Below are 144179 nucleotides of genomic sequence, written 5' to 3'. Positions count from 1 at the left end.
TTTGCACAAACGTGGAGAAACCCAATATTGTATGTAAGTTACTAAATAATAGAGTGTGTTAGTACGATTCAGTAAATACGAAAAAGTTCAGAATTTTAAAATATTCGTCATATAACTTTAAATTTGAAGCGATGACCTATACATTTTAATACACCAATCGATTGTAATTGATGACGGCTACAATTTCCGAAAAAACACATTTTTATATTTTCTCAAAAAATAGCCAAAAGTACGTAGAAGTACAGAAATTTAATTTAGTTGGTAAATAACGTCGAATTCAAAGCGATGGCCTATACCTTTTTATATACCAATCGATTATAATTGCTTTTGGTTACAATTTCTGGAAGAACAATTTTTATATTTTTTCAAAAAATAGACAAAAGTACGTAGAACTACAGTAATTTCATTTAGTTGACAAATAACTTCAAGTATTCAAAGCTATCACCTATGCAATTTATACACGTGTTCACAAAAGACATACCTTTCTATTGGTGAAGACAGATTTAAAATCGATCATGTAACGGCTGAGATATGACCGGTCAAAGTAAGCGTTCCCATTTTTTTTACCCCCTTGGTATTCCGAGTGTTAAGCCATGTTTTTTGTGTATCGGATTATTCTGTATGCATTTTATACAATCATTTTGCATCGTATAAACGTATGATTAATTGGTTTGTAATCGGTAAAAGTGAATCAAAATGTTGGCTGGGAATGGTTTTGCCTAAATCTGTAACTAAAAGTACAATTCGTACAGTATTACCGCATTATTCCCGTATCCGGTAAAAAATACCGAATGAATGGTAAAAATGACTGTTCATTACCGAATTTCGTAAAATTTGATTATCCAAGAAAATTAACTGTCAAACCGCGGCCATTTGCAATATTGAAAGCGTTTTGCAGAGCGTTGCTTAGTTTAATATTTAGTGGTCGTGTTCGCGAATGAAAGCTGTCTACTTAAAGAAATTTTCGGTAAGCACTTATTTGGCTCCGACGCAATGCAAAACTCTGGCATCCAGTGGCCGATTTTATCAGTAAATTCATACGTTATACATCCACTGCCGCTGGCATCGCGATACATTGCGGCGCGTAGACCTTCTTTGACCGTGGCTAAACAGTTTCAGGACCTTTTCCGTGACATGTTTTCAGTACCGGATAGCTGCGCCTTTTTTATTAATCCAATGAAAGTGTCAAAGATTAAGGCCACAATAAAAGTTTAAAAGTTATCCATGTGTTTTTATATATAAATTCGAAATATTTTTATATAATTGTCCGGTAACTTTTGTATTACAATTACCGAACTATTCGGTAGTTTTTGACAGATTAGCACAAAAATAATTACCGTACATTATGTAACTTGTTCAATTGCCCAAACTGGTTACCAAACGTTTAGCGGTTGAAAGTTCGGTAAAAAATTACCGAATATTGCAAATATTTCTAAGTGTGCTCAGTAGGCTGTCACAAAATAAATCGATGTTCGAAAAGTCATGGTGCTCAACCCTATAATGAAAGACAAACATATTTTAAGTACTTTTGTAGAACAAATCAAGTTTCTAAAAAATCATCTAGAGGTTCCGCAAATGCGATTTATGAAAAATGGTCATTTTTGAGCAAAATTGTCGTATATAAGTGGTTTTCGCAACTTTTTCAAAGTCCAATTATTTTTAAAACATTTTTTAATTTTTCTGTGGACCTTAGAGAATAAATCCCATTTAAAAGTTTTTCACAAAAAGTGCTTATATTAATTATAGAACCTCTTAATCATGGCGAAAAAAATATCTTTTTGGTAAATTTTGAAGAAAATCCACACAAAACGAATGTCAATATTTTTTTTTTTCAATAAATCAAAGGCATGTTTGGGAGAGTACTATTCATTGCAAAAAATATCGTGAACAAATGTTGTGAAAATTCGGTCGAGGGGCTGAGATATAATATTTTTAGTAAATGCTTTCAAACCATGAAAATTTGCTATATTTTTTTAATTGATCAATATCATAACCGTAACTTGACCAGTGTAGGCATATTGGGTGTCAAATAAAAAGGATTTCTCTCAATCTTATAAAATATTTTCATATGTGGAATCTACCATCTTATTCTAAGGTAGTTATTGCGAGATTTATGAAACTATTTGATATGTTATCGAATACATACGGCATGATTGAAGCTTTAGAAGATTTATTTTGGCCATTTCTGTTTTTGGCGATAGTTAGTAATAACTCGTTTGTATCAATACCATTCTTTAAGCCATCTTTGTTGAATTGTTCACAAAGGAGCTAATAATCGTACAGTTCGATAATTACTGAAATATTTTCCGAGCATGCTTAAGATTTCCGAGCAAACTTTGACATGCCTATAACGATTGGTAGTCCGTGCTGATTGATCTGTGTTAAAGACAAGTTGATTGAAAATATTGGAGTAAAGTTTGGATAACATAATCTGGTATCGTGGATACAAAATATTTAGCCTAATCAGACATCCATGATAAAATTGATTGTACAATGGTTAAATGGTTCTCTACTGCGTTTGCTAAATCTGCATTAAATTCTATCAGTAGTACTAATACTATATAAGCTAATTTTCTTGGCAAAAAATCGGTGAGGAAATAAACTGCTATTTTCGTTTTCCTGTATTTTCCCGTTCGAACTTAAATGACAGTAATGATCGTACTGAAAGAACAGTAGCTTTATGTGGAGAATTCTACGAGATGGCTCTAAAAATGACACTGATAGAAACGAATTATTACTGACTATCACCCAAAATACGCAGAGTCAAAGTAACTTCTAAAAATTGAATCATGCCATATTTCTTCACTAACATATGAAATGGTTTCAATTTGACTGTTTTATTACAAGACTTAGCATACATTCACATTAATAAATAAATCTAATCAATCGTGAATAGGTTATAGCATCATTGGTCTTATCACTTCTTATTCGAAAAAACTGTTGATCATGCAAAATCTCATAAATCTCGCAATAACTACATTAGAATAGGATGGTAGATTCCACATATCAAATGCTTTGTAAGATTGAGAAAAATCCTTTTTATTTGACACCCAATATGCCTAAACTGGTCAAGTTACGGTTGAGATATTGAACAATTCAAAAAATGTAGCAAAGATTCAAGGTTTGAAAGCATTTACTAAAAATGCTATGCTATTCACAACATTTGTTCACGAAAATTTTTGCAATGAATAGTACTTTCCAAAACATGTCTTGGTTTATTGAAAAAAAAATTATTGACATTCGTTTTGTGTGGATTTTCTTCCAAATTAACGAAAACATATTTTTTTCGCCATGATTAAGAGTTTCTATAATTAATACAAGGACTTTTTGTAAAAAACTTTCAAATGAGATTTATTCTCTAAAGTTCACAAAAAAATAAAAAAATGTTTTTAAAATAATTAGGCTTTGAAAAAGTTGCAAAAACCACTTATATACGACAATTTTGCTCAAAAATGACCATTTTTCATAAATCACATTTGCGGAACCTCTTGATGATTTTTTAGAAACTTGATTTGTTCTACAAGAGTGCTTAAAATATGCTTATCTTTCATTATAGGTTTGAGCACCATGACTTTTCGAACATCGATTTTTTTTTTGGGACAGCCTAGTGCTCAGCTCAATAATATTTTGAATTATTTTTTACAGACTAGTACCATTGTGCAATTTCAGTGGATCAATATTTCGCAGTAGTATTTGTGAGCCGAATTTAATGATGTAATTCCGATAGATCCAGTGAGTTCAAGAACACGATCGGATAACTCGGTGTCTCTCAACACTATATCGATAGATAGGACAGTTGTTGTTGAAATTGTTTATTGATTCGTTTCTTTAGTAAATATCTGATGTCAAATTGAAAACCAAACATAATGTGGTAATGTTGTGGGTAATGATTATTCGTTTTTGTCGTTATAATGATTAATAGAACATTAACTGAGAAAGCTTGGAAAAGCGGCCATCTTTGAAAATAAAAAGGCCATTTTTTTACGAATAGTTGGCAAAATTATGCAATAGTGCACTACAAATACCTCGGATGCATTGATTAATTTTCATAAATATTGCATGATGTGCAGTGTAGAAAACTGCTTTTTTCGTTTTCAAAGATGGCCGCACATTGAGGCACATTAAACCTTAATCGAGAGCAGAAAAATAACTATTACTGCTATCAGTGAGAGAAAATTGAAAGATGATGTTGACATTTCTTGCTGATAACTTAGAATTCAAGTTTGGAGACGATCTGTCCAGCGGTTAAGGCGTGATGCTTGTTCATCGCAAAAACCCTTTCATTTTTATAGTCTAGACTAGCTGTCACCCGTCGCGCTTTGCTACGCGTCAGCGAAAGAGAAACTATAAATCAATACGTGTTCTTCGTGCCGTATAATTGGTGAGCTGAGTTTCAAAAACAATTGGTGTGTTGGTATTCCACATGGATGCAATGAATTCAAGAACTTGATCGGATAATTTCTCGTCTTTTAATACTGTATCAAGAGATTTTTGTACATGTGCCGGGCTGAATTTATCTATTGATTTAGTTTATACCCGATATCAAAATGAAAAATGTGAATATGTGTTTCATTGTAAATCTGCAAGATTAGTAATACGTTGAGCGTCGTAGAAACAGTAATAACCATAACATCTAATGCTCTATGATTGTTGGGTAAATACCATTGCTAATGTCTATTCGAGAAAATAACTCGATCGCAAAACTTATTACGATATTTGAAGTTTGTGGATATGCGTTGAATGAACTTCTTAATTAGATATTTCAATGAAGACATCACCTGATGCGAAATCGGTCGCACGATCCACTTGAAATTTTGCATAGTCTACATTCCAAAGTTGTTTTGAAATATTTTGCACAGGCGCATCATTCAATAAAAGAACATACAGATTAGTGAAAAGTGTTGTTTTCTAAAAATATACCCACATGATGCCATTGAGTAAGAATTGATTTCGTCTGTAGGGTAAACAGGTCTAATACGCCCCCCTTAAGCAAAAACAGCCATATTTACCATTCGAAACTATGATCTCCGCACCAATTACTCTATTTTATTGTTATATTAGTTAGAAATTAGTACCCGTTTCATTTTTTTATTAAAAACATCCTGATACAAGTACTATTAAACATTTTCAAAGATGCCTAAGTTCTAGTTTTTTTTCTTTTTGAGTATGCCCCACAACAATGGGTGGGGCGTTGTAGCCGGTGATAAACTGTTGTGAATGCATGAATAATTCTACACGCATACATAGTTTTAAGCCAAGCTAAAAACTGAGATAGTAACTATAATATTCTAGTAAGCTACTTGAAATAGTTCTATCAAATTCGACTGTTTCTAATTGGTTGTAATGCTATTGAAAAAAAAGGGAGCTTACATCAAAGTAGCTCTTTTGAAACTTTTGTTGCAAAACAACAATATAAAAAATACCAAACTAACTTAGTACGTTGATTTCATGAAACGATATTGTTATCAGTCCTTTTTACTTTTTACATAATTCAGGAATCCTGGGAATTGATGAGGGGCATTTTGCCCCGGTGGGGCGGAATAACGGGTAAAAATTGATAAAGATCGTCGGCCAACAGAATGAGAATGCTGCCAAATATTGTATTGGTTTCTTCCATGTCAATGTATGCAATTATAACAATGGTGCATCTTTCACTACATTGCTTATGCCTGAATATTGACTGATATTTTAAGTAGCGTTTTGCGCAAGCACAAAATTTAGTGGCTATTTTAGAGCAGAATGAACCGTTCGTCCACCATCATCCTACGTTGGTGCTATTTGGGATGAAGCGATCACAAATTCCATTTTCATTTCTTTCGAGAATAGAACCAAATAATAAATTAATGCGAAATGTCTTTTCAGTGCCGCCAGGAGCATAAAGGAAAATAGTTATTATTTGCAATGCGATTCATTACAGAAGCCAGTTTTCTATCGGACACTAATCGTGGTATTCAATATACGACGAATACATTGAACTCATGAGTACTTTGTTTGCATCAAGTAAATCCTTGCTGTTCCATTAGTGATCGGACAAATCTAAATCCAACAAAGTTTTAGACTTTTATATCTATTTAGATAGATTTAGATAGTTAATGCTTCAGAAAACCTCCTTCCCCGACAGATTTCATTCTAGCATTCCAATGGATTCCATTGAATAATTGGATACATATTACCTCAGAAACATCTCTAACCTCCACCCCCCCCCCCTTCCCCCCTCCCCTTCTTCAGGGATCGCCCCATGAGACTGCATATTGTTTTTCGTAAAGAGAAAAAAGGAAAATGATGAAAAATGGCAACATCAGTTTATTTCTAGTATGTCAGAAAAGGTTTTTAAGAGCATTTAAAGATTTTTTGTATTATCAATTATAAAAATAGTTATACGGTGGGATTGAAAATTTCGCAAAATAAAAAAAGTTAGATAAGGGGCTATTTATGACGTATATTACAGTGCTAAATTGATGGCGTAGTTTGTACATAAAGTGAGGTTCTCAAGTTATGCACTTTTTACGTCAAGAGTTCGGAAATAAAGGTTCGAAACCAGTTTTTTTCTCGGTCAAGATCACATTATTCCAAAACCACCAACTTTGGAGGTTCAATGTCTTCAAAAAAATTATAAAACATAATACAGAGCATCTCTTGAAAACAACAATTTTGGTAATTAATTATCTTGGAAATAATTACGGAGAATAAACACAAAACGTTATTTAGAGGCTTGGTATCTCGGTAAAGTTGTTGATAATTATATTAAAAACAACTTTTTTTAAAAACCGATCCTGGCGTACTAGAAACAAACGGAAAACGCCATTTTTCATCTTTTTCTTTTTCTTTCCGAAAAACAGTATGTGGTCTCCGTACACTTAAGATTTTTTGTTTTGTTGAGCAGTCTTATTTTAGGAGCCTCCAATCACTTTTATCGAACCTTGAAGTGTTTTGTTTGTTTTGGTAAACAGTGTTAAGATAAATGACAAAAGGTATATGCAACATGGTTAAAAGACATGGCTCTACAAATGTGAAAGGTATAATAAAACTAATAAAAGCGCGTCTATTAGTAAATATTGAAAAACTAAAGTGTGCAAAGTAGCACACTGGAAGTCTAGTGGCAGGGTTATATTTACTGGTTATAACCCTGCCACTAGACTTCCAGTGTGCTACTTTGCACACTTTCAGGAATCAGAATATATTGGCTCAAATGGCACGTTCCCCGTACATAGTCGGGGATTTGTGCCTACTTTAGTAGTTCAGCCGGAAATGAGCCAGAATTCCGGCTGGTTGTACTGCCCATAAAAGTATAAGAGTCCCATATGGATTTTTGTTGAAATTCAGTTATCTGTTTAATTGCATTCTGTATCACCACTGAATCACAATGCAAAAATGAGATTACCAGGTTTGTTTAGAAAATATAGAAAAAAAATACCAAAACATGGTTGTCCCATCCATAAGGTTCAATGAAAATGTAAATCTTGAACATCGTTTTTCTTACGGCTTGCTGTTTTCCATATGGGACTCTTATGCTTTTGTGAACAGTGTGGTCTTACAATATTATTAAAACTGATAAAAACTATTATGTCAGGTTGTCTATAGTCATCTTTTCTATGCAATTGGCATAATAATGTAAATATTCTAGGAGAATTTAAATTGAGCAAGAAAAATTCAATTCAAGAAAAATTCCGCTATTTTATGAATAAAAAGCTTCAAAAACAGTTGCTTAGGACCTCCAAAGAAGTACCAGAAAAGTTTTTTGCAGTTACAGGTAGTCAAAGTGTCAACGTATTCGAATTTTAAAATACACAAAGCAAAATTAAACGCTGGACCGGTTTCACTGTGGCTCACTATATACGGTTGTATTTCGATATTTCTACCCAAAAAATCAGTCATGTATTTTGATCATATCTATACAAGTCTTATTTTTGTGTTGCGACACGCCCGTTTTTAATTTCTGGCGCTGCCCACATCAATTTGCGACAAAGAAATTTTGAAACCGATGTGTACAATTGCATACCTACATCCACAATACTCATTACTAGTTTCGCATGCGTCTACTACAGGTAACACCAAAGGAAAGTGCTAACGGCATTGTCATACCTGTATCCTTTGTATAAAACATCATTGCAGTGCCCAAGTACTCTATCACAATCAGTACAATCATTCAAGTGTAAACTTCGTAAAAAGTGCTTTTTATTCAATACCAAGATGACACAAACCGTTTGTCAGGAAAAAGCGTCGAAATCCTCCTGCAGGAAAACCATCACCAAACAAGACCGTGCTCACAAAAGACAGCATCTTCATAACATCATCAAGAAACTCGTCCAGGGACCATTCTGGAAAGGTGAAGAGCAATCTGACGAGCAGTCAACCGTTGAGAAGCGTGTTCCGCAAGTGGACAATTCAAAGCCGGTAGCAAGCGTGAATCCACAAGCACCAGTTCAATACTTTGAGGATAGATCGCTTTCAGTTGCATCTCCAGCAACTGTTGATTCCGACGGCGCTTCAAGTGCTTCATCTAATATTATCGATCCAACTGGTACAAGGCTAGTCAAGAAAAGGATCGATCGTATTCCAGCCAGAATGTCGCAACTATCATCAACCGCCTTGACTGACCTGGTTGTACCGGTGAAATATAACAGGAAGATGGCTCGGTCCTTCGGACCAACAGTACACCGCACCCCTAAAGAGCGCATCATACGTGAGAAAAACACTTTAGCAGCCCGCGAAAGTCGCGCCAAGATGAAAGTTATGCACGCCCTGCTGGAAAAGCAAGCCTCGGATGAGCGAAAAACGAACGGCTATCTGAAGGCTAGGCTAGCGGCTACTCTTGGGCATGCAGGATTATTGATGGAAAAATTGAATTTGCCGCCAATAAACTTCCTCTGGTTGTGGGATCGGGCACTGGCCGAGTCGAATGCTACGATGCAGCATCAGAGCAACGAATTAAGCAACTAGTGAATATGCGTGAGGTGAAGTGTTCTGAACTAGTGAAATATCAATATAAATTAAGTGAGTTTTAAATTATTTAAGTATTTAGACTAAAGGTCTCTACGTAACTTTTAACAATGTAATGTTAACCAAAATTAAAAAAAAAAAATAATTTATTTAAAATTAACTACACTTTTTGACTAATTTTGAAGTATTTATTTGGAGATTGGAACCAAGGGGAATTTAATGTTTTTAATAAAATTCACTGCTGTACGCCTACAACCAAGAAAAATTAATAACGATGAAGAAACTTTGGTTGAGTGTGAGTTAGAAGAATATCCGTGCTAGTATGCAAAACAAAAATGACCTCAGCTTTGCCCTCATGCAATTAATATAAAATCTTCATCAATTATAAAAAAAGAAAATAATTCGTCACATAAATGCCTTGTGCTTAGCCCCTCAATTCGAATTCGAAGGGGGATAAAACGGGGGCAAAGTTGTGTACATTTACGTATGAGAAAAAAGTTATTAAGCTGAAACCGATTGATGCTCTGACGTTTGATAAAATATTAATTTTTTCTAACACCACTGCTGTTGGTTGTCCAATTATATGCAATTTTGTTTTGATCTTGTCTTAATGTGTCTAAATCATTTTATCATGCTGTTTGGCCACTTCGTAAGGGTTTTGGCCTCAACAATACATGGCTTCTTTTGTACATAATAAGAAAAAGTTAAAAATTTCGTATATAATTCGACCGCCAACAGCAGTGATGCTATGAAAAGTGATATTTTCATCAATTTTCAGGGCATCAAACGGTTTTTGCTTAATAACTTTTTTGCGGTCTTCTAGACTTTATTTCCTTGACAAATTTCCTATAAAAATTAGACATCTATTTATTTTTAGGACGTAACGGACGACTCTTGGAAGAATTAATTCGCAAAAGACGATTTCCCCATACAAAATCCTATGTAAACTTTAAACCGTGGGTGCAAAAATATAGTTTCACCGATCGAGCTAAAAATTTGCAGGGTTTTTCTGGGAGCTAAATGAAACCCAAAGAGTTACTCGGAGCAAAATTTTATTTTTTTCATATAACCATGTCCCACTCTAGTCTATAGGTAACAAATATAGAAACCGTTAATTTGAGCATCGTCTGTCATCTTTGTTTAACGAATTAAGTCATCGGTAGGGTGAAAATTGGAGTCATCCATTCATCCTTTAAGTCAGCTTAAACACCCGTTTCGCACACTGTTTCTCAGGAATGAAGCAATCAGGGATCAGAATATATTAACTCGATTGGCTCGTTCCCCATTAGTTATGGAATTTACGTTCTGTTTCGTTTCATCAGAATTGGCTAGGGATTTACTCGGGAATACAAATTGTTTCTCCATTTCTGGAGCTAGTTAACAGCTGACTGGACCGCTAGCTAGAAACTAGATCCAAAAAATGACACATCACTTATGTGTACAGTAAACGACTGATCGAGACTGATGTCCCGGTTTGCACAGAAGTTCTTATTTTACTAACGAGAACCAAATTGAATCGTAACTGTTTGTGGCTTACACGCCAATGTGGCAATATAATGCAGAATAAAAATTGGGGTAAGCCCCTGTATTTATGCACAGGGGCATATAACCTAACTCAAATTAAGTTATATTTTTTGTGTTTCGGATTCTCCTCGTCAGTAGCTAACGGTTGACTGGACCGCTAGCTAACGCGAAGCACGACATTCCAAAAACAATGCAATATAATTACCTTTAGTATCTCAAGACATTTATGGAAATAGATATGGTAATAGCTATGTAATTGAAGATTTCGCAATACAAGTACATACAAGTTTGGAATTTATGCAGCAAAACTAAATGACAATTATATATTGGTTTCTTTCACTGCGAACAATTGAATATGGTGCCGATTGTTCTGTTATCATTATTCGCGCGCGTTGTTAAGCAAACTGAAGAATATTTAAAAGGTATAAAATAAGCACTACCGAAATTCCTAAAACGGTTTGCTTTGTATGTTAAATATACAACCGATGACGCTAATTTTTACACTATTGCTAGAATTACTAGAACAATAGTGGAGACAATATAAACGAAAAGAAACTAAGTTGTCACCTTTTACGTCAATAATTTAATTGATTTCATTTAATCGATTAGCTTTCACACGGCGCGCTTTGCTACGTCTCAATGGAAGAGAAAAAATAAAACAATAAACATCGTTAAAAATTCCATTATTTAAAAAAAGAAAATGAAAAAAATATTATGAATGGTGAAAATAACAAAAATTGATTGAAAATTCAGATAAACAATTTTTTAAGGTTCGCCATCTGCGGAGTACATAAATCTAGCCAAACATGTCAAATGGTCCTGAGTGAAAACGACAGTTTCTCTTTGTTTACTTTCTCTTTCGCTAATAACTCGTCCGTTTATAGTCTGTTAATTAACTCTTAGCATAATATGCTAGTCGAAATCAGCGTTTTTCGATGTATCCTGAAACAATATTGAAAAGTTTTATGCTGACGCCGTAATAATCGAAAGAGAAAGTAAACAAAGAGAGGTTCTATTTGCACTTAGGACCATTTGACATGTTTGTCGAGAAATGTTTTTTCAATGTTTCAGCCCTGAAGCAAGCAATGTATATAACATGGATTTTTCAAATTGACATCGCAAAATTCCAATGATTGCCCTCAATCATTGCAAACGCAAGTCACACCGGGAACTGTAGACGTTAAAATTCAAATAGTATGTCAATTGGAATGCGCACTCAAATTGGATTTCACTGCTCGGTAATTTTTTTTATGCAAATTTCGGTAAAGATCGAAAGATAACTGAACATGGTTGGTGGTAAACATGGTTTATTTGACAGAATGTTTGTCAAACTTTACTGAACGTTCTGTTGTATACAAATGGTAACTTTTGTATTACAATTACCGAACTATTCGGTAGTTTTTGACAGATCGGCAAAAAAAATAATTACCGAACATTATGTAACTTGTTTAATTACCGAACTGGTTACCAAACGTTTAGCTGTTAAAAGTTCGATAAAAAATACCGAATATTGCAAATATTTCTAAGTGTGTGAGCTCAATAATATTTAGCATTATTTTTACAGTCTAGTACCATTGTGCAATTTCAGTGGATCAATATTTCGCAGTAGTATTGGTGAGCCGAATTTAATGAAGTAATTCCGATAGATCCAGTGAGTTCAAGAACACGATCGGATATCTCCGTGTCTCTCAACAATATATCGATCACTGAAAAAAATCCAAACGTTAATTCTATTTGCTTCAAACCGCTTAAAATTCATATGACGAAGAAATGCTATTGTTATCTCGCGCACACATACCTTCTCTGTGTCAACTGTATAAACTATGCATGCACACACATAAGTTATATGTGCATATTGTTATAGAATGGGGTTTTATGTGCTTAATAGTTATGAAATGTGAATATAAGATTAATATTTCTTGTAAATACACACATTAGGTTTATGTGCCAGCAAATAGTGTCTATATGCCTCCGTTAATTGCAAAAATCTATGTGTAAAATCAATAGGCATAACGTTTACTTTTTTTTGAGTGATAGATAGGACAGTTGTTGTTGAAATTGTTTATTGATTCGTTTCTTTAGTAAATATCTGATATCAAATTGAAAACCAAACATAATGTGGTAATGTTGTGGGTAATGATTATTCGTTTTAGTTTGATTGGACTCCACTGGAGCAGCACTGCCAGGGACAGTTGCAGTTAACGCTGACACATGAATTTTTGATATATCTTTGAACTGCCCATAAAAGTATAAGAAGCCATATGGATTTTTGTCTAAATTGAGTTATCTGTTTGATTGCATTCTGTATCACCACTGAATTACAATGCAAAGATGAGATTACCAGGTTTGTTAGAAAATATTGAAAAAAAAATACCAAAACATGGTTGTCCCATCCATAAGGTTCAATGAAAAGGTAAATCTTGAACTGCATTTTTCTTAGAAAGTCTCTGGAAAAACACGATTTCCGGTGCTGTCATTCAAAAATTACTTAACCGATTTATTTCCAGTTTTGCATGCAGATTTTATGTAACCCCTTACGTTGAGTTTTGAGATAATTTTTCAATAAGAGATTTTTTTTCTCATAAAATAGCGCAAATGTTTTTTTAAAGACAAATTCCTCTATTTTATAAATAAAAAAACTTCAAAAACAGTTGCTTAGGACCCTCAAAGAAGCATCTGAAGACTTTTTTTGCGGTTACAGGTAGTCAATGTGTCAACGTATTCGAATTTTAAATTACACAAAGCAAAATTAATTTGGACCGGTTTCACTGTGGCTCACTACGGTTTTTGTTCGACATTTCTACCCAAAAAAATTAGTCATATATTTTGATCATATCTATACAAGTCTTATTTTTGTGTTGCGAAACACCCGTTTTCAATTTCTGGCGCTGCCCAGATCAATTTGCGACAAAGAAATTGTGAAACTGATAGGTACAATTGTTTACCTTCATCCACAATACACATTACTAGTTTCGCATGCGGCTACTACAGGTAGCACCGAAGGAAAGTGCTAACGGCATTGGCATACCTGTATCCTTTGTATAAAACATCACTGCAGCGCCTAAGTGCTCTATCACAATCAGTACAGTCGTTCAAGTATTAACTTCGTAAAAAGTGCTTGTTATTCAATACCAAGATGACACAAACCGTTTGTCAGGAAAGTGCGCCGAAATTATCCTGCAGGAAAACCATCACCAAACAAGACCGAGCTCACAAAAGACAGCATCTTCATAACATCATCAAGAAACTCGTCCAGGGACCATTCTGGAAAGGTGAAGAGAAATCTGACGAGCAGTCAACCGTTGAGAAGCGTGTTCCGCAAGAGGAGAATCCAAAGCCGGTAGCAAGCGTGAATCCACAAGCACCAGTTCAATACTTTGAGGATAGATCGCTTTCAGTTGCATCTCCGGCAACTGTTGCTTCCGACGGCGCATCAAGTACTTCATCTAATATTATCGATCCAACTGGTACAAGGCTAGTCAAGAAAAGGATCGATCGTATTCCAGCCAGAATGTCGCAACTATCATCAACCGCCTTGACTGACCTGGTTGTACCGGTGAAATACAACAGGAAGATGGCTCGGTCCTTCGGACCAACAGTACACCGCACCCCTAAAGAGCGCATCATACGTGAGAAAAACACTTTAGCAGCCCGCGAAAGTCGCGCCAAGATGAAAGTTATGCACGCCCTGCTGGAAAAGCAAGCCTCGGATGAGCGAAAAACGAACGCCTATCTGAAGGCTAGGCTAGCGGCCACTCTTGGGCATGCAGGATTATTGATGGAAAAATTGAATTTGCCGCCAATAAACTTCCTCTGGTTGTGGGATCGGGCACTGGCCGAGTTGAATGCTGCGATGCAGCATCAGAGCAACGAATTAAGCAACTAGTGAATATGCGTGAGGTGAAGTGTTCTGAACTAGTGAAATATCAATATAAATTAAGTGAGTTTTAAATTATTTAAGTATTTAGACTAAAGGTCTCTACGTAACTTTTAACAATGTAATGTTAACCAAAATAAAAAAAAAATTATTTATTTAAAATAAACGACACTTTTTGACTAATTTTGAAGTATTTATTTGGAGATTGGAACCAAGGGGAATTTAATGTTTTTAATAAAATTCACTGCTGTACGCCTACAACCAAAAAAAATTAATAACGATGAAGAAACTTTGGTTGAGTGTGAGTTAGAAGAATATCCGTGCTAGTATGCAAAACAAAAATGACCTCAGCTTTGCCCTCATGCAATTAATATAAAATCTTCATCAATTATAAAAAAAGAAAATAATTCGTCACATAAATGCCTTGTGCTTAGCCCCTCAATTCGAATTCGAAGGGGGATAAAACGGGGGCAAAGTTGTGTACATTTACGTATGAGAAAAAAGTTATTAAGCTGAAACCGATTGATGCTCTGACGTTTGATAAAATATTAATTTTTTCTAACACCACTGCTGTTGGTTGTCCAATTATATGCAATTTTGTTTTGATCTTGTCTTAATGTGTCTAAATCATTTTATCATGCTGTTTGGCCACTTCGTAAGGGTTTTGGCCTCAACAATACATGGCTTCTTTTGTACATAATAAGAAAAAGTTAAAAATTTCGTATATAATTCGACCGCCAACAGCAGTGATGCTATGAAAAGTGATATTTTCATCAATTTTCAGGGCATCAAACGGTTTTTGCTTAATAACTTTTTTGCGGTCTTCTAGACTTTATTTCCTTGACAAATTTCCTATAAAAATTAGACATCTATTTATTTTTAGGACGTAACGGACGACTCTTGGAAGAATTAATTCGCAAAAGACGATTTCCCCATACAAAATCCTATGTAAACTTTAAACCGTGGGTGCAAAAATATAGTTTCACCGATCGAGCTAAAAATTTGCAGGGTTTTTCTGGGAGCTAAATGAAACCCAAAGAGTTACTCGGAGCAAAATTTTATTTTTTTCATATAACCATGTCCCACTCTAGTCTATAGGTAACAAATATAGAAACCGTTAATTTGAGCATCGTCTGTCATCTTTGTTTAACGAATTAAGTCATCGGTAGGGTGAAAATTGGAGTCATCCATTCATCCTTTAAGTCAGCTTAAACACCCGTTTCGCACACTGTTTCTCAGGAATGAAGCAATCAGGGATCAGAATATATTAACTCGATTGGCTCGTTCCCCATTAGTTATGGAATTTACGTTCTGTTTCATCAGAATTGGCTAGGGATTTACTCGGGAATACAAATTGTTTCTCCATTTCTGGAGCTAGTTAACAGCTGACTGGACCGCTAGCTAGAAACTAGATCCAAAAAATGACACATCACTTATGTGTACAGTAAACGACTGATCGAGACTGATGTCCCGGTTTGCACAGAAGTTCTTATTTTACTAACGAGAACCAAATTGAATCGTAACTGTTTGTGGCTTACACGCCAATGTGGCAATATAATGCAGAATCTAAATTGGGGTAAGCCCCTGTATTTATGCACAGGGGCATATAACCTAACTCAAATTAAGTTATATTTTTTGTGTTTCGGATTCTCCTCGTCAGTAGCTAACGGTTGACTGGACCGCTAGCTAACGCGAAGCACGACATTCCAAAAACAATGCAATATAATTACCTTTAGTATCTCAAGACATTTATGGAAATAGATATGGTAATAGCTATGTAATTTAAGATTTCGTAATACAAGTACATACAAGTTTGGAATTTATGCAGCAAAACTAAATGACAATTATATATTGGTTTCTTTCACTGCGAACAATTGAATATGGTGCCGATTGTTCTGTTATCATTATTCGCGCGCGTTGTTAAGCAAACTGAAGAATATTTAAAAGGTATAAAATAAGCACTACCGAAATTCCTAAAACGATTTGCTTTGTATGTTAAATATACAACCGATGACGCTAATTTTTACACTATTGCTAGAATTACTAGAACAATAGTGGAGACAATATAAACGAAAAGAAACTAAGTTGTCACCTTTTACGTCAATAATTTAATTGATTTCATTTAATCGATTAGCTTTCACACGGCGCGCTTTGCTACGTCTCAATGGAAGAGAAAAAATAAAACAATAAACATCGTTAAAAATTCCATTATTTAAAAAAAGAAAATGAAAAAAATATTATGAATGGTGAAAATAACAAAAATTGATTGAAAATTCAGATAAACAATTTTTTAAGGTTCGCCATCTGCGGAGTACATAAATCTAGCCAAACATGTCAAATGGTCCTGAGTGAAAACGACAGTTTCTCTTTGTTTACTTTCTCTTTCGCTAATAACTCGTCCGTTTATAGTCTGTTAATTAACTCTTAGCATAATATGCTAGTCGAAATCAGCGTTTTTCGATATATCCTGAAACAATATTGAAAAGTTTTATGCTGACGCCGTAATAATCGAAAGAGAAAGTAAACAAAGAGAGGTTCTATTTGCACTTAGGACCATTTGACATGTTTGTCGAGAAATGTTTTTTCAATGTTTCAACCCTGAAGCAAGCAATGTATATAACATGGATTTTTCAAATTGACATCGCAAAATTCCAATGATTGCCCCCAATCATTGCAAACGCAAGTCACACCGGGAACTGTAGACGTTAAAATTCAAATAGTATGTCAATTGGAATGCGCACTCAAATTGGATTTCACTGCTCGGTAATTTTTTTTATGCAAATTTCGGTAAAGATCGAAAGATAACTGAACATGGTTGGTGGTAAACATGGTTTATTTGACAGAATGTTTGTCAAACTTTACTGAACGTTCTGTTGTATACAAATGGTAACTTTTGTATTACAATTACCGAACTATTCGGTAGTTTTTGACAGATCGGCAAAAAAAATAATTACCGAACATTATGTAACTTGTTTAATTACCGAACTGGTTACCAAACGTTTAGCTGTTAAAAGTTCGATAAAAAATACCGAATATTGCAAATATTTCTAAGTGTGTGAGCTCAATAATATTTAGCATTATTTTTACAGTCTAGTACCATTGTGCAATTTCAGTGGATCAATATTTCGCAGTAGTATTGGTGAGCCGAATTTAATGAAGTAATTCCGATAGATCCAGTGAGTTCAAGAACACGATCGGATATCTCCGTGTCTCTCAACAATATATCGATCACTGAAAAAAATCCAAACGTTAATTCTATTTGCTTCAAACCGCTTAAAATTCATATGACGAAGAAATGCTATTGTTATCTCGCGCACACATACCTTCTCTGTGTTAACTGTATAAACTATGCATGCACACACATAAGTTATATGTGCATATTGTTATAGAATGGGGTTTTATGTGGTTAATAGTTATGAAATGTGAATATAAGATTAATATTTCTTGTAAATACACACATTAGGTTTATGTGCCAGCAAATAGTGTCTATATGCCTCCGTTAATTGCAAAAATCTATGTGTAAAATCAATAGGCATAACGTTTACTTTTTTTTGAGTGATAGATAGGACAGTTGTTGTTGAAATTGTTTATTGATTCGTTTCTTTAGTAAATATCTGATATCAAATTGAAAACCAAACATAATGTGGTAATGTTGTGGGTAATGATTATTCGTTTTAGTTTGATTGGACTCCACTGGAGCAGCACTGCCAGGGACAGTTGCAGTTAACGCTGACACATGAATTTTTGATATATCTTTGAACTGCCCATAAAAGTATAAGAAGCCATATGGATTTTTGTCTAAATTGAGTTATCTGTTTGATTGCATTCTGTATCACCACTGAATTACAATGCAAAGATGAGATTACCAGGTTTGTTAGAAAATATTGAAAAAAAAATACCAAAACATGGTTGTCCCATCCATAAGGTTCAATGAAAAGGTAAATCTTGAACTGCATTTTTCTTAGAAAGTCTCTGGAAAAACACGATTTCCGGTGCTGTCATTCAAAAATTACTTAACCGATTTATTTCCAGTTTTGCATGCAGATTTTATGTAACCCCTTACGTTGAGTTTTGAGATAATTTTTCAATAAGAGATTTTTTTTCTCATAAAATAGCGCAAATGTTTTTTTTAAAGACAAATTCCTCTATTTTATAAATAAAAAAACTTCAAAAACAGTTGCTTAGGACCCTCAAAGAAGCATCTGAAGACTTTTTTTGCGGTTACAAGTAGTCAATGTGTCAACGTATTCGAATTTTAAATTACACAAAGCAAAATTAATTTGGACCGGTTTCACTGTGGCTCACTATATACGGTTGTATTTCGATATTTCTACCCAAAAAATCAGTCATGTATTTTGATCATATCTATACAAGTCTTATTTTTGTGTTGCGAAACGCCCGTTTTCAATTTCTGGCGCTGCCCACATCAATTTGCGACAAAGAAATTGTGAAACCGATGGGTACAATTGCATACCTACATCCACAATACTCATTACTAGTTTCGCATGCGTTTACTACAGGTAACACCAAAGGAAAGTGCTAACGGCGTTGTCATACCTGTATCCTTTGTATAAAACATCACTGCAGCGCCCAAGTGCTCTATCACAATCAGTACAGTCGTTCAACAAGACCGTGCTCACAAAAGACAGCATCTTCATAACATCATCAAGAAACTCGTCCAGGGACCATTCTGGAAAGGTGAAGAGCAATCTGACGAGCAGTCAACCGTTGAGAAGCGTGTTCCGCAAGTGGACAATTCAAAGCCGGTAGCAAGCGTGAATCCACAAGCACCAGTTCAATACTTTGAGGATAGATCGCTTTCAGTTGCATCTCCAGCAACTGTTGATTCCGACGGCGCTTCAAGTGCTTCATCTAATATTATCGATCCAACTGGTACAAGGCTAGTCAAGAAAAGGATCGATCGTATTCCAGCCAGAATGTCGCAACTATCATCAACCGCCTTGACTGACCTGGTTGTACCGGTGAAATATAACAGGAAGATGGCTCGGTCCTTCGGACCAACAGTACACCGCACCCCTAAAGAGCGCATCATACGTGAGAAAAACACTTTAGCAGCCCGCGAAAGTCGCGCCAAGATGAAAGTTATGCACGCCCTGCTGGAAAAGCAAGCCTCGGATGAGCGAAAAACGAACGCCTATCTGAAGGCTAGGCTAGCGGCTACTCTTGGGCATGCAGGATTATTGATGGAAAAATTGAATTTGCCGCCAATAAACTTCCTCTGGTTGTGGGATCGGGCACTGGCCGAGTGGAATGCTGCAATGCAGCATCAGAGTAACGAATTAAGCAACTAGTGAAAATGACGTGAGGTGAAGTGTTCTGATCTAGTGAAATAACAATATTAATTGAGTTATAAATGTAAGTATTTAGATGTATGGTCTCTACGTAACTATGAATAATGTAATGTTAACCAAAATTATTATTACAAATAAACAAAAGTTTTTGACTAATTTGGATGTATTTATTTGCAAATTGGAGCCAAGGGGAATTTCATCCCATTCACATTAATGTTTCTCATGCAATCCATCCTTAAAAAAGTGTTTTGTAAACCTTATTTGTAGAGGATCCCATTAATGGAGAATAACTGATTTCTGCTTATTTTTTCTAATTAGGGAGAAATATAGCCTACTGCCGTTCACCATGTTATTCGGAAATTTGTTCCTTCTCATATCGCTTGATTATTTTTCTAACAAGAAGGAAACGGAGGCGAAAGGAAAAGGTAGTAAAATAGTAAATGAATACACAATAGAATCCCAACACAAAAAATAAACAGCATGGGTTCTTCACCAACGAAATGAACCCTACTGATAAAATCTACAGCGCTTTACCACATTGGGTTAGGGACAATAGTATATCCTTGAGTTTTAGATTCATAACCAAAAAAAAGTCCGGACGCACACAATGGCATTACTGAAGAGCAGTTGCATAACAAATAATATAAAGATCCGTAGGCGGATTCGCATGACACGAATAATACTCAGCACGCTGAATAGTAGCCATGTGATGATTAGGTTTGTAATTCCAAGCAACATTTGCAACATGTAATGGCCGCGGTTTGTAGCATAACCATAAACTTTTGCTTGTGCGCTTTTTTAGTTGCTAAATCAGTTGAATAATTGTTTATGTACGGTTCTTTTCAACAAATTTTGTTGTAGAAACTGCTAGTCAACAAGCAGTGCTGCTTGGGATGTTCAGTCAGTGCCCAGTGCAGGACTGAAACGCTGAAATTGTGCGTGGAGAAATAATACGAATTCTTTGATATTTCTGGATTTACACCCGACAGGATTTTTTTTGTTTGATTCAAACTTGTGCTTTATCAAACTAATCGACAGTGGTAAAACTGGTTCTAGACCAACGGTCGCAGCATCTGTTCTAGCCAATTGCTCCACCAATTTTCATTTGCACGAATTTTTTTAATTTACGCGGTATCCATTAACGAGGCTCCCATTAACGCGGATTCTTAAATTTACACGGTCTTCATTTACGCGGATTTTGAAATTTATGCGGTTTTCATTTACGCGGCCTGTATCCCCCGCGAAAAAAAAAACTGTAGCAATAAGATGTCAGAGTCCTACTCTTCTTGAGTCAGGAATGGTGTAACAGTTTTTCTGCAAAGGAGTGCATTAGCATTTTGTATGCTTGACTGTTTTTAATTAGAATTAAACATTCTATATAAAAACATCTTGCTAGTAAACAGCACTTTGAATGCACAACAGCAAGCAAAAGAAGAATTTTAATGGCAGTGCAGTAATGTAGCCGTAAGATGTAAAAGCGGCTTTAAAATAGTATTTAAAACTAGTCGGTGATCACGCCGTAGATCTTTACTTTGTTGGCGGAAATGAAGACACGGCAGTTGTTTTCAAAATACTTCTCGATAGTAATATCATTTGTTTGCTTTGGACAGGATATCACAACATTGAGCGTATTGGGAAGCACTTTCGTGGTATCCGTCGCATCTGAACACTTCTGGATCAGCTCTTGGAAATAGGTCTTTTTCGGGTTAGTTTATTTATACACGGTCCTAGAGGACAACGTAAAGTCAAAAGGTGAAGTAACAGCAATTACGGGAGATATAAGAAATTGAAAGACGAGTCAGGCGATAGTACAGCAAAAATGTTGTTACCTATCTCTTCTCAACGTGTGGCTGGATGGTGCCTATACCAAGTGGTAAATCCAATAGCAAATGGCAAGATGAATGGGTACAGACTGTTAACAGTAGCAGATCATAAAATCATCTTTTTTACGCTCTTGTGCGTAAAGAATGTCGTGACGGCATTTGGACTGATAATTCAACTCTAATATTATGCACCGGTTTCACAAAGTCTTCCAAGAAAATGCCGTTCATCTTCAATCACCGTAATGATAATATTCAGAGAACTTAAATTTAAAGTTTCTGTCATGTTGGTACTCCATTTTGGTGGCTTTGTTCTAAAAAAGGTGGGAAATTTTGGTTTCTGTGTCGCTTTCGTAAGATCGTCTGTGGATTAGTTTCCGTAGCTTATTTATAAATGTTTATTTATAAATGCTCAATTGTTCATCGGTGTACTTAGAACTTTTCGGGGGTCTGCAAGGGGCGTCATTGTCAATTGTTTTTTTTAAACACAACTTTCTCTCAAGCCACCAAAACTTTCTATTATTATCTAGTAAGCTCTAGATTATCTAGTAAGCTACATAGTAACGATTCTTTTACTAGTCCTCCTCATCTATGAACGAACTTTGTTCTATCGAAGTGAAAGTCCTGTTAAGGCCAGGTTTCTCCACAAAACGTGTTTTTTAAGTTCTATTTATTGTTCCAAAAATATTTCAAAATTAAACTTTTTACAAATCAAAGTACATAAATTAAACTACCTAAAAACATTTTGTTAATTTTTTCTATTATAGCGGCTCTGAAAGCAGCTGCTCAAACTCGTCCAATTTCTTTGGTGAGTGCCATCATTTCTTGGAAATGAATCATCTGAAAGCAAAGACCAAAACGATTTCATATCACTAGTTTACAAGCAAAATGAAGCTTTGAGAAAAAGTATTTTCTAGGCTAATTTTGGGTCGCTGAAGACTAAAACAATATTCATTTTTTTGTTCAAAGAAGCGATTTTTAGATTCTCTCAAAAAAATTGTTTTTGGTACTTTTTTTAGTTTTTACTCAATATTTTGTGTGAAAATCGTCCAATTATTATAATCAATGTGCAGGTTGAAAGGAGCTGAGATGACCTTTCCAAAAATATATAATATGTGTCGATCATATGTAAATTTTTTAGTTTTGCAAGCGACCCAAGTTAAAAAAAGTGAATTTTTGACCATTTTTAATAGTTACTGATTTTTAATTGATTTTTTTTACAGCGAAGCAATTTTTTTTCGGACCTTTTAGAATCTAAGATGACAGATAATATGTTTTCGTTAATTTTAAGTCTAATATCACTAACATCGGATGGAAAATGTTGATGCTATGGAGCATTGAGCGAAATTAAAATTTTGTAATTTTAGCAGACCCTGCCCTGGTGCGGCGATTCAGAAGGTGTAGCACTGGTCTCATAAGCCAGTCGTCAAATATTCGAGCCCCTGTCGGGAAGGAGTCTCAGTGGGATCGTAGCACATAATCTTATGCAAAATAAGAATCGCCAGCGAAGTCTGTTGAAGCAGAAGACAAAAAATCCTCTAAGGGATTGTACCGTCAAGGCTTTGTAATAGCAAGACATTGACGAAATGTTTATCTGCACAGTTCAATAAATATCTACCACTTAATGGAATTAAAAAGAAATCTTCTTTTTATTAGGTATTAACATACCTTTGTGCTGTTCACACAATCACAATTCCGGTAAAAAATAACTTTTCCCCTTGAATGCATTCGTTCATGTTGGATAGTCTTCTCGAATTTTCATCCAGCAATAGTCACCCGTCATGCCTTCGTCTCAGAAGCTCTCATATCGCTTTTCAATTGATGCAATGTTCTGATGGAATCTTTCACCAAACACGATAAGCATACCGACTTAGGAGTTCAAAGCTCTTTTACGAATTTAGCTTAGAATCCGAAAGAATGTTCATAAGCAGTAAGAACATTTTCGGTCAACCGATTTATGGAACGATTGTTAAATGTGTACTCACCACAGACAAAACAAAACTTCTCCAACAAATATTTACACATTTTAAACTTAGCACTTAGTTGTATAAAAACAATTCAAATGCCGCAGTTAACAAACACTATACAGAGTGGCAACGTTTAATGATTCACTCATTTGAGAGACCCTTGTTGCAACACGGCGAGAAATCTGTGTGTATTTTTTGTAAAAGTTAAATTCCATTAGGGTCCAGCAGTTAATGAAATGCGATATCAGGGTTTCTGGGACGGGGACATGGTAGGTGACTACTGCTGGATACAAGCTAGAGAAGACTGTACCCAACACAAACGATAATTATAAACGAATTTATAACTATCAAGTGTAGAAGATCACTTCAGCCAAAAGTATGATTGTGCGATAAATACAAAGTTAAAATTTTTACTCAGTGCTTCACACCATCTGCATTTTTTATCCGAGTTTTGTGACCAATGGCTTAAAATTTATGTAAAAGGATTAATCTTTTTATATTATATTATCATATAATATAAAAGAATTTTCTTCTGTCCATGATTTGTTATAAAAAATTAACAAGAGGTATGCTTTTTTTTTTAAATGGTTGAAAATTAGACTTTTTTGGTCGCTTGTAATTATAATATATGTACAATTGATCTACGCATATTATACAGGAAGGGCACATCAACACCTTTCGAACAGTGAGTTGTTTGTTTCGATAGGATACTTTTTGAACGATATATTGACAAATAACTATCCGCCCGTGCATCAGGTTAACAATCCTTTATATTTCCCTTCAGTGTTCGGTATTATCGCTCGTATACTTGTATTCCACAAACAATCCGATATGGAAAATAAGAAATACTTTCCTTGATTTATAACATCTCTCGCTATTTTTGCCTGTATAATGTGTTATCACTCGGTAGTTTTCAAGCCAATAAATATATCGTAGAGAAGAAGTAGCGAATTCTGTCCAAATACTGTTGCAATAAATAGTGATCCGGCCCATTACGCGGATAAGATTAGCTTTTCTAGGCAATACTCCCACGGTCGGCCGTGTGGAGTTCAAATTGCTTTTGTTTAGGGAACATAGTATACTCTCGGTAGCCGGCTGCCCAGAGTTTAAAAATAACCAAAAACTAAACAAGATCATCTCTTTTTCGAGTGATCGTGCACTCGAAGACTAACTAAACAACTACCTAATAAAACATGCTTTACAGGTCGCATCGTTTGCTTGGAGCGAATCCTAGACCTGATACCCTTCCAAACCACCAACTCCGCGACACCTATGGAAGAGTCTGATGAATCGTCGTCCTTCCGTTAAGTAGGTGGAGCATCAACACTTCCCGTCTACCTTATCCTTTATCCTTCCCCGTGAACGATGGAGATGGGGGCGGCCGGCAATGATGGCTATCATGCTGTTGAGGTTTTAATATGGGTCGGATTGGTATGAATTCCTACTTACCACTTCCTAAGCAACTCTTATTAGATAATCAGCAGTCAAACATGATGAAGTCAGTGTGCAATCCGCCAAAATCATCGTCACAACGCAACGCAACGCAACGCAACGATATATTGACAAATAACTAAAAAAGTGCCCAAAAATATCTTTTTTAAAGAAATCTCGTAAATGCTTCTTTGAAAAAAAATAGACTTCGTTTTCGCAGTCAGCGACCCAAAATTGACTTAAAAAAATGCAATCTTCTTAGTTTATCGTGATTTGATCTTAAAAATATGAAAAAATATTTTTTTTGTTATAAAAAATTAGAACAAAAACAAAAAAAGTAAGCAAAAAATCGTTTATTGAAAAAAAAAAAAAGCGAATTTCGTTGAAAGAGAAATCGAGTATGATTTTCGTGTTCAGCGACACAAAATTTATCCAGAAAACACTTTTTCTCGCAACTGCATTTTTCTTGTAAACTAGTGTAATGTTATTTAGGACCAAAAGAGATATGCGAAAAACAGAACAATTTTCTCTCGGTGTTTAATAACATTAACAGTTTTATCACATTTTCGTGATCTTAGGCTTAAAATTTTCGTGAGAAGTTTGTCTGTCACATAAGATCCGAAAAGATTTTTTTTGCTGAATTGTTTTTTTATGAAAAATTACCTAAAAATGAGTAATTTCGCCAAAAATCGCTTTTTTTACTTTGATTGCTCTTAACCCTGAATTTAACCCAAACATGTTATACATTTTTGAAATGGGCACATCAACACCTTTTGAATGGTGAGTCATTGTGTTAATCGGAAGATTTGTTCCTGAGATATCGATCAATAACTGTAAAAAGTGCTCAAAAACACGTTCTTCAAAATATCTCAAAAACCATTCGTTGAAAAAGAAAATGAATGTGATTTTCGTGTTCAACGACCCAAAATTTACTTAGAAAACACCTTTTTTCCTAACCTCATGCGATCACCCCAAAATTTGTAAACTAGTGTATTCAGTATCGAATTAGCTATGGTTGGCACTACAATGAAACATTCACACCGAGAAAAAAAAACAAAATGGTAGAATTTTTAATTTTTTTAAAATTCAAAAAATAAATAAAAAATCAAAAGTCCGCCATTTTGTTCTTATCTTGTTCACGGACAACTATTTTAGGAAAAACAACATTTCGAGAAAATCGCGTTTATGGATTCAAGTCACCACTCACGGTCGGCGGATAACGTGAGTAGTATGCGTAAACGCTTGAAAATATCCCTGTGGTTAATTACCCACCCGAATTTTTTAACAAACTTATAATTTGAAAACTGTCACGCATGCATCTCGCGCACATAAAGGGTGTACGGAATCAAATTGCATCACTCTGAGCGCCTCGTATCGAAATAGGATAGAAATCAGGTGTCTTCCACAAAGCTGTGGAACAGGCATTATGCAATAATTCTTTTGAACATCTCGATATTCTATCACTATTCTATGAAAAGTTAGTGTTGGCGCCCTATAGGCGGTAAAATGTGGAACTAAAATCTTCTAACACAACCATGACTCGTATTATTTAATAGAATTCTTCTGAACATACTATTGAGATAAATCTAACGATTATTTCACAAAAATGTACATTTCTTGGGAATCGAGTACTGTTACACAACCATGCACTGCTAGGCCCCATGTGAAACTGACTCAGACATCACTTCGTTAAAAGTTTGATAACTTCTTTTAACAAAACCGGATTTACTAGCAGTCTTCGACAAAGTTGTAGACAATTATCTTTCCTATTTCCACTTCCAGTGATAATACGATACATACAGTGCCACTTAGCAGCGAAAATGCGAGCTAGTGAGTTTTCTCCATATAAACAGACCTTTCTCGTCAAAAAATTTTACGTGATAGGATGCTTCCTTTTTTATCCTCAATTCGTTACTGCCGATTGCCGCGATGATTTGGTACCCCTAACTATTGAAAAAATCAAAAATAGTGCAAGCTGCTCATTTAACTCCATATTCTGAATACCTATCTTGCCTTGTTTCCCCGTATTTTTACAGCATTTGGATGAATTTCCTGTGGGGAATACTAAAAGGATGCCAGATCTGCATATATATTAGTAAATCTGCAGATTTTGCATTTTCACTGCAGATGTTTTGCAGATTACAAATATTTAGCAGAACAAAGCCTATTCCAGCCAATTTATATACAAGCCTTCAACATTTTTGATCATTTAAAATATATACATACTACATTTCTATGTCAAATTTATTGAAGATTTTTGTAGAAATCTGCAGACTTTTATATTTTCACTGCAGGCTATTGTTTAAATAGACCTGGCATCACTGATGCTGAAATGATTCATTCATATACCTGTCAAAAACATAGAGCATTGCATGAAAATGTATAACCTCACTTTTCTGACAGTTCAGTGTGCTTGTTTACCTAAGACTTGTTTACATGGACTTTTAAAATTTACATTAATTGAATACTTTCGATGCTCTTTGAAAGACTATCAACTCAAGAAGGATGAGGATTGGAACAATGGGAACCTGGTGCCACATTATGCAACCAATTCGAATCGACCTTTTCACACAAGCTTGAATACAATAAACCTTTCATTTCGAGATAAGTAATGTCACCCCTGGTTCATACATTGACCAATCGGCGCTGGATGCAAAACCCGGTGGCATATGCTGAATCGTAAGATCAAGCATTGGGGCTATAAAACGATTGCTTTCTGGATGATGGATAAGGATTTGTACACATTTGTTTGTTTGCTCGTGGGTTAAGTCCTAACAAGATGATCCGATTTATTACTCATTTTTAGGTGGTGAAGTTTACCTGAACTTTATAGGTAACGAATTCGGTCGATGATAAGTTGTTGAAATGATCGTTCAATGCCCATACCGGAAAACGTTTCAAACATGCAAACATTGCAAACATGAGGATAACAAGGTTATCGCTTTCGAATGGAACAATTATTTATTATTTGTGTTCAAGTTCCATTACAGCAAAAGTTTCGTCGATTGACGATTATCGCATTGTCGTTGATTTAGCCGGCAAATGCAAAACAGTGCTCGGCACTGACGATAAGGAGTAAGAAGGATTTGATAGGAGTGATAAGAATGCAGAGCATTATACATTCTGTAAGAATATCAGGGAGGAGAAATTATATGTAAATTTATATTATATCCCGAGTTGCCATCATTTTTGCACCGCAATAAAGCTTTCTGCAACTGCTGTTGTGTTCAAATTGGCAGGAAATAACTAGGCAGCGAATGATAAATTGCATAGTCAATTTATTTACTTTTTCAGAAGGATAAGTAATTAGTATGTTGTGAATATATGTGTCGCCGGTGCCGTGTGTTATGGTGGTACCGGACGGAACCGTACTGGTCATAGATGCGACGTTTTTTCTCATCTGATAGCACTTGACATGTTTCGGAGATCTGTCTTAACGCTCTCTACTTAGCGCAGGATACGCGAAACCGCTGCTAGCTTTCGAAAGAAAATTCCTAGCTGCTGCTACTCTATCAGTCTCTCTCTCTCTCGACTGAGGACTACAATTTCGGTCGACTAAATTGTGCTATGAAAATTGTACTTCCTGGAATTTCACCTAACGAGATCAATTCATTGTGAGGAATTTCGCTGCGTTCCAATATTGCTTGCCTCTGTAGGTGATGATGTGTGTGGATTCACTTCGGCAGCCAGGTCTTATGTTTTGGGTAATTTTGCTATCTTATTCTGCTGAATAAATCATCTGGCTAAAGTCTCTACGTTATACTATCGTCACTTTAAAAACGCATTGCTATTTAATCTTGTAGCTCTTGGTAAGTCAGTCCTGGCACTGTTCTCGACTAATCCTGGCACTATACCGCTGACGTCGCACTTATTACGGTGATCTAACTTGGCGAGAGCGGCAGTGGTTTCGTCGGAATTGTTCACTCGACAAGCAGGAAGTGCAAGGGCTCTGCTACTTATGCCTGAGCCCCTCGTTGAAACCTTTGTCGTGTCGGAGTGTTAGCTTCGTCCGATACCGGAGCGTATTGCTGAACCGAAGCAGTCTGCTACTGGCGCTGCTTCCTTCGAATTGGAATCGCTGAATATTCCCGTTAGCCGAATGTTCAACGTGGCCGAAGGCAAACCGATTGCAGCAACACCACCAACCGTAGGTGAAATTTTGGCCTTTAATCTAAGTCCCTGCCATTGAAATAGCGACAGACGAGTGCGGCGCAGGTTGGACCATCAGTTGACTCGGTGCTGGACAGGGCGAAACAGCTGCAACAGGAGCGGACCTAGTATGGGGTGTAAAGGTCATCAATTGCCATAGATCACCAAAATGCTCTGCGACTAACATTGTGAACAAAACAAACCAAACGAAATTGATCGCAACAACGATAAAATAATCTAAATGCTACCCAAAAATTTGAAAATGAGAAAAAGGCAAAAGAAGTTTTGGTCGAATTCATTATAATTCTATTTAAAAATTGAATACTGTTTTATTTAGTTTGATTGCGCATATTGTTTACATCAGACACACCCCTTAATTCATTGAGTACGTCTTTCACTGCCTTTATAATCCTTTTGGAATCAGTTACAATAATCCTTTATAATCATTTTATAATAAGTGTATTGCTACACTGAAAAAAATCCAAACGTTAATTCTATTTGCTTCAAACCGCTTAAAATTGATGTGAAGAAGAAATGCTATTGTTATCTCGCGCACACATACCTTCTATGTGTCAACTGTATAAACTATGTATGCACACACATAAGTTATATGTGCATATGGTTATAGAATGGGGTTTTATGTGCCTAACAGTTATGAAATGTGAATGTAAGATTAATATTTCTTGTAAATACACACATTAGGTTTATGTATCAGCAAATAGTGTCTATATGCCTCCGTTAATTGCAAAAATCTATGTGTAAAATCAATAGGCATAACGTTTACTTTTTTTTGAGTGTAGTTAGGACTTTTATATCAGCCGTGCTCTTTTATAATTTGTTATAAAATCATTATCAAAATTCTTCATAATCCATTGTTGCGTTATGTTTATGTACATGGCCTGATAGATAGTTTTTAACTGGGACGGAACGTGTGGATACGAAAAAACCTATTGTAGTCAGGGGGAGCTGTCAAAAGCAGCCAAAGGGAAATGCAGTCAGGGGGGACTGTCAAATGTAGCCAGTCCATTTAAAATATGTGAGGAAGAAAGAGTGGCTATGCAAGACAAGAGATAAAATGAACAGAAAAAAGAAAAAGAAAACATCTATCCACAGGTTCTGTCCCAGGATTTTAATAGAGAACATCGAAATTCGATTTGTTTGCATTTGACAGTAGGCCTTTTTCAAATGTTTGGCTAGAAATTCCTTGCTTCTTCAATGAATCATGTACAAGAAAAGTAAAAATATTAAATTTAACGGAACAATGTATGATGCCGACATTAATTAAAAAATACAGCTGAGCGACCTTGTTGGGAAAGTGTTAACATTTGGCAGCGAACCAAACCAAGTTTCTCATACTATGATCGAATCAACAAAAATTCCAAGATCATGTAAACAATCTCTTTGAACTGTCAAAAAAGTGAGGTTAAACATTACCATGCAACGTTCTCCACCGCGAGGTTCACTTTAGTTTGTTTACATAACCAATGAACTTTGTACCGCGACTCACCACTTCATTTGCCGCGTTGCCAGGAAGCCAAGCAAAAATATACAAAACAGTGCTGCCCAAACACATATTTTGAGTCCCACCATTCTTGCAAAGGTGAAAAAAATACTCAACATTCTTGCATTTTTCAAATTTAAAAAAAATCATTAAAAAATCACGATAGCTTTAAAAAGTCTCATTTCAGCGGAAATATTCTTAAAAATGTGTAGTCTTTTGAATAAAAATAAGAAAAAAGGGGGTTAGGTCGGACGAGAAAGGTCTATTGTCGAAAAATCCCATTCAAACTTCAGGCACGTTGGTCCGGTAGCTAGACTTGTCCGATTTGCTTCAAATTTGGTGCAAGTACTCGTGATGGGACTAGGAATCAACTCAGACTAGGACTCGAGAAAAAGTGATATGAAAGCAAAGTATAGGTTTGGAACATTTTTATGTATATGGAATATTGAGCGTCGAGTAATCGCGTACTGCACTAGTAGCTTTGAATTCAGTCATAGTTTAACATTATAGACATTTTGAGTTTAAAATGTGCCTGTTTCAATAGAGTCATTAAATGAACATTAAATTCCATTTTTCTTCGCATATATCGACAAAACTCAATATTATTTTCCAAGTCTTATTAGTTCAAAAAGATTTTGAATTATTTTTTCAGAAAAATTTAAATCGGCGTTACTTGACAGTGGGTTCTCAATATTTTGCTCCGAAGAGAACTACTCATTTTAAAGATCTTTTCATTTATTCTCACGTCAGTTTCCTTCAGCAAACTAAACAGATTTCTCCTCGCCTCCACTCACTGCTTCAAAATAATCTAACACAGTGTATAATTTCAGTTTTGTTTATAGACTCGTTGCGGTCAGTGCTTTTGTGTTTATATTTATATTATTATTGTTACCTTGATTAGTTTTCCACAGTATCTGTAGAGGTATATAGGTTTATTTATCTCATGCTTTACACATTTGTGAATAAAATTCTTACAAGATGTTCAACGAAACATAAAAATATAAGCCTGGTTCGTCGTGTCCTTGATGGGACCATCCTACTATTAGATTGAAGCAATCTTTTTACAATTAACAAAACATTAACAATTGAATGATCAACAACTCTTTTCTGTTATTTATTATTTCTTTTGTATTATTACTGAATTGCATATCAACAGTGCGACACCTATTTCTAAAAGTGTTGTCCACCAAAAAGGACCCGCCTTCAAAAGAGGCTTTTCTTGGCCAACACTTTTCTTTGATTGTTACGATTCTTATACATTTTGTTACAGTTTTGAGAAAAGAAGCTTTTGTCACATTCCATCACAAACGAATCACAATTTTCTTAATATTGTTCAATCCTCGATTGACACAATTGGTTAGCTTATTCACCGTTGTTGTGTTCTTTCTAGTAAGATCAGGTGGAAAGTTGTATTGGACAAGATTTTTAGAAGGTATTGAAACGCGTGATGCTTAATTTCATTTCCGCTCACATTTGATTGAACACATGCGTTTCTGATGGACTTTTATGATACGTATTCACTCAGCTATTTGTGACTTCTATGTTCTAGCTCATTTGTTTCTGCTCCGTACTTATCGAAATAGGTTCTCTCATGGACTAGGTTCGACAAAATTGATTAATATCAATTGTTATTTGTTGCTCTGGAAAGCTGGGTTTATTTGCGCGATTACCTTTTGGTTTGACAAAACTAGCATAACTAGCAACAATATATATTAAATTACATGCAACTATAAAAGCACTGCGAACACGCATCAATATGGGAACAAACTAACAAATTTAGATTTCGCATCTGATTTGAGATCTAGGTATTCAAGACGTATAAAAACCCACATAAATATGTGACCTACCAATGCCAATTCTTCAAATAAAACCCTTTCTGGTAAACGAATATTTCGTGTGCTATTTCCAGACACTGTCCTATGCTCCAGCTGCACAGCCTCATGCGAAAAACAGAAACAATTTTGAAGATTTGGATTTTACGAACGGTTAATGGGTGATGTTTTTCTGTGTACAGTTTACCACTTTCAGATAGAAGTAATCGTTTCCAGTAAATGGCTTGTAACGAGAAATAATTCTTCAGGACAAAATTCAATCACTTAATTGATTGAATGGGATGATTAGATTGTGCATTTGTGTTTATCTCAAAAATTTGTTACTCTTCCCTAGCTAATAATTAAATCGTGCAACCAGTTGCTTCTACTACTAATGTTATTTAATGCCCTGAACATCAGCCATTTCTACTTATATGAAATATGGCTCCAATCACTTTTATTGGTTTCGACTGCAACAAGTACCTTGATCCTCTAAGCCTGTACGCTCTTATTTTGTGTTAACATTTATATCACCGGACAAATCTTTTGCCAATCAGCTTTTAGCTCTTCTCGTCACATTTTCGACATCTCTACTTAAAAATACATATGAAAGTCATTAACATAGATGCATTTAAATTCTCTGTTTCACTGCTGTTGCCTGAAGACACAGTTTAAAAATAATCACTTCTAACACTAGATCCTATTATACATGATAAAAAACCTTAGCTGTTTCGCAAGCTGAATCTTTCCGTGCGACTTCCTGAATCATGTCATGTAACGCATAATTTCACGTAAGGCGTACAACAGCTCCGCCTGGTTCCGCGCCTCCAGTATCATTAGATTGACGTGAACCTGTGGCGAAATACAAAAGAATTGGAATAGGTAATGTTTACCACACATAATTTCGAGTACCAACCTTCTCACTATGCTGCAACTCCACCAGCACGCTGTCATAGTCGTTCTTGGTGATCCTTTCCGGGAAGCAGCAGGCCGTTTTGATGAACATTTTTAGCGTTCGATCGAGCAGCTGGTTAACCTCCCCGTAGTCGTAATCGTCGTGTCGGATTCCGTAGATACACTGGATATAGTTCCAGATGGCCCGCCGAAACTTGGACGTATCAACGTTGGTCCGACCGGCAATCGTATAGTAGGTCAGGCTGAATGCTACGCGGAATTTATCGTCCAGGTAGAAACCGACATCGTTGTACAGCCTGAAACGAACGGGCAGAGATCGTGTTGTAATATTTTAATGTGGAGTTCATAAAAGCTTTCAATATAGGAGCCGTATTTCAAAATTTTACCGGCTTCCTTAAGGTGAAGATATGTGGAAGTCAGAGACGCACGCTTGTTACTAGGCAACGAATCGCTTGTTTACATTGCGAAAAAATGAAATTCGAAGTGAAAATTCAGACGTACAAATGAGAGTTTTTGGACATTTTCCTTCGGTCATGTGCACAGTTGCAGAAAAATTGAAGTTTTGTTTGTGAACGATTAAAGTTTCGCGGGTGTTTTGTGCAGTGGTGTGTGATTAAAATGCATTTGAAAAAGTGCAATAAAAATGGGAAGAAGAAAAATAAGAGTGCTTCGAAAAGAAACCCCACGTGCAGAGGGGTCATATTTATAAGAACTGCACAGAGAATTCCGTCAAAAACTCGGGTTTATTGTATAGGAGAATGTTCTAGCTTCCTCAAGTAGCAGTTTCGTGGCACAACGGCAAGGTTAGTGTGTTGAAAAACGTATTTTTATATTTTCTCATGCCAGATACATGGTTAGACAGGGGAGAGGGGTGCGTGTGACGTAGGAGCTATGTTGTGGCTCGCATGTATAATGTCCTTAACGAAAGGAATGAAACATTTGTTATAAAGGAATTATGTTGATGATACCGAAGCTCGAAAATCGACATTACCACACAAGCCCAAAAAATCCAAAACCGTTCTTACCTGTTCACCAGCGAATACCCGTGGTCATCCCACGAGTAGTCCTGTATCCGGAACGTCTGCGGGATATTCTCTGCTCCACGTCGCGCAAAGTCCTGATAAGTGAAGTTCGGATCGTCCACGTAGCGTCCAATCTGCTGGGGCACATCGACGATGCCTTCCCGGGAAACGACGGCCGGCAGCTCAGCCGCCTGCATTTCCACATTTTTGAAACGATTGCTCAGCTCAGTTTCCGTGCATTCGATGCTCTTCTCCGACAGCCGCTTCATGCGTTGCATCAGGGCGTCCACCGTCACCTCGGTTTGCGGTATACTAACTGCTGCAAAGGTAGAAGGGCTGATCAGTTAGGTATGTAAAAATATTTGTCGGATTTGATTGGTAGATTTACCGTCTGTTCCATTCAGATGCTCTAGATCAGTCTTTTGTAGTACAATGTTATTGTTTTCGATTTTTTGACTAGATGTGTCCAGCTCCTGAGTTAGGCCACAGGAGAACACGAAGGACGACAGGGAGTGAAAGTGGGCAAGTAGTACAATTGCATGTACCACCTCCGCTAGTGACCAGCTATTCTGACCTTTGGTCAATCGCTGAATAAAAAAAACAAAATATGATAAATATAACCTTCTAAACTCATGTATGGATGGTCCTGTAATGATTACCTCTATGTGCTCCTTACTCAGCAGCCAGGGACGGTGGGCTAGAATTTTGTTGATATCGCTTATGGCACGCAGCTTGGCGGGAATATATTCCAACCCTTTCAGCCAACTTCGGTCACCACCCTGCAGCAGAAATTCCTTTTCGTACAAATTAACGAGGTAGGTACATTTGTGTCTGGCGGCAGCCTGTAACGATAGAAACCGATAACAGATAAACGCACATTTAAGTAATTATTTGAACCGGAATGGATATGGTTACAAGGTGACACACGTGCAGACGACCAAACCGGCGGAGACTCTCGGCGTAGGCGGGGGGGTGTTTGTTCAATAATAGGACAACAATCTCTCGAGAGGCAACATAAAAAAATGGTTAAGTTTACCGATCGTCTGCTGCTAATAGCCGAGAGCAATGGCAGGGAAAATACTTATTTGCAGTAGAAAAAGGCAGAAAAAGATAAAACTTTTTCGAAAGAAAGAGTAGATGGAAAAGCCCCACGACCAGCGCATTATTGTCTGGCTTTCGACCTGTAGGCTTACAAAAGCTGATGCCAAGCTTATTGTTCTGATACTTATACCCACTTACCATTATGGCAATATAGAATCGATGTTCGAACGGCAACGGTCCATCGCAGTTCATCACAAAGTTCTGGGTATTCAAATAGTGCTCCAGGTAGCGCGGGTGGTACGCAATCACCTTCGTCACGTGGTCCAGTTTGGCGTTGTCCATCAGTGGGTTTTTTGACCCGTACTGCGAAATGAAAGGAATAACGAAAGGGCAGTTGTTAGTACTAGTTGTGACTGATCTGTTTCAATTGGATGTGTCAGGTTTATATGCAAAATGATGCAAATGTAACAAAGAACTCACAGAAACGAATGAATCTGCGGGAATTTCCAATTTCTTTCCCGAGGTATAAATATAGGTGGAAACTGTTCCGCATATATTTGTATTCTATTGCAAACAATCGAATCACATTCTACTATGCTACGATTTGACCTATAAAGTCTTAGAACACACCCGAAATCAATTCCCGATTATTGTTGAACTGATGCGTACAAGGTGAAATGCACACATGACATACTTTGCTTTGATTATTGGCTTATCCTCAAGGACAACAATGATAGTACAATCCCAAATAACCCATCCCAATCTTTTGGCCTCCACTAAACCTTATCATACAAGCAAATAAACAGTTCACAAGATGAACCAATCGAGCTCTACGAAAGCAACAGGACTGTGAGTGATAATGCCTTGAAAGATGCATAAAACACATATGAAGTGTTCTTTCGGTATCGTAAACCGGGATGACTTTGATCTTCGGTGTGGCTTTAATTACTCGAAACTTTTTTCGTAAATTACTTATTTAGCCAGACTAGTCCTTCAAATTTGAAATGAGTTTTACTCTAAACTTACAAATCACACTTTTTGAGCATGTTGTTCGTTGTTTGGGTACAAAAACTACAAAAAAACGAAATTTTACTTTACCTTACTTTTGCGAAGTTTCGTAAAGTGTCTATTTTTATACAACAAATAAATCTTAGATTTTAGCAATAGTAATAAATTGCAAGCGAGTTTTTATTTTTCTTCAGGATCGGTTGTGCCAAATTTATCTTTAAGAGCTTGCTTATTTTGAAAACAATTTTTGTGAAACTAGTTCGTAATTATTTTAAATCACTTCAAGATAAAATTCGCCAGATTTTTTCATATCCTTTTTTTAATTCGTTTATTTATTCGTTTATTTAGCTTAGAGGAGCCATGGGTCTTTTATAAATTTACAAGATGTAAAAAATAAAAATTACAATAAATTTTATTTTCAGCCTGTAAGGTCTCGTGCGCGCAACTTGCTACTGCGAGCGGAGATCCTTTTTCGCGTCGGGAATATGTTCCTTCTCTCGCCAACTTCGGGGTTATCCATGTCTCTCTCGTTGTCGTTTATGTCCGTATCATCATCTTGATTACTGCCTTGATACTCGCAATCAGATGTTCTTCCTGGCTTTTTGCCCTTGCGGGTCACGAATGTGAACACTTCATCCTTGGTAGTAGCTTCTTCACTGGTGGTATTATCGGATCGCAAAAAAAATCTGGTTGAAACGCAATGATTTAAATTCCATTACGCTGAAAAATTTCTAACTAAGCATCCAGATCATGGGCGCCATCGCACGATTTTTAAAACAGATCATTCAACGTTTGTCACCGGATCAAACCAAACATGAACATAAAATACATGAAAGAACCTCATCAGCTGTTAGAAGAAGAGCTCCTAGAATTACGCTCGCAAGGAATGACTATTTAAAGACTAACGACTGGTAATGACTAGTTTCACATCAAACATCGCATTGTCACGAGCCAAATTGTATGTGCAATCTGAATACCACAAGGGACAAAAAAATGGGAACCCTTACTTTGACCGGTCATAGCTCAGCTGCTACCTAATCGATTTGAAATCTGTCTTCACCACTAGAAAGGTATATCTTTTACAAAAATGGTGATCAAAAAATAATGGAAAACAAATTTGCATATTCGAAGTAATTGTAAAAATAGTAATTGAAAGTCAGTACAGACAAAATGAGCTTTTCAGTTCAAACAATCGTATCTCAGCCGTTTGTCAACCAATTTCAGTTTTTCTTACACCTATTATATTCCAAGAGCTTCTACATTTGTAATGCATGCAATTGGTAGTAGACTTCTAAAAGTTACTATACTTTTTTGAAGTGTTAGGCGGTTTGATTTTTTCAATGCACATGGAACACGCTTGGTTAAAATTTTTTGCGTCTTGTTTAGTTTTACGGTTTGAAATGTAACACGTTTACTGAATAATTCTGCTTATTACATATGGATATTATTATATCAATATGTTCATACAAACGTGTAGAAATGCAATGTTGTATGTAAGTTACAAAACAATAGTGTGTAAGGAAAAATTCAGTAAATATGAAGAAGTTCAGAATTTTTTAAATATTCGTCATATAACTTTAAATTTAAAGCGATGACCTATAGTTTTTTATACACAAATCGGTTGTAATCGATGGCAGCTACAATTTCCGAAAGAACAAATTCCAATATTTTCTCAAAAAATAGACAAAAGTACGTAGAACTGCAGAAATTTCATTTCATTGGTAAATAATGTGGAATTCAAAGCGATTCAAACCGTAAAACTAAACAAGGCGGATAAAATTTTAACCAACCTTGTGCTGCGTGCATTGTGAAAACTATACTGTCTAAAACCTCGAAAAAGTACAGTTTTTTTACAATCTACTATCTATTGCATAAATTACAAATCTAGAAGTTCTAAGAATTTTATTGGGGTAAGAAAAATTGAAAATGGTTGACAAACGACTGAGGTACGATTATTTGAACTGAAAAGCTCATTTTGTCTGTACTGACTTTCAATTACTGTTTTTACTATTACTTCAAATATACAATTTTTTTTCATTACTCTTTGATCGCCGTTTTTGTAAAAGATATACCTGTCCAATGGTGAAGAAAAATTTGAAATCGGTGAACAAACAGCTAAGATATGGCCAGTCAAAGTAGCATTCCCATTTTTTTCTTCTCTGACTTTGTTTAATTGTGGTAGTTTATCTGAAAAAACATGGCGATAATATGCACCACCGTATTTCTGAATCACGTATTCTAACGCTAGGCCAATCCTAGCATTTAACGAGCGCTGTTATAGTGAATGAATCAATTATGGATTCTCCAGCTAAAATACAGGTATGTATCACCGAAATGTTTAATATACACATATGTTACACCGTTGCATTCTGTTTCAATTGGTCGGTGTTAAGTCAGACCGGACTAAGTCGCAAAACATCAAAAAATGAGTTAATGATAGCTCTGGATAAAGAATTTCTTCATCTACATTCATCTTTTACCGGATTTGAAATATAAAACAATTATGGCAAAAATTATTTTTCAATTATAATGTAAAGGATGCACAGTGGTCCCAAAGAGCAAAAAAGGGGGTTTTTTAGATTGCGTCAAAACGGTTGACTTTAGCAATATGGTGTCTTTGAGAAAGTTTCTTGGAGTAGAACTCCCCTTCTTTCTGTCTTATCAGATTAATGATTAATCCCCCTAATAGTGAGCAACGAAATTTATTTTCTCCAATAATTCAGATAGGCAAATACTTACTTCAGCAAAGTTGTATAGAAACTCATTACAAACATTTTACCCGAAGACTTCAACTCTCTATCTTTTAAGGTTTTTGAGATATGGGACATTATTTGTAAAAGGCCCCTTAAAAACAGTTTTTTCATCATAAGTTTTCTTCTAGATTTTTTCCATTATATAAATGTTCTAGAACATTATTTGGACTATTAAACTGCATTACTTTGCCGAAGACGGAAACTTGCCATCGCTAGTATGTGTGGAGATATTTACGTTTTTTGATTGAAAATAGCTCTTTTTCCAATGCCGATAACTTTTAAACGGGCAAAAACGGGCAAACCACTTTGTAAACAAATTAAAGTGGAAGAAAAGCACAACAAATGCTGTAAAAATCAGATCTCCCCAAGGCGGCCTTCTATGGAAATACTAGAGCCTAAGTTTGTCCATACTAGAGCTGTTCCGGCAATTCACAATCGAATCGCCATTACACAACCGTTTTAGCCAGTAAATAAATAATGGGATTATCTCGTGAGACAGAAGATTGTTATTGGTTTGGGAGTAGGCTTAAAAATAAATATAAGTATACGCTGAAACCAGACAGAATTGCGAATCAGAACGGTTGCCCGATACAATTTTGGAACGATTTCATCGTTTTTATTGCGTAATGAGTTAAAGAGACTAGCGTGCTTCCTATGTGAGCCATCAGGATAACAAGTTAGTACATGGATGGAAAAATAATCATGTATGGGCAAATGACCAAATGATTGAAACCCCAATGAACAAAAAAATTAAGTTTGCTCTTTTGTTCTCCAGCATGTACTTCTAAAATTTTATTATGCGCACATCCACTCATTGCTGAACTACCTTGTATCTGTGTGGGGCCGTGCCAGTATTTCGAATCTGAAAAAGCTACAAACGCTTCAAAACAGATGTCTTAAAATTATTTATAAAAAACCATTTATGTACCCTACTATTTTGTTATACAATAATAATGCCCATAACATTTTACCTTTGCTTGGGTTGACTAACTACCAAACAATAATGTACATCCACAATGCTTTGCATAATACTATTGCTCATAATAATCTAGAATTTACGACAGAAATTCGAGCTCACAGCACCAGACAAGCCAATCATTTATTATACTCCAGAGTATCCACGAACCTTGGTCAAAGACGCATTTCTTTCATCGGACCTAAGTTATTCAACCAGCTTCCTACTGATTTAAAGCAAATAACATGTCGCACTCGTTTCCAAGCAAAATTGAAACTAATTTTAAAAAATAAAATAGGAGAATTTTTAATATAAACTTCGTTCACCACCAATCGAGCTTATTCCTTTAGCTATAATTGGTTAACATTTTTTTTAAATAAAAACAATTGATAAATGCATTTTTATAGCAATAAGTAATAAATAAATTTAAATTATTATGAGCTTCCTGCAAAGCTACGATGGGACCCTTAAAAGGATTCTTTTCCGCTGGGTACTCGCCGTAGCTTCTTGTCAAATTTTGTGTTTTGTCGGTCTCGTATTGTTTTTTTTTTTTCTTCTCAGCGTTTCCGCGATTCGTAACTTTGTTTTGTTGTGCTGACCTTTTTTTTGTACGCTGAGAACTGATGTTTCCACTACCAGGGGGCTCCGTTTGTGAGCTTTTTGGTGTGGGGGTAAGAGGCGGGCTATTAAAAAAAAGAAGTTTCACTTTCAACCTTGCGTTACTTTGTTCATGTTTGATCGATTTAAACAAATTTTTGCCCAGTTTCTCTTCAGAGTGTATTGCTTACATCCGCATCCACTAAGTTGTACAGTTTCCGGCCGAGATAGTCCGCATGCAATAGCCTGACTTATCGCCTTGGAAAAACTGATGAATATACATCATTCGACTATCTTAAATGTCATCCAAAGGTTCCAGGAATGGATAACAGTGAAGTACAAGTGAAAAAGCAGGGAACAATGTGCGAATAAACCGAGACAATTCTGATTGCTCATCTCAAGCGGAATCTGAAGATTTCAACGCTGCACTTAGCAAAAAAAATAATCTTTCGCAAAGTCATCCAGAGGTCCAAGAAACGATCCTGAAAACTCTATATGACGCTGCTAACGATATACCGGTGCTGGCTCATTGATGATGAGACCTACATCAAAGCGGATTTTAAGCGGTACCGGGATAAGGATATTTCACAGGCAAGTACTGTAGATGACTGTTTAAAATGGAAGTTGTTGAAATTTGCTTAAAAGTATCTGATTTGGCAGGCCATATGCACATTTTTGAGCTATTCCCAACAAACATTAGGAGCTGAACTATAAGACTACGTGTTGATTTAAAGCAGATTAGAGGTTATGTAAGCTGAATAAAACTTTCGCTGAACTATTTAAACATTAACAGTTTATTCAGCCTATTTAAAATCCAGTATTCGCCAGTTCCAACTAGGCTGAACTATACTGCTAATAAATGTAATAGCGACAATATTAAAGCTTTTATTCAACCATCTTAATTAGACTGAATTGCGAGTTAAATAAACGATGCTGATACCAATAGTATTACCTTTAATCATTAAGCTGCACTACATGTCTTCAAAAGGTTGTTTCTACCTTTACATTTGCCGTTATACCACCTTTGACTTTTAGCTGAATTATGTGTTTAACAAAGGTAATTGTAACTACTACAAAAATTGGCGCGATTAGCAAATCATGAGGAATGGCAACCGACCTGGGTTCGAGTCCCAATACACACACAATATTTTTTTTACTATTAAGTGAAGGATTTTTTTTATTATTTCGGTATATTCCAATTGAGATGTTTTGCATACATTACAGTTAAGGAGCAATAGATCAATAAATGAATAAAGAAAGTTTATTTAGTTTTTTTATATCTACTGAGTTCTCACCACGGGAAATACATGATTTACAGTTATTCAATGTACAAGCTTACCAAATCACACGCGCCCTCGTTTATGTAAATTTACCTTTTAATTCGAAACGGCCTGTTTACTTGTGAAACATGAATATTCTCATATTGAACACAAGAGAAACTTTTTGTTCCAACGTCGCTATAAATTTTTGACACCAGCATTGTTACCATGATTGTTTTCTCTCCATCGACTTGCAAACAAAGGTACAATGAAATGATTATTCACGCTGGCGAACTTAGTTGATATAAATAAATAAACTATTGAATTCGAACAGCGACTTCCGCTTACCAAAAAAAAAAATCACAATTCAAAGGAAATCATTTGGCAGGGAGTGGTAATTGAGATTGCCACCTTAGAATTATAAATGACTTCAATCCATCATTCAGTTACCACCACTTTCATATAACACCCATTTTTACTTATCTAAATGTTTTGTGACAACCATAAATCCTCACCTTGGAAACAAAAACGACTATAATCAACATTTTTGAAATAAATAATCTAATTTAAAATTCCCGAATGTTCTAAAAATTATTAATTAAAAAAAATTGAAATAAAAAAGTTATCGTAGGTTGGGATTCGAACCCAAGCCAACTAGGTTCACTCAAATCTATAGAAGGCTACTGTAGCCTTTGTACAGACTCTATTCAGCAGCCTAGACTTGTCGGTACATCGGTGAAATCTTAAGCATTCGATGTATGCAAGATTGGTGCAGACAGTAAGGTAAGTGCTTAGTATTCAACAGGTTGCTGGTTTGGATCCAGGTACGTGATATGATATCCAACAAGGTAATACAATTTTTCTCTAACTGTAACGTAACACTAATAAAAGAATATGGCTTCCAAAGGGATTGATGGCGTGTGTAACTTGAAATAAATGTCTTTTTTAACAATTTTCCTATGATAATTCTCTCAGCTGAATAGCGGTAACGAAAAGGTTTATTGATAAAGCTGAACTGTGGTTTTCTTCAGGCTGTATACGTGCTGAAGAATTGTTCTTCATGTGTCTTAATCAGACAAGCTGAATAAATTCTCCAAATCCCGGATGTTTAAGGGTGGAATAAACGATATATGATTACACGTATACTTCCAATGTTCAGCTAGAGCTGAATAAAGCAACTGTTAAAACGTTTATAAAACCACGAAATGTTTGTTGGGTTTGGTTTCATGATACTATTCCGAAACCTTGCAGGAGTAGTATTCGGTTGATTTGTGCCGAAGATACCCCACCAAACTGCTCCAAACTTCGTTAGATCAAAATCTTTTAAGCCATGATGAAGCGTGAACTTCGGAAGACCAAAGGAGAAGAGTAGAACAAAAGGAAAATGATGATGGATTGGAAAAAAACTGAGAAAACATGTCGAAAACGACTATACAAGAGTCGTTTGTTTTCAAGGATCACTACTCGGAATCTGTTGTGCTTTTGAGCAAGAATTCTGCCAAAAACCAACCAGGGCTCTGAATAAAAATCTGAATTTGTACACTCAACATTTAAAAAGTGTTTTCGAATCATTTCAAATGCCTTCACATCTGGCATCCCTGATGTTGAGTGACTTGATAAAATTTTAGAAAAAGTCCCGGAATTACCTAGCAGTACGTAATCTGAAATCTACGCATCCTACTTCCTCCAACGAAAAACGAAAAAGAGAGCCTAATTTTACCCAAAACATATTCCCCAAAACCGACTAAGCTTCATCCCATCCATTTGGGTTAAAAAAGCATTCTCTCTCCTTTGGTTTTCGGCAGTGTAATAAGGACAGCAGATCAAAATTACCTACTAATAACAGAATTTAAGTGTATACAGTGCTTCTATTGTACGAAAATTGGAAACCCAATGTTAATGTGAAAATGTGTGCGTATATCTTTATAGAATGTACCAATTTTACCCGGATGTTTTATTTTCGCGGTGCGTGAATTATGGAATTCGCATTGTTCCAATTTGCGTTGATCCGATTTCGGTAACCGGTACGATATCTGAAATAACCGATTGAGAGAAAAGTGTGCACAGTCGATCAAGCTTTCAATAAAACGTAAGTTTATACAATCGGTTGACAAACTTCTATATTATAGCTTGATCTCCTTTTTTGGGTTGATTTGGAGCAGTTTCTACTCTATTGAGTTTATTTATTGTAAAGTTTTTTTCCTAGATATTTTCATTTCACAGTTTGAAAATTAAGTTAAATTTAAATAGGATTGATTTCGTATTCATTTCTATTTCTTGAAAAATAATTTAAAATGGATGGTCCGAATTGAACCAGAGTTAGGATAAGTTGGATGAACTTTTGCGCAGAAGCGTATTTAACCAGAAAGCTCAGAAGTTCTTACGCCTTTTAATTATTCCACAAAAAATAACGAAATTTGCTTTATTTTCGTCCAAAAGAAAAAAAAAACCTCCCCTTAAAGCTTGATGTCCAGTAGACTATTAATGACTATTTTCCTAGTTGACACTATAAATTGAGATTAACGAATAAACTTGCATTAATCGTTAATCAATCTAGAAGAGGGGTGTACGTTTCAGTGAATGTCTTAACATATAGTTGCACAAAAAAAATATTACTAGAAAGGTTCCGGACCGGAGAAATTAACGCAACGTCTACCTACAGTGAATTTGAAATCGATACGGTTGTTTCCTTCCTGTTCCGAGTATCTTGGTCAATTTCTCCGATTCAAACGGAACTTTTCAGTTGTGTTCGTTCACCATGCATAAATTACGTTATGCTATTTTAGTGTTTTGATGGCTAAGAGTTCAGCTTTTTGTTCGCTGATTTTCAGTAAAACTCTCTGATATTGCCGAAAATCAGCAAATTTATAGGAAAAGAATAGAAATTTTGGCTCAGTTTCAGCTAATCAAACTGACATTTCAGCTAATTTTGACAGTTTTGAAGTGCTGTAGTTTCAGCGAATAATTTTTTGCTGGATATATTGCTGATACTTCAGCTCGGCAAAATTTAGCAAAATTTTGCGGATATGCGGCAATCAAAATTTAGTGTGTAATGTCGTCATTTATTTCACCACTCAAATGTACACAATACAATAGCAATTTACTTGCATTTTTCTAATTTTAAACTGAACTTTCAATCTTACTGAATAACTATTTTTCGAATTGATAACACTATTAATAAATTACAATTACAATTGCAATACGCGTCGTTATCAGGGGTACGCTAAGAGAAGAAACGACAATCGCGAGCTAATTTGGTTCAGTCCAATATTGAACCAGCTCTTGATTGTCCGTTTTCCCAAACAAGAGCATTCATAATATTTACAAAAGGATTAAATTACACCGCTGGATAAATTTCATGAACATTAGGGAGCATTCATAAATTACGTAACCCAAAAATTGTCCAAATTGAGCCCCCCCCCCTCCCCCCATATAACAAATGGTCACAATTTTCTCTATCCCCCTCAATTTTTTTTTTCGTCTGTAAACACATGTTACGTAACGTTCTAGCTGACTTTCCCTCCCCCATATGTCACAACATGTTACAATCTGTCGAACCCCCTCTCCCCTGAACGCGTTGCGAAGTTTATGAATGGTCCCTTAACTTTTCATGTGAATTGTTTGAAAGTCTTGAACAGTAGAACAGCATAAAACATAGGGTAGACGAGCCCTTATTCATCTCATTAGTCACGATGTCACACTATTTTGCTAATAACTCGGCTTACACTGATTGGATTGTGCTTAAATAGGTATCAACATCTTTGCTACGTTCTTAAAAAGCAGATCAACAAAATGTGTGTCGTTTGACAGCCACAGTCTACCCTTGATCATTATAGGCAGTGACCCAGAGTAGTGTGAATATGACCCTGCTCATACCCAATTACTCTGTTTGTCTATTTTGGATTGGAATGAAAATCATTACCATGTCTCAACAAGTCTCCGATACTTGTATATGTATATGTAAAATTGAACCCACTAAGTATCAGCGAGCATATATTTAGTATGTACGTACGAAATAATCGTAATCGGAGCTTCTGATGCGCTAACAGTGTTGCCACACTTATTTTTGCAGAAAAGAAACAGAACAATGTTGACTAGCATTTGAAATCCACAAGAAATTTAACGCATAGAATTCCTAAACATGTTTTATTCTACCTTTAATTGTAAAATTATTTTTTAATTTCGTAAAAAAAATTTTTTTTCAATTTTGATTATAGAGGTTTTAACCTTATGGTCATTCGCCTCTTTTCGGGTTAGAAAAATCTTTTTAGAAAAATTTCTAACTCTATATGCGACGTTGGGAATCGAAGCCAGATGAGCTGCGTATCGATGCGCTATGCTCGCCCTTCAAAATTCATTGATTTCTTGACCTAATCGATGTCTCCAGTCTTTCCGTGAGGATTTATTTTTCTGTAGCTAAATCTACGCTACTTCTAGAAAACTAAACAATTCTAGATAAAAATACACAAATTCATAAAAATCACTATTCCGTACCGAACAGAATCGACAAAAAAACGCTGACAACGTCTAGATAGCATATGACAACACTGGCACTAAGTGCCTGTGTCAAGTATATAGATTGATCCTTCTTTTTGTTATTTTTCGCGAAGGTGCACTTCGGAATCGAGTCGGATGATACGATTCGAGAGAGAGGCTCGCCAGCGACTGTTTACTACTCTTGTCGGCTAATTAAGGTCACCTCGCTGGATGAGTTGAACTTCGCTTTGCGATTCTGTTTTCACAAGCTTAGTTTAATGACCAGAGCAGCAGCGGCCCGGGCAACGTGGTCGACTGAGCTCGGTGCCGACCGAGCCTGAGGTTGCGGAATCGATTCCTGTTGGTCTAGGTTTAGTCTTCAGGTCAAATAAAAACCAGGTGCACCTTTGGAAAGCAGTGCCGTCAGCAGAGAAAGGAGATGTTTGATGGTGAATTGGGTTCACCAGGAATCAACTTTTTAATTATTGAAATGTATTCAGTTAATGGGTTTTACGATTACGATGTCTGAACCGGTGCAGTGATCCGACGAGAGATTTTTGGTTATTTTTTACTCGTTTTTTTTAAAGATTAGTGTTTATGTGCTACAAATTGCGAAGGCTATTGTTCATATGGGTTGGCGTTGAAAATTAAATTGGTCGCTGAATAAAGCATTTACTTGTGCAATAAATCACAGGATAAGATTACCTAAAGAGACTCCATTTATTAGCTGTATTAGTTCAAATTCGAAGCAGCTTATCTCGCCAGCTACGAAATATTGGTTTTAATGTTTTTTTATGTTTCATAATAGAGCTTTATTGCAGCTAGTAGCATATATTAGTATGTCCCATAAAATGTATCGTAACCGCAAGCAACAACCTTCACTGCTTCTGATCATCTTCACAATCATCACCATTGCAAAAAAGAAGGAATGCTTCTGATGATGACGCAGGGGAAGATTGTGAATTTGCTTTATTTTTAACCATGTACGTGTGCTTTTGTTTCTATCAACTTCGACCAGTAAATAAACAACTTTCGCAAACGGAAATAATCTTTGATTTTGATGGCCACTTTTCTCATCTCTTGGTAGTGGTGGAACTTAAGTCCCATGAATAATCGAAAAAAGGATTACAAGTTTTGCGTGAGCAGCGCCTAAGTAATTTGCATTTTACTGTCAACCAACAATATTAAAAGACAAACATTTGTTGGGCCCAGGCTGAACCCATGTGCAAAGGAGTGTTGATAAAAAAGGGTAAAGTTCTCGATGTTGAAAGAAGATGGAAAAACAGGGGCCAAATTATTGTCTATCCCGAGATAATATAGCATTTCGTCGAGTTATTACTATATGGGAAAAACTCGAGTGTCAACGAAACAAAAATAAACGTCAAAACGCTTGCACACTCGCACTGGAGCCTAGGTGCAAGGCTAAAAAATTGCAATGTTGATTTTGGAAAAGGTTCGCAATATGCAATCAAGTCGAAACAACTTCCATACAAGCTTGTATGAAAAAGAGGTCTATTTCAAGCAGAACCGTCAATATAGTGCAGCTAAGAGACCTAATCGTATGATGGAAAGCTAAATAAGTCATGCGGGTATTTACATGCTAAGAGCTTCATTCATCGTTTGCTAGTCGAATGAGAAGCATGTGGCTGCACGGTTAGACGGTGTAGTCGGAAGAAAGCAATTTTATTTTAGGTTGTAATATTTCGAAATAACTCCGAAAGTTATGAATATTTTCAAGTAAAAAGACACGATTTGTTTAGCCTTTTAACAAAAGATGCAATTGGAAAACCATTGCAAGTTTTGAAGACATATAGGCAATATTTATTTGGTTAGTGAGCCGCGCAAATCTAGCACGTATTTGGCGCGTTTGAAATCGGTTGTCTTCCGTAACAACCCTGCGCCGGCCTACCGGTGCATACCGAAACACCCCAGCCGATATAAGAAATGTATTTATGTGAACAAATAACTGCTTTGCCATTTGTGTTTATACGATTTTCATATGTGAAGTTTTGTTTTATTTGTGTCATATTAATATGTTGCTCCTCGCTACTGTTCGCACAAAAAACAGACGCATTTTGACCATTGGATGAATGTTTGTTTTATCATACAGATCATACTCAACACAAGACTAGGTTGGTTGCTAAATGCTCCCGAACAACATAAAAAATAAAATAATAACATACCGAAATCATATGTTGATGTCACATTTGGATAACATTTTGAAACCCAACAATTTATTCTAGCCAAATCTCTAACCTGCACACAGGTTTGGGTATTAAACCCAGGTGAGCTGAGTACAAGGCATCCGTTTTACCAACTATGCTTTGCCCGCCCCCAGCTAAAAGTATTTTTTCACTAGCGATGGGCACTATTTCAACTCTCCTTTGTTTTAATTCACCTCGATTTTCGTTACACATCGTACAGGAGGCAACGCCCCATGTCTAATACAAACGGAGAAAAATGGTTCCTCCTACTTACGCCTACCGCCAATTAGCGGTAGGCTCCCCTGAGAAAGATGTGATATTGCAAAACAAATAAAACTATGCATAGCTTTGTAGATTATACCCGAATCTTCCTGAATTCACCTTGAAAATAGTCAACAACTAATAACGAAAATTTTTAATTAAAAAAAAGTTCATTTCTTTATTTGGTTTAATTCAGAAAGGTAATATTTTCGCCTAGGCGTGTTATCGAATTAGTTTGAAGCGGTACAATTAACGCTAATTAAAACGATCGTTCGCCAGATACTCTCTGGTATCTATGCTATTTTGTATAGGTCATGACAACGGAACGCGCTGCCAAAATCGATACAAGAAATGCCTGCGGTTGCCAAAAATAAACCCACGTGCGATCACTCGCACTTTAGGTTTGTTGTTGATTACACTTCAGTCAGCTTGGCTAGGCAGGTGGATGTCTTCTTCTTCTTCTTCTTCGTTACAGCGGTGGTACACGCGCTGTTATAGGCACAGTGTAGGATGGATAGGTTGGGCACTTGTCGTTTCACTAAATTAGCCCAATTTAATAAAACATAACGATTCCATGTATTATCGGTATAAGATTCTAATAGAATCTTAAGGCACGGCAATTCTAATAAATTAATAGACAACTAGAATTAACTTAACGTAAGCCGGCCGGCTACATTCCTCTACAATAGGTGAAATACATCGAAAAAAGGCTTCCCTACCCCCTAGTCACTTGAAATGAATCCCCTCTTGACCTGCACGATAAAATGTGGCGATCGATCGTTCATAGAAAAGACCTAACACATTCGAGCATAAAGATAAAGTTTGAATGAGCTGTGTTTGCCTCTTTCGACGAGAGCAACGAGTAGCTAGTGCTTAGTGCTTTGACTATGTTGAAAACAACCTAAATTTAGAATGTTGTCGATGATTCTGTTTACGCCTAGTTTGGCCAGCTGTAAGTGGATCTATAACTACATAATTTGGCATTTCTGCATTACATTGCTACCCAGTCATAAGCTGACAGATGTAGAATAGACGATTAAGAATGGAGGCTAATAAAAAATATCCCAATCGTAGAATAACGGAATTGAATGATTCCGTAAAGGAAATAGAAGAGAAACCACTTGGTATCAGACACCTTCCTTCGGAACGTGTCGGAAATTGAAAAAAAAAGTGGAATAATTTAAACTAATAGGTCCTCATGGTAGTGCGAAACTCGATCGCTAGGACGGCGCTTAACCCAACTTTTTAACGCGACATGATAGAAGAATGATGTCTTCGGAAAAGTTATATACAATGTTATTTTGAGCATCTCTTCTCAAGGTAACTATTTAGGTTCTTAAGATTTGGAGATGATGCGTCTTTTTTGTAAAATGAGTTCGATAGTTGATTTTTATCCAAGACTTACTCAGTTTCAGCCCAATAGTGTGAGCTTTGTTCTACCTTTTTTCTCGTTATATCCCAACGACAAATTACTGTTACAATACCACCAAGTAAATCCAAAACAATTGAAAAATAAAATTTTTTCTAAGAAACATATAAAAAAGAAGAAAATCGGATATTTTTTAGTCCAGCTTTATCCTGCCCAATTTTCAATTGAGTAACATTTTTGAACTTGCTAGCAACTAACTACGATATATTCACTTGGGGTAACTTGCAGTATATCTTCTACGACACTCAAAAGGGGCCGTTCATGAAACACGTACTCATGGCGCCGGGGGGGGGGGGGGGGGTTGGTTTGAACAAAATTCTACGTTTGTCATCGGAAGGAGAGGGGTTTTTTTTCTACGAAGAATTTATTTTTGGTTAGTCTCGTAATACCAATTATAAAAGGGATTTATAGAGAGTTGTGTCCGACATATTAGTCGATTCAGCTAGATATATTTGTGCAGACACTTCGAAGCTAGTACACAATTGAGGCAACTACTAAACCTAGAACTCACATAATTTTTTGGGCAAAAAACAACCCGACACGTTGTTTCTTGCGTATATTTAGATATAGGTTTGATCTCATGGAAAAATTCTTGAAAAAAAACATAATGACAGTTGTAAATGACGATTTCCCAAAGTCCCACTGTGTAAATCATGCAGTCATGAATTATCATCTGAGACACTACTAGTTGGTAAACATGCATGAACCTTTAAATGCATAAACCGCAAACAGTTCAAATGTTGTCAAAGTTAACCAACAACATTAAGTGGTTGTTTTTTTTAATTTTTTAGTTTCTGCGGTTCAAGCAGTAGTATAATTAAACTTGTACAACAAAGAGTTAATTCGAGTTAATCAGGGGCGACCTTATGGAAGCATTTCGAATCGACCTTTTCATACAAGCTTGGATACCATAAAATTTTCGTTTCGAGATCCGGAATGTAACCCCAGTTTGAAATTTCTCTTGCAATTATTTAAACTGATTTCAAAAATTAAATTTTTGTTAAATTTAACGCGTTGACTCGGCCAAATGCTTTGATACTTTACTATATTACTTTAAGGCCCACATTTACTTCAACTTCAAGAATATCCCAAGGAAGGCACATGAGACTTTATTTTTCTGCTGTATTCCAATGGACTTGACTATAGCGCTGAATATTTCATCTGACTCGCTTAATTGAAAATTGAAGATTTATGCAAAATCAGCATCCAGTTTTTATTGATGGTATGTGTGCGAAACTGGAAAAGTGTAAGGTGATCTCATTCTCACGAAATAAAGACTTGGTTAGTTTCAACTGACTGCAGAAATTGAACGCAAAATGTTTTCACTATCGAAAGCCTGGGAAAAAAACAGCCATGTTCGAGCAGAATGTACCGTCAAATCAACTTTGTATAAACGGAAAGGGGGTTCCCTTACGACTGCCCTGTGTTTTTTTCATAGATTTATCAAAAATCTGAAAAATCAAAGGCGATTAAATTTTATCGTACTAAATTCGGATGAATGGAAGGTCTTTCCTACTGCAATGGTACAACGACAATGGAGACAGTTCATCCCAAAAGGGATCATCCATAAGTTACCTAACGCGAAAATTGCCCCAAATTGACTCCCCCACGTCACATGTAACAAATTGTCAGAAATTTCTTTATCCCCCACGCCCTTAGTACGCAAAAATCCTTTTAAAAATTCCTCAGTAAAATCATATTACGTAACGTTCTAACTTACTGCCCCACACTGATTTGTCACAACATGTTACATTTTGCCGTACCTCCTCCCCCTAAAAATGTTTTGAAATTTATGAATGGTCCCAAAGACTAATGAACTAAATTGTCAGTTCCGTCCAACAGAGATTTGTGTATGGGGTAACAATGATGCAGAAATTTAAGACAACAATGATGACGGTTGGATGAAGAATTGATAAAATCAGCTAGCCAAGACCGGGAACGAAGAAGGCGTGCCCCAGCTGATGACCGACACCAACAGAATGCTATTACGTTTGTTTCATCATCATACAGTATTCGATTGAAAGGTCTAAAAATAAACGCATTTGAAAGTGCTTCATTTCTTAATAATCTAGCTTTTATGGTAAAACATAATTCATATAAATATTTCAAAAGCAAAACATTCCTTTCGTTGTCAAGCGCTCAGAATGTATGCTTCGAAAAACGATCATATATGTTTTCTATATCTAAAATTTAAGCTAATAATTTACTCACGTACCAGAAAAACGTAACACAAAACACGAGAAAACTAATTACTGCGTCGAAAGACGAAAAGAAAAATAAACCGTGATTGATGTGTTACAAGTATAGAAGATTTGCAGACAGCACATTATCTTCGTTGAAAGCGAACGATAAATTTAAGCGATACGAATAGACACTTTAAATCGCAATTAATTAATAATTTGTCGCAATTTTACTGTGTTATTACTATAATCTTCCCAGATGATAACGTTTCCATCAATAATTAATAAATCGTTATAATCAAATTAAAACCAATTAACCTGCACAAACTATCTCACTTCTAATGTTAATTGTTATCACTGAATCTTCCACAAGCCAGCACAGAGTCCAGCAAAATCGATAGCTAATCCAGCCCCTATCGGATAGTGTTGATAACTGCCTCCACCCACAACAGGCAGTGGTGTGGTGATTGGGCGTCCGCGTAATCACGGGGCAGCAACGTGGAATAACGATTATCTCTCCGGTTCTCGCCGGTGAAACACTTTAAACAAATTGTTGTTTATTTAGCACTCAATTCCATGATGGTTCGCCACCCCGCACCGTATTTCCTCTGCGCCTACCCGACCTATCAACAGGTGCAATCACAATGTGTAACAAGGGGAAGATTATATACGTGAACTGTGCTAGGTACATGCACTTATGTGAATCCACGTTATACCTATTGTACCAACATTGTGTGAATCTCATCAGAGCGGTAGGTATTTGTTAGAGGGGACAAAACACACGTTCCTACTGCGGATGACTGTGAACATCCGAACAGCTGTTGTTTCTACTTGGAAACATATGATTCCCGGTCCCATAGTTGCGAACCGATAATCGTGATAACCCTTATATACCGGTGACATCATATCTCCCATGTGTGTGTGTATCTGGCATTAGATGATAGATGGATTACGTTTCGTTGTTTTCCTTGTTGTATATATTTAACAGAGTGTGAGTTGTGGGAGTTGCTAATGTGATTAAATTTAAATTGCAGAAGATTGAGAATTGCCCTTTGCGTCCTACTGCGACCTGTGTCGACTGTGACATGTAGATTTCCTAACCCTGATGTAAGTATGTATCTTCTAACATCAATCACCTGTAAATGTTTTGTTGTTTAGCATACCACCGCTACTAAATTTGTTAGCATTCTCAAATCAATCATTTTTTCGAACGACTGGTAAACATCCGTTCAAAATAAAATAAATCTTTGTATTTTTCTGTTCCATCGCCCGAGACGGTAAGTATGTTCCAGCTCAGCAAATAAATCCAAATATCAATCAGAGGCTTACCGATAGGAATGTAATAAATCATGCACTCGAAGCACGTATTATGATACGTATACCGTTTTAGTTGCCTGGGTTGTGTTATGTACTACACTGGAAATTTGTTGAACAGTCCTGACGCGAAAGAGATTTTCGGTTCCTGTTAATTATCTACATTTAACCCGAAAATTTAAACACTTCCAGCTTACCAAACGCCACTAGAAGTGTTGCCATACTAATTTGAATTAATTCGAATATGGAATGCTCAAATGCTTTCGTACAATCCAGTAATTAAGCTAGTCCATAGAATCAGTTTGACTAAACTCTGCCTTTGTGATGTACTGTCATTACGAGTATACATAGCGATAAATTATTCTAAGGAGAAGAGCATTACGATTGTACGCAAACACATTAGCGGCAATTGGACGACGGTGTTCAATTTTCAAATTAAAGAGTAAGTTGGTCGTTACGACTTGTTACGGAGTGCGAAAAGTGTAATTGTTACTATAAAGCAATAATAAATCACACACACACGTGTGATTGTAGTAAAGTATCAACTAATCGTCATGAGGCGAAATAATATCGCTTTTTGAAATGTATATGTGCAGTACGTGCAATGGATTCAAATGACGGACACTCTAGCGATAATTAGATTTGAAATGACCTTTAGGTTTGTTTAGGTTTTACTACTTTTATACTATTTAAATATTTTTTTCTTAAGATCGACAAAACTTTGATTCATTTATTTGACGCCGCTGATTGTGGTAACTTAACAATGTCGCGGGTTTATTGTATGTCAAATTTAAACCAATACTATTGAAGGTTGCGTCAAATCTCGTGCACGTGGAGATCGTCTTTCGCGGCCGGGAAGCATTTGTTATCATCACTACAGCCGTGTTGGTGCTCAAGATCGGGTATTCTTCCAGTGCTTTGGCAGCTTTGATGGGCCCGGTTGCGACGTAAATATCGCTCTTCAAGCCATATGAACAGATAGCGTACCAAACGAGGTATTTCTTTTCAAACTTCGTCATCTTAATGTGTCTCAAAATCTCTCCTTCTAGTCGACGTATAATATTCCTGTCCAGGAAGCTGTTTGAAGTCTGTCCTCCTTATCGTCACGATTTTGAGTCACCACCTTCTTGTAAGTCGACAGCCCGACTCGTTTTGTAGTTCAATACACGGTTGTGGACACTTATAGCTTGCTTGAGACATCTCCGACCGAGAGGTCGGGGTTAGAGCTTCCATTTCCCGACGGTTTTCAGCTTCCCGGGATTCGGGAAATAAATAATAAATTTCCCGGGAAATCCCGGGATCCCGGGAATACAGAAGAAAAATAAAAAGGTGAATGATTTTCTTAAAAAAAAGAATAAATTGAAAAGTTTTCAAACTCGTTTGATTGAATGTATATCTGTCCTAAAAGCAGTTGTCAGAAAAAGGCGATTTGGTGTCCTACACATCATTCAATCATTTGATAACTCGTCAATAAGTTTACGCAACATCAACTTCTTTTGATTTTTCTTGGCTGTATGTATAACCTAAATTTTGGTAATCACGGACACGATTAGGATGATATATTAAACGCAGCTGCTGGAGTTACTGTCCAAAATTGGAATTCGTTGTTCTGATACGATGGATCAATTTAATGCATAGCACCTTCTTTGGTAATCTTGAATGAAAAGATTAAGCTGCTTTAGGGTATTGTGCAGTTATTTCCTATCAAATGAGAAAATGTGATATATGGAATCCATATCTGTCGCAGTAGGATCAGCATCATTCCGAATTAAGCGTGAATCAAAATCAAGCAGATAATGGGCGAACTGTGCAGCGATGGATGAAGCCTACCACGGGCGAGTATCTGGATTGCTTGATCTTATCCCTTCAAAAATCCTGCCTGCATCCTTGGAAGCGACATGCAAATAGGTTGGATGCGCATGATATTGGATAGCTACAGCGTTATGTCTTTCTTTTCATACATCCAAAAATTTACAGATATTACGGTATAACAAATTAGATGAAATATGCATTCGATGAACCTATTAAATATTTCTGCAGGCGTTCTAGAAACATTCTTTATTTTAAATAGCGTTTGCGTTAAGCATGATATCACTACAAACCAGCCAAGTTTTGAAACAAACACTAATCGATTTTTTAAGAAATTACCGCCATTTCAATTATTAATTTGATTGCATTCATTCAAGATCTAAGTATTAAAAGAACTGTTAAAAAATCTGAGCAATCGGCTCATCGGTTGCAGAGATATCGTGCGCATCACTAACGCTACTGTAAGGAAATGCTTCGGTACAACGGCCGGTAAATTAATCCATTTTTGCATGAAAATATCAACATTTTTAGTAGTATTTTGAGCAAGGCTTGGACTATATACCTAAAAAATCATGAGAACATATCAGCGAGCCAAAAGATATATAGTTCAAAGATCTGCAAATCAGTTGGAAAAGCATCTGCATTCACTGCTCACTCCAAATGTTTGCCGATAAAGATACTTCCTAGAGAATTTCTTTCTTCGAAGAACCTAAGCCGTTTGAAATATATTAAAAATCTTTTTTCCCAGGATTCCCGAATCCCGGGAATGAGAAAACACAATTTCCTGGGAATCGGGAATCCCGGGAAATCCAAAAATCCCGGGAAATAAATTCCCGGGATGGAAGCTCTAGTCGGGGTTCCGCTTGAAACAGCTGGTCACTTTTTGTTGTTTTTGCGGCATCTGAATTTCAATTTCCTCCCCGATCCAGTCTTACTCACTATCGTCAAACACTTTTATTACGTTGATGACCGTTGATTTAGCCAAATTCAACTATTTCGCCAACTTGGCGTGCGAGTGGTTCAAATATTCGCTATGCGCGAGCAAAATTTTGCTCCATTGAATATCCTGCTTCGATGCCATTTCGACAACTAACCTTCCGAATATTAAAGATAAACAGATCGGCTGATGCTATAAACATACATCTTTAAAATGAGGGTTGTGTAGGTTTTTTTAAATGCGCGATGGAAAAAATGGTTCAAGCTAAAGTTGACTAAATTTCGATCGTAACACCCTTTAGTATAAAAGGCAGTAACCAGCAAGAAGACGTTATGAAAGTGATGGAAAGGAGCTAGCACGCCAAACCTCGAAATCAAGGAATATGTTCCAAAGTAAGGGACACTTGTTAAGCATACAACATCTGATAAAAAATCATGATTTTGAACGTGAAATTTCACTATGGAGTGCTTCCCACCTACATAAAAAATCGAGTAACGGATTTTTACTGGAATAACCGGTACAGACGGTACCGGTTCTAGCATATATGTCGCTACACCCAAAATAAAAATCTCTTACAATAATTGCAAGCGACAATCACTCACAAATAATGTTTGCATCTCTTGCAATTTTGGTGTTAAAGCTTTTACAGGGTTTACAAGATGATGACACGAATGAACTCACGATGAATAAAGTTCATGTTTGACAATTCTCGGTGTTTTTTTGTTTACTTCGTCAGTTTCGTGAGTTCGAGTGCAACGGATGTTTATCTTTTGCAGTCGAACTCACGTAACTCCTATATAAACAAACCACCGAGAATTGTCAAACAAAATTCATCCATCTCATTTTGTAGGGTTATGTTGGTTGGTGTAAAACACCTACATATGTTTCATTAACACAACTACCAAAGGATTGCCACCACTTGCCTATACTGGTTGTTATAGCAACGATAATACCAGATAAGGTGTAGACATACGTAAAGCGATAAAGCGAGAGTTTTGGTTTTACGATTGGCAAAATCGATTTTGCGCAAATACTACTTTACTACCCGAAAAAAGAGATTATTAAAAACGAAATTCATTAAAACACAAAGTTTTGAACATAGAAACTAGTGCTTTCAGTCTTTTTGTGGTTCTCAAGGCGTTTGCCATCAATAATATTATTGTACACACATGCATTACACCTTATGTAGATTACTTTGAATCTGTTTTGCGTCTGTCAAATTTGCGACTCTTCGTATTCTTATGCACTTTTCTTCCCTTTGAGGAGGACCTTAGCAAGGCACGGCGACTTTATATTTACCGTCTGCTGTTTATTCATTTCTCACCAACACCATTAAACGCAATATTGCGATTAAATCATTACACACGAGACAGCATCGAATTACGGATGTGCTGATTGTACAAGTTTTCACGCTCTATTCTCATGTGCAATAACGGAACAGTGCTAATAGTCAGTGCTACGATGCGCAAGCAGCCACATTCATTTTCAATACTCAGTAACGCAGCTGAAAACGTCAAACGAACAAACCGCCCATTCATCTATGCAGATTTTCATTCGTCTCCGATTATTACAAGAAGCGACCGTGCAGCAACGAATCAAACGCATCAAAGTAGGCCCTGGCACAATGTAAGCGATGATGATTGTTGTTTCATATGCTTTACCGGCATTTGAAAACATTTTCCTTGATAATTAGTGAAATGAATATATTGTACGATATTCAACTGAATGAATGACATGGATATTTGAATGAATATTTTTTCTATTCAGTGCGAGTCGCATCAGGTTCATTCTCAGCCGTCAAAAAAGGGTTTCGATTATTTGTAACTCTGCACAAGAGTATGAGTTCAAATCTGGGTGCGTCCGTTACTTTTCTCATTTATTGTGAAATCGTCCAATTGTTTATATATGACTTTACCCATTTATAACTATCTGATAGAATGGTTGGATGGATAAAGTATAGGTTAGTAATCTGCCGGTGCGTCCTCGTTTTTCAATGCCAGCAGTTTTTTTGTCCAACGCGTATTAGTCACCAATACACATATATCGCTAATACATAGGCAAAATTCGTTCTTTTACTGTTTCTTGCATTTCATGCAAGGAAGCTTCTTGCATTTCATGCAAGGAAGCTTCTTGCAATTTTTGCACATTACCAAAACCAAGATTTTTGTTTTGGGTGTAGACGCGAGTAATTTATAGTAACTGCCTAAACTCGACTCCTACGAGTGGAAGGTAATAACTGAACCCGTACAATTTAAAGAGCCAGTTTTTCAAAATTTTGTCTCTGGTCGTATTGATATTCTCGATGATATTCGATTTTGATGAAAATTGTAGCGTTTTTTATTGCATATGTGGGACTAGCTTCGATCAAATATAAGAATACTACTTGGAGGGGAAATGGGGTAAAATGGGCATTAAAAATTGATCCGAAGAAATAGGACGAAATTTTAAAATCTCTCTAACTCTGGTTTAACTTCATGAAATCTATTTCTGTTTAGTTTTTTCTGAAAAGGCTTTAGGAGGGGTAGAAAATAGGATATATCTTTTTGATTTGCAATCGATATATTGAAAAGTATTCATATTTTACCTTGACAAAATGACAATTTTGAGAACGTTATAGCTCTTTGCAACGATCTAATTGAGAGTAGGTTTGTTTGGATGAATTTTAGAGTAAGCTTAGGACTATAATCTTGTGTATTAACTTTTTGGAAAAAGTAAAATACTCGCGTTTGTTTTTCTTCGAAACTCTCGGGATTCTCCTGATTTTTTTTCCTGGGTACCTGTTTATGAAATCTGGTTGGAAAATGTAAAACACTCGCGTTTGATCGAATCAAAAAGTCGAGTACAACACACCCTTATTCATCCTACCATTTGGCCTAATGCGTTGAATAGAGATAGCAGACACTGCTCTAACTGATGTGTTCAAATGGGTATTCAACAGGAGAACCAGATGAATTAGGGCACAATTACCCTATGTGAATAATCATACTTTTCCGAATCCCGCCACTAATGAGAGGAATAAGGGAGGGTCTACCCTATTGAGTTAGTGTATTAACTTGTCAGTAATGAACACATTGCGCAGGCTGCCAATGTCTACGACCAGAGTGCGCCCACTATCATAAAATGGCTGTAAAAGTAGGGGAACGTAGATAGAGACGGACACTTAAGGTTGAATTGCGGATTGTACTCGTCTCTAACTATGCTTGCAGGTTGCCCAGAATCCGCAATTTCAAGTTATATTCTATTAAGATAGCAACTTTTAAACACCAATTTCAATGACTGGGAAAAAATATTCAGAATCAATTTTCTGAATTTATTCGGATTAGATGGATACCTGATAAAATGAAAGACAAACTGCTGCATAGGTAAAGATGGACTCTAGACAAAGGAGTGTGAGACAGCTCTCAACCGAATTTCGTTCGGAACACCACAACTCTGGGATAAAAAGAAATAAATTATGATGGTACCTACTCTACGTTGTCTTGGTATTCTACTTTGTCTTCAGCAGTGCTGAGCTCCATCACGGTACTGATGGCAAATCTACTAGACAAATGAGAATTAAATGGTTAGCGGTCAAAATAGCGAGAAATGCTTATTTTGAGTTCCGGTTCTGACTTCAATGAAGTACGACGGTTCTTCCGCGAATCTCTCACTAATTGGAATCATCATTGAGAGGAATTGAAAATGACCATAATTTTATTTACAGAGTATTTACGGTTGTGACGGTAATCCTTTTATAAACAATGAGCTAGTATCAACAAACGGGCGATTGCCCACTCACACCCTACCCTACTGTGTCCGTTTGACGAAATGCTATACCTTTTCCCAAAAACAGGTCCAAAATCCTAGTTTTATTTTGTCATTTGTAAACTGTTAAATAATAGTATACCATCTTGACCAATCAATGATTTCAATATTTAAATCGTTTTTTAGTGAACAAGTGCTCAAAAAAAAGTTGATTTCTTTACATATCAAATAGTTAACACTTTTGATAAAAACGGTATCTCTTACCATCTGCTAGTGAACTTATGTCAATTATTTTATTAAATTATTTTATTTTATGTTTTCTACAGTATTCATAACAGCAAACTATCCCCTACACAAACTCGACTTAAAATTTACGACTTCTTCCTCATTCCTGCGCGAATGCACGAAGGGACGGCGCGCCGGTTAGCAGTACAGGAGACCAGATACTATTTTCATTAGCAAAAATACTTCTGTACGAAGTGCTGCGACGGTTGGAATATCACCCATAAACTGTAGAAATGTGGAAAGATGGAAAGAAAGCGTATTATGGATATTTCATCTTGACGAATAATTTATGATTTACTTCTGCACACACCAATCATGGTCGCTGGCCCCTTACGTGGAGTTAAATTCTGCTCATGAACTATCAATTTAAAAGTCGTAAAAGTCTCGACTAATGACATCGGCAAACGTGCGTGACCCGATTTAGTTCGTTGGCCGTTCATCGCTAGCGGGTTGGTTGTATCACAATTGCAAAATAGTAGATAGCTTTATTCGGAACATCTCGCTGACCTGGAGACAACAACATGATAAATACCCCATCCGTTTCGCTAGTGAAACAACCCTCAATCACACAAATTCGTTTTTCGTCAAAAATGATTTAGGGGCCATGCATAAATGACGTAGCATTTTGGGGGGTAGGGAGGGTATACTAAATTTGTGACGAAGTGTGACGAGGGGGAGGGTAGGGTCAAAAGTTGTGCGACGTAGAATTAAATTCAAAACCCATTGTTTAGAGAAAATAATTTAATGATCCTCCATTCCCAAGAGAAATGAATTTAAATTCAAATAAGTTACTTTTGATGCGGTTTTTCATGAGGTAAATTTTACGATTCGCGGACTTACAAGTTCACAAAAATACGAAAAGATTTTGTATGCGGATTTAACTTGCTACATTAGTTAGTTAATGTTGCTAACTAGTAGACTTAGTTTGGAAGCTGAATTAAATTTTCACTTTGGATTCGACCAAACAAAATTTAGTAATTTAGATGAACGTATGCTTGTTAGAATCATTGACAGCTGCAGGATTGTGAACTGAGAGAACTTCTCCTTATGCTCCCCTTGACATATAAAATTCAAAACAAAACTATCAACACAATATTTGTGATGAAATGGGCTTATTTTGCACGCAATTTGCTGCTATAATGAAAGTGTTGATAAAAGTCGTCAAACATTTTGAAAGGACATGTATTTAAAATAAATGTAAAACACGTAATTTTTTTTTTCATCACCCGGGCGCTTTGCATGGGACGAGGGGGAGGGGGTAGGTAAATGCTACGTTATTTACGAGGGGGAGGTTAGAATTTTGTGACCAAATGCTACGAGGGGGGAGGGAGGGGTTAAAAATCTCCGAAAAAAAAGCTACGTCATTTGTGTACGGCCCCTTACCAATCAATAAGGGTATAGTTGTGGGAAGATTCGTGATCTACGCGCGCAATAACCTTTTCCGGTTACGCTCAACATCGAACCGGCATTGAAATCGGTCAAGTTCTCTTTCGGAATGTGCTACCATTAAAATGAGAAACCATTTGGCAGAATTGAAAATTAGAGAAAATAAACAAGTCTCCCAAGCGGCTGTGAACTCTATACCGCCACCAGCGCCGGAATCCAATTTGCCGCATAGTGCGAAGAACATCGCACTGTAATTTATAGCTCTGTTTCATGACAACAGTAACATAGTAGTAACAGCTTGAGGAAGGAAAAGAAAGCGCAAAAATATAATTTATTGGTTTGTTTTGGGGACTTTACTATGAGCGTTATTTATAGTCCTAAACTTTGTTCGAGTGATGTCATTAAAGTTTTTTTTTCTATTTCCCACTGCTAAATTTGTTCTGTTAGAAACAAAATTGCAAATTCAGATATCAGCGTAGTATGTTTTTCCTACTGATTAACGAATCGTATTAAACAATATTTTTCCAGTTGCCATTAAAACCGCCAACCGAACCGACAAAAAATACAAAAATGGCATGTCTGTGATCGAACACAACACGCTGTCATGTTTATCTCGCACGATATTCGTCGACGACAGCTGGAAGGCATTACAAAGCTCAGACATAATCTTGAAATGGGGTCACTTGGAAATAAAGCGTGAATAGTTAAATGTTTGAAGGAAAAAAATCAAACCAAACAGAAAAAAAAGAACTAAACAACAAATCGTTTGAAATTCGGCAGCGCTCAATGGAACACATCATCAGTTGGAGGTGATAAAAAAAATCTTACACATGGCGACGCTGACCGCCTGATGCAGAAACCACTCTATAGCTACAATGTGTCGCATATTTGTTTACGCGATTCGGCCTCTTGGGAGGTTTTCCGGCAGTAAATACTGATGAGAGGTGTAATTATGTTGTATTGTCAGTGTTTGATTGGCATGTGTGAGACATTTGGTACTATTCTCGTCTTTCTAGAAAAAAGCTTAACAAACAAACGAAGATTAAGATTTATTCCACTATTGCGTTTGATTTTCAACTCTGGTCTTTATCTGAACGTGCAAAAACGTCTAATCTGAACCAAACGAGTTCTTAAGAAGATTATTAATTTTGTGCAAGCAAAAGCGTGTAAACTAGTACACAAAACTGAAACCGATCGAATAATTTTGCAATCATTGTTGGCTTGTCAAGAAATGATTTCAATTACCTAATGATGTAATTATGTCACTTTTTGAATCAAAGTTATAACATTTAGCACTCGTGAAAAAAGATGATTAATGGTTGATGCACAACTCCGTCAACATCGACAGGGAAAAAACACACTTAATTTTTTTCGCCGAGTTTTTTTTTGCATCTTTTACCGAAATCTCAACAGCTGAGATCTTAGTAAAAGTGACATATGATAGCTGAGAGTGTTACACCGAAAATTTTGTACGTTTTTTGGGTAATTGTCGAGCTGAATTGAGTGTGAGAATAGACAAAAAGAGATTGATTAATTGGCCAGTTTGGTGACATCTCGAGTCAATAAGTTGAATTGACGTCATTGATAAATGATTAACTTCCAAATACCTCACTTCGTTGCTGTATTTATGGTATTTCTAATCAATTCACATGGCTGAAATTTGATCGCTTAACTAAATGCTGAACAACTATTTTTAAGATCCGTATATGTATAATTAACGCTCAAGGTCGGGGCAACATTACTCAAAATGTGATCGAAACGGAATTAACTTTCAGATTTCTAAAAAAAGTTGTGATACCTTTTAAAAAGTCCTACTTTTGAAGAAGAAATGCGTATCGTGCCAATTTTTCTCAGCAATGCTAAAAACTCAAAGCATATTTGGTACTATCTGACTGTCATATAGTTCTGACAGGACACATGGATTTCCATATTTAGTCACGACAAAAATGTAAAAGTCTTCAATAACTTTTAAACGAATGAGTATTTTTACATGCAGTCTTCGGCAATATTATGTAGTTTTGATACCTACATATTTGTCTAGAACATAGTTTGCACGAAAAGTCACAATAAAAAAAGTTATTTTAAAAAATCTAGATTTAAGGGGGTTGCCATAGAAAACGCCTTCTAAATTGATAACCTTTAGTCCTACAAGCTCAAATTCTTCAACAAAATTCTTCACTATGAGTATTTCTATAACTTTGTCGAAGACACCAACTTTCTACCTCGTCAGGATAAAAAGTTAATTTTTTAGTTCGGTCATAGTAAGCCATGCCTAATTTCAATTGTTATCAGATTGTGGGGAATATTCATACGAACAATTCCTCCAAAGACACCCTGGGAATATATTCGATGGTTTGGCCTCTAGTGAATTAAGTTCACGTTTTTGGCGTTTCCGACCACTGTGCACCGCCCCTTGGATGACTATGAACGTTGGTTACACATAAAAGAAATTGCATGTGAGAAAAATACTTCATTTTGAAATCGTAAGCAGCCGACGTTGTATCAACAAGTAACAACAACAAAACTATGGTGGCCTAAATCGTTGATTTTAGGAGTGCATATCCGGTATTTGAGAATTCTATCAGTATATACGGTTCAATGATCAATCGGCCGGTATTAAGTCCGAGCGACCCACGTAGAAAATACTCAAAAAGGGTGATAATGCTAGCATTGGATCTAGTGTTTCTTCAGCTAGATTCCACTTTTTTTCGCTATCTGCTCCGAAAAATACGCAATAATTTTGTAACAATTCTACAGAATGTACCAATAGTATAAATAACGAAAACAATTTATTTTGTTAAAGGTAGCATTGGTAGCAAGCAACAGCATTTTGTAATTGCCCATACTAAGCACTTTTAAAAGTACCTCAGCCAAGAGAAGTGTTAAAAATCCGCATCGTTACTGATCATCGTCTGTGGATAACGTGCCCCGATTATATCTTACAAGAAACTTCAAATAATCCTTACCATAAGCATCCAAACATTACAGCAAGAATTATAACTGAATGATTTGATTTGTATTGTGAAAAGGAAGAGCAGGTAATGTCACTGACATAACCGGAGTAAAGTAGGCTTTTAATTTGATAGTAACAATTTTTACTATCTCCCGAAAGATGTTATTGAAATCAGACAAATTTTGTTAAAAACCCCATCGAAAGTAATTTTCATTTAACTACTTCAAAAATCTCAACTAGCCAAAATAGCGGTCAATTTTGTTTTAGATGCCATACACAAATGACTTGCCTTTTTGAGCGATTTTCGAAACCCTCCCTGATTGTATTTTGTCACAAAAATTTTTTCTCCTTATTGAAAATAAAGTTGTACATGAAATTCCATCATAAAGCAAGAAGGATGCTCCTCGCGCTTTTGATGAAAAATTCAAATATGTTTTGTATGATTCAATTCATCAACAATTTCAATCTGACAAGCAGTTATGTATCAAATAAATCAGTTTCAACGCTAAACTGTCAATTTTAGAGGTTTGTTTGGAGATTTATACTACATGGCGCATGAAAACAAGTTCTTTCAGATCACTGTCCCGAAGTTTTGCTGATTATTCTTTAATGCATACGTACTAAGTAATTTTCTTTATTCTAACAAGAAAAGAAAATTTAGCTGCCAAACTAGCTGGGGAGAAAAATCTTTCTTGTTTATCTCCAGTAATTTTTTTGGTGGGTCGACGGCGCCGGTGGTTGAGTGGTAAGCGTGACCGCCACCCATTCTAGTTGGTCTGGGTTCGATCCCAGCCGAGGTCGTGGAGGTGAAAAAGTCCCCTGTCCATGAGTTGATGGGTCGATATCTAGTCCAGATAGTGGAGTCACACACCTCTGGCTTACTAACAAATATTCTCCTCCCGTGATACTTGTGGAGTGCACAGTAGTATATACGGCCTCTAGCAGAAGCAAGTATCGGACTAACATTCCTTCCCTTTCCTTCCGCGATCTACGTTCGGGCCTGGCCGGCGCACAGAGGAGTAACTAGAATAAATTCTTGGCCAATAACCAAAATTTTTTTTCGATTTTTTATTTAGTTATATTTTTTTTTAGATACCTAAAGGCATACTGCATATTTTGGCAAAATAAAGAGTATTCCAAAAATTGCTAAATAGATTTTGCATGGATGTAAAATGATGATATTTTAAGGGGTTTTTAATAATTTTTTTATATATCCAGCAAAATCGCTTTCTAATGATGATGACTGTATTAAATAAGACAATATAATAACAAACGTAATTGAACACAACTATTAGTGTATCCTCAGCTTAAAAATAACCGAAGATAGTAGTGTTTCTGTGTATTGGACCAGCTTTAGAAACAGCCTTTCTAAACATTTTATTCCAAATTTGAATGATAAAAAAGTTACACTATACGGCAAGATCCTGCAAAGTTGCTGAAACAGCATTGCAAAACAAGATTTCGGCTATCCGAAAAACATTCAATCTCTTCCGATCTTTTGCGATCCACAAATTCCAAGCGATTTGAAAATATTGATATTTCCACTAATTTGAGGTACGCCAAAATGCTGTAGGGCCAAATACTATGTTTGGCAAAATGTATATCTATGAATATGTGCACAGGTATCCCTTTTCTTCTCCCTTTTCCACTGACCAACTGTTCATGCATCGAGAAAAACAATCGTATTCACAAAGATCATCTCGAAAATACTAGTATTCGGAAGGATCTAGAAAATTGACCTCTGCACTGGTAGGTGGATAGATGCCAAATTGTCCCAAAAACTAGTTATTTTCTATTTTTAGTTCATATTAAGGCATAATAACAGCAATAGCCGCAATAAATAGTTTTGGCCAGGATCCGACCCCAGTTACTCCTCTGTGCGGCGCTGGTATTGATCAACTTTGAGATAACCAGTAGTTGCACATTGGAAGATATTTCGCTAATCCCAAGCATAACTAACTACTGATTCCCTGTGCAACCTCAGCTAGTCCAGCTAGTCCAGATCGATAACGGAGTAGCAGCAGCCAGGGGGTGTCGCACAAGCTCAAGCTCAAGCAAATCCGCCACGGTGCGATGTTGACAATAAGTTGGAGAATAGTAACAGTACCGTCTTCACGCATGGGTCCACCGAGCCCTGGCTAGTGGCTCCAGGATTTTAGGAGCCCGCGATGTGGATAGGTACATAAAATCATATTGAAAATGAACCTAGGATGACTCGTGGTGAATAGAAAACATTCATTCAGTTGAATATCGTACAATAATATTCATTTCACTAATTATCTAGGTTTTCAAATGTTGATAAAGTATCCAAGTAACATTTGAAGTTTTATAGCATACTACAAGTGCAATCTTAAGTTTTAAAAGAGGCTTCAAGAGCGCCGTAAAACTACGATTGTTACTACACGCTACCGTAAAATAATCTACAGAATAAGTTCTTTTACCTTAAATTTAGTTACTTTTGAGCTGTGCGTCGCTTTCGCACTTATTAGTGTTGTCAAAAACAAAACGAGAGATTCGACTCAATCGAGGTCTTCCGTACAGTAAGGTACTTTTAAGTTGCTTGGGGTATACTCAAAATTAGGTAAATTCAGCTTAAATTTAAGTAAATTAAACTCAAGGTTGAGTTCAACACGGTTTATCTAATTTTACCTTCCTGCACGATACCACGAGATTGAGTCAAAAGTACTTAATTTTATGTAGTTTTTCGGTGGCGTGTAGGGTATATAAAATAATAATTATCTTTACTCACATTGTTCCATTGCCTACTTTGATGCGTTTGATTCCTTACTTCTTGGAATAATCGGAGACAAATAAAAACCTGCATTGAATAAGTGGGCACTTGGTTTATTTGACGTTTTCAGTTGTCTAAATAAATATTGAAAACGAATGCGGCTGAATGTGATCAATTTTCATTCAATGAATTTGAATATTAGTAACTCTGGTCGGCACTGCAGACGTCATAAAAACTTTAAAAGAAAAGAGCGGCCCAATCTTTCTTTGTTTCAAAAAACATTTTGATGAGCATTTTATGACAGTAATATACTGCCGTTCTACGCATAATTGACTTTGTATATAGGGAATCCCATAGAACATGGGACAGTTAAGCTTATAACGGCAATATACCGATCACAAGTAGAACATTCTTGAGTTACTATCAAATGCAAAAATAAATTATGAGTCTCTGCGACAGCCACTCGACCAACCAAAGAATCATTATTCCTTATCCTGTTTTGTTTTTAAGTTTTGTGAATTACTTTTTTTAAAGGCATCTTCGTGTTGAAATTGTTACCAATATGTAGTTTTAAAGCAAGAATTTTATTACCATATTGTTACTTGGTTTTCGTAGCGTGTCATAGTGTTATGTCAGTCATATTATACTATATGGTCAAATGAAACAGATAAACGAACGGCACATCCACTTCTGGTTTAAATTTGCTCAGTCCGAAGTAAAGCGCATCAAACTGAGCGGTATTGATGTAGTATATATCATGTGTACTTCTAGTATATTAGATATTGCTTTGGCTTTAGAACTAAAAGTTGGCCACGAAATTATTGCACTACATAGAAACCATGGCCAAAAATTAATTCGCTATCCAAATTAAGAAAAGATTCAGTTTTTGAATGTAATATTTAAAATAGTTTTCAAAATAACTCATTCCAATCTCATTAACCCATCAATCAAAACACCTTTCTATCGGTAGTCACTGAGAGTAACTAAAATAAGGAGCGAGCTATATGCTTTATATTATCATCTCGAAACTAATTCGCTCTATGGTTGTCCAAACGTAAATATGAATTTTGTATAGACTTTCACGTCGTTTCAATATTTCTCTATGGTGTGTTACGTCTCCTGATAGCCGGACGCCCAGAGACTAGCAAAAGCAAGTATCGGAATAACATTCCTTCCCTTTCCTTCCACGATCTACGTTCAGCCTTGCGATGTGCGAGCTGCTTTTTTTCGTTTGCGTGGTTAAATTTTTTGGTTATGGTATTTGGTATTTATAGAAAGAAATCTCATTAAACTTACCAAACAATATAAAAAATAAAGAATATGAACATTACACGCAACCGACAGCATGAAGTAACAAGTTAATTTACGTTCGTCTGGACATGCCGCAGATTCAGCTGATTCGCATTTCCTATGCCAAAAGATCCTGACTCCTGCGGTAGCAGACAAAGGGTTAAGTCGCCGTTAAACTGTAAGCTCATATGACAATTTTCCACACTCTTCTAAACTTTCTTCCTTCAACTCCTTGCTATATGCTTCACTTTCCAGTCCCTTGCTAATTGAATGTCCTTAAAAACATAAAAAAGATCATTTCATCTCTGTGATGTGACACTTAGTCATATTTATCGAATGTTTCTCTTAATCTGTTTACGTCTATTGAACTCGGGGCCCCTTCGTTCAATAGTGCCCAGGGTCCCAGAGAGATCTCAAAACGACCCTGAACAGTAAGTCAAAACATTACTTTTAAGAAAGGAAAATTTCTGTTTTATTCCCAGCGAGAAAATTCAACAAGTCGACGAAATCATCAGCTCTAAGCCAGTATCAGTTGAGAAAAGGTCATACGATCTTATTTATGTGATTTTCGACCCGGAATTTGAAATCAAAATGGAATGTTCCCAAACAGCGCATCAGCAAGCTACACTTTGTTGAGTGTAAACTGAACTAAGTCAGACAATGAGGCACGCCGCACGAGTACGAAACCGGACCACACCTTGGCACGTGTTTGTTCACTTCACAATCCTTCCAGTGTCTAGTGTATGTACAGTAAACTACGGCAAACACTCGGTCACGAAGGGTTCGATTGAGTTAAGCCAACGGCGAGGAACGCAACGGAAGGTCAGTTTGATGTTTGTTCGCTTTTATCAAAGCCAGGTTTGTTTACTTGACATTCGTACATATATTCGATTCATTCTCGGTCAATACAGAGTCGATTGCGGTGTCACGAGGGATAGATCAAAATGCAAACGTTTGTTTTTGCTAAAAACCGTTGGCGGGTAGACGGCTTAATTGCTTAGAATTAGACATTTTCTTGGCATCTTTTGCTGTTTTTCTGTCAATTTACGTATTTTTACTACTAATTAAGAAGGGATTTAATTTTATACTTTTTAGGAGTGTTCCAAAACTAATAAACTGTTAATAACACTCAACGGTTTAGCAGTAATAGAATGTGATTTGTTATAGCGGATTTTTTGACTATGTTCATACGGAGGGGAACCCGGGGCTAATTGGCGGTTGGGGTAAGTTGGCGGAATCCCTTTTCCTCTATTTCTATTAGACATATAGTGCTGCCTCTTCTTGTGTACCTCAAGTTATCCAATATGTTTTTGTTGCAAAACAATTTGTTTGGTGGAAGTTGTGGGTGATATTGTGTTTTCGAGCATACCAAGTATTTTATAAATTTAAAATACATTGCGTTTAAAAAAATCAGAGATGTTGCCAAAAGTCTGCTCTTTCATGCCGCGTGTTCTATTTTGCAAGATCTAGCTACATCAAAGCGGTAAAAATTGAAAACTGAAAACACGGCTTACTAGCCCCGGTCTCCCCTATCTTATATTTTACAAGCGTCACAATGATTTCCACCATTCCACCGTGGTCCAGAATGCGAATTTAGCAGGAATTTTAACTTTTTGCTAAAATTAAATGACTTAGCCTTACAACATGTTTGGCGAAGTTGTTGTACTTTGCAAGGCCCTTCTTTTTGTTTAAACCGATGCTAGGGTTGTTCTAAATTTAGCAATATTTAAAATAGAACTTTTTAACAGTTTGAGATAGAGCTGTCTTCGATGAAGTTGTAGAGCAACAAATTTTAGACAAATTTGCTGAAGACACGCAAGCTCTAGCTTTTATATTTTCCATTGCACGAGAAATTCAAATGTAAGCTTTAAGGTGTTCCTTAAAAAACGGTTTTATTTCTATAACTTTTGAAGTTTTTATTTTACGCTAAAGTATCCTTTGGACAACTTGAAGATTATTTTAGGGCGCATAATTTGGTTTAAAACTCCAACTACTTAACTTTATTCGTTTTAAAGTTATATGAACTTTTATATAAAAAATATAACTTTTTTTGTGCACTGAACATAAAATACTGTTGCTTTCATATGAAATAGCATACTTTGTAGTATAGATCATCAAAAAATGGCAAACGCGATATTTTTTTATATCTTGCAATATTTACTCAAAAAATAGTTTATTTTAGTAAAAAGTATATATAACTTTCTAACGAGCGAAGCTATAGGTTCAATATATAAAGACAAATTGTTCTCCTTCAAAATATCTGAAAGTAATTCTAAAGTGATCTTAATGAAAAATCAAAACTGCAAAAGTTATACAAAAAAACCATTTTTTAAGAAACACCCTAATTTTTTTTGGTAAATTTAAATAAAAATGAAAAGTACACGACATAGAATTTCAGTTTCTCCGAGAAAGTTTTTTAAAATTTCATTTTCTTCAATTTTCTGGAAGACAGCGAAACTCTATCTCGAACCATTAAAAAGTTAATTTTCTGATTTAAAAAAAAATAGAACCACCCTACCCACTATTTAAAATAATAGAAAAGTATTGTAAAGTGTAATATTTTATCATGAAAACGAAACTACATTTTTTATATTGTTCACCGTGAAAGTAATTTAAACATATTACAAAGAGTCAATTCATGAAAAACCAAATTTTTAAAATAACTTTTTCAGTTTTCATTTCTTTCCAACCTATCCTTCAGATGTTTTTTAGAGTTTTTGAAGACGAACGTGTTCTTCTAGTACTTCAAAACTCTAGCTTTTATTTTTCAGAAGATATAAGCACTTAATATTTCAAAAATAGATTTTTTTAAATCAATTTCAAGAAATTTTAAAAAATATCGTATTCGCCATTTTTTACTCAATTATAACTCTAATCATGAGCTTATTCATAGATCAAAAAGAATTATCTTTTATTTGCCCCAAATGAGTGATATTGTTATTCCAAACAACCCCATTTTTGGCGAAAAAGTGCTCATAACTTTTCCACGGAAATAGCTAGATATACGGTGCCATGAAACAAATTATTCTCCTTGAAACAATCTTAAAGTTGTCTGAAGACTACTTCAGTTTTAAATGAATACAGAAAAAGTTATTGGAATAAAACTGTATTTCGAAGAAACACCTTAAGCTCCGGCTTTAAATTTGTTGTAAAATAAAAAGTGTGACAGATAGAGCTTACATGTCTTCAGCAAACTTTTCCAAAATTTGTCGTTCTACAACTTCGCTGGAGGTCGTTTGGCTCTAGCTAGAATGATTAAAAAGTTAATTTTTTGATCTTAGAACCACCCTAACTGTTGTTTTAACAAAAAGAGGGGGCTCACAAACTACGAACACTTCTCCAAATACTTAATAAGGCTAAGTTGTTTAGTTTTGGTAAAATCTCAAAATTCCTGCTAAATTTGCATTCTGGACCACTGTGCATTCGGGAATAGGTATGAAAGCCTAGTCTTTGGAAAGTGGCTTTAATTGAGAGTCAACCGTACTGCCATGCGGCACATAACAATCCCATATACTATACATTTTCAGCTGTATTTCCCGTATTTTGTTTGGAAATCAGTTAAGGGGTACGCATTCCCGATTTAGAACTAAAAATGCCCACTTTCAAATCCTTTCAACGATTCATCTAATCTAAAAATGGTTAATAAATTACTTTTGTGGTTAGAATAGCACACTATTGAAAAATCCGTTAACCTGAAAAGATTGCGAAAAACCTGAGAATTTTTCGGATAGAACTCTTAAAATGCAGTACTAAAACAACGTGCCAATAGCATCGATTCACTTGGTATACAGAAAAGATGTATCTAACGCAGCTGTTAATTTTCCACTGTTTTTTTGAGTTTGAAGGAGGAAAAAAATTAAAATCATGCTCTACTATGTTCGAACCGCTGTTGTTAGTCGCATCATTCATTCAAACAACCAAGCCGCTCGATCATTTCTTATTCTTTTTCAATTTCATTGGCTGTGTGAATATCTTTATACTAGTGTATTGACTAGGTTTTTCAAGCAAAACTACTCCGAACACTCTTCAAATTGTTTATGTATGCTCGACATTGCTTAGCATGTCAGTATTTAACCTAAACCGATTACTACAGAGCAAATGACGGCTTTGGTTGATGAATAAAAAAGTATCAATTTGATATGGAGGCGCTCGGTTTGGTCATGGAAATCCCGCCAACTTGAAAGTAAATACTTGAGGGAAGCTTTGAATTTAAAACCTGGTTGCGGTAGATTCAACTGACATTTGAAAATAAAAATTCGCATCACTGATATCTGGATCGAAGATGACATCACATTTTCAAACAATTCGCTTGGGCCCATTATTCGTTGCTTCATTCAAAAACATGCTGTATAGTCGCCCTTAGTTTAGAAATTGCTCTTCAACGCTGATTTGAAAATAATCTAATTTTAGTTAGTTTCTAAATTAGACTCTGTCTCAAGATGATATCGTCAATATTGTTCTCTTGTACTTCTTATGTGATGGAATGGAAGCCGCTTATGTATGTAACACAGGCTTCGTCCGTCTCAAATATAATCAAAAGGGGCCAGAGGTCATTACTTTGATGACATATACATATCAAAAACAGTCAATGATATCATCAGTCAGTCCTTTAGCAACAGACAATTTTTCAATCATATTTCCGTTTTTTGATCAGTTCATCTTAAACCAATTGACCAAACAGCCAAAAACGATCCCACTTGCTAAATTGTTTATTTTATGATTTCCCCGCGTTTGCCACCGTCAGCTTCCGACTTCCCATCGACTGGTTGGTGCAAACGCAAAATCTCCCTACTACTTGGCAGGGGAGGCAAGCGTGAGTGAACTGATACTTAGGCTGACCGTGAAGTAAGCGTATGGACCCCGTTTCTGGTAATAATTTCAGTCGCGGAGACTTGCCTTCGATGACGTGCGCATTAAATGCCATATTACACACTGAAAAGCTCCATCAACGCTTCGAGCCGGCCGAGTGGACACGAAAACAACAGCTGCCTTTTGTAATAAATACCACCACGGGTGGTGTTGATTTTTGTCCGAACGAAGCGGCGTGCGCGCGCGGTGCTGCTGAACAGTGATCAAGCTGCGTACACAAGTCGGTCAAAGCCCCCCAAAAGTTGTTCGAATTTGGTGAAAACTGTATCTTTGGCTAGTTTTGGGATGATGAATTCATATTTGATTTTTTAATTAGTTCCTGAATACCTAAAATTTTGGCTCGCAGGTGGGTTCAAAAAATTCAATACTCATGCATATAAAATTCACTATACTTGAAAACGAGATCAAAATGGGACAGATACATTTAATTTTAAACAGAATACAAGTTTATTTTTAATTGTTGATAACCATTAGCAAAATTTACTCCCAAAAGGGAAAACATTGTATTAAAAAGTTTGGCACAACACCTAACATTGTTGGATTTGGTAAACCAATTCATCTCATCAATAACTAGCACCAAATTGGCGCAAGTTTGACCCTTAATTCAAACAGTGATATAGCTTGTGTGAACGCTTCAAGCAACTGACTGGTTTCCAGTGACGATAAGCCAAATATGGCAAATCTTCTTATTTTTTTTTATTGAAAATTTTCAGAAATAGTTCAAAGCCACATAAGATTACTTTTACCACCCATACATACAAGAGGAGGCATTAAAGAGCAATAAATTATTTTGACCAAACATTTCAAAAATTGATTCACTATCCGCCGGCCGCTTCGAAGTGAAGTACGTTTAGTGCGTGAACGTATTATTCCGTGTACGGATTGTGGGGGATCGTTGGAAATGTTTGGTGGCAGAGCGGTTCAGCATTCCACATCTAAAGTTGTTTACAATCTTCAATGTCAAATTTGTTATAGTTACGAGAATGTCCAGAAGGTATCTGGCATGGGAAATTCACTCCAACAAAATCCAAATACAGAATCTGCTTGCACTTGAGTTTTATCGTATCACGCATTAGAATCATTGTGTTTGTCCACTACTATAATATGACACCATACTGACTAGAAATAGCATGTCCACGTTTCACTATGTTAGTATTTCAGTGTTTCATCAGAAATCCTCCTATCGCCGATTTAACAAATTAAACTGTACCTACTTTGCCGCGGATCTTCTTCGTGGCATTCGCTCTCATTTACGATGCACATATCATTTCGAAACATTTACTCGCAATAGAAGAAATGCGGCAATATCGTTGTGGGATTACATCAGCAGATTTGCAGCAATCAACAACATTGCCGGAGGGTTCCGGTTCAACAACATCAGCAAACGGTTTTTATTTTCGTTGATAGGTCACAGCAAACCAAATTAAAAAGTTTAGAAAGAAAAAAAAACGACAACCATTTCGGCAGCGGACGTTTCTAATTCTAGCGTCAAGGTCTGATGGAAAAAAACGGATCACGTTTCCCAGATAAATTATGGGTTTGTTTGGGTCCTTCCGTGTGAACGTGCTATGAAAATTTAAGACGATGGAAATGTTCGCGATGTCAGTGCAGTTTGATTTTTGGTGGGAAAGTTGAAAAGTAAATGTACTGCTCAGTAAATCACTGGTTTCGCTGGAGTCCAGCACACACGTCGGTTGTTTATTTAACATACCTGTAAAGGAACAGAGAAAGAAGTTGTTTTAGTTGAGATGTTAAGATAATATTCCTATATAGAAAGGCAAAATATTGTTAGATGAAACGCAGTTTAAGCAGTTCATGCAATCCCGAGACATTAAACTCGAACAGGATAGAAAAATTGGATTTTTGTGCTTTTTATTCTACTCGCCAGTAACTGACAACAACTTAGGGCCAATTAGACGTTAAATCCAAACAGTCCTACACAGAATATATCGTCACTGATGTGCTATCTTATGACAAGCGCCATTTAACACGTTTCGATTTTTAAAGTTTGAGGTTGAATATCCAGATATGTATGAATGGTACAAACAATTCAAAGAAGACAAATGATGCTTCTGATGCATGGAAAATTTTCTATACAAATAAAGAATACATCATCAACTTTTTATTCATATCTTTGGATTTTATTTAGACTAAAAACAATTGGCGAGATGCAATTTAAAGAAAATCGATCAAGGAATCTAGAAAGAATAATGATTTTTGATTACAGTGTTTCTCGCTATATCTCACTAACCAAGCGGAATTTCAAATATATGTCGCATATAATTTTGATTGTTATTTTTTATTTTTTTACAACGAGAGTTAAAATAATGGATATTCCAGAATATAAATAATTCGAAGGCCAATCAAACATTACAATTCATTATAACGCTAGAACATGGCTCCATTTAGCATTGTGATGTGTCATGTAAACGAATACTAAAGCGAAGCTTGCAGAGATTACCTAGAGTAAGAAAATCTTTTTCTAAACAGATTATTATTCAAATAATTCATTTATTTGGTTTATGACGCAAGTGCCAATGCTATATTTAACACTTTTTTGGTGGTATCCAACGGGGAAAACTGATCGAAATAGCGAGTGAAGTGCGTGCAAAAAATAAAAAATCCTCCAGAGGCAAGACTCGAACCCGCAACCTTTGAGACTCCGGCCCAATGCAGTAATCCTTATGCTATATAATGACGTCCCAGGAAGAACATACATTTGATCTATTTAATTTCCCCGCTTGATACCAAGGTCCGGGTTTAAATAGATCAAATGTGTTGGGCGGTCTCGCTTTGCAGGCAGGGTATGATCACTGTCGCCATTGAGATAATCATATTTCGTCCTGGGACGTCATCATATTCCAGGGATAGCGTTAGGGTTAGTGCATTAGACCTGAGTCTCAGAAGTTGCGTGTTCGAGTCCTGCCTCTGTGAGAAGGTTAAATAAGATAGTATGGGTTGGTGCAGCTGCATTCTAACCACACGAAACACGTTGAGAATGGCGGGGAAAAAGTTGCTCCAGGTGCTGCCATTCGTAACAGATTCCACTTCTCCGTATTTCCACAAGAATTTTTTGATGTACTCGGAGCTGGTGCCAAATCATGTAGGGGAATTTTTGGTAATATCCTTGTTATTCAACACACAAAAGAATCCTGCGTCGGACAGCAATTTGAACGTTATTAGTACCACGTCTTTACCTTTCTCATATAAAGAAAGGCTATGCTGCAATCACTGTAAAAATCGACTTTACAACCGAGGCCTGGAGGGCCGAGAGTCATATACCATTCGACTCAGTTCGTCGAGATCGTAAAATGTCTGTGTGTATGTGTGTGTGTCATTTAAACTTACACAATTTTCTTAGAGATGGCTGAACCGATTTACACAAACTTAGTTTCAAATGAAATGCATAACGCTCCCATAAGCTGCTATTGAATTTTTAGTTGATCCGACGTCCGGTTCCGGAGAGATTAAAGAGTGTGATCAGGCAGCAAATTCCCATATAAACTGATAACACCATGACGTGTAAATGATGTAATACATATTAAAATAAGTTCAACATTACTTGGATTTGCAAGTCTAGATCTATTATGACCAATCAAAGTAGCTTTGATCTCATTGGCCACTAGAGATGGTCGGGTTTCAATTTTTTCGAACCCGAACGCGACCCGAACCCGAGAGCTTAAAAATTAAAAAACCCGGACCCGACCCGAGCCCGAAATTTTAAAATTTGAAAAACCCGAGCCCGATCCGAGCCCGAAGATTTTAAAATTACAAAACACGAACCCGACCCGAACCCGAGAATGAAAATTTTGTAAAACCCGAGCCCGACCCGAACCCGATTATTTCAAAATTTAAAAGCCCGAGCCCGACCCGAACCAGAAAATTTATAATTTGAGAAATCCGATCTGAACCAGGCTTATTTGAACCCGATCTGATCAAAGGCTAATCTAAAAATTTTATATAATCACTCGAACCAGAAGTAGCACCATACGCGTTTAGTTATATCTGTCTATGGCAAAACGTCACATCATTAGCTAGTACGGTATGCGCGACAGTAGAGATGCTTCGGCATCTCCAATGGAGTTCTCACAACGACTCCAAGGTTCTACAAATTCGTTCATGGTTTGGACAGAACACATAATATTTTTACAATCAATTCCTTAAAAACGTAGAAATTCATGTATTTTCATGAAGGAATCCGGATCATGCAACGGCCCAGCCCGAGAACAATCTGACAGAAAGTGCTTGTTTCATATATGTACCACTGATTTGATAGTGGCGTTAGTATACCATTACCATATGAGCGCCATCGTTGGCAGATTGTCTTCACTACCCGTAGATTTCGCTTGAACCAATATTTTTCGACAAATTTTCTTTGACTTGATTTATTGATGATATAAATCGCATAGAGATTTTAGAAGCGAAACACTTATTGTTGAACGCTCTCCCATGAGTGCTGGTTTAAAGAATATAATAATTCGGGAAGTTTGCGAATCTGAATTCTGAATGAAGAATTCTAGCGTTTCAATCGTGGTAAAATTTAGTACGCTTATATGTGTCATCCATTCGTATCATGAAGTAAAGCTTATATGTGTCATCCATTCGTATCATGAAGTAAAGCTAAATACTACAAAAAGAGACTGGGTGTTGTGTATAGACGTAAACAGCGTCAATAAATGGTTCGGTATTATCTGTTCAAAACCCGAACCCGACCCGACTCCGAAAATTCCAAATTCGAAAAACCCTAACCCGACCCAAGCCCGAAAGTTTAAAATTTCAAAAACCCGGATCCGACCCGAACCCGAAAAATTCAAATTTGAAAACCCGGAACCCGACCCGAACCCGAGAAGTTTAAATTTAAAGAATTCGACTTGAAACCCGTCGGGTTCGGGTCGGGTCCGGGTTTCGGGTCCAAAAACCCGAACCCGACCATCTCTATTGGCCACCTATGACGGTTCTAGATGCCCCCGGAGAACTCCAACTCACCAAGTTCCTAAGATAATATCACGCCTGTTTCCCAGCGAATTCTCTACCGATTTTTACATCTTGATTTCAAATGAAAGATACAGTAATACCCTCAATTGCTACTGAAATTCATTTTGTTCTGACCAGGGATGTAATGCACCTCAGAGCAAATAAAGAGAATAAAAAACGCTCTTTGCACTTTTCATGCGAACCACCGCTCTTCTCTTTCACAATAAACTTCTTCACTCCGATGTGTATTGCTCCCATAAGTGCATTCTACTCCATGACTGCACAGCTCAAAGAGTAGAAATGAAGAGGCTCTTTAATGTGAATCTTGATCCCACGCGCACGGAAGCAGAGAAAGCAATAAAAAACATTTTAAAAACGTTCTTCCGATCCTTCTTTATCTGAATTGTAGCTTGATTCCTCTTCCTACCTGTTTGCCAGTGAGGGGAGGCACAAAAAAGTGGCTCTTTGTGTGAAATTGTGCAGCTCTTGGTGTACAGATCTGCCTCTTTTTCGTTTTCAAGTTTCTCTTTGTGCGGTCGTTCTGCACATCGCAGTGTTTTTGCGCTGCTCTATTTTTCATCGGTGTATTTCGCTCTTTGTGGTACATTGTGTGAGCAAATAACAAGCCTGGTTCTGACTCTTGGTTCCGGAGTTACAGGTTGGTTAGTAAGGTCGTAAAGGAATTTTCCATATAAACCGTTACTATCGTAATACCTCTTAGGCTAAAAATCTATTGAAATGGTCACCAAATTACTTCGACTCGCAAGTCTAGATCACTGATAGCCAATCAATTACCTTTAAATATATTGTCCACTATCGACAATTCCGGAAGTTCCGGATTCCGGGCGTATTCCACAATTAAAGTCACATCGATTCTTAGGTAATACTGAACCGATTTTCTCAAACTAAGTCTCAAATGGAATATATAATATGCAGTAGGGGATTGCAAAAAAGTTTTTTTTTGAGTTCTCAAATGCCCCCCCTCTCATATTGTGACAAATGGTAAAGTAAGCTCAGATGCCAAATTTCACATCATTTGCACAATTCTAGACCCCCGCCCACTTTCGCTTGAAATTTTTAAAATTGATGCTATGGGAAAAAATGGAGGAAAAATATATTAAATTCTATAACTTTTGAAATAACGCTCAGAAAATTACAATTTATACCTTTTTTAAAGGGAATAACCTTATTATTTGAATGGATATATTTTTGTTTCTCGAAAAATACGGGAAAGTGGGGTACTCGGCCATTTTATCCCCAAAATCCACTATTTTCAATAATTTTTCTGCTTCGTGATGCAACTCATACATATTTTACAGTTTTTCTTATGTAAGAAAATTTCAGAAATCGAACGGTACCTTTTTGACCTTTGTCCGATTAAGGGAAGTTGGGGTTATAGGGCCTTTTGTCATTCATATTAAACTTTATCATTTTCTATTGCATATATCTCTATTATTCCTCACTCAATTTTAATGAACAGTACCTTGTTGAACGTGAAAAAATCTTAGGAACAAAATAAAAATAGATTCGTTACCGGTAAAATTCAAAAATATCAAATTTTCTGACATTTAGCGTCAATTTCACTTTTTTTCATTATATCGCTCATATCAACTCCACTTATCAATAAATTATTATTTAATTTACTACTTTTAGTGTGAAACATTCTTAGAAATCATATGAAAATAGTTTCATTCCTGGGAAAATAGGGAAAGTTGAGGTATTAGGACAAAAAATGAAAAAATGCGATTTGTAGAGTTAATGTCAATTTTTTTTTATGTTTCTGAATTCTAGCGGTAGCGAATCTATTTTTGATTTATTCCTAAGAATTTTTTACGTTCAACAAGATACATTTTATGAAAATTGATAGAAGAATGCTAGAGATATATGAACGAGAAAATGATCAAATTTAATATGAATGACAAAAGGCTCTTTAACCCCAGCTTCTCCTATTCGGACTAAGATCAAAAAGGCTCCGTTCGATCCCTGAGATTTTTTCACATTAGAAAAACTGCAAAATATGTACGAATTGCATCACGGAGCAGTAAAAATATTAAAAATAGGGGATTTTGGGGACAAAATGACCCAGTACCCCACTCTCCCGTATTTTTCGATAATCTGAAATATCTCCATTCAAATACTAAGGTTATTTCCTTCAAAAAGAGTTATGAAATATAATTTTCTGAGTGCTACTTCAAAAGTTATAGCATTTTATATATTTTTCCTCCATTTTTTCCCATAGTATCAATTTCAAAAATTTCAAGCGAGGTGGGCGGGGGTCTAGAATTGTCCAAATGATGTGAAATTTGGCATCTGAGCTTACTTTGACATTGGTCACAATATGAGAGGGGGGGCCTTTGAGAATTCAAAAAAAACTTTTTTTTTGCGATGCCCTAATATGCAGTTAGATGTACCATCGTCCCCTCCCCTTTACCCTTACACCTTCCCCCTTCATCACCCTCGCCTTCTGGACCACCCTCACATCTGCATTCCATTCATCCACCCCGCATACCGAAATAAGATGAAGGGTGTCTGAGGCATCCTCCATTCTCAAGCCACTAAACCCCACCCCCTCCACTTACAAACCCATTCCCCCAACATTTCAAAGTCTGATCACATGAATATAACATAAAACTCAGGCTGATAAAGTCAATTAAATATTATACTTTTTTGTTTAAAGTGTTTAAATTGTTTAAAGTGATTCGGCGTCAACTTTCGTGGTAGTAGTGGGATACGTGCTACGTATAATTAGAATGTAATAGACATTTTCACAACTATATTGAACAATCCCAGCTAATTAGCAAGGGACTGGGAGGTGTGAAATATTTTTCAATAGTACTCAACGAAGAGCAAGGAGTTGAAGATGAAAGTTTAGGATCATATTAGCAAGCTTAGAGTTTTGCGGAGATTTTACCTTTTGTCTTCTGCAACGCAGGGATAAGGATATTTTGGCATTAAATGCGAATCACTTGAGTCTGCGGCATGCCAAGACAAGCGTAGTCACTTAATGTCTTATGCTGCCAGAACCGGGAAACTCTAAGATTGCTCATATGACCCTATTCCACGCTTTTCTAAACTTTCTTCCTTCAACTCCTCGCTCTTCCTTGCGTACTATTGAAAAATATTTCACACCTTCTAGTCCCTTCGCTATTCATACGACGCCACAACTCTATAGTCTATCTATGGTCACGTTTTCACGTGTAACGCAAAAATGTGGGTGGACAAATCGGCTGGTACATATTGAAGCGATGAGATCGAAACGTTAATATAAACCATACCACCAGTCTCAACATTTTAGTTGCAGTTCCTGAATTACCTATCGATGACTGTTTCATCGCGATGCGGAGGGAAGAAGGGGTGGCTTTGGCTACGTGCTTAAACCGAATGAATACTCTGTCACTGACGGAGCACCAGAGCCTTTTACTTTTTGTAAGCCGTTGTTGTCACAACTTTGAAATTTTCCAGATTAGACCTGACACTGCGTCAATTGTGGAATATTCTGTATGGCCCTCAAGTCAATTGTCCTTGCAAGAAAAATGAAAAGAAGAGTACCATCAAGTTATTATTGGTAAAGGTGGATAAAAGGCGGTCGACATAAACAGCCATCCAAGGCGAAAAAAATCCTGGATAAAAAGTATATTTGCAAAAATACAAAACTCAATGACACGAGAAGTTGCAAAAGACGTTTGTAAAAATGTTACCATTACATTTAAAAGATTTCTGTTTAGGTGTTCCATACCATATATTTCATAAAATATTTCTAGTTAATTTATGAAATAAATTATTGCAGTCATCTATCGTGAAATAATTTGATGTGCACGGAAAACCGATTCGTCATAATCCCCATCAAAAGATTAGTTATTTTTTTTGATTTAGACTAGTTTGGGGCGAATAGAGTTTTTGCTGAATGTTTTTGTGATTGAGACCCGAGACCATCTCAAGTCTATTAACTTTGATATTATCGACATAATCAACTAAATGAAAAATAGACAGCTTTCTACAATTTTTGCCAATACTTTCAACCTTATATAGTATACGAATCGAAGCAAAATGTCAATCAAAATATTTCACATTTTGAAATATTTTTAATGGTGAAAAAAGTTAGTTAAAATCAGATCAGCTGAATTTCTATCGTTTTTAGGCCGACTCAGGCGATTATGTCCAGGTTGAAAAAGACGTATCAAACTGAGCCAACTATCTCAGCTTTAACCGTTATACCAAGACTTGCTTTTGCTGTCTTCAGGTATGATGTTTGTCTTGAATCAAAATTTTGAAAAATCCGTTAGTTATTGTTTGAAAATCTCGCAAAATTAATGGAAAAATAACTACATTTTTTATTTTTATTTTAAAATCAACTATTTAGCACAATAGGTTTTTTTTTAGTTTTTGCATCAAATAGCTTTCAGTGTAGCGAAACTCGTAAACGCGTAGCTTCAAGAAACAACTCTAAAATATAATCTCTATTTGTAAAATAGTTTCTAGCTCCCAAAACCCATATGAATAAACATACTTCCTCGAAACGAGATCTATAAATCACGCAAGGAACTGCCGCTGTTTATAAACATGACCGCGAAACCGCCGTGTCGCCCAAACCCGCTATCATTGAAACGTGCAGTTTGTTGGTGAAGTGGGCGGAATCCGTAAACTGAAGCGAACTCTCCTGCCAAAGCAGGCGTGACGCTGTGCAGCTAAATACTCTGTCATTAACGACAAGAATTAATTAGTATTAATCAAGAGCTAGGCCCTGAAAGTAATTGCATGAAAAATGATATGATTGTTTAATCGTGAGCACGCTGTGCCGCAACCTGTGCACGCAGCTAATGTCAAACAAACCAAATTGTTGGTGTGTTCATTTGATCGACGGTTGTTGGTGTAGGTAGTAGTAAGCTCTACGTTCAATATTCGCACAAAGATCTGATTCATATTCATTCGAGTTCGAATCTATTGTCTGTTCAGTAGGATAGCAAAAAAATGTCAGAATAATATTAGCATTGATAAAAAATCGCATCATTCTTTGCATCGTACATGATCCACATAAACAAATCAGCACTTCCCCAATCAAACATGTTGCTCCCGGGCATACCTGGATGTACGCGGTTTTTGCATATGATTGGAGTCGTCTGACGTTCTGCATGGATACCGATTTGAATAATTTAGCATTAAAGCTGATTTCTGACGAAGGCCATGGCTCCGGTGTAGGTATGCCGATATAGTCTTGATGCCAAACAGTTGGATGGCGTGATACGGTTTATCATGAACGGCACCAACCCCGGTTCCGTGGTTCGACACTTCCGCAAACCGCTTTCCAGCAGCGCACCGATGCCGCGAAGTACATTGTGCATACCGTATACTTACTAAGCAGTTACATGTAGGTACACAATAGCTCTACAGGCGTACGTACCGCGGCTCTTATCGTTCGATTGTATTCTATTTCTGTGAGTTGGATTGGAGGTGAAGAAACTCACGCGACTAGGAGGTACGGCTTGATTCTGTAAGTATACCGCACCGTAGGTAACTATAATTACCCAGCTACACAGTTAGAAACAAAGTCATTTGAAAGAACTCGGAGTGTGAAGCAAAAAAAAACAGAGATGGACTTGATGTTGGCTACGGTAGGTCAGTAATTACAGCCGTGATACAGCCCGAAGGGATAATAGCGGGAGTGCAATCGACCGTGTTGCTGAGCACGCTTATACCCATGCCGGACGAGGGGCACGTTGATGGTAGTTTTATGGCAAGTTATAAAAATTACTTTTTTTATACATATATTTTTACTTAGCCAAAAAAATGGCTGGAATGTCAATTTTGGATGTTTTACGATAGTTACAGGAATTTTGGCCATAGTAAGTAAAAAAATGGTAAGATTCCCTTTCGCCAAATATTTCAAATTAACAATATGGTCCACTCCTCTGTTTCACAACAGACATCACACTAGCGCCGCGGTGACACAAAAGATCACTAGTACACTACAAATTTTGTGATATGCAAATGACAGATCTTCATCAGTAGTTGCCCACGGTGCAATAGTACAAGGTGGAAACATTAGAAAAAAAAAACCCACATTACGTCATTCTTGAGATTGTTTTGTAAAAGAAGAGTTTTTTGTAGAAGCCGAACAAACTGTCAATAAGTGCTGCCAAACCGGTCATTGTTTTGTACAACGTTAGAAATAACTCTTCTTTACAATTTTGAAACAAGCTCCTTCAAGAGCTCACACAAAGTGGACAAGTTTAATCGTAAGGTCTGAATTTTAATGTAGTCGTTCATATTGTCTTGACTGATTGCTACGATAACTGGTGCTATGTCCGCAATTTTTTGCATAAACTGTCATTGATGCAAAATATAAAAAGTTGAACTCATTTTTTCCACAAAGTTTGAGAAAAGTGATGGGTAGACCGATATGTGCGGTATCTGATTGTTCCAGCTCCAGAAATGCCCCGTCATGTTTGTTATTCTTCCGGATAAATGCTGTAAATACGTAATTTAAAGTAGAAAACCATTTATCATAGAGAACCAAAATGAATTAACATTTTTGAAATACAGAGAAGTAGATGCCAACGTTTAACGGTAAGATTTTCTGCAATCCTTCTCTAAGCAAAAATAGCGTTATTTGCTTCCTGCATTTCCCTGATTTCACGAATTTGCATTAAAAAAATTTAATCTTAGGTTATATCTTCATGTTCACCCATCTATTTTTCCCGGTGTTCCAGAAACACTTTCTGCACCCGAATGTGCAACCAATGATGTTTATCTTATGGAAAATGAGAATAGCATCTGTTTCGAAGACGCGTTGCATATGAAATGAAAGTAAGGCTTATCCTAGTTGAAGAGTAGAATCGCCACCTCAAAAAGAAAATGCGGATAAAGTAAAAACAAATTAACGCATTGTAGTCCAGAATTCGTACTCTTATGAAGGAGAGAAACAAATTAAAAGTCTTAGCTTCAAACAGAAAGAAATATGCTGACTCAAGGGATGCCTGGTAAGATTTTTGGAAATCTGTGCTTAATACTATGTTCACATTACAGTTGACATTTGATTCGACAATATCAAGTGTCATTAATTTCATCCAATGTGTACATAAACAGTTACCATATGCGGAAATGTGCTGTAAAACGAATTAAATTGGAATCGAACCGGACTGCGCACCTAGCATTCTTCTAAAAAATTCTACTCATAGACTGGTTAGTTCGACTGGCCTGTCTATGAGAATACCATCTCTATCCCTTGGAATATATGTGTTTTGACAGCTCGCAGTTTTCATTAGCAGTTTGATTTCCCACACTTTGAAAGTGCGGAGTCCAGGTTGGTGGGAAGTGCGCACTAATAACAGAAAACTCTCAACAAACATATGATAAGGGCTTATAAGCCAACTGTCAAAATTTACTTTGAGTTAAAATTGCGGACAAACGGATACTCGCCAATAACAGATGTTGATAGAAAAAAGAGGCAAGTTTCCTCTTTCATTGAATACTATGAACTGTGCTCGAGCCCTAACGATTTGTGCGGAAGGCCCCTTCAAAGAGAATTTTGACAGTTGACTTTTACATCGATGTTATGTTGTTAGTTTGTCGAGAACTGTGGAATTCTGTGCAGTTTTAGAAATCTGTGCAGCACATTGAAAATCTGTGTAACACAAAATCTGAGCACCTGGCATCCCTGTAATCGATTTCATTTTGACAGGTTATTTCAAAGTAGGTACACGCTAAACGCAGGTGAGCTAAAAATGATTAATTAGAATGCTTTTTCGTCGCGAGATGGCGTACGTTTTATGTCTTCTATGATTCGCATGAGATTTGCAAGAGTGGACTATATTGTTATTTATAATATTTGCTTTTGCTCCATTTTGGCCATTTACATAAAGTTATTCGACAATATCGGTAATATGGTATTGTGAGTTTGTTCTTTCGAAGAATTACAAGAGAATGGAGATGTACAATAATCTTTTTATTAACTCACGAAAATTTTATTAATGATTATGTGCGTCCAGTTGCATCGCTCAGTGCCGAAAATTTTTCAACACCGCATTAAAATTTCGTTTTTTAAATTTTTCGATTTTTTTTGGTAAATTATGGATAGGTTAAATAGCTGGGACCTTTTAGAAGGCATTCTGATCATGAGCACGGTCATCCATAATTTCAGAGGAAAATGTCATGTGGCATCTCTCCTTTATAATTTGGAGAAACTCTGCATCAAAATGGCGGGTGATATGCCGCACTCGATGGAGGAGGATGCGTAGCTAAAATGTTTATTTCACCTCGGAATGTAATTAAATGATCATTTACGTCAGGTATAGGTTCTAAATAAGGTATATCCACAAACTAATGGATCTAACACAGTGACATATAGGGTTATGAGTTTATTTATCAATATATTTAAACAGGCGATATGCATGAAAGTATTAGTTACTTCGGTTTATTCTATAAAGTTTCAGGCACTAATTTTCGTGAACGCATTTGTTTGTGGTGGTGTCAATCTTGGGATAAAAATGAAAATTCCAACGAATTAATGCCTTTTCAAAATGAATCTTTCAAGAACAAACCTAAGTTGTATAAATTCATTGTTGGGAGAAACAACCAAACACCGGTTTTAAAGAACCGCTACTAACACATAGATATATATCGCTCGTACAAACATATAGATAAATAGTACCCTTAATTAAGTTATCCCAACTTAATCGTCACACAAGGTTGAGCAAGACAAATATTTTTAAAATGTTGAATAAAAAAATGTTTTCAGAAATGGTAGTACCTCCTTAAGAAAAGCGAAGGTGCTAGTCGATTTAAAGGTGTAATCAAACTTCATGAAACTCAGCTGAAGACACTTAATCACAAAAACATCAACGAAACATCATTTTTCAGTTACTAACTACAGTGCGGCGTCTCACTCGCACATGCGGCATCTCTTCCGCAATGACCTTTTTTTGTAAAATGCTCGTGGAAATTTGATGAATTTTTTTTTTCATGACGAAAACCATTTCACAGTATTTTAGAAACTTGTCGCAATTGATAAAAGTGATTTCATCAATTATTGAATGGTTTACTTTGATACAGGATCGATTTTTAGAAATGAGGCATCTCTCCCCAACTTACCCTACAGAAAGGTCATGCAATCACAAGGTCGTGTGTCATATACCATTCGACTCAATCCGTCGAGATTGGAAAATGTTTGTATCTTTTTTTTAATGGAGAATGCAATTTACGCACTAACCCAGTGCACGTGCTATTAGTAGATGCCAATTGGCTACCACACGGGTTGTACTGGAGCGTCGGGCTATCATGGTGACACCATGACTAGATAATACCGACTAAACTCCATTGGGCACCGCCATTGTTCCCCCCAGGGACACCTCTCGGTATTACTTCTGGGGGGGAAATGTCTTTTTTTTATAGTAAGGTTAAAAAAGCTTCAAAAGCCTGGTCTGTAGTGTATTGGCACTGTGTGGGACTCACGACTCACGTTCGTGCCACTTAGCCAACGAGTCCGCTCGAACCAGTCTCCTTGCATTACGTTCATTTCTCCGCTGGTAGCATTCTACGTCCTCAGCCAGAGTGATGCAGATGGGAATCATCCCGGCAATTACGCATACCGCCTCCGACGATATCGTGATGTACGCACTCGCGACACGAACAGCCATTAGGCGAAAAGTGCTTGTCAACTTCGTCCGGTTCCGCTTAGAGTTCAGCGCATCAGCCCAGGCCGGTACGCCATATCTCAGGATTGAGGATGAGACACCCGCCAGGAGACGTCTCGTGCTGCCTCTTGCCCCTCCGTGATTCGGCATGATCCTTGCCAATGCGCTAGTTGTCCTCGCAGCCTTCTCACATACATAGTCGACATGGCAGTTGTAATTCAACCGATCGTCAACCATCACACCCAGGTGCTTCAGCGCGCGCATCGATGGAATGGATTGTCCTCCGACGCTGATCCCGAGACGCTGGATTTGCTTACGGTTGCTAACCAGCACTACCTCATCCAGGTTTCCACGATGCCTATTGTCTCTGCCGTCAGCATCTCCATCTCCTCAAGGGTCTCGCCCGTTATCGTCAGGACAAAATCATCTGCAAAGCCGACGATCTCCACTCCCCTGGGCAGTTCCAATGTTAGCACTCCATTGTACATAATATTCCAGAGCGTTGGGCCGAGTATAGAGCCCTGAGGTACTCCCGCCGTTACCCTAATCGACCTCTGTCCCGTGGTCGTTTCGTAGACCAGTACTCGGTTCTGAAAGTAACTTTTCAGAACCTTGCACAGATAGTCCGGAACCCGCATTCTATCCAGCGCTACGGCGATGGCTCCCCAGCTAGCACTGTTGAACGCGTTCTTCACGTCTATCGTTACCACGGCGCAGTAGCGATTACCCCTTCTTTTTTGCTTCAATGCTTTCTCCGCGTTCGCGATGACGATGCGGATGGCGTCCACCGTCGATATTCCTTTCCGGACCCGAACTGTCTCTGCGATAGTCCGTTCTCACTTTCAGCGTAGGTCGTCAGCCTGTTGAGGATGACTCTTTCCAGGAGTTTACCGAGAGTATCCAGCAGGCATATAGGCCGATACGATGCTGGATCTCCTGGTGGTTTCCCTGGTTTTGGCAGTAACACCAGCTTCTGAATCTTCCATCTATCCGGGAAGTAGCCATCGTCCAGGCATTTCTGTAGGACTATCCTGAACATGTCCGGAAACGGCAGGATCGCAGTCTTCAGTGCCACGTTGGGGATACCATCCGGTCCGGGAGCTTTCTTCGCTTTCAGCCCTTTTGCCACTATAAGGAGCTCGTCGTTGGAAACCCGATTGTCACCTGCATTTCCACCATCTGCATCAGTGTACGGTGTAGGCGGCCATGCGGTTGGGTCGTGCTTCGGGAAAAGGCCCTCCACGATAATTTTCAGCTTGTCGCCGCACATTTCGACTGTCGTCATTGGACCCTTGATGCTGACCATAACGACGACGGGGGAAATATCTGTATGTGTATGTATGTATGTATGTGGAAAAAATGTCACCTCTGCTTCTCAGAGATGGCTGGACCGAATGAAAGGTACAACTTTCCCATCGGCTGCTATTGAATTTTGTATTGATTGGACTGCCGGTTCCGGAGTAACGGGTCGAAAAGTGCGGCCACACAATAAATTCCCGTATAAACTGAACTGAAAAATGTTCAAAGGGGGGAAACATTTCAAAATCGAATTTGTATTTTTGATGCCAAATGTCTTTAAAATGCATGATACGTCGAGATTTGATGTAATCTAAAAAAAACTACAAGGGGCAGCCCTATGGGGTTGCACGAACTGTAGACGTAGGACTATACTACTTAATGTAAAATATTTAGTGTGTGGGAAAAAACACCCGGACCGGTGAAGAAAAATCAAATTTTAGACAATATAATCACACCTCATGTATAGGACAAGCTTTCTAGTTGCTCTCAAACAGATCCTAAAAGTTCAAACACCCATGGATAACCCCAAGTTTGTAGATGTGTTTTCGATGCCACAGGATTGTAAAATGGTAAATATTACGTCATTAAAATTCAATTCTTCCGTGACTATTTTTTTTTGTCTGCAAAATGCCCTGTGTGTATGCAAAGCTCATGATTTGTTGGGTATTAGCATTGATCGGAAAATGCTTTCCAACGCTGCGCATTGCATACATACAGGACATTTTGCAGGTCACCAGAAGCTGTTCATTTTACCACCGCCACATGTTCATTTTACCCACTTGCTATAAACATGTCTTATTTTTTGGACATGTTTAGAAATCAGGAATCATGTTTGAAAAAATGTGTTTATGACGAATTATTTTTACCAGATATGTACAAAACATGTCTAACAAGAAACATATAAGGTGATTGTAATATCTCATTCACTTATTAGTTAGAAAATAATGACTTTGCTTTGCACATTCGCTCCAAACATTGAACCCAAGCGCACAATGCAAAATGAGTCAACGCTGTTGATGATGGGTAGAGCGAAAGAGACAACTAGTACCACCACGACACTATTAGCGCGTTTCACCAAAATTCCACGCGGCCTTTCCCGATTGAAAGAAACGGCCGCGCTTAGCCCATTTGTTATAATATCGCGATTTTGCATAGCGAAGGGCTGAATGATTTTGTTCCAAAAACAGCCCTGCGTTATGCAACACTTTGTGCAGGTTGATTATACTAGTTGCAAGTGGGGCCAAATTCACCAAGTTCCGTAAAATTCCTTTTAAATTGCAGAATTGATAAAATTGCTTAGATGAACTAAACTAATTAATCAAATCCTGTTTTAAAAACTGTCCTTGCGTTTAAACCAAAATGGGAAGCTTATTACTACCACTACATTACTTAATTTCAAGCGCAAATAGCAAATACATGTGCTAGTTAAACCAAAAATTTACTGGCAACATTACAGCGGCATTTAGGAAGCAGTTAGAGCGGTCGCCTGTTGGACGACACAGGGTAACGTCCCTCCACAGCCAGTGTAACGGACTTCTAGCTCAGCTACACTGGCTGTAAAAAACACAGCGCAGTGATCTGCTTCGCCAGCCGTTCAACAGGGAACTGAGCGTGTCTGGCCAAGTCCGTTCTTTAAATAGTCGATGATGACGTCATTCATAGAAGCGTTGCGCGCTAGGTACACCAAACCGTCGTACAGGGCTTGGGAAGCGCTATCTTCTGTGTGTTAATGCGCGATATTTTGACAAGGTTGTATATTATTTAATTTTTTAATGCTATGATTTCAAAAATCTTTGGGTTTATCTATTGGAATCTATTCTTAGAAGTATTTCGGGGCGATTCGCGCAAAAAATTTGAAAATTTATCGTGAGATGGCTGAATTATATGCGTTTAAAATTGGACCACTTTTCGTTACATACCATTTTTGTAGAATTTGCAGAGTGCACCCCCATATCAAAAACAAAGACGTAGTCCTACGTCAAAAAAATCTGCCGAAAATTGACTTTTGTGGACTTTGGCACATTTTTGCCTATCTTATATAGAAATCTTATGCAATCACTCTAAAAATCGTCTTCTAAAACGTACTCACGAAGAGCTATTAATTTAGCGCAATTTTTTTTTGTATTTCCTACAAATATCGTCTAGCGCACCCCTCGGTTGGGCGAACCACCGGCTGTCTGTCTATCTGTCTGCTGATGCTATACTGTAGGCAAGTACATATGTGAGTTTCCGCACACTACCAGTCAGAAGTTTATATTCAGCGGGCTCAATATACATGAATTTTCTTTTCAGTCAATCGCAAGTATCATTCTAATTCAGTGCAGTGAAATTTCTAATTATGGAAATACGACTTCGTGACATCATGACTGTGAATATTGAGATTTTTTCGTTTCGTCGTTAACCAAATTTGTCAACATTTTGTCTCTTTGATCTTAAAAAGACTGACAGATACTTCAAGCTAGTAATCCATACACCCTATCAAAACCCTTCAATGAGCCACCGCTCCGGAACGAATCGCCTGATAATAATTTGCTTAACCGTACTATTTTCGTAGTCGTCCGCGCCTTTTAACTGGCAATGTGCGTTTGAGTGCGTACAAACAACTCACACTAAACAAATCAGCTCTTAGCAACAGCTATGCACCGGAACGCGTTGCATTAGTCAGCGGCGGCAGTACTCGTATTGAAGGGGCAACCAAAACGTGTTTCTGGTGTCGATGATGAAATGTAAGTGGGTTGCTTCGAAACTGTCTCTGCCGGGAAGCGAAGAGATAGCTACGTCAGGGCGCACACACCGATCTCGCATTTTTCAAACGGCTAGTAAGCAACCATCAAAATGCATGTTGAAGGGAAAATTCGGACGAGACGTTGATGGCGAAAGAGAGTTGTTTATATTTTAAAAAAGACATGTTTTCTTCTCTTTCCACAGATGGGATCTGTACCCGGAGATTAACGGTACATACGTCCAGCATTTCCCCATAAAGTGTATTTTGACAGTTGTTTAAGTGCCGATTCAAAAACTGTTGATACATGCATGTCATGACTTCACTCTTCATTGAAATCAACTTATGGACAGATAGGTTTTCAAACTTTCTATTAGTCATGAAGTATTCTGTTCTTAGGTTTACTAGTGATACAAACGACTTTACCAAAATTGTCATAGATACCAGGGAACATTCAGCAATTAAACGTACGGGTAAAAGTAAAATTTGGAACTAAAGTTGTTGCCCATTATTGGACGCATTTCATTACATTTGGCAACATTTAGTATTCACAAACACTGCCATTGGCCCCATCGATCCAAACAACTTGTTCACGAAACCCTTATCAGCTCCGAACTTGTCCAAGTAACAATCGTCGAGGCTATCTCCAACGTTAATTATACAATCTTACTCATTTAGAAAATTTTCCATAGGGTAGACGTCCAGGCAACAACAAACATCCACTTTATCAACTGTTGAATCTGGTAGGTATAAAAATAGTGGGAGGGAGGGGCCCGCCGAGCCGTGTTCGATTCGATTGTTAGCCTTGCTTATATTTTGTACCACTAGAGTTTCATCCGCAAATATCTGTTGTCTATCACTCTGCAAACAATATAACGATTAGGCTGGCAAATAAAATTAGTTACTGTCATTTTTGTTCAAGAATCATGACGTGGTTGCCGGAGTCGGAAACATGACCATTTCTGTTTTTGATGCAAATTTAAGTTTTATCTAACTAGCTACAGGTTTAGAAGTCACAGTAATTTTTCCGGTCACCCTAATGAACACATTTCAGATTGTCTGGAGTGCGCTATTGTTGACCCTACACGCGGAATGTTTGTTTTTGATTGAGCTCGAGTGCTGTTTGCCAAACATACGTACCGATGGGTTCGTCTATGACGATCCCCACGGCCTGAGTGACAGCGACACCCATTGCAATGTTAATTTCTCTTATCCATTTTCAATAACGTAATTAGCGGCATTACCATATATGCCACTTCGGGTTGGATATTTCTTGTCCAATGCAATGTGGACAGATGGACAGTTTAGTTTCAAGGAGTTCTTATAGTACAATAATGGTTCGACATCAATATAACTGCATATGCTTGGTAATTTCGCAGAGAGCTTTCATCACCCATTCGGGTATGCTTCATCAGCTATCTGCTTACACTCTCATCATACTGCGATCGATTATACGAAAATATGCAACAGCACTAGTTGATGTACGATTCGAACGAGCATACAAATCAGCAGCTACTAACGAACTGAATAGCTGGAAAATGTGCATGTAGGGGAGACTGTCGTACCGATAAACATTTTCCATAATTTATCCGACATTTTTCTGTTGTCAAATATGCATAATATAATTGCAAAATGTCTTAGATACTACGAAAAAGTGTTATTTTTATGAGAATGGTCCTACTGGAGCTGTAGAGCATGATTCTCGTAACGGATTCCTGTGAGAATCACTCACTACAATTGCAGACGAGACGGGAAATGTCACCCACTGAAACACTAGGTAAGGTCAATTGCAGCAGGTGGTTGTGATATTGCTTGTACGGTTCAGACGTGGGGGCGTAGAGAGTTCACGATTACGTGGGAATGAGAGTTTATATGTTTACGCTATTGTTTAAAAATTCCAAAGGGATCACACGTTGAGTTAATCGGCGGGTCGTCTTCATGTTTGCGAGATTGCGGAGTATGTGGATGATCGCGATTGCTTGTTCGCATTTGTTACTGGTTTGTGTTGCAGGTTACGCAGGTTACTTGCGTTTGTATGTTAACGAGTTTGATCCCATGGGCGTTTGTATATCGCGTGTATGTAACTTCGTGTATAAACTCGTTTGTATAACCATGTCGCCGATTATTTCATTGAGCTTTAGAATCATCGTGGGATCCGTGATTCTAATGTTTATATTCAGTGCACGGTTCGTATACTAGAAGATAGTAAATTCCCCCATGTCACTATAGTATCGAAAAAAGAGGGCCCTGAAACATGTTTTCTAGTGTACATGAGCGTTTTTTTAGAACGGTCTAACTGAAGACATGGCGCTAACTTGCTAGAACCGAGGGTTGGAACTTCCGGGTTTGGTAGATTAATTATCGAGTTTAACCAGAAATTCATGTGGTGATGAAGACGCTCAGAACAGTGTGTGAACAGGGTCCAGCACTCGAAGTGTAGCTAATTGAAAAGGCCATTCCCCGAAAACAACGATTGTCCGGGAATTTGTTTCAGGAGACTTCAGGTCACGTGCGGATCTGTCTTACCATTCGTATTGTTCTAGTTTTGCACTTCTCATCAAGCTCTCGTCAAAAAATCAAACGTATTGAACTTGGTCGGACCATACCACATCTTCTTTCAGATCAAAGATAAGTATTTTAAGGATTTCGAAAGAAATATTCATGCGTTACAGATATCTCGAATGCTCCTCAGATAGGCTCAGAATTGTGCTCTCCTGTCAAAAGCGAGCGAATGACATTACTGGCGAAGAGTCTTTAATGATGGACTACCGCGTCTACGTGCCCGTTCTCGTAGTTGAGATTGACGGTGTGGTTGTCATTGTAGCAATAAGCCTCGGTGTGGCAAGTGCGCAGAGAAGCATGAGTATGAAAACCCTTAAAAGACGCGCTCTTTTGTACTCTTTTGCAGAAATACTAAAGAGAGCTACACCACTCAACACAACAAAATGTTTTATTCTCTTGGATCAGGAAGAGTATAACTCTGACGATTCCCTTGTGGGAACATCTACTACTGCTCCTCAAAACTATAGGCGAGATTCCTTCTATCGAATAAAACAACTCGAGAAAAGCCACAAGGCCAAAAAACAGCTCCTGGCCTTGGAATTTGAGATAGAACAAAGAGCTCACAGGATTTACAGAAACAACAAGTAGCTCAACATTTCAACCAGAGATGCAATTGCTTTTCAATAAATAACTGCACTGAAAACTCCCAAGCGATCCGACGTGAACGTGCACTTTTATCACACTTCAAGAGAAAGTGCACACTTGCGTGACAGTTCAATTTGCAATTTGCTCAATATCCTAACTTATTTTTTAAAGCAGATCAGGATTTCAGCGCACATCTATGATTGACGCCTTTGACGGGGCTAACCCGACCAACCACAGGCTACGGGTCTGCCTTAATTTAATTAAAACAACCTATTATACAGTGATTTGGTACTTTTCAAGTGACCTTGTAGGTTGTAGAACTCGTCAAATACAACACAAAATAATGTTTGAAAAATGATGTATAGCAAAAGAATGTTTTCGGAACTCTCGGCTCTAAAAAAAATTCTACCCGGCCATTTTTCCACCGATTTTAATTTTTTTTAGTGTTTTGGAAAGAAAAGAAATGATGACTTTTGCAACATTATGCTATATTATGTAGATTTGTCATAAATACTTTGCGGATTTGGGACAATAACATGAAATCTACCGTAATTTAGAGATTTTTTCATAAAAATATGAAGATTACATAACATTTTTATCAGGATTCGTATCATTTTTAACAAAAATTCAGATAGAACATTTATATCCGCATCCACCGACCTGTTTATGATAAAAATTGGTTGAAAAATGATAGAGTAATTATTTTTTTCCAAATTTGAAACTTGTTCGCATGAACTCTTAAGGGGTTAGGGTTTAATTATATCTCCCGTTATTTTTCCAGTTTCAAGCCCAAAGTTCACGCACATACTTTGGAATGTATACGTAATCGAGCAAAAAAATCTATTTTTTTATTTTATATGGGATCTTACCCTTAAAAGTTCATACGAGTAAGTTTCTAATCTAGAAAAAATTTATAACTCAACCATTCTTCAACCGATTTTGATCATAAACAACAGACGCTTCCTGATAAAAACGTTAGGCAATTTTCATATGTTTTAATGAAAAAAGTAAGTTTTCATATTGTTGTCTCTAAAACACAAAATATTTTTCACAGAAGAACATAATAGCATACCGTTGGAAAGATCGTTTTTTTTCTTTTCAGAACATTAAAAACTTAAAATCGGTTGACCGCGTAGAAATTTTTATAGTGGCGAGAGTATAGAAAAATCGTTTTTTTGCTATAAATTAAGATTTTGAGGGTATATGAAATTGATCAAGCGTGGTTTCGTTTTGTATCTGACCAGACCTACAACATTTAACAGATCACTTTAAAAGTACATTCAAAAGTTTTATTTTGCAGCACCGTGTTAATAGGGTTGTTTTATTTTTCTGAGTAGATGAGACAACTACACGGTTGAAATAAAATACCCATTAATTAATGGCAAATGTACCCTGTTTTCGATTCAATTTCAGCTGTTCCCAATTGGGCACTTTTTTGATTACTATCAGGGGAAAAATGCATTAAAAATGTTTTTTACCCATAAAATGTCGGAATCTTTCGTGAAAGTAGCAATTTTTATTTCAAATGAGTAAAAAAAATCATTAATTGAAAAATTATCTCGAAAACTCGGCGTAGGGGTTAAATATTTTATACGTAGAATGAGCATGAAATTTTTTAAATAAATCGGTTTAATAAATTTTGAATAGCAGTTAACACCGCAAATCGGGTTATTTTCATCGTGTCTCATCGATGGTCGACATGAATTCGATAAGGCCAGGTACCTAATGTGTTTGGTTTGAAAATGGAACTGTTGTGTGTTAAGTAAACTTATAAATATATTTTTTTGACTTTTAGCTCCACCAGGCTCTACTGATTCCTTTTATGGCCCTTAGTAATTGTGCAAATTTTGGTACCGATCGGTTGTGTCTACGGACCCTCCAAAAAATTCAAAGGTTATATGGAAGTTTGTATGGAAAATCGATTAATGCTCCCTGAATGTGTTCAGTAGAAGAATACCTTTAGAAATATATAGTGTTCTGATTAATTGATTGATGAGGTGATTTTTCAAGAATTTATTTTCAATGTTAACCGATTTTTCATACAAACTTCCATATAAACTTTGAAATTTTTGGAGGGTCCGTAGACACAACCGATCGCTACCAAAATTTGCACAATTACTAAGGGCCATAAAAGGAATCAGTAGAGCCTGGTGGAGCTAAAAGTCAAAAATTGAACCAGTCTATTATGCATAGACCATTAAGATATTGAAACACTGATAATGAAACACTGTTTGTAATCAAGGATACATTTTTAAGGTCCAATGCAATAGCTTCACAATCTACTAGATTATGCCAATCAATTAGTACTAATTAATAGTATAGAGATACATATAAACAAATTTTCAAAAGCAGAAAGTTTTGACTTGCAAATCAAGCCCGCGTGGCTTTGAAATTTACGAAGAAAGAAGAACAAAATCAGTCACAGTGAAAGCTGGTAACTACTCGAAATCCACTAAACCGCATTTCCTTCACAACGAATACGACTCACTCCCCTACACGTTTAAATGCCTCTGCCACCAATGAGCAAATCAAACCATATTAAGAGTACAAAAACTAAGAAAAGCACGAACGAGTACATGTACGTACAACATTGTTTATCGCTAAACGTATCATGTGTTTTTTTTTCGTAGCGGGGATTGGTTACTAAAAAAAATCAACTATGTAGCGCAGGAAAGGTAACCCAAACGAGTTCATGTTTCATTTATCCATTTCATGTAGGGACTACTCATCGGATCCGCTTATTTCGGCATGGTCAGATTTTTTTGTTTCGATATGACATAAATGTTACAGTTATACCCCACACGCCGTTCCCGCACCAACCAGTGCAAGGAAAATTTTAGTAATAGGTACTCCCCCTTCTGGAATTTAAATCTATTTTTAGCATACACTACTGTAGCAGGGCTAGTATACAACGATCATACTGACATTTGAGAATCTTCTGACTGGCTAGCTCACTTTATTGAATGGGGTTTATGGCCTCAAGGTTAGCAAAGGTTTTTTTTTGGGAAACGCGACTATCAGTCGGTCGGTCTTCCCATCGTGTGAATATGTTGAGTACGTGTATAGTCAAAGGTGGAACTCACCAATGGAAAGGTTAATTGGATTTTACGAAATTTGATAGCACTTCCGAAGGTGTTTTTATAAGGATAAGTTCCTATCGCATAACGGAACGGACACTACGGATTCGCAGTGGTGATATATACTTAACTTTTACACAATTTTCGGCATTTGCGTCATTATATTAGGCAATGAAAATGTAACTTGATCGATGTTACTGTCCAATCTCTCTATAAGGAGTTATATGTTTTGCGTTCTTTCACGCTTTGGGTATGCGAAGAAAGAGACCTTCAATTATTGGTACAATATTGGTATCAAACAAATTCTAAGTTACTTGAGTAATATCCTGAATCCTGATAATTGCATTATATACCAAACAATGCATATAATAAAACTTATTTACTGAAAAACTACACACAGAACAAACACCGCACCAAACTGTTATAAGGGGAATTATTTTTTGTTCCATTTGCTGATATTTTTCTAAGTAAACAAATTTTGATGATAACGTTATTTGCAATATCATACAACTGGAGCTGCGCTGTTGCCCGGCGTATCTACTACCAACTAATCCATCAAATGTGTGTTAACTTGTGTTGTGGGACTGTGCACGCTATGCATCAAAGCAACTCACGACTATCGTCGGCATTCGGCAGGCAGACAGACAGGCAGGTTCGTTGAACTTTTTTCTGTGCGTCGTACGACATCTATTTCGTACAGTTTAAGTACATAAGGCCAATTCACTCACTCACTCTCCAATTGAATCTCTGGCTTGATGACGGTTACTGCCTATTATAGTAGACCTATACCGTACGAATCGGCATGTGCAGTGTTTGCGAAACTTATCTAAGCCGTAAAGACATGCCAGTTGCTAGTGACAACGGGTTATATGGAAGTATATGGTTAAGGAATCATGTCGAGCCAGTTCTGAAATAATGGTACACAATTTCTACAAAATGTGTACACATGTTTGAGGAATGCTCTTTTGAAGCACACTGTAAAGCTTGAAAGCAAGAAATTGCAAAATAACCAAATCGATCTTTCTCTTCACTTATTGGCTCATGTATACATGCATGATTTTATAACGTACAGGTTACAGTAAATAAGGAATTCGTCCTACGTCTTGAGATCATGGTCGAAATATTCGTATCTATCAGGGAATATGATGTTACAGTGAGATTAAAGAGTTAAAAAATTAAGCCTTCTACTAAACCGCCATTATCCGCATAGTACGCATGTATACGGAATCCCATAGAACATCAATGAGGTATATATAGGTGTGGCAGAACACACGGTTTGCTAGTATTGGCAACCAAAAATATGTAAACTAAAGAGACTAGAATAACAAAGAGACGCCATGTTCCGTTTGGAATTCCAATTTTACTGTCAATGTCATTCCAAACGAACAAGAGAGTTGTCAGTCGCAAATGTTTAGCTTTATGTGGCATTGTTTTTAAGGAAGTATTGTTATGCAATTCATTAAAATTACTAAAGATTTAAAAGATAACAATTATATCCTCCAACCAAATTTGTTACAATACCATCGTGTTTAGTAACACTAAAGAGAAAAGGGCTTGGTTTTATGGGAGCACGAAATTCAGCATGAGGGTAACGAATACCAAATGATGCAAATAATATATTTTGGCTTAATATGGTTTTGCTACTGCAGAATACGATTCCTGCGGATATAACTATGTCTTAGCTGGTCGAGGAACTCAGCAGACCAGAAGTCGCATCGGATTTTTATATTGGTTAGAAGAAACAAACGGAATAACAACAAACAAGTTTGGTGAGGCTTGCACATTTGCAGTGTTGCCTGTGACCTGTAGCCTGGTTGCTAGTTGAATTGTTTTCACTGAATTAAGATGGCGTCTCTTTGTTATTCTAGTCCCTTTAATGTAAACAATCCGGAAGCACAACAGGTCGACTTCATAGCGTTCACACGATTCAATGGGAGCGGAACGAACGGTATGACGAAAGCAAGTCGATTTATTCTGTGGTCACTCACACCACTCATGTAAGATTCATCTTACGAATACCAAAGTGCCATCTTCGCCATACCTGTATATACTACATTGATAGAACATAAGATAGTTATGCCAATAGCTATAATAAACTGCCAAATACTATTAGGGTGAAGTGCCTATTTTCACCATACTAAGGAAGGCGCCTCACTGAATCATTAATTACTTGGCCTACAAACAATGGAATGCGTACAAATTGGCATCAACAGCTTTGCTTCGTTGTTAAGTACCAAGATAATAACATACATGCGATGAAAACAGTGAAATTCTTGTGTTTGAGCGCAACGAAAACACGCATCGTGTGACCCTATTGTTGCGCTACCATTTGACTCAATGCGTTAAACAAAGATGGCAGACACTGCTCTAACCAACGGCTTCAAATGGGTAGCATGATAATAGAAACATAGCAATAATGCGCTCATCACCCTATATATTGTTGTAAATGTATGGATTGATACAGTAGTCTAGGTTGAAGTTTTGAATTTCGCCAAATATGTCGCATGCTTCCTATAAGCCAATTATGTATATTCGGGACAGTTCAAACGAAAGCCATTACTATCAGAGTTATGACTTTCCAAGTAAAGTTGAACGATTGTGCAGATAAACAAAAAACTAATTCCCTAATTTGCTACACAAATTAGCAAATTAGCCGAATTATTTGCATAATCACGAAAACGATCAGCTGAATAGCTCTAATATTATTAAAACGTGCTACAACACATTCCATCAAAGTACTCCGATACCGCTTGTTTGGGCAGTTGCGTTATGAAAAAGAAGGACCAAACAGAATGCTTCGCCACTTACGTTGCGTCGAAGTTCCGTTCGAAAAATCAAAGATAGGTTCCTGTTTGCTGCGAATGAAGGGATATTTTTACAATACTAACGAAAGCTTTCAATTGGAGCGTATTGATGGAGCACCTCGATTGAGTTTTAAGCAAAAGCCTTATTTTTTCGTGTTCTGTGGTGGTGTAAAAAATAACAGCTCGAAATTGGGCAATCACACAGGTCGCCCCCCAACTCAAAACGTCTGCATTCACTCTGCGTTGCACAGATGTCGAAAAGTTAGCCAGAAGTTACCTTGATCCACCGCCTCGTGCCACTAAAGGTGCTAAATCATTACGGGAAGCATAATAGAGCACTGATAATTTGAATGTCAAATACCGAATTGTAGTTAGCGGCTTTTGAATAACCAGGCGTTGCAATAAATATTCGAAAATTTTATTCACATGTACATACAAATTCGGTCAACTGGAATATGCTAATTGAGGATCAAATAAATCGGGCTGTGCGACAAGCAGCATGCCAGGATATCGTGTGTGTGCTAAACATGTTGAGACTATTTTTCGCAATATCTGTCGCACTTTGAAATATGCTTTAAAAGAAAAAAAACTGGGCAGGCCGTGACATACACTGAGAAACAAAAATATGCATAGTTAGCATACTTTCAATTCCCGTCTCTTTTCTTCTGCTGTAATTTTTATGCATTTTCATGCATATACTTCTAGTATGCATTCAATGAGTGGATAGACCGAATATGTCCAATGCATAAAATTTACAGCAGAAGAAGCGAGAGGCAGATAGAAAAGTATGCTATCGATGCATAAATTAAATTCTGCGTGTAGATCATCGTTCTTGCACTGAACATAATCAACACGATAAAACCATATGCAATTAAACATCACTTTCATGTTCGTTTTCATGATAAAATATAAAGCAAATGATTTTTCTTTGAATTTCACATGGATATCCAATAAAACGCACTTGATATGTGAATATGACATACTTGTTCATTGAATGTACAATGTTATGCTATTGAGTCATAAAATATAAACTTTCCGTGAAACACATGTAGTGTATTTCTATATGTAAATCTATTGATTTCGCCGTTTATTTTGTCAATTAAATTTATAGGAAAAACGAAGTGACATTCACAAGTAATTCGATTGGAAATTTTTGTAAGTGTTATTTCTTATGATATTGATGTGCTTTTCACACGATATTCCCGTGAATTCCATTTGAAAACTATATTTCCTACACTCGATTAGATAATGAAATGGCAACAATGTGCATTTCATGCGTTTGAGGATTGAATAAATTCAATAGTTTTCCACAGGATGTTAACGTGTTTCGTTCTTTCAATGCATGCTGTGAACCATTTGGCGATGTTATGTTTAACTTTTGGTTAAAAATTGATAGATCGAAAATAATTTTCTCTTGAACTGTTAAATTTAACCACGAGAGAGATGTTTGATGTTTAAATTTAAAATGTTGACAGGTGGATAGATATTTGGAATTGCAAGTTGCGAAAACCATAAATTAGTGTAAGTGTGAACAGTGTCGATAAAGTAATACCAGTTTTTTCTTCCAAAATTAAGTATGAAAGTCGTAGTCTCGAAGCATAAACTTCCACATCATTAAATAACCCAAATAAACCTTGGCACGACATGTTTTCACTTCCATCTGTGTCCCTTAATGTTCTATTGAAAAACATTGATAATCTCAACTAAGTTCAGAAAAATGTTTCCACCGTTCTTTTGAAAATTAGAAAAAAAAAACTACTAAACTGTCTGCTCCAGAGCAGAATTTTTATGCAAATAACTTTCGAAGTACATATGTGATTTTAACTAAAAGTTCAAATTTTAGGCAAATGGTTCACAACTTTATAAGCATTAGTTTACATGGGGCTGGCCCTAACTCATTGTAAACGAGTGGTAATGATTATGTCGTCACAACCAAGCGTTGAAGGAACTCTCACACATAAGAATACAGAGGTAGTTTTCGTTCCAAACACACACACACACACTACTCAGGGCTATCATATGAAAAACTGTCAGTGTTCTGCGATACGATTGAAAATTTTCTATAAAGTTGCATAAAGCATTTATAATAGTTTGATATGCTCTGTGAGCCTGCAAAATTTTTCCCAGGGACGACAAACAGTTATTTACACGCATACGAAAAAATACCTAAAATAGAGTTCTTTTGACTCAATCTCGGGGCATCATGGGATAAGGTAAAATTAGGTAAACCGTGTTGAAGGTAGTTTTCCTTTAACCACAGAAAAAATCACAACTCATTGATTGTTTTTTATACCCAACATTGAGTTCCATATAAGTAAATTTAAGTTCAATTTACCTAATTTTGAGTGCATCCAAAACAACTCAAAAGCACCTTATTCCACGGAAGACCCCGACTGAGTCGAATCTCTCGTTTTGTTTTTGACAACACTAATAAGTGTAAAGGCGACGCACAACTCAAAAGTAAGTTAAAAAAAATTATTCTTTGGGTTGCTTTATTTCTCTAAAAAATCGATTAATTTTTGTTTTAAAAATTGAGATACAATTTTCATTCGAACATCCTAAAAAAACAGATCGATCACTGCTTAAACTGAATAAATTATTTCATTTGCCTTCTAAATAAGTGCAATCTTAGTGAAATTGCAATTTTCGCGCTAAAATGTTTAACACGGAATTTCGATGTCCATAACTTCACTAGTGTATGTGTATCTGTCAGTGTTTCAAAAATCACTCCAATCAGCAGGCGTTCATAAAACCATAGTTTGACAAATCATTAAAATCCATGATTTCATCACTCATGGTTTCTTGGCTCCTGAGGAGTGAAAACCGCCAAGGAATGAAAACAGGTTACTAGATTATAATTGCAGCATACAGTTTAAAAGTCCGAGCTCAATTTAGATTTTCAATTTTCATTTTATCAAACACAAAAGCAAAACAGATCCTTGGTACAGTTCATGGCGAAAGCTTTTTTTCGATACACCTCGAAGGCCAGCATTCAATGGTTAGCGTACCAAACTAGGCTTAGGCCATTACAGCAATAAATAGTACACCTGTTTTGCATCCTTACACTATGCATTTGAACTTTTGGATTTCATCACTTCAGCAGAAACTGTTTGGTATGGAGTGTGCTCCAAAACAATCATCCGTCTTTATTTTTTCAAAAAGAGAGATACCATCGACAACGCACGCTACTGTTGGATTTAAGCGCACTTTGTCTGTCCAGAAATGCATAAAGAAGGTCTGAAAAACTTCTATTTTCAACAAGACAGGGCACCTTACCACACCGCAATCAAGTTCTTACAAAGCAAATTCCCAGGACGCGTTGTCTCAAAAAATAATGATTGGGGATGCCCTCCTCGTTCTCCGAATTTAACGGCGCCAGACTTTTTCTGTGGGGTTATTTGAAAAGTAAAGTGTATTCTAGCTAACCTAAGCATCTTGACGAACTCAAAGCTAATATACGAGCTGAAATTGCGACGATTAAGCCCGAAACGCTTTCCAATGTCATGCAAAATGCCCGCCAAAGAGCTGCTTTTTGTGTATCAAATGGGGGTGATCATTTAATCGACGTTGTATTCTAAATTTGGTTTATAATAAATGGGATAAAATATCCTAAAAAACTTGTTTACTTGTGAAAACGGCTAAAAATGGCGGAGTTGTTCTATGTTGAAAAATGATACATCCAGCTGGCGCACCCTGTACAATCTGCTGGGATAATTGAGAAATTAAACATACAAATCTTGAAGCCCTACTAGCAAAGTTTGAAATTAAATTCGGTCTATAAGCGGCGCCAGAACAAGAATCACAAACCGGACTGGACAAGAGGCGCCAAAACCAGGAGTGAAAACCTATGAGTCAAAACCAACTTGGATTGCTTTGATTTTTTCACTCACTCCCAGAAACGTGCATAACAATGATTGGTTTCCACCGCTCCTTTGGAAACTGGCTCCTTGGTGTGAAATGTGTGATTTATTTGAAACACTGGTATCTGTGTATACAATTGGTAGAATTAGTAGTGAAGAAAATTGTCTGCATTTATGTACACGTATATCTTTTGCATGTAAATATTTTAAGCTCTGGAGATGGAAGGTGATAGCTCTACCGTGCATCCAACGACGGTCGCCTTCATAAACAATAAGCATTCGTCGCATAAATCGATTATAATGGATTTGTAGCATATGGTTAGAACGTGTCCAGAATTATTTGGACAGTTAACCGAATATATATTTTGTCCAATGTGTAGAAGGAAATGTTATATCGATTTTATCATGAATTAAGCATACCATTATGCATTCAGTAAGGTTCAAGTTGTTGAATGTATGCAACGATCGAAAGCCGAATTTATCCAATATCTTGTGCGTTTAAACTTTCTTACCGTTGGATGCAGTATTTTTAATGGCGTTAAAGATCACGCCATCCGAATAATTGCCCGAATATAAACAGGAAATAACAGTTCGTGTACTATCTACTTAATTTTGATTCAATCTTAATACGGAGAGATGCTGTTATTTTAAACCTGTTGTTTCACTTAATCGGAAATAACTACTCTAAACCGTATATTTCTTGCTTTTGACGTGAGTCATGTTACTTTTCCTTTTTTTCAAGGGATTTAGGAACGTGTCCAATGGAAAACAGACAGAGAGCGAGCTACCGAAACGGTGACAATTCTTTTTGTTGGACACACTGAGAAAAAAATATGTCTCCAAGCAAGAATGGAACCAGCAATCTCCCAGTCTCTAGTTGGGTGCGTTAACAACTACCACTACAGTTCCAATTCCTACCAAAATTATGACGGCGCAAAATGTAAAATTCTCTCACTAGTTTTAGAAATGGTGACTTATCCCTCTTTTTCGTTTCATTTTGTTCTACTAACAATTTATTTTACGTTATTAAAAGTCTAGAAGTTTGTATTTTGAAATGATATTAGATGAGCATAGGCTTCTAAGACGAACCGATTTTTCTGCCCTGCACACCAAAAAAAATTGAATTTTATCGTTGACATAATTACAAATATGACACAATTCAACAAACCGTAATTTACGAAACATTACCGTGCTCCGTTTAGTTTTACATGAAACATATACTTTACATGCGCAATGACATAAAATTACACTTCCTACCATTTAGAACAAACGCTGTATGAGGAGTAAAATTACATGATTTACGAAATTAAACGTCATGTAACATTAAAATCAAACATAAAACTAAGTCATTTTTGATGCTCGTATATGTCAGGGTCAGGAGACGTAACTTTACATTATGTTTTCTAGGTGTGTGGCTCATAAAACGTCAATATACTATAATACATTCACTAAGACATCTAAACGTAATTGCAAAATATTCTACGTTCTTCAAATCATTCTGAAGTTCAGACTTTGAAGTTTTAAGCCTAGAATAAGTCGTGTACTGGATTCGTACAGTTTGTGTTAACATTCTACAAAAAATAGTTGAGAACTTATAGAGTTTTAACGTATGAAGATTATGACTCATGAGGATTTAGTGTATAAAGAATTTTGCACCAGAAGAGAGTTATTTTCTGTATGACACATGTAAATATTATACGCAGTGTTGCATACTAATCATTCGATGATTTATCCTTTCACTGCGCCTGAAATTATTATTATCAGAATTCATTTGGATAAACGGTCGAATATTACTCCAGATCAAATTTTCTCAAATTCTTCATTTTATTTGTTCAACAGAGCTCTAACAGAGAACCCCTAACATTTTATGAAATAGGACCTAGGAGAAAATGGGTTAGAGATAGTTCAATAAGTAATAAGATAAGAGCCAAAGAAACTCAAAAATTCTCATTCTACTTAAAATTGAATAACTTTCACAATTCTCATCCGATTTAAACTAACGATGGCTTATTTCCATTGGTTATTAGCAGGCTATAAGTTTCACTAAAATATATTTTTTTTAAAATTACTATATTTTGCCCATTTCTTGACCAAACGCTCAATATACTTTCAAAAATGAGGAAAAATTAAGAAAAAAATTCAACAAACTCGTAAATATCGTGAGAACCATTAGTTGCATCAAAACAAAATGCTCGAGCGACCGATAGTACATGCAATTACCTTTAATTAAGCACAATAATATTTAATATCGATGCATTAAAGCCGATAATATTTGAATTTCTCAAAGCGTATTTTTATTTTATTTTAAAGGTGAAATTCAAATTTTTACTTCAACTCGAAAACATACTGTAATTTTTTTGGACATTATTTTCGGATTCAGCTTACGATTTTACATCAAAAATAGAAGTCAGATATTAAAGCTCAAATTTTTATTTTTATTTTGTAAACTAGTGTAATTTGTACTCCAAATCAACTTCGGAGAACTCTTTTACCACAAATATACATGCAATCCATCGGTTTTGAAAACTGTTCCATGCTGTATGCTTTTGTTTCCTAGAAAACAAATCATATTTTATATTGTCGAAATTCCTCGGGAAATTATTACTTTATTACCTGAATCCCGGGAAGCCGAAAGTTGTCGCGAAATGGAAGCTCTAAGTCATGCCACGTTAACTGATTTTTGTTTGCTAGTACATCAGTCAAGATTCATTATTCGTGGTTGTGAAATAGCACACTAACAAATACGCTTCCACTTTTATGATATAGGTTAAAAAAATGCAATTTTGTCTATGATCTAAATTTTTTTGTAAACGATTTCACAGAACTCAGAATATTATTCATACATCCTTGAACTGGTTCATGATTCGTAGTATATTAATCATGACTCAACATTGGTGCTCGTCAAACAGTTAATTAAATCATCAAATATGATTCATGGATTCGTGAATTGATCCATGATTCCTAGTATATTAAAACCGATTCAGTATTCGTACTCGTGAAATAGTTCACAAAGTCATTAAATATTACTCTTGAGCTCATTCCTAAAATTCAGTAACGTCTAACCATTCGAACACATGCAATAGTTAACTGGAAAATTATTTCGAAAACTCAACGTAGAGGTTAGGATTTTTTTTACATAGAATGTGTATGACAAATTTGAAATATATCGGTTAAATAGTTTTTGAATGGCAGTTAACACCGCAAATCGTGTTTCTTCCAGATCAATCAATTGATCAATCCGCTTCACCCAAAAGAAATCGCAAAAAATTGTTTTTTCACGCTGAAACCATTTCCCCTCCCTTAACCAGTTCCTGATGCCGAGTACAATAGTCAAGACAGACCACTCGTACACGTGAAAAAGATCACGAAATCATGAAATATTCATGGATTCGTGAACTGGTTCATGATTTCTAGTACATGATTTACGATCTATCTTGTATGCTTATGATGTTTAGAAGATATCCCTTATCATTTCATGTACAAAACAAATTCATGGTATTTGCGTGCGAACTATTTTACAAAATTTGATGGAATTTTTTTTATTCTATGTGCTATTTCATAAAACTCGGATATTTTGATGAAACTAAAATACATTGAATTAGAGTGAAAATTTGAAACGACTTGAACTAACGCATTTTATTGTATTTTATTTTTTTTGGGTGACCGGAGTTCAAGCGTTCAGTTTTTTTAGTATTAATTATTAATGACTTGTTGTTGTATTTTGTTGTATTCCCAAAAGAAACAAATATTTGACGAAAATTTGTTACTTATAAATAAATCGACACTTATATCGATTTGACTGGAAAAAAGCTTTCGTAGAATTTAATTCTAAATTATCTGCATTCTAAAGAACAGCAAAAACTAATTTACAACTTGTGTACCAGTGAGTTATATAATGATGCATCAAACCCTCGTTAAATGGGTACGGAAGGTGCTTGAACGATAACAATTTCGACTTGATAGCTCAGTACGTAGATAAGGCTATGCAGCCCGACGGGGCAACAGAGAAAAACAACTCTGATTGCTAAAAATAAATTTTAGATATGCATTGCAGAGACATTCGAAATACCCAAACAATATTGCAGTATGTAATAACCAAGTAATAGTATCATCTGTTGGAGAACAACAACTTTCAACTCGAAACAGATAGTCACAGCAAAAACGGTGTCAACATTACAGATTTACTGATAACGTGGTTGTACTTTGTACGCAGAGAGAGAGACAACAAAGTCGCAAACACAAACAACGGGAAGCAGGAGGAGCAGTCAGATACAACCGATGGTACTAGGGTGAATAAATCAAGTAATATGATGCGATAAGGTTGATTATAAATTTGATTATTCATGTTTGAGTCACCCTAATGCAACGCTTGACGTTTGACTCTTGATGATAAAAGTTTTTACTGTTTTTTTGAAGCTCACTGCTCAACTTCCGTTGGGTGAAGTGTCTAGAAGTAATTAAAAATATTTTATTGAGGTATTAACGCCATCAACCGACGAACCGAGCGTATAAAAATGCTCTTGATATTGAAAATAAAATGGGCGAAATAATGACAAGTCCGAAGATCATCGTTGAAATAAACAACAGTCAGCTGAAGTGCACCGACGAAAGTCTCACGATTCACGAAGCAATCGTGTTTCGCTATAAGCAAGCGCACAAGATGTGAAGTGTTTTGTTTACAAATTTGAAAATATATGTTAATTAATGCTATAAATTAGCAAAATTTAAATAAGCCTCATTTGTGTTCGTGTTGCGGCACTCGCAACGCTCTGATCCAAGTTTCCGAATGAACCGTAGAGTGGAGTCTGTTTGATAGCAATACAAGAAAAGGATATGTATAATAATTCGTTGGTGTAATTTTTAGATTATAACTGATAAGAATCATAAAATTCAAAACAAAATTGACAAAGAGACACCGTTTTGCGGTAATTTTATTCAGCTGTGTGGATTTAATAGCATTGCTTGTTGGCGATGCCACATCTGGTTTATGCCTGTATGAGAATTTAGAAAAGAGGGTCGATGTCTCGTCAATTGTAACACCGTCTATTTTCGGTCTCAAAAACAGCGGGTTCGTTTCCCGTTCTGGTCGAAGATCAATCATACATTGCTCATCTATTATCGCGAAGAAACTATACTAATAGCTAGTAGAGTGTAGAGTACATGCAGTAAAAATGAGCAATCATTATAGATTGTCAAATTATAAATCATACTGAAATCAACCGAAGGTCAATCCCCACTTGACGGCGTAGGGCCATTAAAAAGATCAATAAGAGGGGAACAATGTACGCTACTCAACAGACTCGAAGGGATCACGAAGCTTTCTACGGTTGCCAAGGGTAACCACACCAACGCAGCCCCATTGAAGCGAACGAAAGACGAGTTCCAACGCAGTTAGTTAGAGTATCTTTCCTATAAGGCAAGCTAGATCGATCTCGCCCCTGTTTACCCCATCATCATCGCTAGCCGTTGGTGGCGTTGTGCCGTAAGTCGTCAAACCAACGATGGCGACGACGTACGTGTAATTTGAATAAAGTGATTTATGATTAATTGTTTTACTGCTTGATTGAACTCTGGCGTCAGATTCAACAATTCCGTTCATTTATTTATTTACCTCCTTGCGTTTAATAGTCGCGCGAATGGGCTTCACATATTATTCGAGCACAACACAAGCGGCGCCTGTGCGTTAAACGTGGTTAGATAGCTTTTTCCCGTTCAAGTTCTGCCAGTAGTTTTTCTGTTTCTTTACCTGCAGCGAACTTTGCGAGGTGAAAAATTAAATTCAGCGAAACTTGTAAAAAAGCAGCAGAAGAGCAAAGATCCCCGCCCCACAGCTACCTAGTACGGGAACAGACCCGACATGGAAAGACTACGCCGACTGTTGAAGTCGCATATTGCTGTACGCGCTAATGCCACTGCTATTATTTCGAGCTGTCAAACAACTTAATATGAATAGGCGTGAGCTCGACTCCGACACTTTTGTGTCTATTTTGGTATACCTGTATGTATGTTTTCTTATTTATTTCTAGGTCAATTGAATATACGACCTGCAGTAAAAATTTCGGTTTCCCGGCGAGTCTAGTGTAACGCGAATGGTGTTGCCCGAACAATCGGAAACGTTTGGTTTTTGCTACGATGAGAATGGGCAAATTTAATGAAACACGAGTCCTCCGAGATAATTATCAAATTTATGAGTTAAGATCGAAAGATAAATGCAAGCAAATTTATAGTCATTCGGCACGAAAATGTAAGCTTCACTCGATTCCGGCCTGCTTACAAACAAGTGTTTTTATGTGTATAGCTACGGACTTAGAAGAACCAGCTATGGAATAGCCAACAACACGTGTTTTATGTACATATTTGTAAAATTACATTTAAATCACCCATATTTCGCAATTCGATAAAATGAATGAAAATCGCTGAAACCACCATCACCTCAGTACTTAAACTTTTAGGACAGAGATGTGACTAGGAAACACTACGCTGCATACAGAACAGTTAAATGTATACACATACGTCAGGAATCAGAAACCGGAATATATTGGCTCGATTGGAACGTTCCCCATGTTAATGAGTCCCTTGTAGTAAAGCCATTAGCACTTTATCACACTGGGTTACTGCAGGGCAGTTACACATCAAATTATATAAAGTTGCATAACCAAAGATCATACGTATACTACTCAGCACACTGAATAGTAGCCATGTGACAATTGAGGTAGGTTACAGCAATTGAGTTGGAAAAAAATAAAACAAACTCTTTGCCAAATCCGGATGTGAATCCGACAGAAAAGTTTTCGCTTTCGTGCAAACTTGTAAGCTACGCCAATGCTGAAAAAGTACATCAAAACCACCAACTTTGTTTAAGGTTGGACAGAGAATGCGCAAAAATCGCAAACGAAAAAAGCAGTTTTTTTTCCACACCAAGTGTTAGATCTTCATAAAAATTAATCAGCAGTACTGTATCTACATTCTACATATGCTGATTAATTTTTATGAAGATCTAACGCTCGGTGTGGAAAAAACTGCGTTTTTCGTTTGCGATTTTTGCGCATTCTCTGTCCAACCTTAAAAGGCTGAATAAAGTTTGTCAAGAAGTTTATTTGAGCTTGAGCTTGAACTTGTGCGACCACCCCTGGCTGCTACTCCGTTATCGATCTGGACTAACTAAAGTTGCACAGGGAATCAGTACATAATTATGCTTGGGAATAGCGCAAAACACATCTTTCAATGTGCAACTACTCTTGGTAATTCTAATGTGTTTTACTGATCAATACCGGCGTCGGCCAGGCCCGTACATAGATCGCGGAAGGAAAGGAACGACACTTGCTTTTGCTAGAGGCCGTATATACTACTGCGCACTCCACAAGTATCACGGGTGGAGGAGTATTTGTTAGTATAGAAGTTGAATTTTACATCTTCTTTACAGACGCCAGAGAGGTGACTCCACTAAACTATCTGGACTAGATATCGATACATCAACTCATGGACCAGGGACCAACGGCTTTACTTCCCTTCCGAAGGAAGGGCGGTCACGTCACGTCATTTTTTCACTTCAGAAAAATCTCAACGACCTCAGTTGGGATTGAACCCAAACCAACTGGAATGAGTGGCGGTCAAGCTTACCACTCAACCACCGGTGCCATCGTTTCCCAAGAAGTTTATTTTTATGTAACAAAATTTGAGAAAGTGAACGTACCCCAATTGATCCCATAAGTGAAGTGTAAAGTCAAAAGAGATTATAACTTACTTTGACAGGTGTATACCCGGGGCAATATATGTCAAACTAATGGGCCTAGCATATGTAAGAGCGAGATGAAAATTTCTCAGTGCTAACAGCGACATGCGGCCTCTAGTAGTTATAATCTCTTTTGTGAAGTCAGACCTGGTTCTAAATTTTTAAATGCGGCTGTTCAAATGTAATAGTTCTAGTATAAAAATGTCCCGAGTATCGATTCCACAGAGATAACCGCATGGAACGTGTGTATTTGTTTTACCTCAATTCTTCCCATTCTCCTGCTTGGAAAGTGGCTGAATACGGCTGATTCAAAAGTAGATTTTTACCGGCTGGGGTTCTCTAGAAGATTGATAACAGCCTAGAGGCCGAGTGGCATTGGGTGGGTTCAAGTTTCTCAACCAAGAATTGTTCCACTGGGTTCCTGCTCCCAGGTCGTAAGCGGCGACTTAAAACAGGAATCTTCAAGTCAAGATATTTCTCCGTACCGAGGACTGAATGGCTGGCAGGATTAAAATATACCAGTCGCGCACGGTGTGTCGTGGGTCTTACCCTTACTGTGTTAAGTGAATCTCTGACACAGTGGACGTTTGTTTTTTCGCAATTCATGGGATTCAAATGGTGGTTATGTCCCCAATACCCATTTCGGGGTTCGCTATAGGCGATTACAAGCCAACGTGTTTGGTATCTTCTAGCTACTGTACAACAAGTGCGAATGATGAAATGTGGAGTGCTGCTATCGAGTATGGTTAGAGTAGCACAAATTATTCTTCGGCATACACGTACAGCAACTTTGAATCTATCCCGCCTTGTGCAGGAAGGAAAAGCTTCTATAGCTTTGGTTCAAGAACCGTATTTCCGTAAAGAAAGCTTCTATGTTGGAAAGCTTTTTAACCCCGTCTTCGTAGCTGACAATCCGAAGTTGCAATTTCGTTTTGATGCATGCTCAGTAATTTGCGATTCTCATTCATTAAATGAAATTAATGCAATGTGCATCTAATAATGGAACTAGAACATATTTAAAATGAGAAATATGCACACCGATCAGGCTTCCGTCTTACAATACCATCATTAGCTCGCAAATCTACAGAATCGAGCATCGACAAATAAATATCATTGCTAGTGTATTTTCGTTTCCCCAGCAGTAAGTTCAATATCGAAGTTACCAATATAATTCTGCTCAAAGCGAAAACGAGCGTGCGGAGAGAATAATGAACACGCTTTGCTTGCTTTGTCCTACCCCGTTGTCTCATTTTCGATTTCGCAAAGTGCTAGTGGTATGGAAAGAAACTTCGTTCTTTCGTCAGTTTCGCCTGATTTTGGCAAATGAAAAAAACATTTTCCGACTCTGTTCGGCATATTTTCCGCATAATGAACCTTCTGATGCTATCAAATGTCCACCACGTAATTTGAGACAACTCAAATATCAATTTGAAAGACACCAAATTGATTGCATATTTAGCTAGTACAATTCTCGCGTGTTTTTTGTAAACGGCCAATAAGCATACTGTCAAATTTCACTTTGAGAGAAAATTCCGGACAAACCGTAACTCGCCAAGAGTGGACGTTGGCATTTTATTAAAGAGAAAAGTTTTCTCTTTCGTTTACTGCTGTCACTAATAATCGGCGATAGATGGTTTGGCCAGAATTTCCTCTCAAAGTGAATTTTGACAGCATGCTTATTGGCCCTTTTCAAAAAACACGCGTGAATTCTTCACATACTTTATGTAGGAAATCGCCCAATATTTTCACGAGCTGGCAGAAATGAGGTGTAAGAGGTAATTCTCTGCTCTGACGGTATTACGCATGAGTTGGCAAACTGGCTCGTACCAAACGAGCTTGAACCGTTGTTATCTGATCAACGTCTCGCTAGATATCGTCACATATCGTAATCCCGTATCTACGAACTGGGACCTCTACGAAGAGGGCTTGGCGACTAGGTTTCATGGGTATCTTCTAACGATTGAGTATTTAAGTGACTTGGATGAGGCTGTGGATAAAACAAACTAACCTATAGTAGCAGCATACAAATAGGCTTGTCCGCTTCAAGTTATGCGTGATGTATACTCCTTCTGAATCCATTTTGAAAGCAGCACGAGGTCATGGAGTACCTTCATATACCACGAACTGGATACACGCAATGCTTAACGACCGAAGTCTGTGCCCATCATTAAGACAGGTACAGATAAGGAAACTGAGTGACTGTGGATATCCTCAAGGCGGTGTGCTGTCACCAGTTCTATGCAACCTTGTTGCCGATGGCTTGCTGAGGAACCTTAAACCCAAATCGATGAACTTAGAATTTCAAATACTATCTACCTTCTATGAGTCATTCTAGTATTACTGAAAATGAATAAGCGGACGAATTGGCTACAGCGGGCGATTTGACAAACTTCGTTGGACCATAATCAGTTCTACCACTGTCAATAAGTTAAATAAAGCACAAGATTCGCTTTTGGGCTGCATTTGAACATGTCAACCATTGCCGTAGCTTGCAATCTTGCGTTTCAACAAAAAAATTTCTGCCGGATATAAATCTGAAAATGTCGAAAAATTGGGTGCATTTTACCAAGTACAACTACAGTATTCTAGGCATGGCACTGGCTGGACATTGCGAACTCATTTATCACATGGCTACTATTCAGCGTGCTGAGTATTATTCGTGTGATCTTTGTGAATCCGATTACGGATATCATATCATTTGATCATTTGATATGTACCTGCCCTGCAGTAGTACAATTGCATATCCGGATTTTTTGTTCTCTATACATAGATGAAATGTATGTTCATAGAGCTGAAACTCAAGGATATACTATGGTTCTTAACCCAGTGTGGTAAAGAGCTGTAGAGTTTGTTGGATCAGAACCATTTCTACCTGTGCCATCTAATTAGATCTTTCAGCTTGCACAAGAGACCAACTACTAAATAACTGGCATAGCGTGGTAGGCTCTTGACAAACAAAGAAATTCGTGCGTCTAGATACAACGAGAGCCAAAAAACTAATGGATCGTAAACGAACAGACTTGCGTATAATCCCAGGCCTATTTACAGGACATTGTTCTGCTAAGTATCACCTGAAAAAAGCTCGGAACATATTCTCTGTTATTGCGAGCCTTATTTATTTGAAGGAAGCGATACTTCGGAAGGTATATCTGTCCCAAACGGATCTTCAGCTACATTAATGATATAATACCAGGTTGGGATGACACATGTGGACTAAACTGCCTAGAAAAATAATGAATTTTTGAAAACTCAATCGACCCACCCGTGAGTCTATTCCTAGTCTCACCAGGAGTACTTACACCGATTTTGCAGCAAATCGGACAAGTTTAGCTACCGGATCAACGTGTCTGAAGTTTGTATGGGATTTTTCGAAAATTTACATGGAGAAAACTCACTATCTCGCATGTTGATCGCTAGGTGGCAGTGTATACATTGTATTATCACGATCAGTGAAAATAAGAGAGATAATATAATTGTTTACAATTTTGTCGAAGACTGTTAGTCAATTCGGCTTTGATATAAGAACTTATTAAACTTTTAACGAAATTATGGCTGAGTCAGTTTTACAAGGGTCTAGCAGTGCATGGATGTGTATCAGTTCTGAAGTTCCGCGAACTATACATCGTTGTGAATTAATGGTTAGATTTAGCTGAATAGTATGTTTATAAGAATTGTAGTACATAATACGAGTTATGTTTTGGTTAGAAAATATTAGTTGCACCTACGACAGCATAGAGAGAGCGACAACACTAACTTTTCGTAGAAGAGAGATAGAATATCAAGATATTCTGAAGAAATACTGCAAAATGTCTGTTCTACAACTTTGTAGAAGACAACAAATTTCTATCGCTCTCTGTTGAAAAGTTAGTGTTGACGTTCTCTATGCGGTAACATGCGGACCTAAAATGTTCTAACCTAAACATGACTAGTATTCTTCACTATAATTCTCCTGACCATGCTATTGAGCTAAACCTAACCATTATTTCATGAAATGTTTAGTTCTTGGGAATCGAGTAGTGATACACAACCATTCACTGCTAGGCCCCATGCAGAACTGACTCACACATGACTTCATTGAAAGTTTAATAACTTCTTTTAACAAAGCCGGATTTACTAGTAGTCTAAGACAAAGTTGTACACAATTAAAATAACTTTCTTTTTTTTCATGTACTGTGCCAATATGATGCCTAAGTATCTACCTAGCGGCGAAAATGCGAGCTAGCGGGTTTTCTCCATGTAAATTGTCCAATAATCCCATACAAACTTGTCCGATTTGCTTCAAATTTGGAGCAAGTACTCCTGATGGGACTAGGAATCGACTCAGGGGTTGGCCAATATGGGTAATTTTTTTTCTTGTTACTGCAATGTGGACTAGCAAACAACTCGCTTCCAACTACAATCGAATCGGGCAATTTGTAACATGTAGAGCAAACAGGGACACCCACAAAAGATATCCGGAATAGTGATCGAAGTGGCAAAGCTTCTCTTATCAGGTAAAAAATATAATAAATTCTAGGATCTCTGAAAGTTTTGGATACATTTTCTGAATTTAGTAGCGTTGTCCTAAATTTATTATGATTTTTTAGGACATTTTTAGTGCTTCGTAGGATCTCTTTGAAGCTTTGAATTTCTAACTTTCATACGAATTGCTTGAAGTTCGCCAAAGTTCCCTGAAAACTTTAATGAACTTTGGAGTTTCATGAAATTCTTGTGAGACAGTAAGATGGGATGTTTTCGACTGGTGATTAAATAATCTAAGGTGAGTTTCGGCAGTACAGTCAAATATCTTTGCGTCGATTATTTCTTTATCTTCGCCAACGTTTCGACCCGCGGTTTGGGCCTTCTTCAGGGCTCGATAAAAATCGACAAAGTCACAAATCGTTTTGTATACGGGTAACAGTCAGTTTCGATTGGGTTAAGTGATCAGACCTAGTGCGCGTTCCCAAGGAATTTATCGAGTGACTATACCTTTTTTAAAAACTCATTTAACGATCTCGATAAGTAAGCTCCCGATATCAGATGTTAATGTTCATTAAATTATCCATTTTAATCACCGGTTAATAAAGCGCAGTCTACCTTCTCATCTCGCTGAGAGTGGAAGCTAAAAATCGTTCTGCTATAGATTCACGGCAAAAACGACTGCAGACAAATTGTGTTGATATTGATTTTTGGAAATGTCCTGTAAGACCAGCTACTCGGGAAGTGAAACAATTACTAAACGTGCAGATTGTGCTCAATCCGGGAGAAGTTAACGTCTAGAAAATGCACCATATCGAGCATTAAGAAGCACAGTCTTTCGTTTCGCGGAACAACGTACAGGACACTAATGAAAGCTGTCACGTTAAGAACATCATTCCCCTATATATAGGCAAGGGCTCTAGAGAGATGCGCTTACATGAATTATCTTCACACTCCTGATATCGTGATTAATAAATTTAGGTCAAAATACGGAGAAGTGGCTTCCATAACAGCTGAAACTTCGTATTTTCCCGGGTGTCACTAAGGTTGTTCTTGTGGTGAGAATGCTTCCGTACAAAGCAACTCCTACGTAACCATTTTATGCAGATCATCCGAAATTGGGACGTTTCATCAGACAACACTGGTTATGCACCCATGGTAGATTTCTATGCGCGAATTCTGCAAAAAAAAACACTGCATCTTATGCCAAACCACAAACGGCTACAAAACCAATGTCTGCAGATCTGACAGGAAAAAATATTCACTCAACAAGAATCGCGCCCAGTGTCTCCAAACCAACAACCGGCACCACCGTCAAAGAAACGAACGTAGAAGAGGACAGATGCGTTTGTCCGTGCGCTCGCATTTCTGTTTGACGCTCTAGTGCTTTCTTCGAAAATGCTTTGAATTGGCTTCTCACTATGGTGTATTCCGTCGATTCAAGCAATAAAGCACTTTTTCTTAACGTGTACACAAAGTAGAAAACTCCCTTAAGAAAGTTTGTTTTTAAAAAAAGTCAACTATCAAATAAAGTTTTCGTTTTTTACGCTTTCATCATACACCAATTTAATAAGACAAATTATTACAAAGAAACAGTTATTACTATTTTTAAAACGTGGGCCCCCAAATACGACCCGGGTCCCATGGCAATTGCCCTGGCTGACCCCCCCCCCCCCCCCTCTCATCTAAACCTTTCGTGCTGCTTATAAATAAATTACAAATTACAGTTGACTATCTATGAGTTTCATAAAATTTACAGGAAGTTCGTAATATTTTCTTTGAGGTTTAAAAATTTGGTAAAATTTGCAGACACCCCCGATGTTTAAAATATTTTCCAGATGCCTTTAACATATTCTTGACATTTCGCAGGCATTCCAGAGATTCTTAAAATTTCACTCAGGGTCGTAAAATTTTCTTAAAGTCAGAAAACATATTTCGCAAAAATACCATGAGTATGGTGGAATATACGTGAAAATCGTGGCCACTCTGCAGTTCATAGACATTGTTTGAGTTATAGAAATTCTCTGAAGTTTGAAGTATTTTTCTAAATTACATATGTACCTTCGACGGTTGATATATTGAATATTAAGATACTCTCGAGTTTTACAAAAACTATGACTGACTTTCTAAATATCCCTCTGTAAGTTAGCAATCTTCCGAAATGTGTAGGACTTTCCAGTAACTTATAGCTTGTGGTATTCATGATGCATTTATGACTTGCTCAAAGTTCAGAATACATCGCTGCAGCTTGCAGAACTGCTTTGAGTTGCACAGAACCGTTCCTTCGAAACCCATATAGCTTCTATAAAATTCATCGCATTTTGTTTAAGTTCACAAAATCAAACGAATTTATTTTACTGGTGAGTGTACTTTCTATCTAGGCAAAGCATACGTACTATAGAAAGTACGTACTAACGAGGGTACGTATTATCGAGATATACTTGTATTTATGAACAATCAGATTGAACAGACATATTACTGACCACACTACTGACACACATTCCACCATCCTACCTGGCAATTTTTTTTTTGCGAAAGCCTGATCTGTTGATTTCCACCATATCAATTTATAAATACATTTGAAACCAAGGTGAACTAATCGGCTATCATTTGTGGTTTCAACCAATTAGAGCTTTGATCCACTTTCAAAACTAATAATAAAACACAAGCAAAAAAGATACCTCCTAACCGATTGACCAGTTAGTTGCATGTAGCCACGAGCGCGGTCTGTCCCAAAAAAAAAACACAAAAATAGTCAAAATATGCTAATCTGATGCTTCGCGATTCTCGTGCAATCGGTAAGCATCTTCACAAAACTTTGATCATTGGAGAGGTCGTAAACGACCTATTTAGACGCCTATTCGTTGGATTAATTAGTGGTGGTCGCCAAAGGCAAACTCATTGGGTATTTTCAGAAAAGACTACCAAACAACAAGCAATAAAACAAAGCTTTGGTACTTCTTGCCATAACGGAACTTGACCTTCTAGTTCGACAAACTTCGCAGCCGACTCTTAGTGTACAGCAAGTTACTAACTTTTTTTTCATTTTTTAAATTCATAAAGTTGGATTACTTTACGTTTACCTAGTACTAAAATTAGGTTCTAGTCCCACCACTTCCATTCGGCACTGACTCATCGCCATCAAAAATAAACGCGTTTGTCGATCATGACAGGATAGGAAGGTAACGCGGAATGGGTAAGGCGATGTTTACCCTCCGTATTGGTATAAAGATAACGATTTTCGTTATTTTTTCGGCGCGTGTAGCTGCCTGCGCCGGCACCGGTATTAGTTCACATCTCACTGACGCTGTCAGAGAGGCATACAAAAAATACTAATATTAAAATTAAGGCAATAATCAACCACTATGATGAGCTAGACTCACAGAGAGGGCTTGCGAAACCACTACACACGAGGAAGGAGAAGTTGATTCTGGTTTGGTTAGTGGAACTTTTTCGTAGTTTTTTTTTGGCTGGCAATTTATGCTGGAGGTCAACCTCGCTTGGACCAACCATTCATCCTCGTGATGATACGGAACTCGGCCAGCGAGAGCACGTTTGAGCAGGCCCAGAGATGTCGCGTTTTCGTTTCGCGCCTAGCTTAGCTCTGGGCGGTATCGGCGGGCAGAACAGCGCGCCAATGCTGCATCGTATGACTGGAATACCAATGAGCGGATACGCGCCCGGTCGAGGTTCACGCGAATATGCATGACGGGCTTGATACAGCTCAAGGTTTTTAAAGAACCGATCTGGCAGACGCTGCTGCCGGGATCGAAGCAAACGGGTTTCGCGAATCAGCAATGTCATTGAAGGAGGAAATGGCGAATTAAAAAAAATATTTTGTCAGTAAACAAGTGATGAGTAACTATGTAGTTGTGTAGTGTGTTTATGGATTATGTTTGTTTTGCTTTTTTGTGCACTGTAGAGAGTTTCAGGATCAAAGAGACTCCAACAGTAGATCAGATTGATCGACTGATTCCGTAATGTATGAATTTGGCGATTTTCATAACATGGTAAAGAACCAAAATATAGTCGAACACTAAAGTACATTGTTGTATCGTTCATCCAACTTCTAGGCCTTTGTAGCCGAACAGCAGCTGTTGCAAACATATTTTTCTCTGTATAGCAACAACTTTATTGCATTGATAACGATAAACCTGTCTTCTTTCTACCATTTACTATCTACCCGTCATCAAGTACAAAAGCTTCAACCGGTCCCTTTCCCGTCAATTGACGGGTGAGTCATTTATTGTTCAAATCCTTCCGGCAATTTTCCATGAACCTAGAATTTTTACTAGACTCAAGGACATGAAGTTTGTAACGAAATCACTCCTCCATTATCTTTCAGCATATGTACCAGGACTCGGGCATGCAGCACCGGATTAGTCGATTTCTTATCACAAAACGTGTGCCTTTTTGTTGAAAAAAAAAACAAAATGATCTGTCGAAAACAGAACAACACATTCCAATGCACCGATGGTACCTACCTCTTGCCCCAGCTGTCCCATACCGTTGTAGCAGTCCACCATTGAGTACATGGGAAAATCTCTCCCGAAGCGATGTCGAACCCAAGCCAATCAGCAGAACAAGATGCGCTTTTTATCCACCAATTTACGATCCGCGGTCATAGATTCTATACACTTTGAATTAAGGATGCCCCCACTTTATCATTGCAAGTTGTTTTCAACCAACCGCGTTCGTTCACCTTCCGCTATATTTTAGCTCGTGCATTCACAAACACACGCGGGATAATTTTGTTTTCGCGAGTTTTTTTTCTCCCTTCGCAACCGGGCGCGACTTAAATCACTCAATTGCAAGCTCGTGGGGTAGCCGGGGTGAACACGAGCCGGGGAATTGTTTTCGTAAAGTTGCAATAAACAATCTCGGCCAACTGCAAAACAGGAACGTAATAATAACCGGCTGCCTCCGATAAAGCCTGCGAACAGAAATAGAAACAAATATGATGTTACAATTGGGTTAGATAAACAAATGTTCGCGATGACAAACTGCTTCTCAGCAACGGTTTATTTATCTCCCCCACCACGGACGGCCGAATAAATGTAAGAAGATGGTAGAATGTTTTAGTCTAATTGTGGCGTATGCTCTTCTCTGCTAGCGACGGATGGACGTTTTATTTAGTCAAGCAAATAGTCTAATCACGGTAAACATGTTCATCGTCGTTTGTGGGACAGAGTTTCCATAATTAAACCGTTGATTGTAGTCACCTAAACATTTCCTATTCTAGCAGTTTAATTGAGCGTCTATCGAAGTCCAACTGCGAGAATCGGAAATGTTTAGCTGATCGTGAATAGATTAACATGTTTCTGCAAATATATGAAATCATACTAGAATGTCACACGATCACCAATCATGGATAATTATCTCTTAGGAAAACTGGGGCTAAGACGGATATGTTAAGGATAGAGAGAAGTGTCCCCGGTTGCAGACCAACCATCATTTTTAACAGAATAGAGAGGCATCGCCCTATTCAATCCATCTAACGTCACAAACGAATCGAATGTCTCTCCAGCTAGCAAGCATTATCTGCCATAGTTCGTTTCGTTTATCTGGATCGTACGGCGCTTTGAAATCCACAAGTAGGCAGTGAGTCCACAAGTTATATTTATCCAGAATTTGTTGCGGGGTAAACATCCTGTCCGTCAGTGACCCGCTATGGTACTTGCAGACGAACGGTTCAGTCAACGGGTGGTGTCTGCCAAACGGAACACGGGAGAGTGTAGGCGGCATTGAGGCTCGTTATGCTTCGATAATTACGCTAGAGTTTGTGACCCTTCTTGTAGCTAGCGAATCCGATGGTATTTGTTCTTTCACACAGATCATACAGAGGATTGCTTCGTACAGCCGGTTACTCTCGACGTTCAGAATTTCTGTCGAGATGCCGAGCTTCCTAACGATCTTGCCGTTTTTTAACTTTCAATAGCAGCTCAAAGCAAAGACGTAGCTAGCCATAGGCTGCAAAAGGGTTTAAAAAGTCCCTAAATACCCGTGGCGAAATTATTTTAAAAAATATTGGAACATGGCTTCACAATTTAAGACCATGGACATGTTTCTTCACAACACATAGTGGTTTAGAATGCAAATTTAGCAGGAATTTTGAAATTTTACTAAAACTAAACAACTTATTAAGTCTTTGGAGAGGTTTTCGTAATTTGTGAGCTCCTTCTTTTTGGTTATGTGTTTGGCTATGCAATCTTTGGTTTACAAAAAAACACTATTTTGTATTCATCCGACGTTTCGGTCCGTTTGGGACCTTTTTCAAGGACTCGAGAATGTGTGTTCTGTTGTTAACGCTTCGATCCGAAAATTGATGTGGACACGATTGAAGCGGCTATATCTGGATAGAAAAATGACAATCGCTTGGTGCGAATCAAGAAACCGGACTACAGAACACATATTATCGAGTCCTTGAAAAAGGTCCCAAATGGACCGAAACGTCGGATGAAGACAAAATAGTATTTTTGTAAACCAACCAAAGATTGCATAGCCAACCACATAACCTTAAAGTTACTACAGTTGACCCCCATCCAAAAGACCCCTTCTTTTGTTAAAACAACAGTTAGGGTGGTTCTAATTTTACCAAGATCAAAGATTAACTTAAGATCATTCTAGTTAGAGCCAAACGACCTTCAGCGAAGTTTTCGCAGTGACTGTGTGCCAGGTAGATAGGGAACCAAAATTGTATCAATTCAAATCATATATCTGAACTAAAGTAGATTAATAGAATTCAGTGTAGTTTACTTTTTAGAAAGTACACCCCCGATGATAAATTCTTTACCTCAGTTTGCTGAAGACATGTAAATTCTATCTTTTGTACTTTTTATTTTGCAACAAATTTAAAATTGAAGGTTAGGGTGTTCTTTAGTGTTTATTGGAAAAAACTATTTTCTTCAAGTGAATTTTGCGATATTGATTTAAAACTGAAGTAGTCTTCAGACAACTTTAAGATTGTTTTGAGTCGGATAGTTTGTCTCATGGCATTTCTTATTTTCGCTGAAAAATTATGAGCACGTTTTCGCCAAAAAATGGGGTTCTTTGAAATACCAATATCTCTCATTGGGGCAGAGCTTGAAAAAATTGACATCCCTGCGTGAACTTGAAAGAAACAAAAAATTCAATTCATGCCCGCCTCGATGAATGAAATGTTTGATTCGTTTCCCTCGTCATCCGTTCTCGCGACACAGCGCATTCAGGTTCGGACATGTTCGGTTTCAGGAGCAAACTGAATTTTGTTTCTATTCTACTTATGAGAAGGATTATTGAGCAAAAGTGCACCAGATATAGATTACGCAGTTCAGTTGTGCTCGAAAATGTAGCATATTCCAACTTCTGCCTTCAAACTCTCCACATAAAAACAAATGAATGCTTTGGTTGGTGAAGGAATTTATATTTCCTCTGCACCAGTCTTCCCATGAACATCGATAAGTTTGCACCTGTGTACAAAATTTCGTGCACGCGTTCAACCTCAAACTTGCTTTGCCTTTGTGTACAGGTTCGCCTCGAACACCGAACCCAAGCGAACGATGTGCAAACTTAGGTTTAAAGACCGTGTACGTACACAAGAAATGTTGATTTCGGTAAATACAAGCAGAAATAGGTAAATGATTTTGAAATTTCGCAGCACTTCATTGGGGTAAACAAAACTACAAATTTCAGCTACAAATAGGGTTCGGATTAGAGTTATAATTAAGCAAAAAATGGCGAAGCGATATTTTTTTAAAAATTTCATAAAATTGATTACAAAAAAAATATATTTCTGGGATTACAAGTACTTATATCTTTTGAATAATAGAAGCAAGAGTTTTGATGTGTTAGAAGAAAATGTTCGCATTCAAAAAAATTTAAAAACATCTGAAAGAACTGTAGAAATTTTCTATTATTTTAAATATTAGGTAGGGTAGTTCTAAATTTATTAACATCGAAAATTTACTTCTTTTATGGTTCGAGACAGAGTTTCGCTGTTTTCAACAAAATTGTGCAAAATAGTATTTTAATAAACTTTGTCGAGGACACAGGAGCTCTATGTTGTGTACTTTTCATTTTACAAGCAATTTACCCAAAAAATTAGAGTGTTGCCTAAAAAATGAATTTCTTTATATAACTTTGGCTGTTTTGATTTTTCATTAGGATCACTTTAGAAATACTTACAGATATTTTGAAAGAGAACAATTAGTCTAAATATATCGAACTTCTAGCTTATTACTTTAGAAAGTTACATAAACTGTTTACTAAAAATTTACTATTTTTTGAGTAAAGATATAAAACAAATATCATATTTACCATTTTTGGTGATCTATACTACAAAGCACGCTATTTCTTATGCCAGCAACGGTATTTAATGTTGAGTGCCTTAATCGAAGATAATGCTATTTGAAAAAATTATATTTTTTATCATAACTGCTCTCATAAGTTCATAACTTTGAAAAGAAAAAAGAAAGGACATCTTTAAGATTATTTTACATAAAAACTAGTGTATATAAAAACTAAAAGAGCTATAGAAATAAAATTGTTTTTTAATAAACATCCTAAAGCTTATATTTGATTTTCTCGTGCAATGAAAAGTATAAAAGCTAGAGTTTCCGTGTCTTCAGCAAAGTTATCTAAAATGTGTTGTTCTACAACTTCATCGAAGACATTCAAGCTCTATCTCGAAGCGTTAAAAAGAAGTCAAGGTAACAATGACTGTTTTGTGCAATGCCAGGATTTATTTATATATTCATTGTGCATGGAAAAAAATATTTTCAATCACACAGAGCCACACATACGAGCGTTCCCAGAATAGACGTCCAACCATTTCCACGTCGAGGAGCGTCGCGGCGAACACGATTACTATTGATAAAATTGCTGTCAGAAATTCAGTAAGATTTGAAATGTTTAGACTTGTAGTGACTTGATGAACCAAAAAAATGTTTGATTTTCCGAAAATGGCTTCATGAAAATAGAAAAATCTCATATTTTACTGTAAAATTCGCTCATTTTTCTTCAATGTACAAGGGAGAAAAGAAATTAATTCGGTTTTCTGTGGTTCATTAACATATTGTGCATTCTTATAAAAAATAAAGTAAATTCGTTGATTAGTTTTTGAGCTATTGTGTTCGCCAATTAGAAAAGGCGGTTTCGAGAAAAATGCTATTACAGAGTGTCCCACATCAAATTGCATCACAGAAAAAATGCTGTTGAAAATAACCCATAATTTGAAATCTGCGTGTGGCTTTGCAAATACGCGTGAGGAATGCTAGGCTGTTTAAAACAAATGGAGTTCAGCGTGGCCACCGAGATTGCGGAAGGCTATTCTAGACGTTCAATACTAAGAATTCTCTACAAACACGATTACGGCGTAATTTTTTTTCGATTTTCGTAAAAGCCCTTGGAACGAAATACTATTAATATTTATTGTTTAAAAAAAATCGATGAAAGTGTGTTAAATAAAACGTTGATAATGTTCAGGAATCGTAGGTGTGTTTACAGATATTCTCAAATTCAAAATAAAATTTTGGTAATTGATGATATTGAATCTGATAGTTTTAAGAGAATATATAATTTATCCACAAAATATGTTAGGATAGCAAAATGAGTTAAAAATTTGATGCAATACTTCTAAAAAACTTGAACTGCGATAAAAAAAGATTTAAATTTATTGTTGGATAAAATACGATTTATGCCTTGAAATGTTTGGTTGTGGTTTGGAAATGAGATTCTTTTCATCCAAAGATGGTAGATGATGGATTAGAGGATTCAGATATCTTAGAATGTGCTACTTTTTATTGCCGTTGAACCGTTATCGTACGTCTACAATAGCAACTGGCCCGAAATCCATTTTTTATGACACTCCATCTGAACACAAAAATGCTGATTTTCTTGCCACAGGAACAGGTCTCTTGCCAAACCAAAATTCATTTTGGTAAAAACAATCTTGAATTTACCAATAAACTTGCTTCGAGCAGAATTTGAGCTTAAGGGTTTGATTAAAATCGGGATTCGCATATGACACATCGTCGATTTAGACACACCCATCAAGTTTCGTCAGCACCTGGTCGTACATCAAACGGGCTGGGACTTTTACCTAGGATGTCAATGTGATTTTTTCACAATCGATTTTTTCAGCTTTTTTGCATCCGATCTTCTCGGTTCGATGTTTGACAGCATCGATTTGATTGATTCAATAAAATCGATTTTTCTTCCAAAATTCCCATTGAGAAAAGCGCGATTTTGTCCACAATCGAGCTTTTTACATTAAAAAATCGTTTTTTGCATCGATTTTTCCCGCCTCAATGTTTGAAAACATCGATTTTTTCGAACTAAGAAGATCGATGTTGCAAAATCGATTGTATTTTTTAATATACCCATCCCTATTTTGACCACTGTTTGTTACTTGGGACTTCGGTTGGTTGGTTCATTTTCTCGCAATATTTGTAGTATTTTCGGACACGGATCTGCCAACAGTATAGCGGATAGCATTTTGTTTGTTTTTGCCTGAAAATTACAAGAGATATTGGGATCAGCCTTGATTTTCCGAGAGACCTTTTTTGAAAGTTTTTCGAAAGCCACTCCGTTCCACTTCGACGCTTCAATTACACTTTGCGGGGAATTTTGAGAGTTTCTCTCAACTTTTTAATCACTCGAATCAGAATTCTGTTAGAATAATCCAATTCTTCTAATGCTCTAATAATCCAATTCTTCTCCTGCTCACTCGAAAATGATCGGATCAATTTTATTGCTCGCAATCATGGGAAAATAGCATCTCGAACCGTCGTGCGCCTATGACAAGAAAACTTCCTTCTTCTCTTAAACATTATGCTTACATAGAAACTGAAGCAAAGCAACCTGGTATAGCGAATGAACCCTTAACAAGATGGATTGCGTTCCTCGAGTGCCTCACGACATCGGGTGTTCATCCAAAATTCTATTTTGATTTAATTTTCTCACAATACAATAAATCTTTGGATAATCTTTTTTTGTTCATTAGATATCCGGCAATCGCAGAAGGGCTAGTGTTCACTTGGAGGTTGATGTCACAATTATCTTGCTCCGAACAAACCAAGCCTAGAAGCTGGTGTTGTATCCGGCGGCAGAGACCAAGGATTAATTCACGCGTACCCATTCGCATATCGCAATAAGTGACAAAAACAGGACAATTTTATTTTCTGCATCTTTTAGACTTTCTAATTTAGTGTATAAAATTAGTAAATTATTTCTTATATTTCTTCGAATCTATTCCAAATAAACCTGCTTGCTTTTCTTTCTGGTAGCTGGAATGTCCGTCAAGCAGCTGGTAGCTAGTATGCGAGTCATTCAAAGTAAAGTTTTCACTTACAGTTATTGCTTATTTCTCGCCGCACAAAACTATTTCATACTTCCGTCGCGTATGCAATCGAAATCTTATTCGTTGTAGATTCAGTCTGTTAACGATTTAAAAAAACGATTACTTAGTCATTGGGGCGTTATCCTTTTTGAGAGATCGCGGGCGCTTGTTTTGCTTGGATGATCGCGAAGGTCTCGAGCGTTTGTATGTTAACGTGTTAGTCGCTTACGCTAGCATACTGCCATGCTTTCTTTCTTCGTTGGTGGTACTAGTTATTATTCAAACCGTTGGTGGTACTAGTTATTACAGACAAACCAAGCTTATAAGCCGGTGTTGTATCCGAAGGCAGAGACCAAGGATTAATTCACGCGCACCTGTTCGCCTATCGCAATCTTTTAGACTTTCTAATTTATTGTATAAAATTAGTAAATCATTTCTTATATTTCTTTGTATCTATTCCAAATAAAACTGCTTGCTTTTTCTGGTAGCTGAAATGTCTGTCAAACAGCTGGTAGCTAGTATATGATTCATTCAAAGTAAAGTTTTCACTTACAGTTATTGCTTATTTCTGGCCGCACAAAACTATTTCATGCTCCCGTCGCGAATGCTGAGATCTGGTAAGTTGTAGCCTCAGTTTGTTAATGATTTAAAAAAACGATCACTTAGTCATTGGGGCGTTATCATTTTTAAGAGAGCGCGGGCGCTTGTTTTGCTTATATAATCGCGAAGGTCTCGAGCGTTTGTATGTTAACGTGTTTGTCGCTTGCGCTAGCATGCTGCCATGCTTTCTTTCTTCGTTGGTGGTACTAGTTATTACTCCGAAAACACTGTTACTAGTGTTTGTGGTTTTAAAAGTTGTTTTCGGTGTGACAATAGTTTGTGATTTAGCTTAAGATGCTGAAGTTTTATGCGTCACTTAACTATACCCAAAACGAATCATCGGAAACGTAAATGCATCTGATATTTCGCCCTCAAACTGTAAACGAAAAGCTCTCAAATGATTCGTTAGTGTTCAACCAACTGCATATTAGTACAATACAATATCCCTATACTACACGTTTTAGCGCCACAATGCTGAGATAACTCAAATAACACGTACCAACTCATATCTCATTCGAACAGCTAGTAATCATGCATCGTTATGGCCTAGGGTGTAAATAGATGTTTTGACGAGTAGATGTTTGTCGGTTTTAGAACTGATGCATGTTGGTCATTTTTTCTAGTAAGGCTCAGTTCCTAACACATACATACCGATGGGATATTAATAACAATGGGAAAATGTTACTGAAAGGCCGGCGGCGGAGAGGCAAACGAAATCATCACACTCATCATAAGTGTGAATAACTCCATGTTCAAAAAGGACTGTTTTTGGGCATACGATTATGAGCGCCAAAACCGAAAATGTGATCGCGCGCAGTTTTGGGTGTAACGTGTGCGAGATTGTTATAAGAGTTCTGAGCACTTTGAGTACCAGGTACTAGAGTTCCGATGAATTCTATTTTTAGCCACTAAAAACCCAATCAAACGCATGTCGATCAGGCGGACGAAATAAAAACTGTTATGTCGGAGTGGATCGGTTTATTCATATTTATATACTGTTTATTTTGGACCGAATTCCGGCGATTACTTCCTAAACCAATTAAAATATCCTGCACCGCCTCTAGTCAGCTCAGCAACCATCTGATAATGAAACGATAATTGATTAGATCAGTAGATTCCATCAAATTGAGTCTAACACAACTTTTCTTGATTGGAATGAACCGACCATAATTAACAATCCCGGCGATCACACAAAAGCAACTGAATCGAGAAAAACAAGCTTATACCACCTCGATAACGTATACCAATTAGTACCGGCAGTACCACCACTGACAAACCTGCTCCATCATACCGCTCCATATATATGGAGCAGCGAAGAGCGAAGAGATTTTACACATTGCGCCTTTCATCAGATCGTTGTTTGTGCGAACTTATTTATAAACTTTACCCCTTTCCCCTCGATCTGATAGCATGGAACGATCTCAACGGGCACATATGTATGTTTTGGGGGACATATACGGTTTTAGTCAACCAGATCTCCATTCCCGTACGTACCACGATGGTAGTGTTGACCGGCGCGGCGCTATATAGAAGCGGGCTGTTTAAAACCACATTTTCATACTAGCCAGCGGAGAAGGTCTCGTTATCTCTGCACATATACATGCATACATACAACGAAACAGCCTCTCGCGACTAGACCAGAGACAGACTAGGTTGACAAACCAGCCCCGATATAGACGACGCCAGTGAAATTGTTTGGTACTGTTTCTAAGCCTATGCTCAAAAACCAGGTCCATATTTTTGTTTACTGCGGGGGAACATGTTCCATTCGCATGCCGGTTGACACCACTACCACTTGTTAGCCACCTCGATGCGAGCATTCTGTGATAGGTAGACAAAAGGAAGCTTCTGAAAAGGTAGAGAAATAGAAAATGACAACACAATACAATCATAACACAAAGCAATAAACAACTCCCGAAATAATAATGTACCCTACTGATAAAGGCTATAGCTCTTTACCACACTGGGTGAAGAACAATAACATATCCATAATTATTAGCTCATCGTACATAGATTCGTCAAGGTATGAGGAACCGAAAATTCGGATGTATTACATTTATATATCGGATGATATGAACTTCCATTATCGCATTCACAAAGATCACATGAATAATACGCTCAGTGGTAGCTACGTGATAATGAAGGTTGCTATATTCAGTCAGTTCCCTGACTATAACGCTACAACTTTTCGAGTCAATTTGACTCTTACTTAACCAGAAGCCCCCCCCCCCCCCCCTCAATGACACCTTCATAAACACAACATAATTTCCGAAGCGTTTACAGCTGGTAGGAGATTTAATAACCTTGAAAATACACGACAATCATATCATTCTAGATTCTTTACGCTGGACCCCCGCTGTTCTGACTCGCATCAGTTTTCGGTACTAATCCATTGAAATCGAAAAAAGCCGTAGATCCGCAAAACCAACACGTGTACCGTTTATTCGGTGAATGGCAGAGAGGAACACACGGGCCAGAAGGAACCAAATAATGAAAAATCAAAACACGTTTCTACCGTGCGCGTCGTCGTTCGGCCGCTCTGCCGAAAGGTGCCAGTAGGTATAGCTTTAATGTGTTTCCTATCCTCCATTGTAAATGACCCAGTGCTGAACAAGTGTAGCCATCCGATTAAATCAGACCCGAGTCAATCTTAGTTTGTATGAATAAACGATCTGACTCGAATGAGTGCCAACAGTACTAAACAGAACGAAAAAATAAATAAAATGACATGAAGTCGGAGTCCGCTTCGCGGCACGGCGACGTACGAACCGGCTAAGCCAGTAAGAAGTAGAGGAGTAAAAGTTTAATCAATTTATTTTACCGATTGTTTTCGAGGTCCGAATTATTAAACTCATTTGTACACAGTGGTGTCGTTTTTATTTCTTGTTCATGTGCATATATTATTTTGGTTGGGGCCGCTCATGGGGGAGGGAATGCAATGGGGCTGGGATAAAATTGGATTTAAAACCAGTTTTGCTTTCAACAAGCAGAACAGTTTAAGAGGCTATTGAATTAATTCTGGTCTGTGTTTGTATGTGGTTTTAATAAAGGTACAATTTGATAGCAACGAACGTTCGGAAATTAAGTTAAACGCTCATCATCTCATGTTTAGTCGTTCCCTTTTCCGAAGAATTGATTGTTTGGCACAATGGAAAAGTGAATAGTATGGATTATAATTTGTTATTCTAAGATCAACAATAAATAATGTTGAAATATAGGAATCATTATTGTGTATTGTTATGAATAGATTATAGATGAATAGATTTCACTTGAGTAGAATAGCCAATACTCAGAGGTGGCAGATAAATCAATTTGTTTTTCTCAGCTGATAGTAACAAAGACGTATCAGACGTTTCTAGCTTCTGTTCTACACCATTCAATTTATTTTAGAAATCAAAATATCATTTGTGCTTCCCTCGAATTATATCTCACATTATTCTTCAATGTTGCATATAACTTTGAAGTAACTAGTATGAATGACGTAGCCGTAATATATGTAGAAGAAATTTTTCTCATGAGTAGTGACAATGGCGTGAGACAGTAGGTTAGATTCTATTAAGTTACCAGGAGTGACTACTAGATGTGTAATCCGTCACACTTCAATCTGTTTCTCATACGTAATCGCTGTAGTCTGTGATCTGCATAATTGTAATGAAAGATGAGGTTGGGCGAGTAAATACTTCCTCATCATACGTGTGCTATTGTCAAGGGGTATGAAACCAATCTACAAAAAAAACTAGTAGCAATCCGTATTAATATATCCTTACGTATGTACTATACCAGGTTCGATCACTGGTGTTTTGACTCATGAAAAAGCCACCTTCTTAACCTTTTTAATAAACATTCCAAAGAAAGGTTTTCAGTACAGTTAATACTTATTTTGTGCCGCTCAAATTTATCATATCGTTGTCGCGAAAACAATTAATATTTTTTAGTTGGAGCCACAGTTTGTTTTACACTCTTTTCTCTATTCGAAAAAAAATTGTTGTTTTTTCTATTTGCTAATTTGTCTTCTTAATTAAGAATAATTTTAGACAATGTCATGTTATTCGCCATTATGATATTGCCATTAAACCTTCACCTCATATACTCGGCTCACCTCATATACACTCATGCACGGGGACCATTTTTAACTACAGGTCTGTTCGTATTTTAGCCGATTGCTCAAAATGGATCTTTTTCCTCAGCAATTCATTCAATATTATAACTACTTCCGTAAGCCTAAGCTACCTTTTCTTCGTCAATAATTGCTCTACATAACAAACACTCGTTCTAAAACGAAGAAACCTGAAGTTAATAACCACCGTATTTGGCCGGAGCACCACGTTTTACAGCTGAAACTCATTCATCTCGATAGATTACCGTGACAAGAATAAATTCCTTCGTTACGGTTTTCTTCGATGAATACTAACAAGCTCTACATCGAACCATGTTAAATCAGTTGAATTAAAATTTGCGATCGATCGGTAGATCCCTTTTCTTGTGCTAGTGAATCGATGAAAATGAGCCAATCCAAGGTACTGAGTCAATGGTCTACTTTCTACTTCTGTCCGAGTCATACCTACAATCGAGCCAAGTGAACGTAAACTAGCAGCCTCTCGATCTAGTGTGCATTGTCCCGAGAACAAAGAAAACATTGTATTTATTCTTGCCATCATGAGTAAACTTGACGAAAAAGCTCTGCTCCTACCCAACGCTTCGGTCGTTGACTTTAAATTTTGTTCAATATGATCAAGTTTTCATGAAGTTGAATACCGTCTAAAGTTAAAAATGGATTTATAGGATTTTCGGCTTTTGCGGTCTTATTAATCAGAACGGGTGATTTATACTGCCCGACGTTTCGGCCACTGGTTATGGCCTTTTTCAAGGGAAATACGTTATCGTTCTTCGTTTGAGCGAACGATCGAACGATAACGTATTTCCCTTGAAAAAGGCCATAACCAGTGGCCGAAACGTCGGGCAGTATAAATCACCCGTTCTGATTAATAAGACCGCAAAAGCCGAAAATCCTATAAATCTTATTCCGGTCGTCTCCCCAAGTAAAAAGTTAAAAATGGAGCTTAGACTTACGGAGGTCGTGTATCATTAGTATTATCATCTCCGCAACGTAGTATTGATATCATTCAACATGTTATCCCAAATCGAATGTTTCGATTTGCAGAACAACTTAAAACACGTGGTTTGGTTGAAGGGGCAATGTTGGGATTAAGATCCCCGTGTATATAGAAAATGACTATATATAGAGATAAGGCTATATGACTTAGCACCGCGTATCCCTCCTGAGCTAAGTGCAAAATGCTGGCCATAATACGGTGAAGTAGAATCCATTACACGTGATACCTGAAGAAACTTCTTCCCGGGTATTCCTAGCGGTGTTCTTGTGGCGAGAATGCAGTCCGAAAGACCTAACCCCTCCTACTTGATTCTCACCATTGACAACCTTACACGGAAGATGTAGAGAAGAATGCACCTCAATCAATTGCCAACTCATCTACGGAGAACCAATCCCAAACAGAGTTTTCAATACCAATTCCTGAACCATAAATGGCTGCCAATTTTATGGCAGTTGTTCAAGATATAATGACAACCGCAAAAACAGAATCTAGGACTTTACACTGATCACCCATAAGTTCAAGATGCAGGGAAATGTTGGCGGACAACTTCAACGATGATGACCTTGACATGGAAGACACGAGAGAATTGAATGACTCCCATGACGCAGTGGGCGAGCAGACAAACATTTCCCCATCGCGAAAGAAGGTCTCAGCGCGCAAATAATGTAACGTGCACGAGATCCAAAGGATAGTCAATCACATTGGTTTTAGTTTTGTTTACATATTTTAAACGTATCAAAAATTCACAGCTCCGATAAGCTATCGCAACCGTGAGATGCGTCAAATAAACGAATCGAAATAAAAATAAAGTACTAAGTCATGTCGAACCAACTGTAAATTTGAATTTTTCTAATAAAATCACAAAATTTCCAATTTTGAATCAGGTACATAGTCGAACATCTTAACATAATCTGTAACATTTTTTACGTCTATTTAAGAGTTTATATAGTTATTCTTTTGGAATAAAATGTAGTACTTTTTGAATAGTTCAAACATCAAACGTGTTGCTAGTATTTCTGACAGTTTGCCAAAAAGCAAAAATCAAATTTGATGAGTCGAATCATGTCTCTTATTGTTTTAAGCATAATTTTGCTTTTGAATCAAACGTTGAAGAAGATAATAAACGTTTGCCTTAAGTGGAAAATCATCTTTCAACTAAATCCAAAATCAATACCGACGCCGCACAGTGGCGGGTCTTCAAACAAAAGTCGGACAAAACCTCAAATGTTACCTAAATTGGCTGAAAATCACAATTTAAGCTAATTTTGAGGCGCTGAGCTCATTTTTGATGTCAAAAGTCGTAAAATATTAAATGCATTTTTCCATACAGTGTCATTGAACCTTTCTTATAACTATGATTCCGTTTTCATGACAGATTTTCCGTTACTGTTCACCAATGTCAGCAATATCATAAAAAATTAAGAACACTACTTTAAATCCATTGTATAACGTGTTGGTTTACTGTAGATTGTCTAACTATTTTACACAAAACACCATGCGCCTCCATATCAGCAACAAAGCTTCAAAATCTCCTTAAAACTTTTTGCGCACCTAGGCGCAGAACGAGACCATGATATTCGAAAAGGAGAGGTTATTTCCCATAGAATGTATACTATGTGACCGTTCCGAAATGTTTCCGAAATTTGTACAGAATACATTAGTGAAAAAAATATTTTTGATCTGACCACCTCAAACATATTTAAACTAAAAAGTCATAGTTCCAAGCAAATTTACCAAATGTATTTTATTCACTAACCAACTTATTTCGTTGCTCTACACAATGAGACTAGTTGTGCTAAAATCGGACCAAAATCAAAAGAGCAACATGCATATGAAATGAACAGAGCAATGGTGGTTTCGGAAATGAAAATCATTTAAAAAATCCGGATTTGCTACGTTTAAACTCTTGTTAAAAATCTTGTTCTTATCCAATGACCATAAAATTTTGAATATACATCATTCAATACATGAGAAATTTGGGAAAAATATAAAATATCAATATTTCAAAAATAAATTTTTGAGGTTTTGGCCAGCCTCCAGCCACTGTGCGCCGTCCAGTGCTGAACGTAGACCGGGAAAGCAAGATAAAGAAAGAATGTTAGTCCAACACTTGTTATTGCTAGAGACCTGCGCATTCCTCATGCGTCGCGGGAAGAGGGTAGTTGTTAGTAGAGTTCTACTGTACCGATTTTGTTAAATATTTTCGGCAAATTTTAGATTTAAATTTAGCCAACAAAATCGATACAAAAGTAAACGTAAGTCGCAATATGAAAGAATTGCAGAAAAACTTCCCAAAGTTTAACTTTAAGAAGATTCTTGGTTCATTAAAATACACACATTGAATTTCCCAGAACTCACTCGTAAAGAAGCCTTGCACTGTTTCCCATGCTTAGGAAATTAGGACAGTCATAAAATTATACTAGCTGTCCGAATAGACGAGGCAAAGAAATCCGAAATGTTCAAGAACTTTATTTATATTCATGTTTGTTGAATTCCTTATAACAGTAAATAATCCATCCAGGTCGGATATCCAAATGCATTTAGGTACAATCCTGTGGCCTTCAAAAAACTAACTGCGAATAATATTGCGATACAGACAAATAATCAATTGGTCTTAATGTCGCGTAAGCCACACCCGTATTCGACTCGTTGTTAACAAGGCGTCCGCAAATAAAATGTTTAAGATCACCTCTGGTAGAATCGTGACGTGAGTAAATGAAACCTGCTAAAAATCGAATCGCCGAATCCTTTTGAGAAACGAATCAAATATGGGTGTGGCTTGGGCGACGAGATATTTTTTTTAACTTGACGTAAAGTGCTCTAAACCATCAGTAATATTTGCAATTCCATGCTAAAAATATGTCAGTTGAAATGAAAATACCCATCCGCTTAGAGCGCTACCATTACAGTACTTCAATTTACCTGTGAATGTCAGATTCCCTGAAAAAGCACCATTTGTCAGTTTTGTTTTTAGAATCGGGTTTTAGTTAAGTATGCAAGTTTTCCAAACACATTATTTTGCTTATGTAAGAATTATTTAAATGCGTTCTTTTGAATCTCATATTTAACCTATAGAAAGGGTTTTCATGTACACTGTTTTTTCAGAATTTTTGAAACGAAGTCCCTACATCAATTTTTTGATGTTTTTACTTTATATACGTTTATGTTAATCCCTGAGTTATAAAGTATTTATAGACGTCGAATACGGCTGCAAAACGAAATATTATTTGAATATTATAATTTTCTGTTTACCCATGTTCAAAACAATTCCTCAATTGCGCCGCCTTTATTCATAGATTCGATTAATTTTGATGTTTCATTTTGAAAGCAATTTTAAGCAAACTTCACCAAATAAAGACATTTATTATGCTTCCTTCAGTTGGTGAAAACGTAAAATAGATAAATGTCAAATAAATTGTTACGGCAGCTATTTCACAACCGGATGGCAACAAAAAATCCATACATTTTTGTTGTAAACTGATTGTGAAGCGGTTTCTGGAACTAAAATTGCTGCTGGGGAATATTAATTAACCTCTTCGGGATCAACAAAATATCTATTAAATATAAGGCTTGCAAGGTTATAACTGCATGAAAAAGAACATGTGACTTTTCTCGTAGTTGAAAGTAGACTGTATCCAGTTTCGTCACATCAGAAACGCTGAACTATTCATTTTCAAGAATTTAACAACAAAACTAAACTAAACAATATGACCGAGTACTATTACATGTCGCGTCGTCTTAAATTTTGTAAAATAGGTAATTTTAGCAGTTTTGATCACGGATTTTATTGGTTTATTGGTACTTGTTATTCATTGGTTGTCATCGTGTATCGGGACAAGTGTAATGAATAGTGAAATGGAGTAGTCAATCAATAATGTTGACACACGCACTTCAGCTCAGTCCAAAGTAAAACACAAAAATTGGGTGGTGTTATTGTGATTAACACATTAACATTTTTCAGTTTTCGATCCTTCAAAAAAATAGTAATGCAAATTAATAATGGTGAAAATTTACAACAAATAATGTTCAAAGATGCAGATACAACACTTGAAAGAAGTATGCAAATACAAATCAAAGAACACGAAAACAACCCCAAACAAAACATGAAAAAATCAACCAGCCCAACTTCTCAATTTTTGATTTAGAACAAGCTATTCTCCCCTACTCAAACAACGCTCTGTACCAACGTAGATCAGATTACCACGTGTTAATTTTGTCAGTATCCTGCTAACTGTGGATAACATTCCGCGGATAAATTTGAGAGGAATGTATGAAAATATATTTTGTTATCTTCTCAATCGCTCATTTTCGAAACAATAGGTTAAAGCATGGTACGTTGCAGTTTATCATTTCTGCGAATTGATACTTGATGATTTTAATCGAATGAAATTTTATATCTGTTTTACACTTATTCAATGATATAGACCGCTAAGTTCAATAGTGCCCCTGAATCCCCCTCTCGTTGGGCCTGGTTGAATCCTTTTAGTATCTCTGGGGCACGCTTGTCTTATGAACAAAGGAAGTGACTTAGAAATCATTACAATTCAACCACGGCTATAGCAAGCGTTTTGAGACATATAAATATTATTAGGTACCAGAACTATTTCCCTTTATAATGCTCCGATCAAGAACCACTAGAACGTGTTACGATTAAGATAGGTGCTTCTTTCGCAGTGATAGAAGTTATTCAATTTTCATCTTCCGATGCTTAATACAATCCCCCTAGAATATTTACAATAGTTCAATTACATGGAAAAATACCGGTAACAGAAACTGTTCCTGGCAGCACTGCTCCAGCGTAATCCAATCGAACTCATTGGAATAACTTCAGTTCCACGGACAATAATTGGGTTGCCATCCTCGGTTAGGCTTTCACCCGGAGCATATTAGTTGGAATAGGCTTTTATAGAAACACAAAGGCAAAACATAATGCACCGCCTTTTTAAACAGGTTTGTCGATTTAGATAAGTGCGCAATTTTACTTCCCTGGCTAACGCGAAAGGTCTAAAAGCACCGGCTACTCTCGCTGTGGAAGATAAGCCAAACAAGCACTGATTTCTGTCACAGCTAACAGGAGAAGTAGATCGAAGCAGACAGGAAAGCGGCAACGTCTGGGAAGCACACTGCAATGTCTTCCGAAATTTTTCCAATAACTCTCATCAGCTTAATTAGAACTCCTTTCCTTGCTTAGAAACACAAAGGGTGTTTTCGTATTTGGAGATTTAGTGCTAGTTTAGTCCTGTCATTAAGTTAATGTCGGATTCTGATGAGAGGAACTCGAAACGCCTCTCCAATAACTAATTCACTAGGGAGGCTCCAACAAAGGGACAAAGCTTTTCTCCTTGGCTAAGAGTTAAGGACTGCTACAGGAGTAACAAACATTACCACCGGAAGAAATTGTTTGACACAAATTCAATTAAAATTATTAGACCCGGAGAAATTGATGTAAACCCCGAAGAGCTGGAAATCGTCTCCAAAAACCGTAATCTTCGGGTCAAACCCGGAGGGGTGGCAACCCTATATAATAATGTTAGTGTTCAAAGGAAAGGTAATAGTCCCAGTCATTAGTCTTACTTGTTCTTGTGATCAAATCTTGCTTGAACCAAGTTATAACCCTCATAAAACCTAGTTTATAAATATCATGGACATTATGGGGTTAACAGACTATTATAGATACCATTTTTTTCAAACTTGAAAGTTTCTGCTCTCTGCTTCAACGTAAATACGGTATGAAGTTCAACTTCAAATGCAAATAATAAAATTCCTCGATTGGCAGTAAAATTTCTCACAAACTAATTCCACCATCCATGTCAGTTATAACTGACAATTGGTGTCATAGCACTAAAAACTTACTTTGTCCCGCACATACGAAAGCATATCGTCCCACCGCAAATATAAGTGATCTCAGTTATTATTTACTCTTTATCTATTTACGATTGTTATTCGTTCGTTCAGAGGGATATGAACATCTGACTTACGCGTGTTGTGGCAATCCTTTGTGTAGTTTATCTTGTAAGCTACACTCGGTCCAACTCGGGTACAATTGTTGTCTCACTTGTCACCAACCAGCGTATATCAGCGGAACGATTCTCGTTTTTATTATGCTTTGCTCCAACTGCCCCCCGGTTCACCTCTCCGCTGTTTCATCCAACAGTCTCCTCCACAGCACCGCAGAGTCACGTATATGTATATGGGCCGACACTTTATAATAAAATGTAATAATAATAAAAACCCGACCGACCCAACCGAACCGACCGGCTACTGTTGCCTACGGACTCAAGATCAGTGGCCACAAACAAGCGCGACACAAACACCACTCGTCGTTGATATCACACACAAAAAAAACGCCGTGTCTTCGGCCTCGTCTTGTCAACACTTATCAACTGGTACGTTTTCTCTTATTTATATTAATTTTTCTCCTAGGTTATCATGCATTTCCCTAAACGAATTTTCTCTTCACCGTTCCCAGTGGGGGCCACTTTTCTCCAATCAGCCTTTTCGTCTCGAATCAACGCAAAACGACGCAAGGTATTGCTTGAATATCCTTCATAATATCCTGTTCCACGGCACGTGCAGTCAATCTTGCTGCGCGAAAAAGTCCAACTCCCAACGAACTAACTAGACAAAGCAAAGAAACTGAAAATCTCCGAAAAATCCTTCACTGGCAAATCGGGCCCCTGTGTGTGCAGTGCGCTCTTCCGTCCTAGCAAGGCTATTCTTCCCATCCAATTTCTCATCCGTTCACAGCGACGGCTTTTAGCAGACTAAGCTTGCCTGCCGGGCGACTATCAGGCATTATAGAAGGCGAGCGCGCGATCCTCCACACTGTGCGAGTGTAGTGGCGAAGCAGTAGAGGTACTATTGGGATTTTCGATTGATTGACACCGGTGTAGTGTATTGCACTGGTTTTGCACTTTCTAGCAGAAGTGTCAATGGAACATACCCAGTTTTCTGCACTTCTGCTAGAAAGTGCAAAAACGGTGCAGTTTCAGTGCATTCCACTACACCGGTGTCAATCAATCGAAAACCCCATATGTAAAGCGCACGTCAGTCACCTCACCAGCACCAGCACCACAGCCGCAGCGAGAGTGCTCTCGAAGCGAAGAGCAAGAGGCGAGCCCTATACATACTAAACTAACAAAACTAATGGGATTTTCGATTGATTGACACCGGTGTAGTGTATTGCACTGGTTTTGCACTTTCTAGCAGAAGTGTCAATGGAACATACCCAGTTTTCTGCACTTCTGCTAGAAAGTGCAAAAACGGTGCAGTTTCAGTGCATTCCACTACACCGGTGTCAATCAATCGAAAACCCCATAAGCAACACGCCCTGACCGAACCAAGTGCATTCGCCAGTAGTGCAGTATGGTTTACTAAAAATGAACATCACACAGACAGATATAGGCGGGACACTTGTTGCTGTGTGCGGTAACGTGGTACGGTGGTAGTACGACTAGCTCTGCTCGATTGATCGACTGGTGATGATGATACGTACTTTACCGTTTGGCGGTGGATCAGTATTGTAGATTTGTGGGAATTGGTTTAATTTGATGGGGATTATTTTTGTTAGTAAGTTTGATCAATTTTAACCCTTTATTAGGCAACGTATTCTGGGTGAGTATTTTAAAAAAATATTTAAAAAATGATTTCTAGAGAAAATTTTCAATAGGGCGTAAGTAACAATGAGAGATTCCCTTTGAGGTCTTTCTCTTCTGTTCATTACACGGCCATTTCAACATTTACTACTCTACTCTTTGCATAATATTGTAGTAAAAACCGTCGGCTTTCGATATGTACTGGAAAATTAGTACAAAGTGTTGTAATGACGTCGTAATAAACGAAAGAGAAAGTAAACAAAGAGAGGCTCTCAATGTTACTTACGTCCTATTGAAAATTTTCTCTAGAATTAATCTTAATGAAAATACGTTTAAGACGGCACGAATATAAATCCCATCAGGTGTGGACTAAATTATTATTTACAACCGTGATTCACTTGTTGGGTCACACACTGTTCAGTTAACGAACTTGATTCGCTAGTTGGACCGACTGACAAGTGTCTTATTATTGCCAGATTCATTGTCAAAGGAAATTTAACATGAGATTTTGGCGTTCAGATGCTTTTTAGTTGGACAATGGTCTAACTAGCGGAGGACCAACTAAAAAGCGGTCCAGCGAATCACGACTGTATATGTATATAATTATGTATTCATTACGAGACAAACATAGCCAAGCTTGACTAGTGGTTTTTTCATGAACTCAAATAGTGTGTCCGTTTTTGGAGCTAGCGTCAATTTGGCGCTAGCTTAGTCCTGGCTCTAAGATAGTGTCGGATACTGATGAGACGAAGTCGAAAAGCAAATTCCAAGACTGATTCAATCCAAAGATGGTCAAAAAGTAAATCAATATAGGGATCACAGGTTACCTATGTCAAGCCTTTAGATTAGTATGTTATACCCCCAGGGTGCAATCGTATATAGCTGATGATCTCAAACTATTTCTCATTGTGTGGTCAACAGACTGTATCGAGCTTAAGCAACATCTAGAAGCTTTTCGTGATTGGTATAACAGCAACGTGTTCCTCTCGTCATATTCAAATTATCTGCAATATCATTTACCCCTAAAAAGTCCGATACTCTGGACTGCAACATCGCTGGGAAATTGCTATGAAGAATGTCAGTTATCAGAGATCTTGATGTACTCCTGGACTCGCAACTAGCATTCAGAAACCATTCCACTCACGTTACAGCACAGACAATTAGAAAGCTCAGCTTCATTATAAGAATTGCCAAGTAGTTATCTGATCAATACTGTTTACGGGCACTGTATTTTTCTATAGTCCTGGAAACCTCAGCATCCATTTAGTGTCCCTATTTGAGCAATTGGACTAACAGAACTAAGGCAGTACAAGCAAGATTCCTCCGTCTTATTTCTTCGTCCTCCGTCCAGCAGAGCTATCGCCTTACATCGATCGCTGTCTTCTGCTCGATATGAAAACTGATAAAAAGTCGGAATACATTCAGAGCGGTATCTGTTGAGAAGATATTGACTGGCCAAATTGATGCTCCAGATATTATTTCACCAATCAATATCAATGTGCCCCATTCGTACCGTAACTCTCAGACCGTTCGGGTGTGTTTTTATTTCTTTGCAGTTTGCGATTAGACGCTTGTCTCAGTGCTGCTTTGAGTCTTTTTCTCTCTTTTGTTCGCGCGTGAGAATTAAACAATATTCAGCTGTATAAGCTGGATCGGTTCGTCGTTGGACATCAGTTTAAAAATAAGTGCTTTTAATATTTCTTAATACATTTCTGGCTCGATAACGTCTGTGCAAGCGCTGACCCCGTGCGTTGACGTTGTCGATGGTTCCCTCTCCTGATGGTCAAATGAAAGTTGAATCGGGTTCTACTCCCAAGGCTTCCGTTCCAAACTCTACCGAGAACTTTCAACTGGTCCGTTTGCGGTCTTCGACTATATCGCTGAATCTTCTTCAGATTGCTAAAATCCTGAAAGAACGGCTTTCGGCTATGACCGAAATTTCAAAGCTCCGCTCGGACAAGGTAAGAGTTTTGCTAGCCAACTCAAGGCAGGTAAACGATATTGCTTGCTGTGAACACTTTACGCGAGGTTATAAGGTATACATTCCAGTGGTAAATGTAAAGAAGTCATGCGTCGTCAACGATGAGAGTTTGACATGCCG

The 144179-nt window shown here is 37.0% G+C and overlaps 1 protein-coding gene across 2 annotated transcripts; it reads right to left on the bottom strand.

Annotated features, from left to right (window-relative positions):
* Nucleotides 1-31238: 31238 nt before the first annotated feature.
* On the bottom strand, nt 31239-141276 carry LOC131688347 (sestrin homolog). 2 transcript variants are annotated; one of them, XM_058972553.1, is made up of 8 exons: nt 140462-141276; nt 121937-122385; nt 35509-35673; nt 34929-35111; nt 34658-34856; nt 34273-34585; nt 33249-33543; nt 31239-33184 (listed from the first exon to the last, which is right to left on the bottom strand). In XM_058972553.1, the coding sequence occupies exons 2-8, from the start codon at nt 121985-121987 to the stop codon at nt 33098-33100; spliced, it is 1293 nt and encodes a 430-aa protein (XP_058828536.1). In that variant the 5' UTR covers nt 121988-122385; nt 140462-141276; the 3' UTR covers nt 31239-33097. The 2 variants fall into 2 exon arrangements, with proteins under 2 accessions (XP_058828536.1, XP_058828534.1); XM_058972551.1 differs by having other exon boundaries at nt 34273-34588; nt 140462-141265.
* Between the last annotated feature and the right edge of the window lie 2903 nt (nt 141277-144179).

The sequence above is a fragment of the Topomyia yanbarensis genome, chromosome 3, assembly GCF_030247195.1.
Source record: "Topomyia yanbarensis strain Yona2022 chromosome 3, ASM3024719v1, whole genome shotgun sequence".
Lineage (NCBI taxonomy): Eukaryota > Metazoa > Arthropoda > Insecta > Diptera > Culicidae > Topomyia > Topomyia yanbarensis.
This window is presented reverse-complemented; position numbering and strand designations above follow the sequence as displayed.

Coding starts and splice junctions, on each gene's coding strand:
- LOC131688347 (XM_058972551.1), bottom strand. CDS start 121,987: ATGTACTCAATGGTGGACTGCTACAACGGTATGGGACAGCTGGGGCAA. Junction 34,589..34,657: donor GCATCTGAATGGAACAGACG/GTAAATCTACCA, acceptor CTACCTTTGCAG/CAGTTAGTATACCGCAAACC. Junction 33,544..34,272: donor GGGTATTCGCTGGTGAACAG/GTAAGAACGGTT, acceptor CGTTCGTTTCAG/GCTGTACAACGATGTCGGTT.